The following is a 140,670-nucleotide window of genomic DNA, read 5'->3' on the forward strand; positions in this document are numbered from 1 at the left end:
TTGGATATCCCTTGTTTGTGGATGGTTCATACCTGAAAAGAAACAGTAAAAATTGCCAAGCAGGTTATGCTACTGCAGACTTGAATTTACCTTTAAGCTTTTCACGGAAAATCGAATCTGAACTGTGTGGGTCCACTTATACGTGGATTTTTTTCAATAAGTACCGTCTGCCCTATACCCCCAGGTTTTACATTCATGGGTTCAACTGAGGATCAAAAACAGTATTTTCTATCTGAGGTTGGGGATCTGCAGATGTGGAGGGCTGACTGTAGGCACTGTTAATAACAGCCTAGGTGGTGTCACACCCTCAGGTCATCACAAGATGGCCATCAGAAGATGGCCACAAGCACAGCAAAGGTGGGGCCCGGCAGCTACTCAGTGCAGTGAGGCGTGGGAGTCCTGCAGCTTTGCACAGCGTGGCAGAGGCTGGTCCCGGCGTCTCTGCCGCCTGGCATGGAGGAGGTGGGTTGTGGCAGGGGAGGGCAGTTGGGGGCGATCAGGCCGGCAGGGTAGCAGTCAGGCATCAATCAGTCAGGCAGGCGAGTGGTTAGGAGCCAGTGGTCCCAGATTGGAGAGGGTGCAGGCAGGGCTGAAGGACACCCCTCCGTCCTCGTGCAAGAATTTTGTGTATTAGGCCTCTAGTCTATATATATATATAAAAGCCTAAGCGACCATTTGACTGGTAGCTATGATGCACACTGACCACCCGGGGGCAGACACTCAATGCACAGGCATGGAAACATGGAACAGATTGATGAATCTGAGGGAAGGGGGGAAGGAGGCAGGAAGAGATTAACCGAAGATCTTATATGCTTACTAGAGGCCTGGTGCATGAGGTCCCTTGGCCTGGCCTGTGGGGATCAGGCCGAAATTGGCAGTCCAACATCCCCCCAGGGGTCCCGGATTGCGAAAGGGCACAGGCCAGGCTGAGGGGCCCCACTGGTGCACAAAGCCATGCACCAGGCCTCTCGTTTTATATAAGGGTCTTGAACAACCATGGATTTTGGTATCCACTGGGGGGTCCTGGAACCCATCCTCTGTGGATACTAGGGTATGATTGTAGTTAAGCTTTTGGGGAGTCAAGAGTTTTACCCAAATTTTTAGCTATGGCGGAATGGGGGGTGGGGTGGTTTAGTGCCCTAACCCTTATGTTGCTCAAGGGTCAACTGTGTTGCTGATGCAAGCAAGCAGTCCATTACATGGATGTACCCAAACTAATTTATCCACTTTTGAAAACATTTTTGTATTTATGTGCTCCTTCCAATTTTTTTGGAGCACATATTATGAACAATGATATAATTATTATCTTTTAATGTACATTTTACAATTTGGTTATTTATTGAGAATAGTTGGGATTTGGATTGATGGGTAAAATGGAAGCATATGCGTTTAAGATTTTTTTTCTGTGTTTAAGGTTTTTAAAAAAAAATTAAAAAGCTGAACTGTCAGACAGTGAGGTTTTATTAGTTTATGATCCCAAGAACAACCCATATGTCACCTGGCTCACACCCACACCAATACCAGGAATTAGCATGCCTTTTCATCTTTGCTGGATCAGGAGGAGAGCCAAGTGAAAATGGTGTCACATTTCTGTCTTGTTAGAAATTCTAGGGTTACTGGTAAAGGCGAACTTTCCTTTTGTATGTTCAGCTGGACTCATGATGCTGTTTTCTGGAGAGATGGTCTCTGTGCTGCAGGGGGTTCCGTCTGAGAAGATGGGGCCTTACCATTGCCGTCCTCTCCTGCTGCCCCATACCTCACACATAGGTCCCCAGATGAGGGAGAGGGAGGGGCTCCTGTGCTTATGCCATTTGGGGACAGTGCAAGGACAAATGGCTGCAGGAGAAGAGGAAAAGAAGAACTTGCTCATCATACACAGTGAAGAATGGGATATTGTTCTAAAGGCAGAAAACTGTTAACTACAAAAGGAGGCTGAGAAGGTATCCTATGAGAAATGGACAAGGACACAATTTTCATCATATAGAGACAGAAGGACAGGTACCGAGACACAGACAGAGTAGGACGGTGGCTGACAATGAGGCAGCAGAACTGAGAGGAAGAGTGTCTTTCACCCAGAACCTCTGAGCAGCACAGTCTATGGCTGTGTCAGGTATCAGCTGTGATTTGGGACAGTTTAGCTCACCCTGCTACACCTCAGCTTCCTGTTCTAAAAAATGGGGATAACAGAACTAATACATCATGGCAATGTGGAGGAAACTAAATGAGAAGTGTGTAAGCCACTGTCTTACTATATTTAAAGGCTCAATAAACCTTACTTCTTAGAAACAGTATTTATCTTGTGGTGAAAGGAGCTCCTATTCTTTGAAAGATCATCTAGATCAGTGGTCGGCAAACTGCGGCTAGAGAACCACATGCGGCTCTTTGGCCCCTTGAGTGTGGCTCTTCACAAAATACCATGGCCTGGGTGAGTCTATTTTGAAGAAGTGGCGTTAAAAGAAGTTTAAGTTTAAAAAATATGGCTCTCAAAAGAAATTTCAATCGTTGTACTGTTGATATTTGGCTCTGTTGACTAATGAGTTTGCCGACCACTGATCATGGTACAAATTTCAACTCAGGGCTCTTTCCACATTGCAGTGCTTCCTCTAAACTGAATGGGAAGATCAGTTCCAAGCTGGTTCATTTTCACCTTCCCCTTAGTGCCTCATCTTGATAACTTCTGCAGCTCCCTGAGATGTCCCAAAGAATGACCTGTTTCCAAATAGTCCTCTAGACCCATGCATGTACTGCCAACTCCTTTCTGACAAAGGAGCCAAAAACACACAGTTGGGAAAGGACAGTTTCTCTTCGATAAAGGGTGCTGGGCAAACTGGATATTTACATCCAAAGGAATGAAATAAGACCCTTATCTTGAGTCAATTGTTGATTTTATTTGTTTTCCAATATGAAAACATTTATCCTATAAAGCAAAAAAGACACAAAATGAGTGAAATTCTAACCTGCATTTTTGTTGTTTCACTGACCCCTTGCTAAAGAAAATTTCCAAAATTCATAGACTTGCCAGAACATATGCTCAGACATTTTACCAAATAGATAGCAAATGCACATCTGAAGAAAGGGCTCATCATAAATCCTTACTTAGAAAGATGCAATCAAACAACAGTGAGATAGCATGACAAAGTTATAAAAAAAGTTTACATAAAGGATGACTGACCAAACCAAATCTTCTCTAGGCTGTGGAAGAACTGAATACCTCACACACTGCTGGAAGAATGCAAAAATGTACAATTGCTTTAAATCACAACTTCCTAATTTCTTTAAGTTAAACATTCACCTATCCCTCTGACTCAGAAATTGCATTATGAGTTATTGACAAGGGTAAAAGAAACGTATCTTCATATAAAGAATTATGCACAATCCCTATTAGGCGTGATTCTGTAGCAATTATGCTTTCCCCTAACTCCTATTGTCCTACCCCAAGTGACCATCACGTATGGAATTGTAGACACTAGGACACATAGTCCTTTGCAAGATCTTTGAAAGTGATTCCCTCCAAAAGTACTGGCATAATCTGTGAACAAGAGAAAAATCATGCTGCTCCCAGAAATACTTGAGGTTGTCACACCTGCCCCTGCCACTTTTAAATATATTTTTACTGATTTCAGAGAGGGAGAGGTAGAAACATCGATGATGAGAGAGAACCACTGATTGGCTGCCTCCTGCATAACCCTTACTGGGGATGGAGCCTGCAACCCTGGCATGTGCCCTGACTGGGAATCGAACCTTGACCAATGCTGCCAAAATCGGTTTGGCTCAGTGGATAGAGCGTCAGCCTGCGGACTGAAAGGTCCCAGGTTCGATTCCGGTCAAGGGCATGTAACTTGGTTGCAGGCACATCCCCAGTGGGAGGTGTGCAGGAGGCAGCTGGTCGATGTTTCTCTCTCATCGATGTTTCTGACTATCACTCTTCCTTCCTCTCTGTAAAAAATCAATAAAATATATTAAAAAAAAAAAAGAAAAAGAACCTTGACCAATGCTCAACCACGAGCCACACAGATCAGGCTCACCTGCCCCCTCTTGAACCTGATCTCTGTCTCCTAAAACTCATAGCATCCAGGCTTCACATGAGTACCAGAGCCTGCAGTCTTTCCTAGGAGGATGTGGGCAGCAATGCAAATTTGGCAAAAACTGGTGAGCTAATTTCAGCACTATACCGTCCCCTCAGAGGCAGAGAAAGTTTGAGACTCCATAAAAGTTGTTCACCTCTTCATGCTTGTAGAGCTCAAGCCTGCTTATAACCTAGCCCACAGTAAATAAAACATCCAAGATTAAAGAGGACTTAAACAAAAGGGCTTTCATTATTTTACAAACCAAAGGGACATGGACCTGGCAGTTCTTGCACTGCTGACTTTGACAATGGAAATATTCATCACAGGTATCTAGGGAAACATGTCCCTGAAAAGGTAGTCCTTCTGCAAGCTGCCAGCTAACCTCAGATGATGTTCTCTGGGGTCAACACTGGGTCAGGCCCATGCCCCAACTAGTCAGAATGAAGGAAATGCAGATCTCATAAGGGCTCAGGCTACTCCTAATTTCCTCCAACAAATCCGAGAACAAAATTAGCTTACCTGTACACATTAGGATGGTGACTGATACAAACTATAGAGACCTACCACTAGTAAGTGGTTAGCTTCGGCCACAGAAATCTGCAGTGACATAAATCTGGCAAGAACTCTGGGCAGGTTAGAAAGTGCAACACAGACACATTTCCAACATAACTAAACTTTAAGGAAAATCTCCCTACCGTTGACATTTTGATGTATGAGATTAAAATCAGAAAAATGGGGTCTCAGTTTCCTCCAGTGTTGTTAACAGTGAACAAAAAAAACCCTGTGTTTCCTACACTAAAAACTTCCTTCATTGTGAACTCACTGATGACAACGCAAGTGACTGTTTCTGGTAAAAGATTTCCCACATTTGCTGCAATCATAAGGCCTTACTCAGGTGAACTCTCTGATGACACCACAAGTAACTGTTCTTGATAAACGATTTCCCACATTCGCTGCATTCAAAAGGCCTTTCTCCAGTGTGAACCCTCTGATGATAACGGAGGCCACTGCTATAAGTAAAAGATTTCCCACATTCACTGCAATCATAAGGCCTTTCTCCAGTGTGAAATCTCTGATGATAACGGAGGCCAGAGCTAGTGACAAAAGATTTTCCACATTCATTGCACTCATAAGGCCTTTCTCCAGTGTGAAATCTCTGATGACAACGGAGGCCAGAGCTATTGATAAAAGATTTCCCACATTCACTGCACTCATAAGGCTTTTCTCCAGTGTGAAATCTCTGATGACAACGCAAGTGATAGTTCGTGACAAAAGATTTCCCACATTCACTGCACTCATAAGGCCTTTCTCCAGTGTGAAGTCTCTGATGACGATAAAGGCCAGAGATTCTGGTAAAATATTTTCCACATTCACCACACTCATATGGCTTTTCTCCAGTATGAACTCTCTGGTGTTGAATGAGGCTTGCACTTTGGCTAAAGGATTTCCCACATTCACCACACTCATATGGCTTTTCTCCAGTGTGAACTCTCTGGTGTTGAATGAGGCTTGCATTTTGGCTAAAGGATTTCCCACATTCACCACACTCATGAGACTTTCCTGCAGAATGAACTCGACTGTGTAGATTAAGGTTGGAATGTTGTCTAAAGCATTTTCCACATTCACTGCACTCGTATGGCCTTTCTCCTGTGTGAACTTTCTGGTGATTACGGAGATCAGAGATTTTTGTAAAGTATTTTTCACACTCACAGCACATAAAACACTGTACTCCAGTACAGGCACCATGGTCCTGAGCAAGTGTTTGGTTGCAGCCAATGGCTTTCTTACATTCTTTCCTGGTATAATCACTTTTTCTCCTTTGAAAACTCACCCCAGATGTTGACATTTCACTTGGCCGACCCGTGGTATGAGTAGCCTGGTCTTGGATATGTCCTGAGCTGGTGAGAACGTCCTGTCCAACCTCCTCACAGGTAAAAGGCTTCTGGGACACACTGAAACGGCAGCCCTTGGCACGTGAGGCCCTGTCCACACCTCTTATGAAAGGCGTCTCTCTCACGTGCTGCTCCTGGCGCTGGGGACACTTTGTGCTGAAATAAAACCGCTTTGCACATGCCCCACACCTCAACAGTTTCTGGCTGTGCTGTGTTTCCTGCTTCTCAACCAAGTAGAAAATGTCTCTCAGGACTGGCCCACAACTCTCACAGGGGTGGCTCTTCTGGGAGGACAAAGCTACATTGGGATTCTTTACCTGTGACACTCTCACAGAAACATGCTGTTCAGTGGGTGCCTCCACATCTTCTGCTCCACAGCAGCAACCTAGAGAGGAGATGAGGTCATAGTTCTCCAGCATCACTTCGAGGTATAGTTGTCTCTCAGCCTCATCAAGGAGGCACCATTCCTTCTTGGAGAAGCGCACGGCGACATCCTCAAAGGTCACACCAACCTCAGCTGGGGGCCTCTGTGGGCAAAGCAGGGTGGGAGTGGTGGGAGCGGAGGCAATCTTGGGCACAGAGGTCCCTGTCCTGGGCCTAGCGCGGGTCACCTGGGTGGCTGGTCGACGGGGACCAGGACTCTTGCGCCTTCTCATTCTGGCATCTCCACCATGACCTAGTGCTCAGGATGCTCCGACCCACTTAGGTGATCCTGAGAGAAGAGGAAACGTCCATCACCAGAAGAACACTGGAAGTCAACTGTTGACTTTAAAAGGCAAACAACTGCACTGCCAAGCTTTCTGTAAGAACCTCAAAGAATTTGTATGAACAAATGTAGCTTTAAAAAAGTTGTTTACCTATTTCCTAAAGCACACTTGTTGCCTGGGTTTTGAAGTAATTTGGATGAAATAAACGAACTCATGTGTTTGGCCACAGAAATACAAGAAAGAATAACTACTGATTTCAGATGAAAAGGTGTCTGGAGAAGATGGACCTTCTCACATAAGTGATTACAGAGAGACATAAAATAACTTTGAGAGCAACGTATTTTTTCTAGGATAAAATTTTAAAAAATGAAAAAAAAGAAGCATGTGCTCCATAACATTAAGAAAACACTAACTATGAGGGAAAACCATCTCAGTCAAAATGAAAATTAAGCACATCATGTTTAGCTAAAAGTGAAAAATCTGAGATGATGATTTCAACAGTGACCAGAGTTGGCAGATCTCAGGAAGGCCTAAGGTGCCACATGTCACCACTTCCTCTAGCTCTTAGTGCCACATCTGTCAGCTGTCATTGCACTGGCCCACTTTAACAAGACTTCCCCCAGGCTCAGCAACAAATGAAGAGAAAAACATGGAACCATGGCATTAAAAACACTAGCTTCAAGGACAGTTTACTATCCGACGACACAAAATCCTGTCAAACCTAGGGGAGATAAGGCTCTGAGAAAATTCTTGCTCTAACTGTTCCCCATCTCCAGAGAAGTGAGGCTTACATGAAGCTGTAACTTAATTACCGGAGTTATTTCCTCAGATACCTTCCCACATTTATTGTTAACAGCCCAGAATTTCCTAAAAAGGGAAAGAACTTCACACATGGACTAGTTCACAGACTACAAACTCCACTGTTAAGAAGGGGACCAACTTGTCCCCCTGGGACTGCTCTGGCATTACAGTCTGCCTCCTGGGAAACCCCTCAGTCCTGGGAATTCTTGGACAACTGCCACTGGAACTACACAGGTGCTCAGTGAGGCCCAGGGAAAGTGACTGGACAAACGGCAGGGGAAAAGAAATGTAGGTTCAGGCAGTAACTCGGTTCTCCTGGCTCCCAGGGGATAGACTGCCACTAAACTAAGTGGTGACATCATAGAAATCTGCAAATGATGAGAAAAGCCCATCTGGGGGGAACCGAGATTCAGACAGGGGAAACCCAAGGCCTCATCATGCCCAGGATGTGATTTTCTCAGGAGGAAGGTCATCCATCAGACAGGTAGGCAGGAGCAGAGGCCACTGTTACTGATTCCTCTAAATAGGCCTGGACTTATTTCTGAGACTGAAATATGAGCTATGAACTAAAACTCACCTGAGGAGTGTCTCATAGATCGTCATGGGGAAAAAGAACCACGGGAGCTCAGGAAGCTGGGAGGAAGCATGGAGAAAAAAATTAACCTGAATACTCCCTGTAAAATTAGAGCTATTGTCTGCACAAAATGACAGCGCTTAATATGGAAAGCAAAACTCTGGACATTTAATTTGGAAAAAATATTAATGGATTGGTACACTGGTACACCCATTGGCAAATCCATTGCTTGTTTCACAAATTTCCTCATTTTGGGCCTCAGAGAACTAGGTAAGTGTTTTTACTGCATGAAAATGTTGATTTCCTTGTCCTACTCACTGCAGTAATTTCAACTGTATACTCTGTGACATATTATATAAGAACTTTTTTGCCTTTGGAAGTCAAAGAAGAAATTACTGTCACGGTTGAAAATTGGATTGTGCCTTTCAAAATTTTCAAGTAGATTTTTCAGATGTCCAAAGGAAGAGATATGAATATATTTTATTCCTGTTTATTCCCCGAGAGTAAAAAATAGTTGCCCAAACCCCTGATATTCAAGTGGATAAAACTACAGTTTTCAAAGTCATCATCTTTCTAAAACACTTCATATTTATATTCAGGAAATGGTAAATCCAGTTCATGTGTCTGAAATTTATTACATAGAATTTCCTGTTCTCAGATTCTCTTAGCAGCTAAACAGCATGGGCCCCACAGGTCCTCATGTCACCCAGATGCCTGGGCTGAGTACATTAGAAAGAATGCATGAAGGGCCTACCCGGTTTGGCTCAGTGGATAGAGCACTGGCCTGCGGACTGAAGGGTCCCAGGTTCGATTCCGGTCAAGGGCATGTACCTTGGTTGCGGGCACATCTCTAGTAGGGTGTGTGCAGGAGGCAGCTGATCAATGTTTCTCTCTCAATGTTTCTAAAGCTCTCTCTCCTTTCCTCTCTGTAAAAAATCAATAAAATAAATTTTAAAAAAATGCATGAAGGGTGTTGTAGTGGTCTGGGCAGTGGCTGTGAGGTCACACCATCTGCTCAGTAGGAGGGGCATTGGCTGCAGCTCTGCCCAGTCTTAACAGATCCTATGTGTGCTCCTCACAGAGTAATCTGTTCATCAACCGCATCTAGGACGAACAAAGAGTTTCTCGACTGGGCCAGGATCTGTGGATGGAGGCCTGGGAGCCAGGCCAATCATGGCAATCCAATCAGCAAATTGTATCTTTATCAGCTGGTACAGTTCTCTGCAGCTCAGATAGAGGACTTCATGGAATTTGTCGTGGTGGAGCATTCCCTCCACCCAGTCCAGTACTCCCTTCCTGGTCAGAGTGGTCTTCCCCATCCCGGAAGACCCCCTGCAGCACCAAATTCCAGGACTGGACTCCTGCCTCCTAATTATAGGAAAATAAACAGGCATCTTTACCAACTAGTCTCAGTCCTTCAAGATCCTGCTGTGTTTCCTACCAGAGGCCAGGGCTCATGTTCCTCCTGCTTCTGATGAAACAGCCTTATGCGTATGTGATGGGAGTTTTTATACTCTATAGGACAAGAATCCCTGGCCTTCATAAGCTGAAACTTCTCTATCACATCTCAGACGCCATGGCATCTCTGAACTCCAACTTCCTTATTCCCAGCTCAACTGAAATGCCACAAGCCCTGGCCACCTTTCAGCTTGGTCTTTGTTCCTCCCTCTAAGACTTAGCAAATATTCTGGGGGAGGGGGCTGAAGGGGGGCGGGAAGCCCAGGCAAATGTGGGGCTTGCCCAGGTGCTCCCACATTCTCTCCAGCAATTTCCTCTTTCAAGTCCTGTCTGACTTGATTTCTCTCTAATACCTTCAGTTGCTTTAAATATTTTATTCAGCTTTTATCCTTACTATCGATCGGAGGGTTAGTGTGATATAAGCTACTCCGTCATACTCGGATGTGGAGGTTGGTTGTACTTTATACTCATCCACAAATGTCCTAAAGCTCCAAGGTACTGAATGGTTTAGGTTTCAATCTCTGGCACCTGGACAATCACGCCAGATTTCTGACTGTTCTCTTATACCCCTTACTCTTTACTTAGTAATAAGTTAGCATGGACGGGAAGGGGTAGGTCTGGAGGCAGAGACCTCAAAATGGGACAATTTAGACGTCAAAAAGAATACTATCTGCCAGAAGGCCAAGTGGCCTGGGCAGTGCTGGGCCCCCCGCTGGCCTCCGACTCTGGTTTTCTGCCACCAGAGGGCGCCCCAAAGCCAGTACGCACGGCTCAGAGTGCAGGCCTGGCTGAGACCAGGCGAAAGGAGTGGTTTTTTTAATGAACTTTTCAGAGTTTCAAAGGTTTCTACTGGGTCCCTTATCAACATGCACCCTCTCCCGGGGAGAAGGGGACACGCGCAGATCCCCTCACGGTGTCGTGTCCTGAATAAACACTGCTGCTGCTTCGCACCATGGGGGGCCCAGCCTGTCCCTGTGTGGGTGGGGGCGCTGGGATTTTCCTGACTTACAAATTCGACTGCTGTGTGTAACGGGGCGTGGAAAGCTAAGTCAACACTGTGTAGCATTGGACCCCTTTCGCCTCCTTCCTCTCTTCTCTCGCTTTCTAGAAGGATCTCTGTGCACAAAGGGGTCTCTTTCCTGTCCTGTCCTGTGGCGTTGCTTTTGCAGATCATGTGCCCCTTGGAGGGCAGCTGCCCGTGTAACAGCCAGGACCGGCCACCAGGGGGAGGGAGTCCGCGGCTGCGCACTTTATGGCTCCTTCTCCAGGGAGAGTGACCCCTGCCCCCATGCCACCCCAGCCTCCCGCTGGGCACACGCTGTCCTGCAGCTTATAAAGGCCGGGATCTCTAGCTCCCCCCCAACCCCCCAGGTCATCGCTCTGCTGAACAGACTCAGTACATTTCTGTAACAGCTAAAAAAAAAAAAAAGAATACTATCTGCCATAGATCTAAACTAATTAACATATAAAGGCCAAGAGTTTATTTTGGGTTAATTACTTATCTTTTGAAATTCTAAGGGACTAATTCATTATTTTGAAAGCAGGTAACGGGAGGACAGTAAGCATGCCTCGCCTCTATAAAAGATGTCTCTACTGCCAAATCTAAAACCTTTCGGGCTTCAGTATAAGTGGGACACGATGTACCTACAAACTGCTCTTTAGCCAAATCCAATACCCTCATTAGGGCCTTCATGTCCCTCAAGGCATGTCAATGGCATTTAACCCAGGGGAACACTCGGCTCTTGCGGAGACTTTCTTCCCTTGGTCTTCAGAACACTTTTTCCTCGGCCCTTCTCTTCACTCTCTCTCCGCCCCCTCGCCCCTCCGTTCCCCGTCTGCGGTGCTGCCTCCCTCAGCCCCGCCAGACTCACCTGCCACACTTCAACTTTGCGTTTCCCTCTGTGTCCCGCAGGAGAGGCAGCCGGCGCTCCTCGGGCTCTCTCCGGACCAGGCCCCAGGAGGGACGCGTCTAACCCTGAGCTTCAGAGGTGTCCGCGGCCGCCTCGCAGACAGCGAGAAGCGCGCACCTCCTCCGCGTGACGGACTGGTAACCGGAAGCTCCGTCCTGGCGATCTGCCCTCGTGGGCGGGGCTACTCGTCCCGCTTTATTACAGGCCAAGCCAGACCCAGTAGTCTAAGCTGATTTAGGCGCTCAGCCGGAACCTGGGTGGTGTTGAGCCCGGAAGGGAAGCCCCGTCGTGGGGTCAGGTCCCCTGGGCGGTGCTACCCCGTCCAACCTGGTCAGGGGCAAAGCGACCCCCTGTAGTCCGCTCAGCGGTGGAGGGGGGCTGGGCGGTGTCACCGCGTCTGGTGGCTCCACTCCTACCCCCGAGGTAACGCGGTGTGGGTCTCACTCCTGCTTCACGGGAATCACAGGATAAGGAAGGGAACCACAGTCCCTGGCCACCCTTTAATGAAACAGCCAGTATGCGTGTTTTAGAGGGGGACTAACTTAGGAATTAGGTAAATAAGTCGTTACATCTGTCCCATACACTATAAAGGAGTTGTAAAATTGAAGTGCAGAGGGGAGTTGTGTTTTGTTCTTTTTTTACCCATTAACATTTTTTTAAAATTGAATTTATTGGAGTGACGTTTGTTGGAAAAACCATACAGGTTTCAAGTGTACAACTCAATAAAACATCTGCACACTGCATGTGCGCCTATCTCCCAAAGCAAAGTCTCTTTCCATTCCCATCCCCACCCCCCTTCGCCTACCTCCACCTACCCCCACTCCTTTTTTTCCTCTGGTTATCACCACACTGTTGTCTGTGTCTAAGTGTTACGTATTTATGTTTTATGGATAATCCCTTAACCTTCTTTCATCCAGTTCCCCCTTCTCCCCTCCCCTCTGTCAGCTGTCAGTCTGTTCCATGCATCCATGCCTCTGTTTCTATTTTGTTCATCAGTTTATTTTGTTCATTAGATTCCACATATGAGTGAGATCACATGGTATTTGTCTTTCTCTGACTGGCTTATTTCACTTAGCATAATAATTTCCAGGTTCATTCATACTGTCGCAAAAGGTAAGATTTCCTTTTTATGCTCAAATAGTATTCCATTGTATAAATGGACCACAGCTTTTTTTATCCACTCATCTACTGGTGGGCACTTGGGCTGTTTGCAGATCTTGGCTATCCTATCTAATAAAAGAGTAATATGCAAATTAGCCATCACTCTGCTACACCCACCAGCCATGCCCACCAGCCACGCCCACCAGCCAATCAGGAGCGAATATGCAAATAAACCCAACCAAGATGGCTAAGGCCACAGAGAGCAGGAGGGAGGCTTGGGTTTCCCTGGCAATGGAGGAAGCGAAGCTTTCTACCTGCCCTTGCTGGCCTAGGCCTCCACTCAAGGCTACAAAGTTTCAATGATAGAAGATACATAAATCCAAACAGAAATGGCAGCAGCCACGGAGCTGGAAAGAGCAGGAGGCTAGGGTTGCCCCCGGTGATGGAGGAAGCCAAGCTTTCTGCACACCCTGGCCGGCCCAGGCCTCGCTTAAGGCTACAAAGTTTCAATTATAGAAGATACATAAACCCCCCCCAAAAAAATGGCTACCGCCACGGGAGCAAGCAGAAGGCTTGGCTCCACTCCAGGCTATAAAGTTTCAATTATAGAAGATACATAAATCCCAATAGAAATGGCTGCCGCCATGGAGCAAGCAGAAGGCTTGGCTCCGCTCCAGGCTACGAAGTTTCAATTGTAGAAGATAAATAAACCCCAGATACCAGGGCCTCCGCTTGGGTCGCCAGGGGGTGTGGCCGGCCTGCAAACCACCACAGGCCCCTCGCCCAGGCTGCCCCACACCCCAAGGGAACCCCCACCCTGATCGGGGACACCCTTTAGGGCAAACCAGCTGGCCCCCACCCATGCACCAGGCCTCTATCCTATCTAATAAAAGAGTAACATGCAGATTGACCATCACTCCAACACACAAGATGGCTGCCCCCATGTGGTCAAAGATCCTGCCCCCATGTGGACACAAGATGGCCGCCACAAGATGGCCAGCAGGGGAGGGCAGTTGGGAAGGACCAGGCCTGCAAGGGAGGGCAGTTGTGGGCGATCAAGCTTGCAGGGGAGGGCAGTTAGGGGTGACCAAGCCGGCAGAGGAGGGAAGTTGGGGCAACCAGGCCTGCAGGGAAAGGCAGTTGGGAGGGACCCAGGCCTGCAGGGGAGAGCAGTTGGGGGGTACTAGGCCTGCAGGGGAGGGCTGTTAGGGGTGACCAGGCCTGCAGGGGAGGGCAGTTGGGGGGGACCCAGGCCTGCAGGGGAGAGCAGTTGGGGGGGACAAGGCCTGCAGGGGAGGGTAATTAGGGTGACCAGGCCTGCAGGAGAGGGTAATTAGGGGTGACCAGGCCTGCAGGGGAGGGGAGTTAGGGGCAAACAGGCTGGCAGGGGAGCAGTTAGGCATCAATCAGGCTGGCAGGGGAGTGGTTAGGGGGTGATCAGGCTGGCAGGAAGAAGCGGTTGGGGCAATCAGGAAGGCAGGCAGGCGAGCAGTTGGGAGCCAGCAGTCCTGGATTGTGAGAGGGATGTCCAACTGCCTGTTTAGGCCTGATCCCAGTTGGACATCCCTCAAGGGGTCCCAGATTGGAGAGGGTGCAGGCTGGGCTGAGGGACACACACCCCCGTGCACGAATTTCATGCACCGGGCCTCTAGTCCTATATAATAAAAGCCTAATATGCAAATTGACCAAAAGGCAGAACAACTGGTAGCTATGACGTGCACTGACCATCAGGGGGCAGACACTCAACACAGGAGCTGCCCCCAGTCCTCATGACCCAGGCCAGCCAAGGTGTGTGCCAGTGAGGGCCTCCTGATTGCCCTGCCTGCTGGTCACTCACAGATCGACCCTGATCGCCGGCCAGGCCTAGGGACCTTACCCATGCATGTAGTTTGTGCACCTAGCCTCTAGTTGTAAATAATGCTGCAATAACATAGGGGTGGATATATTCTTTTGAGTTGATGTTTTGGGCTTCTTAGGACATATTCCCAGAAGTGGGATCACTGGGTCAAAAGGCAGTTCTAGTTTACATTTTTTAGGAAACTCCATAATTATTTTCCACAGTGGTTGCACCAGTTTGCATTCCCATTAACAATACCCAAGGATTCCCTTTTCTCCAATTCTCACCAGCACTTGTTTGTTGATTTTTTTTTTTTATGATAGCCATTCTAGCAGGTGTGAGGTGATAATCTCATTGTGGTTTTAATTTCCATCTCTCTGATGATTAGTGATGTTGAGAATCTTTTTGTATGTCTATTAGCCATCTGTATTTCCTCTCTGGAGAAGTGTCTATTCAATTTTTTATTTGGATTGTTTGTCTTCCTGATGTTGAGTAGCATGAGTTCTTTATATACTTTGAAAATTAACTCCTTATCAGATGCATCATTGGTGAATATGTTATCCCATACAATGGGTTCCCTTTTCATTTTGTTGATGGTTTCTTTTGCTGTGCAAAAACATTTTAGTTTAATGTAGTCCCATTTATTTATTTATTTTCCTTTGTTTCCATTGCCCTAGGAGATAAATTGGCAAAAATATTGCTACCAGAGATGTCTGAAATTTTACTGCCTATGTTTTCTTCTAGGATTTTTATGGTTTTGTGATTTACATGTAAGTCTTTTATCCATTTTGAGTGTATTCAAGTGTATGGTGTAAGTTTGTGGTCTACTTTCATTTCTTTTGCATGTGCCAAGATTGATGAACCTTTAACTAGATTCATCAAGAAAAACACAGAATCCAAATAGATAAAATCAGAAATGAAAGAGGAGAAGTAAGAACTGACATCACAAAAATATAAAGGATTGTTAGAAAACACTATGAACAACTATATGCCAAAAAATTGTAGAACCTGTGTTAAATGGACAAATTCCTAGAAACATACAATCTTCCAAAACTGAATCAGGAAGAATCAGAATACCTGAATAGCTCTAGTGTTGCCAGTTCCCTACTCAAAAACCATCACTGGCTTCCTATGGTCTCTAGAATAAAGGCTAACCTTCCACGGACCACAGGAAACGTCCTCCACCACATGGCCCCAAGGCACACTGTGGCCTTATCTCCTGCTGGTGGTTCCCTTCCCCACTCCTATGTTCCAACTGAATGGAGTGACTCATTACCCCCGCCCAAGCCTCGCTCTACACCTTTGCCAATCTGTTTTAGCTCAGTTTCTCTGAAAGCCGAACCTGAATAATTTATTTAGGAACACAGTCCAATGAGCAGGGGTGAGGGGAAGGGGCAGTGGAACAGGGAAGAAGGGAGACCCAATACCAAGATGCCTTCTCACCTTGGCCCCTGTTATGGCTGACTGGTGGCTTGATCCTGTGGGACCTTCTGAGAAGCCTTATGAAATGTCAGAACCGTCAGCTCCCATCCCCACGGTTTATGGGTTGCTCTATAGGTGACTAACTCTCCCAGTCCAGTGTTGCTGGATCAGCTCCCAGAAGCATCCCGGGGCAGAGAGCAAATGGCACGTGGCAGGATACCCCTGGTTGCTCCTGGGAAAGTGGCCTCTGCACAGTGGCTGGAGTAGGAAGGGGGGCCAAGGGGACTTGAGGTGAGGCACAAAAGGTATCCCAGTGGACTTCCAGGACACATGTTTCTTCCCTTCAGCTCTTCCAGCCACAGGTTTCCCCTCCTGCCCCGGGACAGAGAGCCCGGGGGAGAGACAGCCCTGGGCTCTGATTGGGTGAGCCCCACTCATATTGCCAGAGCCTGAGCTCTCCCTTCCTTGCAAGGAAGAGTTTTTTCAGGTGAGACTCAATGAGACGTGGCCTCTCTGCTTGGGATGCATCATCCTATGGGCCTCCTAGGGAGCCTCAACATGCTGATTTGTGGGCTCCTTGTTCTCTCTTGACTTAATGCTCATTCTCCTTCCAATGCTCAGATATCCTATCTCCTCTTCCTCCTGTCCCTGCTCCGTCATCTGTCTACCCCAGCCTGGGTCTGTTTATCCCCCAGTTCTGAGATGTTCCATCCCCGCATAGCTTCCTCTGTAGTGGAGTGTGCCTGTGTGTGCACACCTGCATGCGTACTTTATTTCTACCCGGCCCATCCTTCTCCCTTTCTGTGTCCTCCAAATACCTTCCCTGTGAAAGGCATTTCCCTGGCAGCAGTGTACCACCTGGGAAAACAGAGGGCTCCCTGCAATGCAGGTTAAATCCAGTGAGAAACACACATCCCCAAGAATGTCTACGGTGAAAAGGACCAATGATGCCAATTGTTGAGACTGTGGAGCGTCTGGAACTCTCATACTTTGCTGGTGTGGTATAAGCTGTCACAATCAGTTTGGAAAACTGTTTGATGCTGTATATTAAAGAGAACACGTGTCTACCCACAGACCCAGCAATTCTACTCTTGGATGTATATGCTCAAGATGTGTACAAGAATGTTCATAGCAACTTTATTTAGAATAGTGAGACACTGGAAACAACCCAAATGTCCATCTGAAGGAAAATGCATAAATAAATTGTGGTATATTTATTCAATGGAATCCTATACAACAACAACAAAAGAATGAAGTGCTGTTACACACAACAACATGGATGAGTCTTGCAAGCATACTGATAAGAAAAAGAAGCCAGACACAAAAGGGTATAAATGCATAATTCTACTTATATGAAGTTCAAAAATAGGTAAGCTAATCTACAGTGATATAGGTAAGAATGGTGTTTTTTGGGGGGTTGGGGAGAGATGACTGGAAGGGAACACAGGGAAGCCTGTTGAGGCACTAAAAATGTCTTATTATTGTGGTTTGAGTAGTGGATACATCCTGGGTGTATACATAAGTGAAAATTCATCAGGCTATATACCACTTAAGGTTGGTATAGTTTACTGGATGCAGGTTACACCTGAATAAAAGAAATGAATGGACAAATGAACAGAGGGCTCGCTGGAGTTTCCTGTGCTACCACCCAAGGACACGGGTTGGGGGCCCACTTTCAGGGCCTTGCACTCTTAGATGATTCTCACCGCTTCTCCTGTGTCTCACCGATGCAATCTGTGCACACTCAACGTTTTAGAGCCTGTGGAGACCTACTCAGAACCCCAGAGGTGGTATAAAGATTATTTTAAAGTGGAAACGTTAAAGAAGATACAGAAAGCAATGTTTTCTCAACTTCCTTTATCTGAAGAAAGCAGCACCTTCCAAATATGCAGCTGCCATTATTTCCCCTCAGAGGGACTTTCTAGGGAATCGACCTCTCATGGAGACAGACAGACAGCCAACAGAACCTCCCAAACTTCCCCATGGAAGCCCCAGGCTCCTCCCCGACTCCCCTCCCCTTGTTGAATTTGATAAATACACCTTTATTTAGTGAGTTACTCACTACTGAGCAACTTCCTGGTGTCTTTGTTCCTGTTAATCTGTTCTCAGTTGCTTTGCAGGTATCCAACCACTGGACCTCATTTTTTTTCTTTTTTCCATGCTATTTGTCCCTATATAATTCACTTATTTATTGTATTTATTGTTTGCCATTTCCTCACTAGGAAGGTAGTTCCACATGGCAGGGATCTGTCTTACTAAGTGATATATTCCTGAGAAGGCTAAAAGGCTAATTCCAATGTAACCCTGATATTTGGGGGGCTAGCAATCTGAATCTGTGACAGCAATCTAATGTACATTCTTGATAAACTATAATTAAGTCATTGCTCCTTTTTCCACAAACTGGTCTTTCAAGACCTGTTACCTAAATGCTCACATTTTACAGAGGCCATAAACCATGACACAACCCCCAGAGGGGGGTTATCAGTGCTGGCACCAGGCCAGACCCTTAGGTATGGTCTCAAGACCCCCAACACCTGGGGCTTTTTGCAAAGCCCATGAAAGGTCTGGAAGTATAACCTATATTTGGGGGACAAAGACCAAAAAAAAAGGTATAAAGGGAAAGCTTCCACCATATTGGCTTCATCAGATTTTGGAGGTGACTCCGCTGAGACCATCGGCGTCATGAAGCTGTGTAACTCCATTTCTCTAAGTGTCGCTTAGGTTTCATCAGTGTTCTGCAACATTCCAAGTGCCTAGAACAATGTGTGGCATACAGTAGGTGCTCCAAATATGTTTGTTAAGTTAATGAAATAGCCTCCTATGTTGATTCTGGGTGAGAGCTGAGTTTGGCTGAAATGGGGGTCCAGGAACTGTCTGATTATTATGGCCCTGAAGCTAACAGTCATGTGCCCAGGCTTGGAAATTCCCCCAGAAACAGAGGAAGATGGACCAGACAAATTCAGCAAACCCAGGGAAGCATTCAGCCAGCTTCACTCCTGGAGGATTCCTCACCTCCTTACCTGCCATGTGTAAGGTTCAAGGTGCAGGAAACGGGAGTAGAGAAATCAAGGCATATTAAAGGGGAGGTTTATTCCACAGTAACCAGCGAGATTCCTTACAGAGGAGGTAGAGAAACCAGGAAAACGGGGGCAGGAGGAGAAGAAGGAGGGACCCAACCAGACTGCCTCCTGCAGAACAGAAGGGAGAGACAGTAACACGTGCATGGGTGGAGAGTCCTTTCAAGGGAAGGAACAGGAAGGGGTTGGGCCCAGGCACTCGGCATGCGCTGATTGGTGGTTCAATGTCCCAGGGATGTCTCAGCGGCAGACGCCAGTAACGTCATAACTCAGCCCACCAGTTGCGGGGAGGGAGGATCTATCATTCCAGGCTTTTTGTGGTATTATAAAAAAATTGAGAGTCCGGGCAAGGTCAGGGGCTGAAGGTCCGTTTTCCATAGCTACTTCCTGCTAAGAGGGGGCGTCGTTAGGGGCGTCTATGATAGATCCTCCCTCCCCCCACCAGTTGGAGGATCTATCACTATGGCTGAGCCAGGCTGTGGATCACTGATATGATGAAAAGAATAATTGGAGAGTGTGGGTGTGTATGGGGTTGGGGGTGGTGTGAAAAGGCACTGGAATTCCTGTTTGTAGATTAAGCCACTGGCTGCTGGAATGAGGAAGTCCCTTTCCTGTCTGGGGTGGGACAGAGGCAGCCCAGCAGGGAAGGGAGGTGGCAGAAAGGAGTTGCATTCTTGCTGGATTTCTCCTGTCTTCACACTAGATCACACACTACTGGACAGGGTCCAGCTGAATTCAGTCAGTGCTGTGGCCCTGGGCCCCTTCTCCATACCTGAATCCACGCTCCCATTTTATAAAGCCAAGCACTGGGGTTGAATGGGAGGGCTCAGCCTGTCAGGAGCAGTCTACAGATTAATGGTATAGTTGGACCTGGAGTCTAAGATCCTTGACCCCAAGTGCTGGGTTGTACCCCAGATAGAGCCCCTCAGCTTCTACTCATACAGTAACCCCTCACCACACACCCTGGAGTGATTCTCTCCAGCAGCAGAGCCCTTTATCCAGGGCAGGGTTAGGTTCTGGAAGACAGTCACAGACCCAGTGCAGAACCTCAGACCGCATGGCCAAGGGGATTGTGGAGCTGTTGTGGACCAGAGCCCAGAGAAGACAACTTGTCCAAGATCACACAGCTCCTGGGCTACCGTTAAGGAAGAAGCAGAAAATAGAACCCAGACCTTTAGATCCACTTTAAAGTTCCTTCTAGTCCTGAGAGCTTGTGATTTCTTGATGCTGATCCAGCAGCATTCCTCCTTTCTAGAGCTGCTTTCATCATAAAACCCTGGTCCTGAAATCTCCAAGGTACCTTGTTCGACCAGCTCATTGGTCCCATGTGGGGATAGGGTCATCTCTAGGCACTTGGATATGTGTTCAGCAGCTTCATTCCCTTCTTTGTGGCCAAGTCCCCTAAGTTTCCCTAAGTCATCACCCTCACACTTCCCTCCTCCCAGACCCTGTGACTGCAACTAGACATGTACCCTTTCCCTTCTCCCAGCTAGTGCCTTCTCCACCCTGAACCTCCAGGCTGGCAGCAGGGCATGGTCCTCTCTCTGGCTGGGATGCGGAGTCACAGGATGTGACAATGGAATGTTAGAATCAAGGTCTTGCCTGCCCCACCCTGGAGAGCTGTCTCCTCCAGACCTCAGGGGCTGTCCCTTCTCTCTACTGCTTGAGGGTCAGGGCAGACATCAGGGCTCTCGCTCATTTATTGAGCACCTGAGAGACATGTTTTTGGTGAGCACCAAGTGTGTGGCAGCAGGCACTGTGCCACGCCAGCACAGCCAAGGGTTCGGCGAGCCTGAGGGAGGGCCGGCGAAGGATGAAGAAAAGACAGACAAAGAGAATAAGCTGGGTCTAGGTGGATCTTCTGTGCGTGACTGAGACCACAGAACAGATCCACACTGCAAGCTGATGCTTTATTTTATAGTCAGAGGTAAACAAGGTAATTTACAATGTTCTTGTAAGTTTCACTTGTTTTGGCAGCACTTGCTGCACCTCCCACAGCCCATTAGCTATTGAGGAAAGATCTAGGGAGCAGTCACAAGATCAAGTTTAATTATGGTAAGAGGGCTGTGCCCTCTAAGTTGGGACTTGTTTGCGGCTTTAGGGAGCGGTTATAGGGTTAACTGCTCCCTACAAGGCACTGAAGAAGAGTTTACTCTCTTATGTAACCCTCACAAAACAGTGCAGTGAGGTAGCAATTATGCCCATTTAACAGCCAGAAAGTTTCTCTAATTTTCCCTAGATTACTAGTATACTAATGAAGTCTAGGATTAGGAATGAGATCCAAGTCTAAGGAAAAACCCAAGCCCAAGGCATAAGGAGGTGGGGAGGGGTGAAGGGGAAGAGACAGAGGGAAAGGTGTGTGAAACAGCATCTTCCATGACCTCCTGGGCTGCAGGACCCAAGGGTGAGTATGATTCCATGTTTTCAAATGAAACTCCAGAGAGGAGAGGTCGCTGGGCAAGGGGGCAGGAGAGTTATCTTGCTGCCAGTGCTCAGGCTGTGCATGGATGATCAGCTGGCCGCAGTCTGGAAACTACCAGGTCACACCTAGGCAGGTGGCCGGCCCCTCCTCTCTGGGTAGAGGAAGCAGGAACAGGTGGCTGTGAGAGGCAGTGGGAGGACCTGCTGAGCAGTGGTGGCTGGAGTCCCAGCTAGGATGGGCTCTCTCTGTGCCCTGACTCTGCCCCTTCTCTTCTGCTGCTGGGAGGCTGGGGCCCCTGGGAGCTCTGCAGGTAAGAGGGCAGGAGGGTCCTGTGGGCTTCTCTCCTGGCAGCGCTCTGGGTGTGTGTTTCTGTCCCGGCAGCCTTTGTGGGTGAGGGTAGCTCTCTTGGGCTAATTATAATCAGCCATAAAGCTAAATGTGAGGTATTGCTTTTTTTTTTATAGAAAGACTTGTCCACCTAGTGCTAGCCAAGCCAAACACTAGAATTTCAGTGCAGAAAGATATTATTGATGAATGGCGCCATCCAGGGGAACTGGAAGCTATGCTCCAAGTCCGAACTCCCTGATGTCAAGTAGGTTACAGAATATATGGGGCAAAATCTCAAGACACCGTGGGTTAGGGGGCTCACGGCATGCTGCGAGCTGATTGGTCAGAGGTGAGGGTAATAAATTATTTCTTCAGGTCTTGAGGACAGCTCTGCAGTCTGTTCTGGTGTCCCTCTGTCTGGTCTCATGGGAAAACAGCCAGGGAGTGGTTCCTTCTTAGGGCCCAGGAACTGAAACATAACTTAGACCAAGATGTTATCTTTATTTTATTTTTTTATTTTTTAAATAAATCTTTATTGTTCATATTATTACAGGTGTTCCTCTTTTTTTCCCCCCATAGCTCCCCTCCACTTGATTCCCCACCCCACCCCATGCCCTTAACCCCCGCCACTGTCTTCATCCATAGGTGTAAGATTTTTGTCCAATCTCTTCCCGCACCCCTCACACCCCCTTCCCCCTGAGAATTGTCAGTCCACTCCCTTTCTATGTTCCTGATTCTATTATATTCACCAGTCCATTCTGTTCTTCAGATTTTTTATTCACTTGATTTTTAGATTCACTTGTTGGTAGGTATGTATTTGATGTCATTTTGTTGTTCATAATTTTTATCTTTACCTTTTTCTTCTTCCTCTTCTTAAAGAATACCCTTCAGCATTTCATGTAATCCTGGTTTGGTGGTGATGAACTCCTTTAGCTTTTTCTTGTCTGTGAAGCTCTTTATCTGACCTTCAATTCTGAATGATAGCTTTTCTGGGTAGAGTAATCTTGGTTGTAGGTTCTTGCTGTTCATCACTTTGAATATTTCTTGCCACTCCCTTCTGGCCTGCATGGTTTCTGTTGAGAAATCAGCTGACAGTCGTATGGGTGCTCCCTTGTAGGTAACTAACCGTTTTTCTCTTGCTGCTTTTAAGATTCTCTCTTTGTCTTTTGCCCTTGGCATTTTAATTATGATGTGTCTTGGTGTGGTCCTCTTTGGATTCCTCTTGTATGGGGTTCTGTGTGCTTCCTGAACTTGTAAGTCTATTTCTTTCACCAGGTAGGGTAAGTTTTCTGTCATTATTTCTTCTAATAGGTTTTCAATATTTTGCTCTCTTTCTTCTTCTGGCACCCCAAAAATTCAGATGTTGGTATGCTTAAAGTTGTCCCAGAGGCTCCTTACACTATCTTCATATTTTTGGATTATTTTTTTGTTTTGTTTTTCTGGTTGGGTGTTTTTTGTTTCCTCATATTTCAGATCTTTCGTTTGATTCTTGGGGTCCTTTGATCTACAGTTGAATTTCTATATATTCTTTATTTCAGACAGTGTATGCTTTATTTCTGACTGGTCCTTTTCCATTTTTTTTTTTTTTTTTTTTTTTTGGCATTCTCATTAAAGTCCTTGAAGGTCTCACTAAGCTCCTTGGAGGTCTCATCAAGTTTCTTGGCAGTTTTTAGAAGATTCTTGAGTAACCTTATAAATGTGGTTCTGAACTCTATGTCATCCAGTAGTTTGCTTTCCTCCATTTCTTTCATTCGTGACATGTTTCTTTGTCTCCGCATTTTGCTACTTTCCTGTGTTGATGGAGTGGCTTTGTGTGGTAGGTAACCTATAGGGGCCAGTAGCTCAGCCTCCCCAATCACCTGAGGTGGACGCTCTTGGTACATCCCTTTGTGGGCTGAGTGCAAAGTCTTGGTGTAGTTAAGCCTTGATTGCTGTTGGTACACTGGGAAGAACTGACCTCCAGGCCAATTGGCTGTGAGGACCCGCTGTGTCTATAATGGAAGAACTGCTGCGCTGGAGACACGCTTATGGTGCAGGACTTGTTTCAGTGGGGCTTTGGTGCTCACTGAGTCTGCCTCTTGAATGTGTCACTTATGGATATGAGGAGTTGAAATCTGGTGTCTCACACTGACCACTAGGTACACTGGCTTCTGGATCGCCAATGGGGTGCAGGTCTGCTACTGTCTGAGGCCACCCAGCAGGAGCTACAGCGAGAACTACAGTTTTTCTCCTCTTTGCTTGGGGTTTGGAGGTTTTGGAGCTGTCTGACCCAGGCTGCAAGTTTGCTATATTAAGCTGCGATAGGGCAGGCCATTCATATGCTAAAGCCGCTGCTTGGAGCTCGGGTGGGTTTGTAGGTTGTGCAGGGCAGGGTCTCAGGGCGTCACTAGGGTAGGGCGTGGCAAACAGCGATAGCTGCCAGTAAGCCAGCTCTGTGTCTCTGACCGGGTCCCCGCGTCCCGCGCCCCAGTGCAGTAAACAATTATTCCTGTGCACAGCCCTGCAAGCAAGCCACCCTCACTTTCTGACCCAATGGCAGACAGTCCAGCTTCTCCCCGTAGGAGTTTAGGTCCCCCGCATCTCCCCAGAAACTGGAGTTCGGAGTAATCGGGAGCTTATCTCCCTTCGGATTGAAAAAAGCAGTGCTCCCAGTCACCTGCCGCCAGCCCATTTCGCACGCCTTCGTACCTCAGCTTTTCAGCGCTTGTGCATGTCTCAATGCTCTTTTCTCTTTCCTTCTAGTTGTAGAACTTCCACTCAGCCAGCTTTCCCATGGTTCTGGGTGATAGACGTTTTGTCTTTTAGTTGTAGTTTTGAAATTGTTGTGCGAGGTAGCAGTTTAGGTGTTAACCTATGCCGCCATCTTGGATCCTCTCCAAGATGTTATCTTTAGGAGAAACCAAGATGGCGGCATAGGTAAACACCTGAACTTGCCGCCTCGTACAACAACTTCAAAACTACAACTAAAAGACAAAACAGACATCATCCAGAACCACAGGAAGGCTGGCTGAGTGGAAATTCTACAACTAGAAGGAAAGAGAAAAGCACACTGAGACTCAGAGGAGGTGCAGAAGTAAAGGCAGAGGTACAGAGGCACGTGCATGGAGAGGGCTGGCAACTGAGTACGCGGCTGGCTTTTTCAAGCCGGGGAGAGACACAAGCTCCGGACTGCTCTGAACTCCAGTTCTGGGCGAGACTCTGGGGACCCAGACTCATACTCTGAGAAACTGGACTGTCTGGAAGCGGGCGGAACTCGAGGGCGGCTTTCTCTCAGAGGTGCTTGCAGCGATTACCATGGGACACTGAGATCCGGGGGCCTCTTAGGGCAGGGCTGACAGGAAGCCATTGCTGTTTGCTCCACCCTGAGACTCCGCTTCACCGAAGCTATGCACAGAGGCTTTTGCATATGAATGGCCTGGTCCTTTGACATCTAAACAGCTGAGTCAGAGAGACCCAGAAGATCCAAAAGAAGGCCCAAGGCCCCACAGCAGCTTGCATGGCTTCACAGCTGGGCCTCATCTGGGCACCTCCAAAACCCAAACAAAGAAGAGGAATCTGCAGATCTCTCTGTAGCTCCTGCTGGGTTGCCTCAGGCAGAGGCTAAATTAGCACCTCCTTGGAGATCCAAGAGCCAGTGTACCCAGAGGTCAGAGTAGGACCACCCAGATTACAACTCCTCAGATCCATAAGGGACACACTCAGGGGGAAGACTCAGTGAGCACCAAAGCCCCACTGAAGTAAGTCTTGCCCCATAATGGTGTCTCCAGTACAGAAGTTCTCCCATCGTTGACACAGCTGATTGTCACAGCCAATTGGCCTGGAGGTCAATTCCTCCCAGTGATACTAACAACAATCAAGGCTTAACTACAACAAAACTGTGCACACAACCCACAAAGGGGTGCACCAAGAGTTTCCACCTCAGGTAACTGGGGAGGCTGAGCCACTGGGCCCTATAGGACACCTAGCACACAAAGCCACTCTATCAACTCAGGGAAGCAACCAAAATGCGGAGACAAAGAAACAAGTCACAAATGAAAGAAATGGAGGAAAGCAAAGTACTGGATATAGAGTTCAAAACCACGGTTATAAGGTTTTTCAAGAATTTTTTAGAAAAGGCCGATAAACTTAGTGAGACCCTCGAGGATATGAAAAAGGACCAACTAGAAATTAAGCGTACACTGACTGAAATAAAGAATAATATACAGAGATCCAACAGCAGACTAGAGGATCACAAGAATCAAGTCAAAGATTTGAAATACAAAGAAGCAAAAAACACCCAACTGGAAAAGCAAAAAGAAAAAAGAATCCAAAAATATGAAGATAGTGTAAGGAGCCTCTGGGACAACCTCAAGTGTACCAATATCCAAATTATGGGGGTTCCAGAAGAAGAGAGAGAGCAAGATACTGAAAACGTATTTGAAGAAATAATGACTGAAAACTTCCCCTACCTGGTGAAAGAAAAAGACTTACAAGTCCAGGAAGCGCAGAGAACCCCAAACAAAAGGAATCCAAAGAGGACCACACCAAGACACATCATAATTAAAATGCCAAGAGCAAAAGACAAAGAGAGAATCTTAAAAGCAGCAAGAGAAAAACAGTTAGTTACCTACAAGGGAGCACCCATACCATTGTCAGCTGATTTCTCAACAGAAACTATGCAGGCCAGATGGGAGTGGCAAGAAATATTCGAAGTGATGAATAGCAAGAACCTACAACCAAGATTACTCTACCCAGCAAAGCTATCATTCAGAATTGAAGGTCAGATAAAGAGCTTCACAGATAAGAAAAAGCTAAAGGAGTTCATCACCGCCAAACCAGTATTATATAAAATGCTGAAAGGTATTCTTTAAGAAGAGGAAGAAGAAAAAGGTAAAGATGAAAATTATGAACAACAAATACATATCTATCAACAAGTGAATCTAAAAATCAAGTGAATAAAAAATCTGATGAACAGAATAATCTGGTGAATATAATAGAATCGGGGCATAGAAAAGGAGTGGACTGACAATCCTCAGGAGGAAATGGTTATGGGGGGTGCAGGAAGAGACTGGACAAAAATCATACACCTATCGATGAGGACAGTGGCGGGGCGGGTAAGGGCATGGGTTGGGGTGGGGTGGGAATGGGGTGGAGGGGAGCTATGAGGGGAAAAAAGAGGAACAGTTGTAATAATCTGAACAATAAAGATTATTAAAAAAATGAAAGATGTTATCTTTAGCCTGCCAGAGGTCGGGCCTTGTAATCATTAGTCAGGTCCAGGCAACTGGCTTCTGCTGCCTGGGGCTTGCTGCTTATGGAGAAAGGCTAGGTCTTTGGGTTGTAGATATAAATGAGAGATATGATTTCTAGAGCTAGGACTTAAAGCTGAATTTAATCAAAGTCATCAGGACTCTGTGTTTCACTATCATTGATAAAGAGTATGCAGATGGCAGTGTGTCCCCTTAAGTATGTATGACACTGCGGTGCATACAAATGAGCGATATCATTTGAGGTTCCCAGGAGTTTGTCTTCCTGCCTGTGGGAGCGTGAGCAAGTGCGGTGCAGGGGGGTGCAGGCTGGTGATAAATATGACTAAAGCCAAAGAATGTGGCTGGACAAGATTCTAACTCCTCCAAGTTTATCCTTAACAAAACACAGTTTTTGTGTGAAACATCTGGCTGTCACAGACTGCTTGGGGGTTGCTGGGGGGGTGGGTTCTGAGAGAGACAGGACTTTTATGAAAGAAGAGAACTAATATTGATGTGTATTTGGAACTGTGCCAAGCTGGTCACATGCATTATATATATATATATACTAGAGGCCCAGTGCATGAAATTCATGCACGGGGGTGCTGGGAGGGGAAGGGGGGCTCCTCAGTCCAGCCTGCACCCTCCAATCCGGGACCCCTCAGGGAATGTCCAACTGCCGGTTTGTGCCCGCACTTTTAACAGATGACAGCTCCATTGCTGTTTCTTTCTTTTCATGCTTAAACCCATTGAAATTAGTAGGTATTCAAAGTGTGTATACATTTTAGGGGACACCCTGTATATCGCTAGTCAGCGGTGAAAGGAACCAACAGCGGATTTGGAACCCCCAGACAGGGAACCTCGCTCACTCCCCGCATGTCTCCCCACTCCACTTTCCACCTTCGCGGGCAGCAGGAGAATCAATGTTTTCTCTCATTAACTTGGAAAAGCACGTCCTGTCACCCGCTGCCCCGCAGGAGTGTGCTAGGCTCCAAGCAAGCAAGGCTCAGTCACGGCAGCCTTCGCTCATGGGTGCCGGCACCCAAAGTGCACATTCCTCCTCTGCAGTCGCCCCGACTATCCCACCATTTCACTGAGAGGATGGAACTCCTCACTTCCTCTGGGTTCCTGATCTTGAACGCTGACCGAAGGCACCTCAGCGAGGGCCGCCCCCCGCGCCCACCAGGTGTGTCTGTCCACACCTGCTTCTGGCCTCCGCGGGAACAGGGCATCACCACTCCGCCCTGTGGGGGATGTAGGCATGCTGGGATTGATAGAAGTGCGGCAGAGGGGTGGGGAGGATGTCAATCTGGCCCACCACGGTGGCTGTTGCTACGATCATGCACCTCTGGGCCAGGAGGTGGGACTTGCGCAGCCACTCCTCGGCGCTGATGGCCTGCAGGTGCTACTTCAGCTCGGCCCACAGGCTCCACTTGGCGCGCTCATGGCTGCCACCGCCGCCCTCCGCCAGCCTGCCTCCCCCACCCAGAGGCTCTCTGCGTGCTGTCCACTGGCCCGGAGCATCTGTGCTGGTAGGAAAAGGCTTGTGAGTCAACTACTGGAGTGCCTGCAAGAGTCCCTGGAAATCTATCCACAGGGAGCCACTGAAACACAAATAGTGTTCTACCTCGAAAGTTCACCCTCCCCCCTTTCCACATGCTGTCCACAGGCCCAGAGCGGCCAGGGTGGGGCGGGATGCCTTGTTGCCTTGGCCCACAGGCCCTCCACGGGCTTTCCGCATGCTGCCCACAGGCCCTCCGCAGACAGGGAGGGGCGGAACACCTGCGTCATTGCCGTGGAGACATCCTGGCCCAGCTGCCGCCATCTTTGTCATGGAGTGACCCTCAATTTGCAGATTCCCTCCTTATTGGCCGTCGGTGTTGTCATCTTTGTTGTGGAGTGACAATCAATTTGCATATTCCCTCTTTATTAGATAGGATCTTTTACATGGACTTTATTTTTTAGAGCAGTTTTAGATTCACAGCAAAACTGAGCAGAAAGTACAGAGACTCCCCCACCCCCCATCCCGAAACACACACACAGTGTCTGCCACTAGCCACATCCTGCAACAGTGTGGTCCCTGTGTTATAATCAATAATCCTCCGTTGACACATCCTTCTCATACGTTATCTTGAGCATCAGCCTGCAGGCTGAAGGGTCCCAGGTTTGATTCCAGTCAGGGGCACAATTCTGAGTTGCAGGCTCCATCCCTGCCGGGGGCCATAAAAGAAGAATTTGGTCTTACTTCCTGGTCAGCCCTACTTCCTGATTGAGCAAGGACAAAGCAAGGACAAAGAAAGCCCGAGCGCCCAAGGGCCAGAAGAACCCCCCATATCAGAATAACCGATCAGCTAGGACAGATACCCAGTCCCCAACCAATCATCCCATGGCAACTCCTTATCCTACCCTTCCCCTCTTGAGTGCTTATATACTGCAACACTCGAATAAAAAAACGAGGCTTGATCAGGAACCTTGTCTTGCCTCCGTTCTTCGCGTTCCTTGTTTGTTTCATTCTCTTAGGTGGTTCCTGCGTGCCCTCGTTGCTGCCCCGCGGGCCGGGGCACATCCCCAGTAGGGGGCATTCAGGAGGCAGCTGATTAATGATTCTCTGTCATCATTGATGTTTCTAGCTCTCTCCCACATCCTTCCTCTCTGCAATCAATAAAAGCATATTTTAAAAGAATAATTCCTTGTTTATCTGACATTTAAATTCAAATTTAACTGAGCATCCTGTATTTTTATTTGCTAACTCTGGCAACCCTCCCCAGGAGGCTCGTTGGTCCATTGACAGAGAGCCCCTCCCCTTTGGCAGACAGGAGAGGGCCCTTTGTCAGCCTATGAAAGAGCCTGTTGTAGCCCCTCCTGGGGCAATGAGCACCTGCTGGCCCTCCACTTACACAACTTCAGAGAGCTGGTCAAGTGACAAGAGACATTGTACCCAGTGGAGAAATGCTAGGAGCATCTCTATACAAACTGAATTTTTGCCTCAGCTGGCTCCCTGTTACCTGTAAAAAAAAAAAAAAAATACCTGGTACATCATTTCTGGAGTTCTGGGGTTCCATCCCCATCATCTCAGGTCCATGTTAAGGAGAGGTTTGAACAGGGATGGGAAGCTGGCCCCTTTATCCTTGCTAGAGCCCCAAGAACTCTGCCTGCTCCCCTCCCCTTTGCAGTAGCCAATACCCACATTATCTCTGGAGGTTCCTTTCTCCTAATCCCCCCAACTACCTCTAAACACAAAACCACAGATGCTTCTTATATTTGAAACATTTACTGAATGAGAAAAGTATTGATGGGAAAGTGACAAGGATTATTTTAGAAAGTTCTGAGGGTTGTGGTCCCTGCTCTGCAGTCCTTGGCTCACAAGGGCTTTTGCTTTCTTGCTCCTCCTTGAGGCTGGATTCTGTCCCCACATATTCCCTCTGAAGTCTTCAGACCAATAATCAACTAGATTCTGGGGCTGGCTTGCCTCAAGTGGCCATCAGAGGACATCAGTTAGGGCCATCCCAGTTTTGTGGCTGCCACAAGGGACTGGTCTTCCCATTACTATCTCCTTCTTCCTTGTAGATGATGACACACGGGGTAAAAGCACCTTCCCCTCTCATCCTGCTTCCGCAGTGCCCAGGGCATAAGCGTGAGAGCTCCTGCGACGTCAGTCCACTTGGACTCATGGCTCACAAAGTTGTCTTACCCAACACAGGCTCCAGCACCCAGGGACCAAGCCCTTTGGTGACAATGAATCACACAGAAGTGTGTTGGGGTGGGGATTGAACCTCCAACCCAGTTAGGTGCCCTTGACCGAATCAAACCCAGGACCCTTCGGTGCATGGGCTAATGTTCTAACCCAGTGGTCGGCAAACTGCGGCTCGCGAGCCACATGCGACTCTTTGGCCCCTTGTGTTTTTAGCAAAGGCCAGCTTAGGAGTACCCTAATTAAGTTAATAACAATGTACCTACCTATATAGTTTAAGTTTAAAAAATTTGGCTCTCAAAAGAAATTTCAATCGTTGTACTGTTGATATTTGGCTCTGTTGACTAATGAGTTTGCCGACTACTGCTCTAACCACTTGGTATACTGGCCAGGGCTATTATTTTAAAAATAAAATTAGATGATCATGTCATCTGTGTAAAAATGGCAGTTTTATTTCTCCCTTCCCAATCTGCCAATCTGTATTTTTAATTTCCTTTTTGTTTTTGTTTTTATATTTGAATTAGCTAGGACTTCCAGTATGATGTTGGAAAGCAGTGGTGAGTGGGGACATCCTTGCTTTGTTCCTGATCTTAGCTGAAAGCTTTAAGTTTCTCACCACTCAATATGATAATAGCTGTACATTTTTGTAGATTAAAACATTTTTTAAAATGTTCAATTACAGTTGACATACAATATATTAGCTTCAGATGTATAACATAATAATTAGACATTTATATGACTTACAAAGTGATCACCCCATAAGTCTAGGACCCATCTAACACCATACAGATTTCTTTTTTTATCAACCTGAGGAAGATCCTTTTGATTCCTAATTTGCTGAGAGTTTTGATCATAAATGGGTATTTGATTTTGTTAAATGATTTTTTGTTTTGTTTTTTCTTTTGTTAATCCTCACATGAGGATATTTTTCCATTGATATTTAGGGAGAGTGGGAGAGAGAGGGAAAGACAGAGAGAGACATTGATGTGAGAGAAACACATCAATTGGTTGCCTCCTGGATGAGCCCTGACCAGGGCCTGGGCCGGGGAGGAGCCTGCAACCAAGGTACGTGCCCTTGACCAGAATCAAACCCAGAACCCTTTGGTCCACAGGCCGATGCTCTATCCACTGAGCAAAACCGGCTAGGGCTGTTAAATGCTTTTTTTTGCATCTACTGAAATGATCATATGATTTTTCTTCTTTAGACTGTTGATGTGATAGATTGCATTAGTTGATTTTGCATGTTGAACCAGGCTTGCATACCTGGGATAAATACTACTTGGTTGTGATGTATAATTCTTTCTATTTATTGTTGGATTCGATTTGCCAATATTTTGTTGAGGATTTTTTGCACCTATCTTCATGAGAGCTATTGGTGAATAGTTTCCTTTTCTTATGGTGTCTTGTTCTGGTTTAGTATTAGGGTAATGTTGGCTTTATAAAATGAGTTAGGAAATATTCCCTCTGCTTCAATCTTCTAAAAGAGATTATAGAGAATTCTTAGAATTGATTCCTGAAATGTTTGATAGAACTCACCAGGGAACCCATTTGGACCATATGCTTAATTTTTTTTTTAATCCTCACTCGAGGACATTTTTACATTGATTTTTAGAGAGAGAGGAAGAGAGAGGGAAAGACAGAGAGAAATATCATTGTGAAAGATACACATTGATTGGTTGCCTCCTGCATGAGCCTGGACCAGGGCCTTGGCCAGGGAGGAGCCTGCAACCAAGGTATGTGCCCTTGACTGGAATCAAACCCAGGACCCTTCAGTCTGCAGGCCAATGCTCTATCCACTGAACAAAACTGGGTAGGGCTGTGCTTAATTCTTGATAAATGAACACTGGAATGAAATGAATATGGCCTTATATGGATACATGATTACATTTTGGGGTATTTGGGGTATTTGAGTGTACATATGAGAAGGTGTTCACCTGCTGGGGGATGTTTCTCTATGTAAAGCAGACAGTTTGGAATCTCTGCTCAGATGAAAGTTCATGTTTCCATGGGAACTTCCTCTAACACCACTACTCACTCACTTACAAAAATGAGCCTGAGCCCCAGGTTTGTATCATGTGAACTCCTTTCCTACCCTGTGGCCACACTTGATTGGACCAGAGATGAACAACTGGACCAATCATATTATTTTTTTAGGGATTTGGCATTTAGGCCCAAGAAGCCGTTACCCAGCTTCTACATACATCTGGAACTAAGGTGCCCAGGACACAGGAGTTGTGGACCAGTTGTGGGAGCTGTTACACAAGAGAGGTGCAAAGTTCTGCCTCCTAAAAGAGAAGGATAAGGTGGAAACTGATCTGGTTGCTGGGAACAAGTAGAGAGAGTGGGGCTGAAGGACAGTAGGCTGGAGAAGCTCAGAAGACACTGCCTGGGACCCAGGAAAGGTCAGAGAAAGTGTGGGAGGTATCTCTACCCTTCTCCTAAGAGGGCCAGGCCTGGCTTATGTTGGGGTGAGGGGAAGAAAGTGAAGTGGAGGCAGAAGCAAGGATCCAATTCTGAGCTGGAGCAACTGAGCTTCCCAACATGGAGTACTGAGGGCTGAAACAGGACTGTGGCTAACGCACCTCTGCTCCTCCACCCCGTGCCTAGCCCTTTAGCCAACAGAGAAAAATAGCAAGTGGAACCCACGGCTTTGCAAACACAAAAAGAGAGATTTTATCTAAATAGACTTTAATTAGAAGTAAACTGGAGAGTTTTACGTACAAATGCATTTTGGTTTTTAAGTTAGAACCATCACCCCATTATTAAATCTGGTGTGTGTGTGTGTGTGTGTGTACATGTGGGTGTCCTCCTTGTGGGTGTGTCTGTGTGAGAATCCATCCTTTTATGTAGTAGATCTTTATGGTCTCTTCCAGTACCTCTGTGTAAACTGATAAGTTGTGCTCTTATCTTTATCATTATTCATTCCTGTTAGTCATTCTCCTTGAAGAATCCCAAGTCACTGTCAGTCATCTTCCTTTTCCCAATCTCCCCAAAGGCGCCTGGACGGAAGTGGGTGTGTCTGGGGTGGGTCTTGAGGTATCTTAGGCCACAGCTCCCACCTTGGGTCGAGGCTTCAGCTTTCTGAGTCCAGGGGGTAGGAGTATCGTGTCTTGGTGCACCAGAAGCGATGGACCACAAATACCATGGCCCCGAGCAGCAAGAGGGCGCCCAGGGCCCCAAAGAGAATGCCGAAGAAGGCGCCGAGTTTCATGCTCAGATGCTCACAGTGCTCGCCCCAGGGCGTGTAGATGGAGAAAGGCATACAGCTGGGGACAAAGAGAGGTAACACGTCAATAGAGGGGAGGCGGGGTGGGGAGGTGGGGTGGGGGTAGTGGAGGCCGGTGCTCAGCTTCTCCATTCTCCATCCCCTCTTGCGGCGGGGCCAGAGTAGGTTTTCCTCGACAGGTAGGGCTTCCCTTTAGGGAAAGAGGTCGAGTCAGCCCTGTGGTGATGCTGGAGAGAGGCCACCGGGCAAACGAAACTACGAAACTACTTGGTGTGTGAGAGGTCAGCTTCACCGGAGCAGCGCGGAGTGGGGGTGGGAGGGGGTGGAGGAAAGGGGAGGGGGAAGGCGGGGCTGGCCTCAGGTGAGACTGCGCAGTCACAACCCAACCCCTTGCCCGGAGTTGGGCCCCGCCCTCGGCTCCATGCACCTCGTCCTGGGCCTTGGGAAGGGAGGGCTAGGCGGGTCTGGAACTGCATTGGGGAGGAGGGTACTCGGAGGGCAATGAGGTGGCAAGGGGGCCCAGAGGGCGCGGCCCTTCTCCTCCAAAGCAGGCATGCAGCCTTAGTGCATTCCCCTCCCGGGAGCCCCTCAGACTGTTGATGAACCAAGGGGACATAAGGTGCCAGTTTGAGAGGGCCTCCCCTGCCTGGTACTCTTAAGAAGGGGCAAGGCCCGGCCTAGACTCAAGACAAAGGGTTCCTTTTTTCCACAATGAGACAGCAGGGTGTCCACCCAAGAAGCAAAAGCAGGTGTAAGAGTTTGACTTTGGAACCCATATCCTACTACTTAACGTCTGGGTACCTTGGGCAGGGTCCTTATCATCTCCGAGCGGCAGTTTTCTCATCTTAAAAAAAATACCTACCTAATAGCTAGTTTGAGGTAATATAGCACCTTTATTCTCCACACGGAGTGGTCACTCACACGTTTTATTTTCCATTATCCATTTTTCCTCTGATCCCAGTTCTCTCAATTACACAGGGAACCATCGCTAATTTGCAGACATCCATTCTGGACCTCCTTGCAGTATCTTTTCCCAGCACTGCCCTCCGCCTCCTGCCCCCTGTTCCCTATACCACTCACCTGCAGCGGGGCCCATCCGGCAGGTGCTGACACTGGCCTCCGTGCTCACAGTAGCCCTCACTGCAAGGGGACACACAAGTGAAGCCGCCCTGCGGGCTGTAGACCAGTTTGTAGCCCTTGTAGCCATTGCATTTTAAGTAAGTCTGCAGCGTGCCTACGTTCACTGTGAGGGAGTAGACAGATGAACAGCAAGAACAATTGATTAACACCAAATCTATTCCTTTTCAATCAAGAATTCAATTTTAGGCATCTATCCTTAGAAATAATTGGAAGTGTACAAATACACATGTTCATGGAAGTCCAGAGCAGCATGTTTTAAATAGTAACATTGTTTAACAGAAGTTTTATTAAGTAAGGAATATTGTGCAACCAGTAAACACAATGGTATGGAAAATGCATTGATTAAGAGAATGTGCTTTGAAGTCAGCCAGACCTGTGTTGAAATTCAAACTCTACTACTAACTAGTTGTGTGATTTGGGGAAATTTCTTAATTCTTTCAGCCTCAGTTTTTTTTATCTTTAAAAGAAAATGATAATAGCACCTACCTTGAGATGAAGTTTAAATGAGATAATACATATGAGTATTCAGTATAGTGCCTGACACACTAAATCAACGGTCACTATTAGTATAACATTCTATTTAAAATATATTATACCACACTATATTAAACTACATTACAAAATAATATATAAAATGGGACTATGCACACAATATATAAGGTAATGTGTTCACAATTGTTTAATAAGGCGATCAAACGTTAGGTATAATTTGACCCCTTTATTGTAAAAAAAATTGATATGTGTGAAGGTGCCTATGCATAAAAGAAATATCAGAAGGATATGTGCAAAATGGATTTGTCTCTAGAGATTGGAATTACAGATGATTTTTTCTCTTTTTGTTAATTTTTGTTTCCTAGAGTTTATACAATAAACATATTGTACTTGTATAATAAAAACTATGGGTTTTTTTAAATACATTTTTTTGTGTGTGTGTTTTTTTAAAACAGAAGGCATGGTCTGGTCTAGGGTACTTGTTCCCTTATCTCTGCCCCTACCCCCTGCCACACATACACAGTAGATTGGAGGATTTCCCATTGGTTGCCCCTAGGAGGGAAGCGGGTTAGCCTACATTCTAGAAGAAGCTCTTGCTTGGTTCTGGACCCAAGTAGCACAACAGCTTCTAATGGGCTTGGCATGGTCACTGCCCTGTTCTCTGTCTCACTCCCCAAATAGGGTGGCTATTCCTTTCCTTCTCTGACAGGCTCGTCAACCTATTTCATTCCCGTTCCAGGATAGTTAGGGGCTGTCAGAGCTGAAGGGGACCTCAGAAATCCCATCTCATTTTCTAGATGGAGGTGTTGGGGCCTGGGCTGGAAATGGCTTTTGCAAAGGATCACACCCTTTAGGGGAGAGGATATCTCTGCCCCCGCACTGAGTCTTCAGCCTTTAACATAAGGTCCTCCAGCTGGAGGGCAAAGGCAAAGGATGTCTGTGTTTATGTATATCAAGCACAATGGTATTTTAACAAAATCAATAACAATTTTATGAAAAGAAAGTAAACTATTAGCAGCAGTGGTTAAGGAAGCAGAAGTTAGGATACTTGTTCTATGAAACTGAACAATGGACTTATCATGTTGGATCTGTTCTTGGATCTAGAAAGCTGGTAGGTAAAATAATTTTTTTCCCCACCATGGGTTTGTGTGGGCTAAATTTCTGCAACAGGCTCCCTCCATTTACCTCCTCCCTCAGCTCTCCCTGGGACTGTCCCCAAGATAATGACTCACAAGCCGTCAAACTGTGAACGTCTCTCCTGGAGATAGGGTGGAAGACCACATCGTTCCTGGGCTCCTCACTTTTCTTCCGCCCCTGCGGGGCCTTAAGTAAAAATGCCTCCACCACTGCATCCAGCAGCCGGGTGTTCAGGAAGTGGATGACAGGACCCCGAGGGCGGTACTGGAACTCCGAGATGATGCCCCATTGTTGCAGGGAGCTTCTTCCTGCTGGAGGGCTGCTATGTGGGAGGGGAAGAGTGAGGGGCTGAAGGGTGAGGGGTAAGAGGGAGGATTTGGGGACCAGGCAGGAACAATCCCACTTACATTTTTTGCACTCTGCTATTCCTGAGAAAGGCCCGCACATCCAGGTTCTCCAGCCTGTAAGCCACCTAGGGCAGATGGTTGGGGGTAATCGGGGTGGGTGTGAGACCCAGTCCAGAGAGGAGATCATTCCACTTCAATGCATTTATTCATCCCTGTCTGTTACCACCTTAGAATGTGAACCCCAGGACCCCATCTCATCCATTTCTGCATTCCCACACCCCAGCCTAGCCCCATGACTGGCATGAGTCCCTGCTTAATAAAAGTTTGTTGGTGAGTGAAGGACTACATATCTCCCCCCACCCCAACCTCCTATTACAAGGGGAGAACCTGAAATGAATGGCTCCCACTTTGCCTCTGATCCCTGATGCACCCACTCATTCTCTCCCCACATGTATACTGATATGGATTATGTTTAGGCAGACCTAGGGGATGTCAACGTGATTTAGAACAGTCCATATTCAAAGGCCCATAGTCTGGTGTAGTAGACAAATGCCCACAGATTTTACCAGAGTGTAGAGTGCTATGGTGGTGGTGGTAGTAGTAAGTAATAGTAATTATTATTCTGATTTTGAATACATGTTTCAGGTACCATGTAAAGTACTTTATGTACATTACTATTTAGACCTTGACACAACCCGTTGATATAGGTATGATTATTCTATTTTTATAGATGAGACATCAAATAATTTGTCTAATTATTATACCAGGTCTAATGGGTGGTAGAGCCTGGATTTGAACCCAGGTATGTAGGATTCTAGAGCTTCAATAACTCAACCACTGTGTTACTTTTCCTGTAATTGGGGAATGGACAGGAGATGGGAGCCAAAAAGAGGGAGCCCCCAGGTCCCTGTGGGAAGTCAGAGAAGGCTGCCTGGAGGTGAAAGACCTTCTTGTGTTTCTTCCATATAATACCCAAGTGCAGGTCTCGAAGGACTCTCAGATGAACAGGCAGGGGTGACTCAGTCACCCTAGATTTTGTTCATGTCATCTTGGCCATTTCAACCCCCTAGAGAGCTCTGTCCTACAGCTTCCTGCCTTCTTCACCCCGGGCCTTTTCTGAGGCAGAAGGCTCCTATCACCCCTAGCAACTGAATCTAGATGGATGATGAAGATGCAGAACGCGCAAGTGATGGCTAAGACCCTGTCCTGAACCTGCCAGGATCCTCCTTCCCACTCAGAGCCACCTGCAGTACTAACCGAAGCGTTGACCTCTGCTTCAGTGGCGTTTTCTTCTTCACTGAGAATGAGCTGGATTGTTCTTACAGGGAACGCTGGAGATGGCAGAAGCAGATTTATAGTCACTTCCTGGGTTTACCCAGATTTACCCACAGAGACCACTGGGCCAGTCTAGGGAGACTGCCCGATTCTACAGTGATAGATCAGGAGAAGTGGCTGAGTCTGCTGACCCTCACCTTAGAGCTCATTTGACTATGATCAGGGGTTCCCTGACTCTCTTCTAACTGCCATAAGGCCACCTTTAGTCTTTTATCATAAGACCACTCAAGCCTGTTTTTCATGCTGCCCCCACCAGCTCTCCTAGCCTACAACTTACCACCACCCAAAAGAAATTTGAAGTTCTGTCCTGTGAATTTAAGAAACTTTCTCCTGGCCCCCAGAGGTCCCCTTCTCCCCCCAAGAGAGAGAATGGTGGTGAGGGTGGTGGGGGCATCGGGTGAGACCTCGACTGATAGTTGGAGTGAAGTTGTTCCCAGCCAGGAAGCAACGATTGTCTGTGAAGGCTGGGGGGCAAGTGCAGGTGGGCTGGCAGCCCAGAGCCTGGGAGATGTAGCAGTGGCCGTGGTTGTAGCAGTAATTCACAGGGCAAGACTTGTTCTGACAGTGTTCAGCGTCCTCTAGACCTGCAGAGAATGCAGAGGTCAGCAACACCAGGCCCGACAGCAGTGGGGAGCCCCCAGCCCATGGAGAGCTGCTTCCAGGACAGCCTGGTTTCTTTCCCCCAAAGCCCACTCAATCTATGTTCTGCTTGTGGGCCACTCTGAACCCCAAACTATCCTTCTCCCTTTTCCAGGCACTTCTCTACTGAAAAACCTGTTTCCTCTGCCAGGTAGATATTCGCCCACTTCTGCTGAGGGAAGAGGTGTGGATCAGTCCCTCCACATCAGGAAAGGACCCAGAAGGCTTTCCCCACTTCTATCCCCTTTTCTGCCTTTATAAGGCTGCGGTTCTACCCACTCTGGCCTCTGCGCAGATTTCATTTGAGCTTAGTGGAGGCCTCACTGTGATTTCTTTCCCTCATCATGACTCCAATCGCTTAGAAGTCAAGGAACAGATAGCGGCAGCAGGACTCAAAGGGAAAACGAGGCACACCTGCCACCAGATGCCCATGGCAGCCCCTCCAAATGTCCTGACAGGGGATGTGAAGACTTACCTCTCTGAAAACCCCCGTTTGCCTTTGGTTCCCTGTCTCTGCTAGAAGGCCCCTCTCTTCTCCAGGCCACCTTCAATTTTTTGCCCTGGGTTTTCCCAATCAGTGTCTCAGGCCTGCTCCGCCCTGGCTTCTTCCCCATGCCTATGTAATCTCTTCTCCTTCAGCCTCACACCCCACCATGCAAACCTTACCTCCTTACTGCACCCACTATGTTGAACATTCTAAATACATGCTAGAAAAGGGAGAGAAATGGTTTGCTCATGGCTGTCCTAGACCCCCTAGGTATCACCTGTCCCCAGAACCTTGTCCTACCGGGGCCCTGTTCCCAGCTTACCTGTACAGTGACGCCCATCCCCGATTAGGTTCGGGGGGCAAGGATCGCAGCCCTGCCCAGGAATACACTTCACATTCGGGAAGCACTGCTCGTCACAGGGGTCCTTGGAACGCTCGCAGTACTGGCCGAAGGTGTTGTTGTCACACTTGCAGCTGGCCACCTGGAATGGGTTGCTGATCACTGGGCAGCCAGGAGGCTGAACCATTAAGGGCATCTAGGTGTTTCAGTACTGACCCCTCCAGTCTGCGAACCCATGGGACCTGAGACCTTGTCTTATTTCTGCCAGTATTTATTGAGCACCTTCTTAACCAGGCCCTGGGCCTGCATGGCCCCGCCCAGAGGCACTTGGTCTCTAGCCCACTCACCTCCCTGGGCCCTTCTTTCCCCACCCCTCTGTCTGCCTGGCTTCTACCCCAGATGCTCTGCCTCTTCCTTCTTACACCATGTCTCTTTGCCCGAAATCCTTTTTAGAGTAAGACAGAGCTAAATAAATATTCTACCATCCCTTGAAAATGGGACCCTTGAAAGCTGCAGTCCTGTTCATCATCCCCTTGCTGACTCCCAAACCAAGAAGACAGAGCCTCACTGCGCAGCACCGTGAGAACACAGTAAGCAGAACAATGACACGGGGAAGGTCGAGGTTCAGGAACCTCATCAAGCTCCCAGTTCTCTCTTTTCTGACCCATCTACTGAGAGGACTCTGGAAATCTCCCTGAAATGCGACTCCCCAACACTTTTACTTCTAAGACTGGGAATTCTGGGATCTCCAGAATAATACATTGACTTTAACCTCTGTTTTCCCACTCTATGTTTTTCCCCTTTTCCAGCCCCTGGGCTCCCCACCTCTCTTCCCAGCACCATGGTGTTGAGATCCCAGCAGGAAATGGCTGTGCAGGACAGTAAGCCACCTTATTGAAGGCTGCCTGTGTCTGAGCAAGGCACAGAGACGCAGAGCACTTCCTGTGTCTGGAACTTGGGATCAGTGTAGACTCATGACCAGGGGCCACATTCTCCCACCCCACACCTCAGTGCCTAGTTTCAGAAACATGGAACTGGGGGCCAGGAGGGACGCTAGGAAAGCCTGAGGTGGAAGTTCCCTGCCAGCCTGGCAGAATGGGAGCCGGGAGTTAAAAATTCAATTGAGCTATAAGCAGCAAAGAAAATTCTATTTCTCACACGAGTAAGTTTGTGGTCTGAGATTGGTATCTGCTCTACTCACCTACCTCAGTTCCACCCACCTCCCAACACACATTACCACAGAGGGGCTTTGATATCCCTTCAAATTCTACTTCCTTCCCCCTCCAAAATGGAAACCTCCTTCTCACCCTCCTCCCAGCACTCACCTCCAGGGAGGAATTGCCCACCCATCTGGTCTGGTTGTATAAACACTGTTCCTCTTCCTTGCAAGCACAGACCACAGTCTTTGGCTGGAGTAGAGATGATAAGTTGTCCTTGATGTTTCTTGCTAGAATCTCCAGAGTGAATGGTTCCAGCGAGTTTGGTGTCCAGAGCAGTGTCCCATTCTCTGCCCCAAGGAAGATGAGGTCATTGAGAGGTGGAAGCCTTGATTTCTCTGCCATCTGACACATCTTGGCATCTAATACCCTAAGAGCTAAGGCTGGAATCCCCACCTCCTTCAGACCACCCCTCAAACCTCACCAGGCATTTCCTCAGGCGAGGCTGGTTTCCTGGGGTGGTCACGCTCCAAACTGGAGCCCAACTAACTGAGTGTAGGGTGGAACTCCAAAGAGGGGAAGGTAGTTGATCCTGAAGAAACCCCCAAAGAGCAACCTGCCTAGGCCTGCACCAGGACGGGGCATCCAGGGGGTATGGAGGGTGAAGGCCAGATTCTCCCGACACATCCTCGCGCTACACTGCAGGTCATACTGGCCTCACCTTCACAGCAGCCCCATCCCTTGCCCTGATTTCTTGCCCACCCTCTCACTTCCTGGACCTTTGACCAGCCATCCCTTCAGACACCAGACTGCAGTGAAACAGTGCTACATATTATAGGACTCCTCCGATCAAACCAGTCTTACATTACTGAAGAAAACAGGAAAATCTCCTTAAAACAGCAGGTTAAGAGGAGCTGATAGTAGGAAGAGATAAGAGTAACTTCCAGGCCATCACTATTCAGAAGAGTCCAGTGGAGGAGAAAATCTCCTGATGCCATTATTTAGCTCCTGGCAGGATGCCATATGGAGCAAAGGGTACAGACAAAGCAGTCCCTCCTTGTGCACAGAGAAAGAAAATTAGGCAGAGAGGTGCTCAGAGCTCAGAATAAGGTCCCTGGAGGCTTTGGTTTGGCAAAGAGCAGTCACCAGCATAATCAGTGCTGGCAACAGAAGGCAAGCTGCATCCTGTAGGCTTTGGCTCTTTGACCCTGACCACGTTGCAGGCCTAGGGGACTCCACAGCATCACGGAGAAAGAGTGATGAAGCTTTGCTTTGTCCCAGCACAGAACAGCAGACAAGGACAGACAAAGTTAGATAAACATGGTTGACAAACATAAAAATAGTGACAAACATTCCAAACAAAGGTATTTGTGCTTCTTTAAATCTTGTTCCACGTTATGTACTTTTATAAAGTAGATATGAAAATGTTTTAAATTAGGATTTCTTTGTTATGCTTTATTCTAATAACTTGGTGGTTACACAAAGATAGTTAAAGGTGATTATATATTACTAGATTGATATGAAATGATCTTTGAGTCAGTTGTACATGCCCAGAGTCAGTCTAGCTAGCTGGCCAAATCTCCATAAGCCCATCACTATTCACCATGAGGGTGGGCACCTGTTTGAATTAACGGGATTATTCCTAAGAAATGCTGGTCTTGGATATTCCAATAGAAAAGTGACATGAAGTTGCACAGGGTATAATAACGAAAAATTACCCAAAGCTTGTCTCTGAACTCATCCCCCATGTCCCCAGCCAAGCATTCTTACCAAAAAGCTTGAATTCCTTAGTGTAGCTGTTTCTGAGTGTGAATGTGACGTCCTTAGAGCTGCCTTTGTATTGAATCATCGTGGTCTTCCCCTTGTAGGCTTTCACCATCTGGGGACCGTCAATAGAAGGTGGGTACTGATCTGGAACACAAAGAGGGGATCTGGAGCCCAAGACAGGACACTCTCTTGCCTTGTGGGCCTCCTCTCTCTTTTTCCAGTCTCCTGGCTTGTGTGAGGCATTCACAGGACCGTGACCCACCTCTGGAAGTATCTGCTCTCGGACCTATGCAGAGCAGGCTGGGATTGTACTGCCCACTTGGCCAAATCTTTATTCTCTCTTTATCTTTTCCCCAAATGGGATTCATTTCAAGTTCTTTCCTGCTATGCTGAGCTTGGTATGAAGTGAATCCAAAAACAGATTGTGTAGACCCGTGGTTGGCAAACTGCAGCTCGCAAGCCACATGCAGCTCTTTGGCCCCTTGAGTGTGGCTCTTCCACAAAATACCACGGCCTGGGCAAGTCTATTTTGAAGAAGTGGTGTTAGAAGAAGTTTAAGTTTAAAAAATTTGGCTCTCAAAAGAAATTTCAATCATTGTACTGTTGATATTTGGCTCTGTTGACTAATGAGTTTGCCGACCACTGGTTTAGACAGTCACAGAGTTTTTCTTTTGGAAGAGGGCTGGAAACCGTGAGGGTAATATCTAAGTGGGCATTGCATTTTTCAGGAAATAGGGAGTTAAACCTTTTCACTGGTCTCTGTTTTTTGGAGCCTTGCTATTTTCCATTTCATTTTTTCTTCATTCATTCATTCAGTCAGTCACTTAAGTATTTATTGAGCACCTACTATATGGCTGGCACTATTCTAGGTAGTGAGGACACAGTAGTGAACAAAAAATACAAAAGATACCAATGAAAATTAGAAAATATGTTTGATAGTTATAAATGCTAAGGAGAAAAAAATAAAGCAGGGAAAGTGAGTAGGAAGTGTGGGTGAATGTGAGATTTTAGACAGGCTAGCCAAGAAAGGTGGCATTTAATTAGAGACTTGAAGGAGGTGAGGGTCAAGCCTGTGGCTGTCTAGGGGAAGGGCACTCCAGGCAAAGAGAACAGCCTGTGTGGAGTCTCAGAGTTGAGAGTAAGCCTGGCCTGTTTGAAGGACACAAAGAAGCCAGTTGCGCTGGAGTGGAGGGAGCAAAGTGGGAGTGCTAGGAGATTTCAAGAGGCAAATTGGATACAGCTTTGAAGGTCATCATAAGAACAGAGTGGGCTGGGGAATCATGGGAGGGTTTGAGCAGTGGAGTAACATGAGTTAAAGAACCTGGTAAATGTAAAAAATGTGTAGCTTAAAGGGGTGTTATGGAAGGGGGCTCATCATCTGTCCCCTAACTCTGAAAATGCCTCCCTGGGCCTCATGCCACTTACTGAGGGTGTCATTCATCTGCTGGTATCTTCTAAAGAGCATCATAGTGTCCAGTCCAGTCTTTGTGTTTCCTGTGGCCAAGGTGTCATAGATGCATTGTCTATCTCCATTACACTTGGAGGTTGAATTTTTATCCAAGGAGTTGTTTTTCCACAGTTGGGAAAGGAAGACAGGAGTGAAGTTGGAAGGCAGAAGGTCATCCCTCTTGCCAAGGAGGCTTGTTCCGTTGATTTTCCCTATAACATACGAGGTTCGATGGTGGTGGTACCAGGAGTGGGACTCCAGCTATATTTCTGCAGTGTCCACCCCTTACTCTCACTTTATGTGGCTTGAGGTAGGTGGGGTATAAAAGGCCAGGTTGACTTCTGGCTTCTGAGTCTGAAAATCCCTGCTGTAGTAACTGAGGGCCACCTCCTTCCCTCATCCTCTCTTCCAGGTAGAGAGACAAGGGTGGGAGTGGGGTGGGGGTGGGGGGGACAAGTCTGGGGTGGCACCAGAATCCTCCTAAATTTTCCACCCCTGCCTCACAAAGGACAGAGGTCTGGTTCCCACAGGCCTGAGGGAGACATCCCAGCCCTGTCCCATCTACCCCCAGCACTCTAAAGTCCAGACTCACAGGTCATTCCATAGTGAAAAAGCACCTCTTCATTGCTCTGTTGGGGAATGGTGGTGCCATTGGGCATCCTGAAGTCATCTTCTGGATTATTGTTCCAGACCCCTGAGGGACAGAGTAGGAGGTTGGCCACCCTGGGACTGTGGTTCTCCCCATTCCCTGGGAAGCATCCAATGGGGCACACTCAAGATGTGAGGAGGAGCAGGGGGCCCAGGAAGCCTCTCTCTGTTGCATCTGTTCTTGGTTCAGGCCTCTAGGAGGAGGGTAAAGGATGAACCCACCTTTCTGCTTCATGGAGGGAGGAGGAGAGAAAGAGGCGGGAATGGAGGTGATGGAGGGAGAGATGGGAAAGTGTGAGGTGTGGGAGGAGAAGGTGGCTGCTGACCCCACCCTCCTCAGAGTCCATCCTGGATACTCCCTTGGCTGCCCCGGAAGTGGAGGTTTAGGAGGACAGGAAGTGAGACTCAAAGGTAGCTGAAGAGGTCACTGTCCTTCCCTGACCCTCTGTGGCCCCAGGGTTCTGTTCCACGGAGGCTGAGAAAGGGAAATGCAGCCTGGGATGTCCATAGGCCAATGGGCAGGGAACCACCTGGGATGGGGGTAGGATCTGAGCTCCTGTTGTGGCCACTTCCTCAGAGTCAGGGTCCTGCCTGTTTCTTACCCAGGAGGCCCTCTGTGTGGTCTCGGTACTCCTCTGGGAGGCTGCAGGAAGCATGGAGGATGTTGGAGAGAGCTGTCACTGACACGATCACTGTGCCATCTAAGCTGGCTGACACCCGGGAGCCATTGCGGGTCATTACGACTCCAGTGGTGTTGAAGGTTTCCTGGTCTAGAATGTTGGGAGACAGATGAGGAAGAAACCAGCGTTGGTCCCTGCAGGCCCAAGCCTTGGCTGTAATGAATGTTCAAGAAGCAGACACTGGAAGCAGCTCTGGGATGTCCTGCAGGTGCCTTCTCCAGTGGCCCCCAAACCAAACACACAGGATACCCCTCAAGGCCACAACACCCACTTCTACCTGGGGCCTGAAGACAGGGACTGCCACAGGAAGGCTGTCACAGCACTGGAGGAAGGAGGGAAGTGAGGAGGGGACGTTTAATGCCCGGCTCCTGGGGGAAGGAGCTGCTCAGCACAGATGCTGAAGGGATAGCAGGGGTGGCCACCACTCTCCTCTGCCCCAGCACTGCCGCCACCATACCCCACCACACTGCTCCCAATCGCGGGCCACCCTCTGAACCCTCACGGCTTCCCCAGCCTACCTTCAAATCTCACAGTCTGGTTATTGAGCCGCACGTGGATTGTGTCATTGGGCTCCAGGAGCCACTGAACCTGGAAGGAAATTGGAGGAGGACTAAGGCTGACCTGCAGGTGGGCCCGGGGGCCGAGAAAAGAGGCTGCAAAGAGCTTAGAACCTGAGCCCTGGACAAAGATGAAGGTGATGGAGAGTGTGACAGTGAGGTTTTTCTACCTAACACCTATGGAGTGCTTAGCATGAGCCAGGCTCAGAGCTAGGCACATTTCTTAGGTGACCTCATTAAAATCTCACATTTCTTAGGTGGCCTCATTAAAATCTCACATTTCTTAGGTGACCTCATTAAAATCTCACATTAGGTAATATTATTATCGCCCTTTTACTGTAAGAAAACTAAGGCACTGGAAGTTTAGTCATCTCTTCAAACATAACTGTTGAAGCCTGGATCCTAATCTTGTGTCTCCGGGGTTGACTCTCAAACCACACTGACAGGAGGCATTCTTGCTCCTTCCTGCCCCCTTCCCTTCCTCCTTCTCATTCTCCTCCTGGGCTTTGATTTCCAGCTGAAGGTCTCTGAGGGCTCTCTGTGAGGGGAGCGAGGATGTCTAGCGCCCCTGCTTCACTCACGATGATGGGGTCCAGTCTGTGGGAGTGGTATTGAGCTGCAAACGCAATGAAGTTGGTGGCCTGGGCAGAGCCGGTCTGGGCAGTGCGGCCCTGCAGCAGGAAGGAGGAGTTTCCGTCTCTGGCCCTGACCAGCAGGAAGTCCCCCAGCCCATTGAAGGTGTAACTGGCATCATCTAAGGTGGTGATGTGGGGGTCCCCGAACATCCAGGCTGGAAAAAGGAGATGATACCACATTGGCATGGCAGAGGAGGGAAAGGTCTGAGATTCCCCACGGCTCACACGTGGGCATTTATCCAGGTAGATGCAAGCCTGGGAGTTGTTCATGGCTTGTAGAATCCTCCCTGGAAATCCTCTGGCATTTTTGTGCCCCCACCACACCCATGTCTACTCATTATTTCCCATCCCCCAGTCCTACCCCTTCCCCAATACCATGTACAAAGCTCCTCTGTTTGCCATCCACTGAATGCCAGAACCATCTCCACCTTCCCTTAGGCCACAGTCCCGCTCAGGAATCTAGTGCTGCCCTTGTCCAGGCCCCAAGAGGCTTCCCCCGCTCCCAGATCCTTTGCTTTGGGTCTGCTCCAGGGCAGGCCCCAGCAGCCTCACCAGGCCTTGGGGGCTGGTACCCAGCACAGCTGATGCGGGGCCGCCTTTGTTGGTACAGGGCACAGAAGGAGGGCTGGTCGTTCCAGCGGCAGCACCAGTCCTGAGACTCCAGTTCTTGCTCTGTGGAGAAGAGCAGTGCTTGAGGGGTGTGTGTGGGGAGTGGGACATGGAAGACCTGCAGAACCCAGCTGGAAGGTTCGTGGGGCAGGATGATATGTGTGGCAAGGGCATGGTTTGGGAATCAGGCATACCTCAGTTCAGATCCCACCCTGCCCAATGACCTTAAGCCAGGGACTAGTTGTCTCCCTTGCAAGCTTATTGCAGCTGGGCTCCCAGATGGGTCAGTGCAAGGTCATATATAAAGAACCTCCTTTCTTGAAAGGTGGGATGCTGAGTCCCACTATTCTCAAAATGCTGGAAATGGGAGGGCGTGGCTGATGGTCTGGGACTATGGAGGCTGCTTGGATTAGAGGGAAGAGGGAGAGGACACATGTTACCTACCTCCCCCCCAACCTCCCCACCACACCTGAGCTCTCTAGTTCCTTTGAAGAGTGATGGAGATGATGCCATGCCTTCCCCGAGACAGCCTGCTAATATAGGTCCAGAGGAAAAGGGTTAGACTAGGACTTCTCCCCTTCCCTAGAAAGATGTCTCCACTCTGGGCTGGGGTTATGGAGCCAAGTGGAGATGATCAAGAGGCACTCAATCATAAACCCCTAAGATGTCAGCTGGAAGTGATGTTGGGAGTTGCCTAAGGTTACAAGATCAGGAAATTGAGGGCCAGAGAGGGGAAGGAACTGGAAGGGAATGGGGACAAAAGGCTTCGATCCATGGGTCCCACTGCTTGGTACGGAGCCCAGGGCTGGTCTCTGATGGGGAAGAGCAGAGAGTTCCAGAGGAAGTGGGGTTGAGATCGCTGTGGACACACATACCAAGCTGCCAAGGGCTCTGCACTCTCCAGCCTCGCAGAAGCTCTCCCCATGGCCCGTAGCTGCAATACACGCCCCCACGCCAGGAAGTGAAGCTGTACAGATGCCTGCTGCCGAGGCCCCACCAGCCTGCAACAAGTCCAGGAACACTCAGGCCTGATGCCTGTGGTGGGGGCAGGATTGGGGTATGGTGTTTCTGGGGAGGGGCTGAGGATGCCTTGGAAGGGACAGGTTAGGTGGAACTGGAGAGATGGTAGGTGAGCTTGTGGGACAATGGAGATACCCCAAGAGACAGGAAGGAGGAGTCACCTATGTGGATGGGCTGGAATCGTAAGTCCCATACTCCCTGCTGCCAGGAGCAAGGGCAGGAGATGTGGTTCCAGTCCCAGCTGAGCCACTGAGACTGTCTCAACCACTGCAGGCACCTGAGACGGTAGTTGGGTCTTTCTTCTTTGTGCAGCTGATAGACCTGCAGCCCCCTGAGACCTGGAGGAGCAAAGGAAGAAGGGGTTATCTGAGAGCCTGGGGCCACAGGTTCTGCTTTACTAGTAGCTTTAGGGAACATCAAGACTCAGAAATGTACCCTCTGTATGCCACTTGTCCCCTCTGGACAGCTCTTCCATGAATGAGACCCAACTCAGATTGGCAGCAATTCTATCCCCCAAAGACCCCTTTGATGTGACCTCCAAAAGCCCTCAAAGCTTGGATCTTAGTGTGAAACCTTGGGACAAGGGCTAGGCAAGAAGGCCTCACCTACACCCAATCAGAGCCAAACCCTGGCCCCGAGCTTCCGTTCACTCTACCCTTTTGTCTGTCACTCTAAGCTCCAGCACCTTCCAGTCTCCTCAAACCCCAAATCAGTTCCTCCACATCCACCCTATATCTAAGTGAATGATGCTACCACCAACTTGCCACCTACTCAGACACTTGCTTTCATCCTTGACCCCGGCTCTCCCACCAGGTGAAGCATCCATCTTATATAAAAACTGCTGTTTGAAATTTTAACCCTGCTATTTGGCTTCTGTAAATTCTTGTTTGCTAAGACTACTCCCACTTCAGAGAGGCCATTAAACCTTCCCCAGACAAGGTTATCAGTGCTGGCGCCAAGCCAGGCCTCTGGTTGAGGTCTCAAGGCCCCAACACATATGGGCTCTTTAAGAACTTGCAAAAGGGGCCGGAAACACCCCATATTTGGGAGACAAAGAAGGTAAAAACATATAAATAGGGAAAATTCCTGCATGTTGGGGCCCAGAATTTGAGAGACATTTTCCTCTGGACCCATGCGTAATAAATGTAACTCCATCTCTCTAAGTATTGCTTTGTTCTTCTTCGGTTTTCTGTAACACAGGCATGTCAGTAGCCAAAGCAGCCAGGGCAGAGGCCTATGCTCAGAGGCCAGCTGGGAAGCCACAGAGAAGTTGGCATGTGAAGCTAGGACTTGCTCCATTATCACAAGGCTGAGGAAGCATCCTCTGTGCCCAGACACCATCCTAGGAATGTTGAAATAAGTGGGAGTAGAGACCCTGATGGGGAAGTTGAACTTTAAATAGACCTTCAATTAATTGTAAGTTACATACTGCCCACCCCAGCTGCCATGAGTGAGAAGGGGGGCTCCAGAGTTCAATCCTACAGAATAAAAGGCTAATACGCAAATCAACTGAACAGTGGAATGCCGGTCGCTATGACGTACACTGATCACCAGGGGGCAGACACTCAATGCAGGAGCTGCCCCCTGGTGGTCAGTGTGCTCCTATAGGGGGAGTGCCGCTCAGCCAGAAGCCGGGCTCACGGCTGGTGAGCGCAGTGGTGGTGGTGGGAGCCTCTCCTGCCTCTGTGGCAGCGCTAAGGATGTCTGACTGCCCACTGAGGCCCGCTCCCTGGGGAGAGCGGGCCTAAGCCGGCACTCAGACATCCCCCGAGGGCTCCTGGATTGCTAGAGGGCGCAGGCCGGGCTGAGGGACACCCCCCCCATGCATAAATTTCATGCACCAGGCCTCTAGTAAGATATAATAGGACATTCGATTTGACCCTGTTCCCCCACAAAAGAAGTAATTGTCAGGAAAACTACAATTTGTTAAGGTTTTGAGAAGGATAATCATTATTTATGATTATCTGTTTGTATATCTTCACAACGACCTCGTATCAAGGGAAACATATCAAATACTCTCCCTCCAAATACACTCTATCTATCTATCTATCTATCTATCTATCTATCTATCTATCTATCTATCTATCTCTGTCTATTGTATTGCACCCCCTAGGTCCAAGTCGAAGCATCTTGACAGAATATCCTTATGACTGGGTGCCGGAAACCGATCATTGTCTCACTAATAGAAAGATGTGGACAGGAAACCCGGAAGGCTGGTCAACAACCTTAATTGCTCTAATCCAGCCTTGGGCAAACTATGGCCGGCGGGCCGGATCCGGCTGTTCTATCCGGTTCTCTTGCTCTCCCCTCCCCCCTCCGCTCCTTTACTTTGAATTTATATTAGTTTACACAAACACTCCATCCATGCTTTTGTTCCGGCCCTCCGGTCCAGTTTAAGAACCCATTGTGGCCCTGGAGTCAAAAAGTTTGCCCACCCCTGCAATCACTCACTGTTTAGTTGAGACATTGTTAGATGAAGCAGCCTCCACCTCTGTTTGTCTTATGTAAATTTCTGTTATTGGAGTTTCCTGCCTAAAGGTTATGGGCGTACCCCATAGTCTCAATAAAAGGGAGAGCAAGGCCAGAGCAGTGTGTAGTCCTCCCACTAGAGGTGGGCTCCTGCCTGGCCCCTAATATTCCCAAATTAATACTTTTCTAGTCTCTTTCATTTGTGTGCGGCCTCCTGCAGAACCCGAACCCTGAACCTGAGCCCTGAACCACGCGGGACGTGAAAGGGGTTCCCACAACTGGGCAGCATTCTCCACAAGGTGGCACCCATGATTTGACTTAGCTTCTGTTTACCAAAAGTTCCTGCCACAGAACAAATAGAACTGGATTCATGCTTCACAATTTACATGGCTGATTTCAAATGCTAAAATGTCCTTTGTTCAATCACATTTTGGAAAAGATCATTTCTTTCCCTTTGGGGCTCCCCAACAGTACACTGAGTCATGGAGGAGGCCCCATAGGCTTCTTCCTGACACTGAAGTACCTGCCTTCTTGACAGAGTGACAGTTCTTTGAGAGCAAACTTAAGTCAGGCTTTTCCCTTTTATTTCACATTCCTGGTTCTTATTTCACATTCCTGGTCCAACATGTAGCAGGTGCTCAATAAATAGTGACCAAATGAATGTCAGACCTCTGGAACTCCTCTTGGTAGATTCCTTTAAGGGATCTTATCTGGATTCACATTCCCTTTCAGGAACAGGACACTTGGAGTATTGCCCTAACTACCCATTCATATTCCTATACCCAGCCACACCCCTGTTCTCACTTCCAGGATCTGGGCCCCCACTGAGAGAGCTCTTTGGTTTGGCTCATCCCAGGAGGAGACAGAGTCCCAAGGAAGACTGCGCTGCGTGAGAGCACAGAAGGTACCAGCTGCTCCCTGGGCAGTGTCAAGTCCCTATTGCATCTGTGGGAGGTCAGTTTGTGCTGGGACTTCCTTCAGGATGATGGAGATAGATGCTAGAGAGCTGCCCCTCTAGTACTGTCATGGCCCACAAAGTGGAGGACAAAAGAGGATTTAAGTCCAGCCCAAGTGTGATTAGGCGACACTTTTACCTGAGTTGGAATTCAGGAATTGGTCCGGACGATACTTCTGCCACACTGGCTGGGATGTCAGCGGACTGTTTTCATAATGCCCATCTCCACTGCGTGCAAAGGAAAGAATGAAAGGCCTCTGTCACACTCAGGGTCTTTCCTCTCAGCCAGCAAGTTATTCATCCAGCCAGTCAGTCACTCACTCAGTCCAGTTAGTCTTTACTTATCAGTTGGTCAGCCAGCCAGCCAGAATCACTGACTCCCACAACTAAGCAGGAAAGGGGGAGAGGTGGGTGGGGAGACTAATCTATTCCACATCTGATCGATAAGGGCCAGACACTGGTCATGAGGCTGGTGTGAAGACAACAGAGTCCAGGCCTCCTTCTAGTATGTTTCCCTGCAGCTAGGGTTTGGTGGGGACAGTATGTTGGGATGGTTAAGAGCCAGTCTCTGAAGTGAGACAGGCATGAATTCAGCTCCTGACTCCAGCACTTAGCAGCTTGGTAACCATGGGCAAGTTGCTTAACCTTTTTGATTCTGTTTTCACAGCCATGTAAAAGAGATTACATAGTAGTAAACATTTGTAAAGCTCTCAGAACGGAGTGAGGACCTGATGTGATGGGTGCACCCAGCCCCACCCCCGTGATGGGGTTCAAAGCCCTGCTCCAGGAAGGAGAAAAATCCTGGACCAGCGCCTGCAGCCTCTCTGGGTGCATGCCTCAGAGCAGTGACTCCTGATGTTTCCTCCTCTGACACAGGATGGGTGACACACACAGGTGTGACACCTGGGGTGAGGGTGGGCAGGCAAACTCCGGATGGTGTGAAATTCCTAGGTAGTTAGATAATTCCAATCCTTTCTCCTTCACCGCAAGTGAAAGCAGTGTAATTATAGGGGCACCCTATAAGAGAAAATCATTTGCAGCAATTTCCAGAAACAAATGACAAGTGACCTTCATGATGATGACACACACCAGCACCAGGAAATACCAGGGTCAAGAACTGTTGTTCAGAAACTGAGCCACCTTCACACATAGGAACCAGCATCACCCTCTACAGCCCCATCCCTCTGCTCTCCCATAAGCTGCTGGTGGCCCTGGGTGAGGGGTGAGGTCCCAACCCAGGAGCACCAGAAGTCAGGAAGGCAGATTTCAGCCTCAGATGTCTGAGTTCAAATTCCTGCTTTGCCATTCCCAGCTCTGTGACTTTGGGCAATTACTTATCTATTTGTACCTCAATTTCCTTATCTGTAGAATGGGAAATAAATAGTATCTCTTTCACGGGTTTGTTGTAATAATGAAATGAAATAATCATATTAAGTAGTTAGTATAGTAAATATTGGCCATTATAATGATGCTATTTGACAAGTCAAGAGAGGTCAGCTAATGTGAGTGGAAATCAGAGAAGTCAAAGCTCTGGGAATGATTACATTTCACAGGTTCTGAGGGAGAAAAGAGAATGGCAATGAATAGGGATCTTTAAATGTGAGTCAGGAAGAAATAGCATCTTTTAATGGGAACTGGCACCAGTGTGAGTCAGAAGCATCGGCAAGGAGGACTCAGCCTGGTTGGGGAGTGTGTGTGCAGCAAAAACACCGCTCTGCACCACTTCATATCACCTGCTCAGAGCTGACAGCCCCTCCCCGTCCTACCTGGAGAAGCCCATGAGGACCCAGTTGCCTGGGTGCTGGGTCACATCCCACCGCATCCCACCATTTTGGTAGAGAAACAGGGCGAAGGATCTGCTCCCATCTGTGGAGAGGATGGCCTGGTAGGTGTTAGTCTAAGGGTTGGATGGAGACAAACATGGAGATGCCTGTGAGAAATCTGGAGTGTCCTCCCTGATGTCCCATCATTTATCCCGCACCCCTGCCTCGATGCACACAATCTCTTTTCCTGGCCTACCTGGAGAAAAGGCATGGGCTTAACATGCTGACAAGTTTGGCAGTGTGTATTGCACCTCTCACCCGTGGTGTCAAGCACCTAGCACGGTAGATTTGCCTTCTTTCTGATTTCTTTCCAGGGAGGGTGATAAAAGGCTCTGGGTTAGGAACCAGTTGGGAGACAGTTTGTATAAGAAATGTAGAGGGCTGCCTGGGAAGGCACATGGGCATTTCTTTAAATTGTTGTCAGCTGAGCCCCAGGCGACTGGCAGAGCTGCATCTTGGTTACGCCCTCTCCAAAGAGGTGGGGGGTGTTATCAGTACTGACTTTTACCTTTGTCCAAGTGCCGGGAAGTGGGCTTTGAGGTGTAAATCCAGTCTTGCACCTAGCACCGGGGAATTTAGGGAATGAATAGGACCTGGGCCCATCCAAGCTCCTTTGATCCTAAGTTTTGGTGATACTTCCTGGTATTTGGGAGTATAAAATAAATGTGCTGTGTGGGCTCCGGGGTCGCTGCCTCTCCATCAGAGAGGATGGCGTCCCACCTGGCTCCCAGTTTTGTTTCTATCTTTCTATCTGGTCTCTTTCTTTCTTTTATTTCTTTTTTTTTTTTTAAATATATTTTTATTGATTTTTTTACAGAGAGGAAGGAAGAGTGATAGGTAGTCAGAAACATCGATGAGAGAGAAACATCGATCAGCTGCCTCCTGCACACCTCCCACTGGGGATGTGCCCGCAACCAAGTCACATGCCCTTGACCGGAATCGAACCTGGGACCTTCCAGTCCGCAGGCTGACGCTCTATCCACTGAGCCAAACCGGTTTTGGCTTCTTTCTTTTATTTCTTAATCCCCAGCTCCTCCACTCAGGAACCGGACCTGTTCCTTTTCCGTGCTGGACGCGGAAAAGAGAGAACACCTCTATATTTGGCGCCCCGGAACAGGGACTGAGTACGGAGGCAAGAAGCGAGGGGGTCACTCCTAGAAGTGTGCGCACCACTGATTAAAGGAATAAGGTAAGAAGAGGAGTGGATTGTTGTGAATTGAAATGAATTAGCTAGGTGTAAAATATGGGTAATCCTCAAATGTTAAAACTATGCTCAAAGCTCAAAGATGCTCTGTTAAGCGTAGTCAGATTCTTGATTTCTTTCTTAAGTTTTGTTGATGAATCGTGGGAAAAGGTCAGAAAGCAGTTGCGTGACCGATACTCAACAGAAGGTCCAGAGAAAATTCCTGTTCCTACTTTAATTCTTGATTCAGCACAGGAGAGTTTAAGAATGTCTAAGCCGAATGTGGCCACGGCCTTTCATTTTGTTGGAGGCTCAAACTACTTGTATTAGTAGAAAGGATTAAAGGAATTTCTCAGCAACTGCCAATAATTCTTTATCTTAAAAAAAAAACTTTTTCTTTCCTTAAAAAATAGAAATAAATAAAAATTGAAAAAAATAAATAAAATAAAAACAGTAGACGCCAGACCATCACTGAATTTTCCCCCCAAAGAAAGGAGGTGGGGGAAGGGAGACACGTGGCAATCCAATATGGACGCCACTCCCCGAGAAAGCCATTTTAAAAGGCCTCATCTTCGACATTTTTTTTTCCAACTAGTGACTTAAAGCTTCTACAAATTCATAAATGCATCGGGGATTTCTATGCACATGTAAAGGGAAAGGCCAGTTTAAAGACACAGTGCGCCCAACTGTCCAGTATTTGGACATTTTAGATAGAGTTTTTGAGCTGAGCTTAACCTTTTACTGTGTACAGAATAAAAACCTGAGACTGTTTTTAGCCTAAGAAAGATGGCGGATGTGAACCGAGAAAAAATACAGGCTAGCTTCCCAAGGCAATCTAAAGTAGCTCTTTTAAAATTTCCCGCCCAGAGGCATGTAACCAGCAGGAAGTAGATAGCAAGTTTACATGTGAATAGCTACCGGTTTGCTTCTTGACTTCCCCAGCAGGAAAACTGTGACCATTTTGAAAGTTAGCTGCTGGACCAGGCCTATCGGTTGGAAACTTAAAAGAACTTGGAAATTTACTAAATCAAATGATAAAAACTTAGATATAAATGTACTGAAATGATATAATACTGAAATGTTGAACTGAGTATGCCTAGTATGAAGTCTAGAGGATAGAAGTTAATCTATTAATTGAATATGCCTTATATTTCATTTGAAATGTATCCTTTAAAATATGTAAAAGTATTATTGATTTGAGAAATGCTAAGTATTTAATTTGCTACCTAAAATTTGAAGCTCTGAAAGTTTAAGGTCTCTTTTCTCGCCATGAAAAGGTTTTAAAGCTAACGCCCTTTGTTAATGGAGGAAGGGGTAGACGCCCTTCCCCCAGAAAAAACAGGTAGACCAGTTCCCGCCAGCAGCCATCTTTAAAGAATGTTAATTTGCATTTAAAGGCTACAGGTTTGCTAGCCACCCTTCCCTGAAAAGGTCAAGCGGCTAGGCCAAAAAACCTGTTTTGGTAGCCTAAAAGTTTTTCCTTTAGTGGCAAACTCTTAAATAAAAAGTGGCTCCTTTGAAATCAGCTTTCTGCCAGTAGCCATTCTTTAAAGGACGTTTTACATTTGAATACCTACAAGTTTGCTTCTCAATTGCCCCGGGCAGAAAAAACATGGTCCGTTTAACGTTAATTATTGGATTTTGAAATATATTCTTAAAAGTATAAAGGGTTATAAATAAAGAACTAAATATTTGACTTGCCAGCTCTAAAATTTCAAGGTTCAAATTAAATTGGGAGAAATTATATAAATGTGGTAATTAAATGCCTAAAATATAAAAATGTGTTTTTGAGAAAATAAAATACTGTTTTCTCTGATAATTAGGAATTCAAAAAATATTACTTATTGATCTGATTTTAAAAAGAGGATTAATTCTGTGATTCAGTATAGATTTGATATTCTTTAAGATAATTTAAGTATATAATCTTTAAAACATATATAAAAATATATATATTTGATCTTTCCAAGTATATTTCAAGGTTTTGAGAGTAACTTTTGGACATTTCATGGGCCCTGAAATGTTTTTCAAAAGTCTGTTCTCTCTTAAAAGAAATATTTTTAAATTTAACCGATCCAATATACTTGAAATCACATGGAAAGCTTTATCAAATAAAAATTAAGTAATATATTTTATATATATATTAAATGTTATGAAGGTTTTCGCCTCTAAGAAGAGCAAAATCAATATATTTCTTAAATATAACCAAAAATTTCAACAGCAGTAGAATTTCAAGAAAGACAAAAGTTACAAGCAGCCTGCATTTTGAATGGGCTGGGGTAGAACAGTGTTTATGCTTTTGGATCAGACCAATAAGTATCAGACCTATAATTTTTACTGAATAAGTTTCTTTGCTTTTTAATTAAAGATACCTACTTAAGTTAACTTATAAATTAACTTTTATATTATAATCAATTAAGTTACATAAGAAGCCAATGTTTTTATAAGTAATTAAATCCAAGTAAAATTTAAGAACAGATTAGAAGCCACCATTTACTGCCTGACTGGTAACCGCCTGCATTCTTAATTAAGCTAGAGGCGGGGCAACATTTTCGGCTTGTGAATCAGACGTAAATTTGCTTTATTTTTAAATGAAGATACCTACTTTAATTACTTAAATAAATTAGCTTATTAAATTATAATCAAGGTTTTCAGCTAAATGAAGAGCTAATAATTTTGTAAACAATTCTAATAAAGACCAGAAACAGCTAGTGAGATTTCTGTTTGTCTGCAATGTGATTTTGATTGTATTTTAAAAGAACTGATTAGAGAGCCGCCATGTTGGCCACATGGCTTGCCGCTCACATGGCTTGCCGCTCGCCATCTTGAAATAACAAAGGCCAACCCATTTCCTTTAAATAAGCCAATGTCTTTGTAAGCAATTTAAATGTCTTTTAAGAAAGTTACTGAAGGCTTCCCATAATCCCTCTCTATATGCAAATAAGCCTAAGAGGATACTTTAAAAATATAATTTTAATAAAAAGGAGAAATTTTAAATTTTTGAGTTCTCTTACACTAATATTTACAGGGTAAACTAAGATTGTTATTAAAATATTAAATCTGATGTGTACCAGTGGTCACCATAACCTTAAGAGAAAGTGTTTCATGTGACATGGCCTAGCAATAGAAGGTTGTATGTTGTAAAAAAGAAAAACAAAGATTCTTAAGTAAAACTCTCTATAACAGGGATCCTCAAATTACGGCCCGCGGGCCACATGTGGCCTGCCGAGGACATTTATCCAGCCTGCCCGGTGCTAGGAATTTGTTCATAGTTTTTTTTAAACTATAGTCTGGCCCTCCAACGGTCTGAGGGACAGTGAACTGGCTCCCTGTTTAAAAAGTTTGAGGACCCCTGCTCTATAATTTGGAAATTATTCCAGAAATAAAGAGATTTCCTTCAAAAGTCGTAAGGATTGTAATTGAAAGCCTATATATTTTGGCCTCTTAAACTAAAGTAAATAATTTGTGTGTTTTTCTCTCTGATAAGTTTTATGTAAAATTAAAGATTAATAGCAGAAATTTAATGTCATTTATTGTCCATAATCTAGGACAAGTGAAGTTAAAAAATAAGCTTTATTTCAGATTAATTTAAATTGGCTAATTGAAATAAGTGAATATTCATAAAACTTAATTGTACTGCACAAAAAAACTGTTCCTGAAATATTAACAAAAATTTTTATTGATGGTTCATCTCATAGTAAAAATTGCTAAACATGCTATGAATCCAAAGCAGTCATATTTCTGTGCAGAAATTAAAAATAAAAGGTTATCAAGACTGCATTAAAAATTTTACAAAAGCCTCATAATAATAAAAAAGATTAATAGAATAACCTGTAAGAAAGAAATATTCTGTAAGTAAATTACATCAAGCCTTAATTGCTTTAAAATTTTACTCTAAAATTATTTTTCATTTATAATGCTGATAACAAGACATCCATAAAATCTTATTGCATCAGAATAAGCCAAAGAAAATCGTCTGGACAAAAATCAAAAGGATCCCAAGTCTAATTTATAGAAAAGATTTCTTTATTAACCTTAAGTCGAGAATATGTTTGTATATTTCCAGAAAAGTCCATATGGATTCCTGCAACAACAGATCCCAGAGAGGACCTAATAGGACTGTTCAAGCCACAGAATAAGTAGTGGCCCCCAAGAACAGAGGAAAAACAGTCCAGAAATAAAGACACCTTGCCATGCTAGTAGTTAGCAGCTGTACATTGCTGCAGGTTGCCCAGGACCAAGGGCAAAGGAAAGTCGGTGTGCTCACTTCCAGACCATGTGTGAATACCCTTCTGCATAGAAGTCAAAATGTTTGATGTTTTGTGTTCTACCAGGACCCCTGACTTGGGGGGATTGCCTTATTTCTAACACAGGGAATGGTATTAACTGCCACACTTAAAAGAGATGTTATACCTCAGGCATTAACCATTTTTACAGATGGATCCAGTTCTGGAAAGGCTGGATCTACTGCAGCAGGGGAGCAAAGGTCCTTCAAACCTCTTATATTTCAGTAGAAATACAAGCTCTTATTTATGCCTTAACAGATTTTGCTACGGAGCCCATCAACCTATAGTGATAGTACTTATGTGGTAAGTATGGCAAAATTATTGAAACAGTTACTATAAGGCACACTATTCAGAGGAACTTTTTCATTTAATTTTCAGCCTTCAAAATGTTATTTGAGAATGACAATTTCCATGTTTTATTAGAAGCAATGTCTTCAGTGTGTTATCCACCTCCCTGTGTCAACTTTAGGGGTAAATACCCCAGGACTTAAACCTAATCAAATCTGGCAAAATGAATATCACTCAATAGTGGAAAGAGCCAATCATACTCTTAAAATCAATTACTAAAACAAAAAGGGGGAGACGGATGTTATGTCACCTCAAAACAAACTCAGTCATGCTCTTTATACTTTAAAATTTTTGAATTGTGATGCAGAGGATTGTACAGCAGCCGAAAGCCATCAGCGAAAGCCATCAGGCCTCCTGTACAATAGCCTCCACTGAGTTAGCTAAGTGGAAGGAAGCACAAACCAGACAAGAGTTTTATTAGATTCAGTAATAATGTGGGGAAGAGGTTGTGTTTTATATCTTTCCAGAAGGAGCAGCACATCCAATTTGGGTGCCAGAGCGTTACGTGTGTCACCACAATGGACCCAGACAAGCTCCTGTGTCCCTTCACTCAAAAGGACTAAGTACTGCCCCCATGACAGCAAAGCAGAAGAAGAAAACTGAAAGCTATGCAAGGGACTGAGGTGCCAATATAGGGTCATCTGAAGAAGTTAACGACTGAAGCGCAACAGGTTGTGGAAAAGCAAAAAGTTGAAGCTACTTCTTCAACCATGTTCCTGCCTATGCTAGCATCTGTTAGCTGCCAGTCTTCTGCAAAGCCTTGCGGAGCCAAGTCCAAGGACTCTGAGTGAATATACACCAGCAGCAAGAGACTTTCTTTCATTTAATAGCAAAAAATGTTAACATGTCCATAGTTTTGATTTCTCTCATTGTTGTTTGGCTTTAGCATTGTTTTGTTATTATTTTATAGCCAGACTTTTGCTCTTGACGTTCAAGTTTTGCAAATGATAACATGTATGTAGTTTAGTTTTTGCATTGGCATTGTTTGTAATTGTTTTAATAATAGATCTTTATTCTTAATGTTTAAATTTTACTTTTATTATAGTAGCTTAAAAACAAAAAAAGGGTGAGATGTAGAGGGCTGCCTGGGAAGGCACATGGGCATTTCTTTAAATTGTTGTCAGCTGAGCCCCAGGCGACTGGCAGAGCCGTGTCTCGGTTACGCCCTCCCCAAAGAGGTGGGGGGTGTTATCAGTACTGACTTTTACCTTTGCCGGGAAGTGGGCTTTGAGGTGTAAATCCAGTCTTGCACCTAGCACCGGGGAATTTAGGGAATGAATAGGACCTGGGCCCATCCAAGCTCCTTTGATCCTAAGTTTTGGTGATACTTCCTGGTATTTGGGGGTATAAAATAAATGTGCTGTGTGGGCTCCGGGGTCCCTGCCTTTCCATCAGAGAGGATGGCGTCCCACCTGGCTCCCAGTTTTGTTTCTATCTTTCTATCTGGTCTCTTTCTTTCTTTTATTTCTTAATCCCCAGCTCCTCCACTCAGGAACCGGACCTGTTCCTTTTCCGTGCTGGACGCGGAAAAGAGAGAACACCTCTATAAAGAAAGAATCAGAAACCCGAGAGATTAGCCAAGACACCAGAGAGCTGGGAGAGGCCCATGTAGGTTCCTCGGGGGATATTTAAGGACATTGTCCAAATGTCTCCTCAACCTGAATAGTGGGGAGGACCACAGCAGGTGAGACGGGAGGTTCTCTAAAGGCGAATGCCAAGCACTATGCTTGTACAAAGTAGGTAATCAATGAACTTGTTGAACCAACGAAGAGACACGTGACTTTAGAACAGCCACAAGGGAGGACTTCTGACTGTAGGAGCTGTGAGTCCCAAGAGGGAAGACCAGGGAGACTGTGTAGTGTGCCCATTTCCACTGGAAGGCACTACAGTTGAGAGCCAGCATTTGAAGTTAGGAAAACCTCAGTTCCAGGCCTGAAATTGTCATTTGCTAGCGAGGTGACCTTGAGCAAGTGGCTTAACCTCTCTAACCATCTTTCTCATCTCTAAAATGTGGATAATATTATCAGGTTGAACCATGTAAAATTGCCAATAGCCAGCCATTTGACTTACAAAAATTCCGTTTCCTAAACTTCAACCTCCTAGTACCCAGTGCTCTGGGCTGCTGAGGTCGTGAACGTAAGGGGTTGGGGCAGCCTGGTGCATGGTGAGTGCTCAGCATCGGGGTGGGGGCAGGAGTGCTATAATCAGCAATCTGGCCTGGAGTCAGAGAGGGTTTTAGAAGGTTGGCCTCTGCCTAGGATTCTAGGAAGTCTGACTTCCAGGTGGTTCTCAGGGAGCTGTCCATGGGTCACTCACCCCGGAGGTCCACTGGGCAGGATAGGCAGGGGCATTGATCCATGTGACCTTTAGGGTCCACCTGGCTTTGTAGTTCCAGGTGTTTGTAAAGTTTTCAATCCAAGACTCCACCTGCTGGACTACAGGTGGTTTGTTGTCATCATAGAGAGTCTCATATTCCTAGGAAAGGAAGGCAGTTAAGGACCAGGAAATGAGGGTCCCAGCTCAACACCCCTGAGGGACCCCACTTTCTGCATGGTAATCCTGATCACTTTAGTCTAGCCACGTCTGACATCCTTCCCTCTCCCAGACCTACATTTTCAGTCTGTTCCTTGGATCTCAAGATTAATTCAAATTCAGTAGCAGGGAGGCCTAGGGTGTATGTAGTGGAGAGTCAAGGCCCAGAAACCCAAGTCTTCTGGACTTGAACTCATGCATCTCTTAGCACAAAATGGCTTGGACAGCAGAGCCACCTCTGCCCATTTGAACTTTCCCATGTCCCACCAAGACTCCTTGAGGACAGGCATGTGTTTCTTCGTCTTTCGACCTTCTATAGTACCTTGTCCATGGCAGGGGCACAGTCCACATTTGCCTGCAGGAGCTTTCATTATGCGCTCCCACTGACTGGAATCGTTAACCCAATCCAGGAGCACACGCAGAGGTCCAGCTTGACTCAGGCTTATTAGGAAAGACCCCCTACAACCTTATTCTAAACTGAAACTCTGGATTGCCAACCCCCATCCCTGTCACCTGCAAGTCTTCTCATGGTTGTGTCAGGGTATTCCTGAGTTTATGTAATAGTCCTAATCTGCTTCCTCCCACCCTCATATTTAAGCATCAGTCCCTGTCCACACTGAGCCTGGCTCTAGCAGCAGTAACACATTCACCTCCCTGCACTGCCCTTTGTCTCCCCTTATTGGTTTCTGGAGGATCCTGAATGCCAGACTTTGAAAGGCCCACCTGGTAAAATATGGTCCCCTGGCTGCTGGAGAAATCAGCATCATCCCAGAATGGAGCCACCACAGCCAGACGGTCCCTGCCTGTGAAGCCTCCATGAGGAGGGTGGGGGTGGGAGAAAATCTGGTACTCTGACTCCGGGAAAATGATCTGACCATTATCTGTGAACTGAGCACAAAGGTTCTTTCAGTTAACATTCAGAGCAGCCTTGGGACAGCTCCTCAGAAGTGTGACCCCCAAAGGCCTCTCTGAGTAGAGCTTTAGAGGTGTCAACAACCTCTGGAAGGTCATGTCATCCATCTCCCTGCCTACCGGGAGAGCCCCTTTACTTAATTCTCACACAAATAGTCTACCCGCAGGACATTCTTCTAGTCCTAAGTCCTTCCTAAGGTGGTAAGTTTTGTCCTGCTTAGCATCAGTCCCTGTCTATGGGCTAGCCTGTCACAGAGCAGACCCTTCTGGGTAAATCCCTGAGGTTCCATCCTGAAGCTGGTGTCCCATCAGATGGGGTTAAAAGGACCGAAACCCTCACCCCATCACTGAGTCACACACTGTGTTCTGACTCAGTCTCCCTCACTGAGAGCCACAGGGGCCATGACTGTCTTTCCAACTCTCCTCCAGGACTCATGGGTACCTGGACCAGGGAACTGGGAAATAATTACAGAAAATGTAAAATGCCTCAGTTGTTTCCCAAGTGGAGCTTCCTGCTCATATAATGGCCCTGTAAAAAACAGAAGAAAGCTTATTGGGCCCTGGGATCTCTTTACTGAGATAGACACTTTTATTTATGTGGGAAGGCAAGCCTTGCCTAGATTCATGTCTCTCTTGGCTAACACTCTGATAGTAAGATTGTGAATGCAAACTAAGCCAGAGGCAGGAATACAGTAGGAGCCTAACAGTGTTGCTTTCATTCTCCCTTCTTTTCCATCAGGATCACAGTCACAGTCACTGGGCCATCTCGGAGCCCTGGAGAGGGAAGCAGGGCCTTGGGAACACAGGTCACAGATCCTGCCATTTGGGCTGCAGCCTGGGACTCACGTAGAGGAAATTTCGGAGAGTGGAGCCAAGAGGGAAGCCAATCTGGGGCTTGAAGAGTGGCGAGGTGAAGTCCACCCTCCTCCTCACAAACTCCTGGTCTTGAACATGTAGGCCATAGGGGAAGAGGGAAACACCTGGGACAGAACAAAGAAGAGCAGGAAGTTCTCTCGGACTGACTGGGATCCCCAGCTGATCCTCTACCCTGTCCTTGGTTCCCTGACAGGGAGTCATCAAATCCTCCCTTCTCCCCCTTTCCACTTGCATTTAACCCATCTCCTCATTTTTCCACTTTAACTCGTACTATCATCCTTCCCCAATTTGGAAAAATCAGGTCCTGCTGTCAGCATACCAGCACATTATTCTGCATTTGTTATGGCACTCATAATTCTTTTAAGGGTGAAAAGACAAAACTCCTCCAAGGCAGTGAAGAGGAGTAATTGAAAGACCATTTCATAGACTGAGACTTGTTTCCTAAGATGGTATTTCTCTAGATAAACTTGAAGACCCCCTAGAATTTGTCCTAGAACTCCTTAGAGGTTCTTGGGTAGTTTGAGAAACTTTGTCCTAAACATTTCTCAAATGGGTCTCCTTCTTTCCATACTCACTCAGTCTTGCTTAGAATACACAGCAGTCTCTACACTGCTCTCCTGGCCTCCTGCAAATTCATCCTCCATCCCAGCCAACATCCATAAATGCAAATCTAGCTACCTCCTCCCTGGACCCTGTTATATACAAGCTTCCCTTACATCACAGCCTCACTTTTCAACACTCTTCACCTTACTTCCAGCAATCCCAAATGTTTTGGGAATCTCCTCCCCTTGCTATATTGAGACTACTTCTCATGTCTACATCTTTGTTCCAATGTCTTCCTGCTGGCTTGGAGTGTTTCTTCTTCCCCAGTTCCTATTAATTCTTTGTAGAAACCTCCTCTTCACCTTGAAACGCCCCCTCCCCCCCCCCCCTCCAAACACATTCCTTAGGGGCCTTTCATTGCGAGTGCCTAATACCCTGGGATTATTCCTCAATTGCACCTACTGAGGCAGCATATTTGTCTCTTGCTGAACAGCACCTTGATCATTTTTGTCTTCACTACCTACCACAGTGCCATGTGCAAAGCCAACCCTTGGCACCTAACTCTGATGCTGTCTCATTGTCCCTCATGAGGCCCTTCTGACATGAAAGAGCAGTCTGTGAGCAAGCAGGCTGAGACTAAGCATTCAGTGACATCACCATTTAAAGGAGATATGGGGAGTAGCTCGACTTCCCATGGCCCAGAAGGGGCAGTGGAGATATCCACAGAAATAACCACAAGGGCCCTTATTGGTAGATCCAGTCCATCTGCCACAACTACAAGCTCCACATCTAGCTCAATCCTCTCCATCCCAGGGTCGAAAGGTCCCAGATCTATGGCATAACTCACCTTTCTCAGGCTTCATAAGGACTGGGGTAGTTGTTGGGCGTGTGCTGGGAGTTGAGGTTGTAAGGCTCTGGATAGTTGTTGAGAGTAGTGATGTTGCTGTGCTTTTCTGACTGTCTGTCATCAGTGAAGTTGTGATTGTTCCTGGCATGCAGGAAGAGAAGACTGGAGTGGGTCTTACAGTCAGACAGTAGCAGAGTCAAAAAAAAAGTCACAGACTTTAGGAGCTGGAAGAGACAACTAGAAACCACCTTGTCTCTCTTCTGGTCATACTCAAACCATTCTCTGCAGATAAGCAGTTGTCTGCTAGGGCAGAGGGGATTGTCACCCACCACACCCCCATTCACTTTACCCTCCTGTGGACCTGACCTCAATCCTAGACTGGTAATGTTAACTCACCATTTTCTCTCAAGTGCTCCTCTAGGCCAAATTGAGCCAATGCAGCCACTGTAAGAGACTGAGAAACTTTAGTCTCCACCTACCTGATGTCTCAGTCTTCACAGTTGAACTTGAGAATGCTGTGGATGGTGGGAAAGTACTGGTACCAGACAAAGGTGTGGGATGACCTGTGAATATGGTGGTGGAGCTCCAGGTGACTGCAGGGTCAGGGGCTGATTGAGAGAATGAAGAATTACCGGTTGAAGTATAGAAACTGAATATGGTCTGAATTTTGTACACATTACTAGAAGAAATAGAATCAAAGAAAGTAGAGCCTATCGATGGCTGTGGTATAGGCAATGTACTCGTAGAATACTTAGGTGCTGAAGAAGTATCAGGAGTGGTCTTGATTGAAGGGTAGGTTATATAGGTGGAGATGAAAAAATCAGTGTGGAAAAGAAAATGTCAGTGTGGATCCAGCTACGCTATTACAACTATTTGTAGAACTCATATATGTTGGCCTTGTAGTAGGTTTGGTAGTAGAGGCTACCCTTTAAAACATTACAGGATGCTCAGGGGTGGAGGTGCTTGACTTGCTTACTGAGGCTGTTGGGACTTGCATGATATTTCTCAGGGAGTTACTGACAGAAACTACAGTGGGAATGACCTATGTAGTCATGATTTCATGAATGACTGAGCTTGAGGGTGTTGCCAGAACTTGTCCACTTGTGGACAAGGTAGTGAAAGGAGAAAGAGAGGTGACAGGAGTAGAAGTTAAGGCTATAGACAATGACATTGGCTCTGATTTTCCTACAGTGGTTTCTGCTAAGGAAGGTATTGTCATAATTTTTGATGTCAGAAGAGTGTGGCTGACACAGGAAGAAACTGAAGTGATGTTTCACTTAAAGGAGATGTTGCCTCAAAAACAAATACTGCAGGATTGTGCCTGATTGGTAAGAATAAGAAAAGTGATGAGTTAATTGCTATAATGATGCAGGTTGATGAGAGTCTGGGAAACTCGGTGCTCTCTGTCCTGTGGTTCTGAAGAAAGTTGATGTTTCCTGGGTAGAGGTGCTGGAATACAGTGCTATTGGTTGTCTATTTAAGTTGTAACAAACAACAAATCAGGTGACTGAAATAGAAGCAGTAGTAATAGAGAGAAATGTCCTTGTTTTCAATACAGTGGAGTCTGTTGAGGTTGGAGCTGGCATCATTTTTTTCAAGGTGAGAAATGGGGCATGACAATACAAGGAGCTGAACTGGTTGTCTCACCTGAATGGGACGTATTCTGAGGTAGAGCTGATGTAGGAATATTTCTACTTGGTGAAGGTGAAAGGGTTGATATGCTCATTTCTGTGATGGTGCTGGCTTGTGGTTGTTTGGTGGTGTCAGTGCTCTCAGTGTGGTCGCTCTGTGGAGATGCTGATGTTTCCTGAGTTGAGGGGCTCAAAGAGGGCGCTGCTGTTTGCCCACCTACTTCAGTAGTCTGTGGGGATTCTGAGGTGACTCCTGTAGAAGTTGTAGTTACAGAGGCTGCCATGTCCTTCGTTGTTCCCACAGTGGTGTCTGGCGAGCTTGGTGCTGGCACGGTTCCTGAGGTTGTCAGAGGTGTGCTGCTGACGCTAGAATCGGATGAAGTTGTTGTCTCACCTGAATGGGATGTTGTCTGAGGAACACCTGGAGTCAAAATACTGCCACTTGGAGAAGATGAAGGAGTTGATGTGCTCATTTCTGTGATGGTGCTGGCGGGTGGTTGCTTAGTGGTGTCAGTGCTCTCAGTGTGGTCGCTCTGTGGAGATGCTGATGTTTCCTGAGTTGAGGGGCTCAAAGAGGGCGCTGCTGTTTGTCCACCTACTTCAGTTGTCTGTGGAGATTCTGAGGTGACTCCTGTAGAAGTTGTAGTTACAGAGGCTGCCATGTCCTTCGTTGTTCCCACAGTGGTGTCTGGCGAGCTTGGTGCTGGCACGGTTCCTGAGGTTGTCAGAGGTGTGCTGCTGACGCTAGAATCAGATGAAGTTGTTGTCTCACCTGAATGGGATGTTGTCTGAGGAACACCTGAAGTCAAAATACTGCCACTTGGAGAAGATGAAGGAGTTGATGTGCTCATTTCTGTGATGGTGCTGGCTTGTGGTTGTTTGGTGGTGTCAGTGCTCTCAGTGTGGTCGCTCTGTGGAGATGCTGATGTTTCCTGAGTTGAGGGGCTCAAAGAGGGCGCTGCTGTTTGTCCACCTACTTCAGTTGTCTGTGGAGATTCTGAGGTGACTCCTGTAGAAGTTGTAGTTACAGAGGCTGCCATGTCCTTCGTTGTTCCCACAGTGGTGTCTGGCGAGCTTGGTGCTGGCACGGTTCCTGAGGTTGTCAGAGGTGTGCTGCTGACACTAGAATCGGATGAAGTTGTTGTCTCACCTGAATGGGATGTTGTCTGAGGAAAACCTGAAGTCAAAATACTGCCACTTGGAGAAGATGAAGGAGTTGATGTGCTCATTTCTGTGATGGTGCTGGCGGGTGGTTGCTTAGTGGTGTCAGTGCTCTCAGTGTGGTCGCTCTGTGGAGATGCTGATGTTTTCTGAGTTGAGGGGCTCAAAGAGGGTGCTGCTGTTTGTCCACCTACTTCAGTTGTCTGTGGAGATTCTGAGGTGATTTCAGTAGAAGTTGTAGTTACAGAGGCTGCCATGTCCTTCGTTGTTCCCACAGTGGTGTCTGGCGAGCTTGGTGCTGGCACGGTTCCTGAGGTTGTCAGAGGTGTGCTGCTGACGCTAGAATCGGATGAAGTTGTTGTCTCACCTGAATGGGATGTTGTCTGAGGAACACCTGAAGTCAAAATACTGCCACTTGGAGAAGATGAAGGAGTTGATGTGCTCATTTCTGTGATGGTGCTGGCGGGTGGTTGCTTAGTGGTGTCAGTGCTCTCAGTGTGGTCACTCTGTGGAGATGCTGATGTTTCCTGAGTTGAGGGGCTCAAAGAGGGCGCTGCTGTTTGTCCACCTACTTCAGTTGTCTGTGGAGATTCTGAGGTGACTCCTGTAGAAGTTGTAGTTACAGAGGCTGCCATGTCCTTCGTTGTTCCCACAGTGGTGTCTGGCGAGCTTGGTGCTGGCACGGTTCCTGAGGTTGTCAGAGGTGTGCTGCTGACGCTAGAATCAGATGAAGTTGTTGTCTCACCTGAATGGGATGTTGTCTGAGGAACACCTGAAGTCAAAATACTGCCACTTGGAGAAGATGAAGGAGTTGATGTGCTCATGTCTGTGATGGTGCTGGCTTGTGGTTGTTTGGTGGTGTCAGTGCTCTCAGTGTGGTCGCTCTGTGGAGATGCTGATGTTTCCTGAGTTGAGGGGCTCAAAGAGGGCGCTGCTGTTTGTCCACCTACTTCAGTTGTCTGTGGAGATTCTGAGGTGACTCCTGTAGAAGTTGTAGTTACAGAGGCTGCCATGTCCTTCGTTGTTCCCACAGTGGTGTCTGGCGAGCTTGGTGCTGGCACGGTTCCTGAGGTTGTCAGAGGTGTGCTGCTGACGCTAGAATCAGATGAAGTTGTTGTCTCACCTGAATGGGATGTTGTCTGAGGAACACCTGGAGTCAAAATACTGCCACTTGGAGAAGATGAAGGAGTTGATGTGCTCATTTCTGTGATGGTGCTGGCGGGTGGTTGCTTAGTGGTGTCAGTGCTCTCAGTGTGGTCGCTCTGTGGAGATGCTGATGTTTTCTGAGTTGAGGGGCTCAAAGAGGGTGCTGCTGTTTGTCCACCTACTTCAGTTGTCTGTGGAGATTCTGAGGTGATTTCAGTAGAAGTTGTAGTTACAGAGGCTGCCATGTCCTTCGTTGTTCCCACAGTGGTGTCTGGCGAGCTTGGTGCTGGCACGGTTCCTGAGGTTGTCAGAGGTGTGCTGCTGACGCTAGAATCAGATGAAGTTGTTGTCTCACCTGAATGGGATGTTGTCTGAGGAACACCTGGAGTCAAAATACTGCCACTTGGAGAAGATGAAGGAGTTGATGTGCTCATTTCTGTGATGGTGCTGGCGGGTGGTTGCTTAGTGGTGTCAGTGCTCTCAGTGTGGTCGCTCTGTGGAGATGCTGATGTTTCCTGAGTTGAGGGGCTCAAAGAGGGCGCTGCTGTTTGTCCACCTACTTCAGTTGTCTGTGGAGATTCTGAGGTGACTCCTGTAGAAGTTGTAGTTACAGAGGCTGCCATGTCCTTCGTTGTTCCCACAGTGGTGTCTGGCGAGCTTGGTGCTGGCACGGTTCCTGAGGTTGTCAGAGGTGTGCTGCTGACGCTAGAATCAGATGAAGTTGTTGTCTCACCTGAATGGGATGTTGTCTGAGGAACACCTGAAGTCAAAATACTGCCACTTGGAGAAGATGAAGGAGTTGATGTGCTCATTTCTGTGATGGTGCTGGCTTGTGGTTGTTTGGTGGTGTCAGTGCTCTCAGTGTGGTCGCTCTGTGGAGATGCTGATGTTTCCTGAGTTGAGGGGCTCAAAGAGGGCGCTGCTGTTTGTCCACCTACTTCAGTTATCTGTGGAGATTCTGAGGTGATTTCAGTAGAAGTTGTAGTTACAGAGGCTGCCATGTCCTGCGTTGTTCCCACAGTGGTGTCTGGCGAGCTTGGTGCTGGCACGGTTCCTGAGGTTGTCAGAGGTGTGCTGCTGACACTAGAATCGGATGAAGTTGTTGTCTCACCTGAATGGGATGTTGTCTGAGGAAAACCTGAAGTCAAAATACTGCCACTTGGAGAAGATGAAGGAGTTGATGTGCTCATTTCTGTGATGGTGCTGGCGGGTGGTTGCTTAGTGGTGTCAGTGCTCTCAGTGTGGTCGCTCTGTGGAGATGCTGATGTTTTCTGAGTTGAGGGGCTCAAAGAGGGCGCTGCTGTTTGTCCACCTACTTCAGTTGTCTGTGGAGATTCTGAGGTGACTCCTGTAGAAGTTGTAGTTACAGAGGCTGCCATCTCCTGCGTTGTTCCCACAGTGGTGTCTGGCGAGCTTGGTGCTGGCACGGTTCCTGAAGTTGTCAGAGGTGTGCTGCTGACGCTAGAATCAGATGAAGTTGTTGTCTCACCTGAATGGGATGTTGTCTGAGGAACACCTGAAGTCAAAATACTGCCACTTGGAGAAGATGAAGGAGTTGATGTGCTCATTTCTGTGATGGTGCTGGCTTGTGGTTGTTTGGTGGTGTCAGTGCTCTCAGTGTGGTCGCTCTGTGGAGATGCTGATGTTTCCTGAGTTGAGGGGCTCAAAGAGGGCGCTGCTGTTTGTCCACCTACTTCAGTTGTCTGTGGAGATTCTGAGGTGATTTCAGTAGAAGTTGTAGTTACAGCGGCTGCTATGTCCTTCGTTGTTCCCACAGTGGTGTATGGCGAGCTTGGTGCTGGCACGGTTCCTGAGGTTGTCAGAGGTGTGCTGCTGACGCTAGAATCGGATGAAGTTGTTGTCTCACCTGAATGGGATGTTGTCTGAGGAACACCTGAAGTCAAAATACTGCCACTTGGAGAAGATGAAGGAGTTGATGTGCTCATTTCTGTGATGGTGCTGGCGGGTGGTTGCTTAGTGGTGTCAGTGCTCTCAGTGTGGTCGCTCTGTGGAGATGCTGATGTTTTCTGAGTTGAGGGGCTCAAAGAGGGTGCTGCTGTTTGTCCACCTACTTCAGTTGTCTGTGGAGATTCTGAGGTGATTTCAGTAGAAGTTGTAGTTACAGAGGCTGCCATGTCCTTCGTTGTTCCCACAGTGGTGTCTGGCGAGCTTGGTGCTGGCACGGTTCCTGAGGTTGTCAGAGGTGTGCTGCTGACGCTAGAATCGGATGAAGTTGTTGTCTCACCTGAATGGGATGTTGTCTGAGGAACACCTGAAGTCAAAATACTGCCACTTGGAGAAGATGAAGGAGTTGATGTGCTCATTTCTGTGATGGTGCTGGCGGGTGGTTGCTTAGTGGTGTCAGTGCTCTCAGTGTGGTCACTCTGTGGAGATGCTGATGTTTCCTGAGTTGAGGGGCTCAAAGAGGGCGCTGCTGTTTGTCCACCTACTTCAGTTGTCTGTGGAGATTCTGAGGTGACTCCTGTAGAAGTTGTAGTTACAGAGGCTGCCATGTCCTTCGTTGTTCCCACAGTGGTGTCTGGCGAGCTTGGTGCTGGCACGGTTCCTGAGGTTGTCAGAGGTGTGCTGCTGACGCTAGAATCAGATGAAGTTGTTGTCTCACCTGAATGGGATGTTGTCTGAGGAACACCTGAAGTCAAAATACTGCCACTTGGAGAAGATGAAGGAGTTGATGTGCTCATTTCTGTGATGGTGCTGGCTTGTGGTTGTTTGGTGGTGTCAGTGCTCTCAGTGTGGTCGCTCTGTGGAGATGCTGATGTTTCCTGAGTTGAGGGGCTCAAAGAGGGCGCTGCTGTTTGTCCACCTACTTCACTTGTCTGTGGAGATTCTGAGGTGATTTCAGTAGAAGTTGTAGTTACAGAGGCTGCCATGTCCTGCGTTGTTCCCACAGTGGTGTCTGGCGAGCTTGGTGCTGGCACGGTTCCTGAGGTTGTCAGAGGTGTGCTGCTGACGCTAGAATCGGATGAAGTTGTTGTCTCACCTGAATGGGATGTTGTCTGAGGAAAACCTGAAGTCAAAATACTGCCACTTGGAGAAGATGAAGGAGTTGATGTGCTCATTTCTGTGATGGTGCTGGCTTGTGGTTGTTTGGTGGTGTCAGTGCTCTCAGTGTGGTCGCTCTGTGGAGATGCTGATGTTTTCTGAGTTGAGGGGCTCAAAGAGGGCGCTGCTGTTTGTCCACCTACTTCAGTTGTCTGTGGAGATTCTGAGGTGACTCCTGTAGAAGTTGTAGTTACAGAGGCTGCCATGTCCTTCGTTGTTCCCACAGTGGTGTCTGGCGAGCTTGGTGCTGGCACGGTTCCTGAGGTTGTCAGAGGTGTGCTGCTGACACTAGAATCGGATGAAGTTGTTGTCTCACCTGAATGGGATGTTGTCTGAGGAACACCTGAAGTCAAAATACTGCCACTTGGAGAAGATGAAGGAGTTGATGTGCTCATTTCTGTGATGGTGCTGGCTTGTGGTTGTGTGGTGGTGTCAGTGCTCTCAGTGTGGTCGCTCTGTGGAGATGCTGATGTTTCCTGAGTTGAGGGGCACAAAGAGGGCGCTGCTGTTTGTCCACCTACTTCAGTTGTCTGTGGAGATTCTGAGGTCATTTCAGTAGAAGTTGTAGTTACAGCGGCTGCCATGTCCTTCGTTGTTCCCACAGTGGTGTATGGCGAGCTTGGTGCTGGCACGGTTCCTGAGGTTGTCAGAGGTGTGCTGCTGACGCTAGAATCGGATGAAGTTGTTGTCTCACCTGAATGGGATGTTGTCTGAGGAACACCTGAAGTCAAAATACTGCCACTTGGAGAAGATGAAGGAGTTGATGTGCTCATTTCTGTGATGGTGCTGGCGGGTGGTTGCTTAGTGGTGTCAGTGCTCTCAGTGTGGTCGCTCTGTGGAGATGCTGATGTTTTCTGAGTTGAGGGGCTCAAAGAGGGTGCTGCTGTTTGTCCACGTACTTCAGTTGTCTGTGGAGATTCTGAGGTGACTCCTGTAGAAGTTGTAGTTACAGAGGCTGCCATGTCCTGCGTTGTTCCCACAGTGGTGTCTGGCGAGCTTGGTGCTGGCACGGTTCCTGAGGTTGTCAGAGGTGTGCTGCTGACGCTAGAATCAGATGAAGTTGTTGTCTCACCTGAATGGGATGTTGTCTGAGGAACACCTGAAGTCAAAATACTGCCACTTGGAGAAGATGAAGGAGTTGATGTGCTCATGTCTGTGATGGTGCTGGCTTGTGGTTGTTTGGTGGTGTCAGTGCTCTCAGTGTGGTCGCTCTGTGGAGATGCTGATGTTTCCTGAGTTGAGGGGCTCAAAGAGGGCGCTGCTGTTTGTCCACCTACTTCAGTTGTCTGTGGAGATTCTGAGGTGATTTCAGTAGAAGTTGTAGTTACAGCGGCTGCCATGTCCTTTGTTGTTCCCACAGTGGTGTATGGCGAGCTTGGTGCTGGCACGGTTCCTGAGGTTGTCAGAGGTGTGCTGCTGACGCTAGAATCGGATGAAGTTGTTGTCTCACCTGAATGGGATGTTGTCTGAGGAACACCTGAAGTCAAAATACTGCCACTTGGAGAAGATGAAGGAGTTGATGTGCTCATTTCTGTGATGGTGCTGGCGGGTGGTTGCTTAGTGGTGTCAGTGCTCTCAGTGTGGTCGCTCTGTGGAGATGCTGATGTTTCCTGAGTTGAGGGGCTCAAAGAGGGCGCTGCTGTTTGTCCACCTACTTCAGTTGTCTGTGGAGATTCTGAGGTGACTCCTGTAGAAGTTGTAGTTACAGAGGCTGCCATGTCCTTCGTTGTTCCCACAGTGGTGTCTGCCGAGCTTGGTGCTGGCACGGTTCCTGAGGTTGTCAGAGGTGTGCTGCTGACGCTAGAATCAGATGAAGTTGTTGTCTCACCTGAATGGGATGTTGTCTGAGGAACACCTGAAGTCAAAATACTGCCACTTGGAGAAGATGAAGGAGTTGATGTGCTCATTTCTGTGATGGTGCTGGCTTGTGGTTGTTTGGTGGTGTCAGTGCTCTCAGTGTGGTCGCTCTGTGGAGATGCTGATGTTTCCTGAGTTGAGGGGCTCAAAGAGGGCGCTGCTGTTTGTCCACCTACTTCACTTGTCTGTGGAGATTCTGAGGTGATTTCAGTAGAAGTTGTAGTTACAGAGGCTGCCATGTCCTTCGTTGTTCCCACAGTGGTGTCTGGCGAGCTTGGTGCTGGCACGGTTCCTGAGGTTGTCAGAGGTGTGCTGCTGACACTAGAATCGGATGAAGTTGTTGTCTCACCTGAATGGGATGTTGTCTGAGGAAAACCTGAAGTCAAAATACTGCCACTTGGAGAAGATGAAGGAGTTGATGTGCTCATTTCTGTGATGGTGCTGGCGGGTGGTTGCTTAGTGGTGTCAGTGCTCTCAGTGTGGTCGCTCTGTGGAGATGCTGATGTTTTCTGAGTTGAGGGGCTCAAAGAGGGCGCTGCTGTTTGTCCACCTACTTCAGTTGTCTGTGGAGATTCTGAGGTGACTCCTGTAGAAGTTGTAGTTACAGAGGCTGCCATGTCCTGCGTTGTTCCCACAGTGGTGTCTGGCGAGCTTGGTGCTGGCACGGTTCCTGAGGTTGTCAGAGGTGTGCTGCTGACGCTAGAATCAGATGAAGTTGTTGTCTCACCTGAATGGGATGTTGTCTGAGGAACACCTGAAGTCAAAATACTGCCACTTGGAGAAGATGAAGGAGTTGATGTGCTCATTTCTGTGATGGTGCTGGCTTGTGGTTGTTTGGTGGTGTCAGTGCTCTCAGTGTGGTCGCTCTGTGGAGATGCTGATGTTTCCTGAGTTGAGGGGCTCAAAGAGGGCGCTGCTGTTTGTCCACCTACTTCAGTTGTCTGTGGAGATTCTGAGGTGATTTCAGTAGAAGTTGTAGTTACAGAGGCTGCCATGTCCTTCGTTGTTCCCACAGTGGTGTCTGGCGAGCTTGGTGCTGGCACGGTTCCTGAGGTTGTCAGAGGTGTGCTGCTGACGCTAGAATCGGATGAAGTTGTTGTCTCACCTGAATGGGATGTTGTTTGAGGAACGCCTGAAGTCAAAATATTGCCACTTGGAGAAGATGAAGGAGTTGATGTGCTCATTTCTGTGATGGTGCTGGCTTGTGGTTGTTTGGTGGTGTCAGTGCTCTCAGTGTGGTCGCTCTGTGGAGATGCTGATGTTTTCTGAGTTGAGGGGCTCAAAGAGGGCGCTGCTGTTTGTCCACCTACTTCAGTTGTCTGTGGAGATTCTGAGGTGATTTCAGTAGAAGTTGTAGTTACAGCGGCTGCCATGTACTTCGTTGTTCCCACAGTGGTGTATGGCAAGCTTGGTGCTGGCACGGTTCCTGAGGTTGTCAGAGGTGTGCTGCTGACGCTGGAATCGGATGAAGTTGTTGTCTCACCTGAATGGGATGTTGTCTGAGGAACACCTGAAGTCAAAATACTGCCACTTGGAGAAGATGAAGGAGTTGATGTGCTCATGTCTGTGATGGTGCTGGCTTGTGGTTGTTTGGTGGTGTCAGTGCTCTCAGTGTGGTCGCTCTGTGGAGATGCTGATGTTTCCTGAGTTGAGGGGCTCAAAGAGGGCGCTGCTGTTTGTCCACCTACTTCAGTTGTCTGTGGAGATTCTGAGGTGATTTCAGTAGAAGTTGTAGTTACAGCGGCTGCCATGTCCTTTGTTGTTCCCACAGTGGTGTATGGCGAGCTTGGTGCTGGCACGGTTCCTGAGGTTGTCAGAGGTGTGCTGCTGACGCTAGAATCGGATGAAGTTGTTGTCTCACCTGAATGGGATGTTGTCTGAGGAACACCTGAAGTCAAAATACTGCCACTTGGAGAAGATGAAGGAGTTGATGTGCTCATTTCTGTGATGGTGCTGGCGGGTGGTTGCTTAGTGGTGTCAGTGCTCTCAGTGTGGTCGCTCTGTGGAGATGCTGATGTTTCCTGAGTTGAGGGGCTCAAAGAGGGCGCTGCTGTTTGTCCACCTACTTCAGTTGTCTGTGGAGATTCTGAGGTGACTCCTGTAGAAGTTGTAGTTACAGAGGCTGCCATGTCCTTCGTTGTTCCCACAGTGGTGTCTGCCGAGCTTGGTGCTGGCACGGTTCCTGAGGTTGTCAGAGGTGTGCTGCTGACGCTAGAATCAGATGAAGTTGTTGTCTCACCTGAATGGGATGTTGTCTGAGGAACACCTGAAGTCAAAATACTGCCACTTGGAGAAGATGAAGGAGTTGATGTGCTCATTTCTGTGATGGTGCTGGCTTGTGGTTGTTTGGTGGTGTCAGTGCTCTCAGTGTGGTCGCTCTGTGGAGATGCTGATGTTTCCTGAGTTGAGGGGCTCAAAGAGGGCGCTGCTGTTTGTCCACCTACTTCACTTGTCTGTGGAGATTCTGAGGTGATTTCAGTAGAAGTTGTAGTTACAGAGGCTGCCATGTCCTTCGTTGTTCCCACAGTGGTGTCTGGCGAGCTTGGTGCTGGCACGGTTCCTGAGGTTGTCAGAGGTGTGCTGCTGACACTAGAATCGGATGAAGTTGTTGTCTCACCTGAATGGGATGTTGTCTGAGGAAAACCTGAAGTCAAAATACTGCCACTTGGAGAAGATGAAGGAGTTGATGTGCTCATTTCTGTGATGGTGCTGGCGGGTGGTTGCTTAGTGGTGTCAGTGCTCTCAGTGTGGTCGCTCTGTGGAGATGCTGATGTTTTCTGAGTTGAGGGGCTCAAAGAGGGCGCTGCTGTTTGTCCACCTACTTCAGTTGTCTGTGGAGATTCTGAGGTGACTCCTGTAGAAGTTGTAGTTACAGAGGCTGCCATGTCCTGCGTTGTTCCCACAGTGGTGTCTGGCGAGCTTGGTGCTGGCACGGTTCCTGAGGTTGTCAGAGGTGTGCTGCTGACGCTAGAATCAGATGAAGTTGTTGTCTCACCTGAATGGGATGTTGTCTGAGGAACACCTGAAGTCAAAATACTGCCACTTGGAGAAGATGAAGGAGTTGATGTGCTCATTTCTGTGATGGTGCTGGCTTGTGGTTGTTTGGTGGTGTCAGTGCTCTCAGTGTGGTCGCTCTGTGGAGATGCTGATGTTTCCTGAGTTGAGGGGCTCAAAGAGGGCGCTGCTGTTTGTCCACCTACTTCAGTTGTCTGTGGAGATTCTGAGGTGATTTCAGTAGAAGTTGTAGTTACAGAGGCTGCCATGTCCTTCGTTGTTCCCACAGTGGTGTCTGGCGAGCTTGGTGCTGGCACGGTTCCTGAGGTTGTCAGAGGTGTGCTGCTGACGCTAGAATCGGATGAAGTTGTTGTCTCACCTGAATGGGATGTTGTTTGAGGAACGCCTGAAGTCAAAATATTGCCACTTGGAGAAGATGAAGGAGTTGATGTGCTCATTTCTGTGATGGTGCTGGCTTGTGGTTGTTTGGTGGTGTCAGTGCTCTCAGTGTGGTCGCTCTGTGGAGATGCTGATGTTTTCTGAGTTGAGGGGCTCAAAGAGGGCGCTGCTGTTTGTCCACCTACTTCAGTTGTCTGTGGAGATTCTGAGGTGATTTCAGTAGAAGTTGTAGTTACAGCGGCTGCCATGTACTTCGTTGTTCCCACAGTGGTGTATGGCAAGCTTGGTGCTGGCACGGTTCCTGAGGTTGTCAGAGGTGTGCTGCTGACGCTGGAATCGGATGAAGTTGTTGTCTCACCTGAATGGGATGTTGTCTGAGGAACACCTGAAGTCAAAATACTGCCACTTGGAGAAGATGAAGGAGTTGATGTGCTCATTTCTGTGATGGTGCTGGCGGGTGGTTGCTTAGTGGTGTCAGTGCTCTCAGTGTGGTCGCTCTGTGGAGATGCTGATGTTTCCTGAGTTGAGGGGCTCAAAGAGGGCGCTGCTGTTTGTCCACCTACTTCAGTTGTCTGTGGAGATTCTGAGGTGACACCTGTAGAAGTTGTAGTTACAGAGGCTGCCATGTCCTTCGTTGTTCCCACAGTGGTGTCTGGTGAGCTTGGTGCTGGCACGGTTCCTGAGGTTGTCAGAGGTGTGCTGCTGACGCTGGAATCGGATGAAGTTGTTGTCTCACCTGAATGGGATGTTGTTTGAGGAAAACCTGAAGTCAAAATACTGCCACTTGGAGAAGATGAAGTAGTTGATGTGTTCATTTCTGTGATGGTGCTGGCTTGTGGTTGTTTGGTGGTGTCAGTGCTCTCAGTGTGGTCGCTCTGTGGAGATGCTGATGTTTCCTGAGTTGAGGGGCTCAAAGAGGGCGCTGCTGTTTGTCCACCTACTTCAGTTGTCTGTGGAGATTCTGAGGTGACTCCTGTAGAAGTTGTAGTTACAGAGGCTGCCATGTCCTGCGTTGTTCCCACAGTGGTGTCTGGCGAGCTTGGTGCTGGCACGGTTCCTGAGGTTGTCAGAGGTGTGCTGCTGACGCTAGAATCAGATGAAGTTGTTGTCTCACCTGAATGGGATGTTGTCTGAGGAACACCTGAAGTCAAAATACTGCCACTTGGAGAAGATGAAGGAGTTGATGTGCTCATTTCTGTGATGGTGCTGGCTTGTGGTTGTTTGGTGGTGTCAGTGCTCTCAGTGTGGTCGCTCTGTGGAGATGCTGATGTTTCCTGAGTTGAGGGGCTCAAAGAGGGCGCTGCTGTTTGTCCACCTACTTCAGTTGTCTGTGGAGATTCTGAGGTGATTTCAGTAGAAGTTGTAGTTACAGAGGCTGCCATGTCCTTCGTTGTTCCCACAGTGGTGTCTGGCGAGCTTGGTGCTGGCACGGTTCCTGAGGTTGTCAGAGGTGTGCTGCTGACGCTAGAATCGGATGAAGTTGTTGTCTCACCTGAATGGGATGTTGTTTGAGGAACGCCTGAAGTCAAAATATTGCCACTTGGAGAAGATGAAGGAGTTGATGTGCTCATTTCTGTGATGGTGCTGGCTTGTGGTTGTTTGGTGGTGTCAGTGCTCTCAGTGTGGTCGCTCTGTGGAGATGCTGATGTTTTCTGAGTTGAGGGGCTCAAAGAGGGCGCTGCTGTTTGTCCACCTACTTCAGTTGTCTGTGGAGATTCTGAGGTGATTTCAGTAGAAGTTGTAGTTACAGCGGCTGCCATGTACTTCGTTGTTCCCACAGTGGTGTATGGCAAGCTTGGTGCTGGCACGGTTCCTGAGGTTGTCAGAGGTGTGCTGCTGACGCTGGAATCGGATGAAGTTGTTGTCTCACCTGAATGGGATGTTGTCTGAGGAACACCTGAAGTCAAAATACTGCCACTTGGAGAAGATGAAGGAGTTGATGTGCTCATGTCTGTGATGGTGCTGGCTTGTGGTTGTTTGGTGGTGTCAGTGCTCTCAGTGTGGTCGCTCTGTGGAGATGCTGATGTTTCCTGAGTTGAGGGGCTCAAAGAGGGCGCTGCTGTTTGTCCACCTACTTCAGTTGTCTGTGGAGATTCTGAGGTGATTTCAGTAGAAGTTGTAGTTACAGCGGCTGCCATGTCCTTTGTTGTTCCCACAGTGGTGTATGGCGAGCTTGGTGCTGGCACGGTTCCTGAGGTTGTCAGAGGTGTGCTGCTGACGCTAGAATCGGATGAAGTTGTTGTCTCACCTGAATGGGATGTTGTCTGAGGAACACCTGAAGTCAAAATACTGCCACTTGGAGAAGATGAAGGAGTTGATGTGCTCATTTCTGTGATGGTGCTGGCGGGTGGTTGCTTAGTGGTGTCAGTGCTCTCAGTGTGGTCGCTCTGTGGAGATGCTGATGTTTCCTGAGTTGAGGGGCTCAAAGAGGGCGCTGCTGTTTGTCCACCTACTTCAGTTGTCTGTGGAGATTCTGAGGTGACTCCTGTAGAAGTTGTAGTTACAGAGGCTGCCATGTCCTTCGTTGTTCCCACAGTGGTGTCTGCCGAGCTTGGTGCTGGCACGGTTCCTGAGGTTGTCAGAGGTGTGCTGCTGACGCTAGAATCAGATGAAGTTGTTGTCTCACCTGAATGGGATGTTGTCTGAGGAACACCTGAAGTCAAAATACTGCCACTTGGAGAAGATGAAGGAGTTGATGTGCTCATTTCTGTGATGGTGCTGGCTTGTGGTTGTTTGGTGGTGTCAGTGCTCTCAGTGTGGTCGCTCTGTGGAGATGCTGATGTTTCCTGAGTTGAGGGGCTCAAAGAGGGCGCTGCTGTTTGTCCACCTACTTCACTTGTCTGTGGAGATTCTGAGGTGATTTCAGTAGAAGTTGTAGTTACAGAGGCTGCCATGTCCTTCGTTGTTCCCACAGTGGTGTCTGGCGAGCTTGGTGCTGGCACGGTTCCTGAGGTTGTCAGAGGTGTGCTGCTGACACTAGAATCGGATGAAGTTGTTGTCTCACCTGAATGGGATGTTGTCTGAGGAAAACCTGAAGTCAAAATACTGCCACTTGGAGAAGATGAAGGAGTTGATGTGCTCATTTCTGTGATGGTGCTGGCGGGTGGTTGCTTAGTGGTGTCAGTGCTCTCAGTGTGGTCGCTCTGTGGAGATGCTGATGTTTTCTGAGTTGAGGGGCTCAAAGAGGGCGCTGCTGTTTGTCCACCTACTTCAGTTGTCTGTGGAGATTCTGAGGTGACTCCTGTAGAAGTTGTAGTTACAGAGGCTGCCATGTCCTGCGTTGTTCCCACAGTGGTGTCTGGCGAGCTTGGTGCTGGCACGGTTCCTGAGGTTGTCAGAGGTGTGCTGCTGACGCTAGAATCAGATGAAGTTGTTGTCTCACCTGAATGGGATGTTGTCTGAGGAACACCTGAAGTCAAAATACTGCCACTTGGAGAAGATGAAGGAGTTGATGTGCTCATTTCTGTGATGGTGCTGGCTTGTGGTTGTTTGGTGGTGTCAGTGCTCTCAGTGTGGTCGCTCTGTGGAGATGCTGATGTTTCCTGAGTTGAGGGGCTCAAAGAGGGCGCTGCTGTTTGTCCACCTACTTCAGTTGTCTGTGGAGATTCTGAGGTGATTTCAGTAGAAGTTGTAGTTACAGAGGCTGCCATGTCCTTCGTTGTTCCCACAGTGGTGTCTGGCGAGCTTGGTGCTGGCACGGTTCCTGAGGTTGTCAGAGGTGTGCTGCTGACGCTAGAATCGGATGAAGTTGTTGTCTCACCTGAATGGGATGTTGTTTGAGGAACGCCTGAAGTCAAAATATTGCCACTTGGAGAAGATGAAGGAGTTGATGTGCTCATTTCTGTGATGGTGCTGGCTTGTGGTTGTTTGGTGGTGTCAGTGCTCTCAGTGTGGTCGCTCTGTGGAGATGCTGATGTTTTCTGAGTTGAGGGGCTCAAAGAGGGCGCTGCTGTTTGTCCACCTACTTCAGTTGTCTGTGGAGATTCTGAGGTGATTTCAGTAGAAGTTGTAGTTACAGCGGCTGCCATGTACTTCGTTGTTCCCACAGTGGTGTATGGCAAGCTTGGTGCTGGCACGGTTCCTGAGGTTGTCAGAGGTGTGCTGCTGACGCTGGAATCGGATGAAGTTGTTGTCTCACCTGAATGGGATGTTGTCTGAGGAACACCTGAAGTCAAAATACTGCCACTTGGAGAAGATGAAGGAGTTGATGTGCTCATTTCTGTGATGGTGCTGGCGGGTGGTTGCTTAGTGGTGTCAGTGCTCTCAGTGTGGTCGCTCTGTGGAGATGCTGATGTTTCCTGAGTTGAGGGGCTCAAAGAGGGCGCTGCTGTTTGTCCACCTACTTCAGTTGTCTGTGGAGATTCTGAGGTGACACCTGTAGAAGTTGTAGTTACAGAGGCTGCCATGTCCTTCGTTGTTCCCACAGTGGTGTCTGGTGAGCTTGGTGCTGGCACGGTTCCTGAGGTTGTCAGAGGTGTGCTGCTGACGCTGGAATCGGATGAAGTTGTTGTCTCACCTGAATGGGATGTTGTTTGAGGAAAACCTGAAGTCAAAATACTGCCACTTGGAGAAGATGAAGTAGTTGATGTGTTCATTTCTGTGATGGTGCTGGCGGGTGGTTGCTTAGTGGTGTCAGTGCTCTCAGTGTGGTCGCTCTGTGGAGATGCTGATGTTTCCTGAGTTGAGGGGCTCAAAGAGGGCGCTGCTGTTTGTCCACCTACTTCAGTTGTCTGTGGAGATTCTGAGGTGATTTCAGTAGAAGTTGTAGTTACAGAGGCTGCCATGTCCTTCGTTGTTCCCACAGTGGTGTCTGGCGAGCTTGGTGCTGGCACGGTTCCTGAGGTTGTCAGAGGTGTGCTGCTGACGCTGGAATCGGATGAAGTTGTTGTCTCACCTGAATGGGATGTTGTTTGAGGAACGCCTGAAGTCAAAATATTGCCACTTGGAGAAGATGAAGGAGTTGATGTGCTCATTTCTGTGATGGTGCTGGCTTGTGGTTGTTTGGTGGTGTCAGTGCTCTCAGTGTGGTCGCTCTGTGGAGATGCTGATGTTTCCTGAGTTGAGGGGCTCAAAGAGGGCGCTGCTGTTTGTCCACCTACTTCAGTTGTCTGTGGAGATTCTGAGGTGACTCCTGTAGAAGTTGTAGTTACAGAGGCTGCCATGTCCTTCGTTGTTCCCACAGTGGTGTATGGCAAGCTTGGTGCTGGCACGGTTCCTGAGGTTGTCAGAGGTGTGCTGCTGACGCTAGAATCGGATGAAGTTGTTGTCTCACCTGAATGGGATGTTGTTTGAGGAACACCTGAAGTCAAAATATTGCCACTTGGAGAAGATGAAGGAGTTGATGTGCTCATTTCTGTGATGGTGCTGGCTTGTGGTTGTTTGGTGGTGTCAGTGCTCTCAGTGTGGTCGCTCTGTGGAGATGCTGATGTTTCCTGAGTTGAGGGGCTCAAAGAGGGCGCTGCTGTTTGTCCACCTACTTCAGTTGTCTGTGGAGATTCTGAGGTGATTTCAGTAGAAGTTGTAGTTACAGCTTCTGCCATGTCCTTCGTTGTTCCCACGGTGGTGTCTGGTGAGCTTTGTTCTGGCACGGTTCCTGAGGTTGTCAGAGGTGTGCTGCTGTCACTAGAATCAGATGAAGTTGTTGTCTCACCTGAATGGGATGTTGTTTGAGGAACGCCTGAAGTCAAAATATTGCCACTTGGAGAAGATGAAGGAGTTGATGTGCTCATTTCTGTGATGGTGCTGGCGGGTGGTTGTTTGCTGGTTTCAGTGCTCTCAGTGTGGTCGCTCTTTGGAGATGTTGATGTTTCCTTAGTAGTGGTGGTCAAAGACGATGTTTTTGTTTTTTCCCATAGTTTCGTTGTTACCAAGGCTTCTGAGGTACCTGGAGTAGTAGTTGGAGTTGCAGACCTGGAGAAATGCTCTGTTTTCCCCACTTCATTTTCTATTGACGTTGATTCTAGCCTTGTTCCTGAGGATGACAGAGGTGTGAGGCTGGCTCTTGCAGGTGATGTCTCATGTGAAGCAGTCCTTGGTAGCATTTGTTCACCTGTGTAGGACTGAGACGTTGTTGTTGCTTCTCTTGAGGGAGTGTCTTTAAATTAGGACATAAAGATTCATGAAAGATGAGATGTTAGATCTCTGAACCTGGGTCATTTACAGCTCAACTAATTTGCACCTAGGCCATCCTATACCACAGTGCTGCAGAATGTATGGCTGCATGGTTTTAGTTATTCACCATGGCTTATAATTCTCCCATCATAGGTGACTCATAATCATAAATAGCATTGCAAAGAATGTCTTTATGGTAATAGTCTCCAATATCAATTCCTTCAAAAGGAAAGTCATGAATTTTTTTTAGTGCATCTTCTACTTTCCCCATGTAAGGTGTAATTATCAAAAACATATGCTTCTGTCTCACAATAGTTTTAAATTAAAACACACATGTATTTCATGCAATCAACAAAATTCAGAATTGTCACATATCCTCTTCACACGTTTCTCCCACAATATAATTAGATGAGTAGTTTTCTCTTTTTTCTTTATAGAGCTTCTTATTCTTATCCTCATTCCAGTGTTTATACCTACCAGTTTTCCTTTTGTTGGCCCTCTGATCCCATCCCCACAAATCTTCCTATTTTCATCCCCAATGAAAATCTTTTAATCTTTTACCCTCCTTCTTTTCTCTCTACTATCCCACCTGAAATGCCAAAAAAGCTTGGTAGCCTTTGAGTACCTTCTCCTGCGAGAGAGGAAAACATTTGTGAACTCTATATTTGAATGCTCACCATGCCTACATACATGCACTACTGACAGTACATGTGAACAACTTGCACTGTCTTAAACAACTTTGATTTCAGTATAAAGCATTTAGGAGTTCACCCAGAAGTACAAGAGAATTTATCAGGACTGAAGTTTTAAAGTGTCTCAGTTTTCTCTGGACCATGGCGGGATGGTCCCTGCCTAATATTAAAACATAGATAATTTTAATTTCATTTTACTTTCCCCAAGGACCTTCTTTATGGACAGTCCCTTTACGTACAATTCAGATCATTGTCTTTGTACTTCACTTTTTCCTGAGAGTAGAGTAAGTTCTGTTTACTTTTCAAAATCATGTGAGGTCCTGATCTCAGGACAAACTCATGTTTATAAACCTCAGCCAGTCTACAAATTTTCAAGACACCACCACCTTATGATCACCAGGAAGGCCCCAACAGGTGAGATGCAGAGCCCATAGAGCCCAGGGCCCAAGCTACTCTTAGTATCCCACAAAGTGTTCTCATGTGAATTTTTCATATAATCAGAAGACAAATAATCAATCCTCCTATATAATAAAGAGGTAATATGCAAATTGACCATCACTCCAACACACAAGATGGCCGCCCCCATGTGGACACAACATGGCCACCACAAGATGGCTGGAAGGGGAGGGCAGTTGTGGGCAATCAGGCCAGCAGGGGAGGGCAGTTGGAAGGGACCAGGCCTGCAAGGGAGGGCAGTTGGGGGCAACCAGGCCTGCAGGTGAGGGCAGTGGGGGCGACCAGGCCAGCAGGGGAGGGCAGTTAGGGGCAATTGGGCCTGCAGGGGAGCAGTTAGGCGGCGATCAAGATGGCAGGGGAGTGGTTAGGGGTTATCAGGCTGGCAGGCAGAAGCAGTTAGAGGCAATCAGGCAGGTGAGCGGTTGGGAGCCAGCAGACCTGGATTGTGAGAGGGATGTCCAACTGCCCATTTAGGCCCAGTCCTGGTGGGCAGTTGGACATCCCTCAAGGGGTCCCAGATTGGAGAGGGTACAGGCTGGGCTGAGTGACACCCCTCCCCCATGCACAAATTTGGTGCGACAGGCCTCTAGTGTAATAATAAAGAACATGTAGTCGTGGATCCAGCCTTGATTGCATTAATCTTTAGTCCAAAAGAATCTTAAAACATAGTTTACAAATGTTTCTTAATAGAGGAAGGAGCCCAGGAAAGCAAAAGTACCTAGGTTCCATGAAAGTCATTGTGTGACCCTTTCGCCAGATGGCCTAAACAAACTTCTAGGCACATTAATAAAGATATAAGGATACAAACATCCCATCATTATATTGTGCACCTGAAACTAACATAACATTATATGTCAATTATATCTCAGTTTTTAAAAAATAGATATTTTTATCGAGTTCAAAGAGGAAGGGAGAGGAAGAGAGAGATAAATACATCAATTATGAGAGAGAATCACTGATTGGCTGCCTCCTGCGCACCCCATACTGGAGACCTGATACCCAGGCATGTGCCCTGACCAGGAATTGAACCATTGACACTGAATCACTGAACCATACCAGTTTTAAAAAGAGATAGGTATGTTCACCTATGACAATCTAATTTCATTTTATATTTACATTAATTCATGCATTTTGTATTGATTTTCCCAAAAACTATCTTTAGCTTCAAGAAAAGTTTATTCCAAAAACCACAGAGCCAACCTCTTTGACTCAACCCTTATGTTGATGCTAAAATTTTTCCCCATGCAGTTATTGAGATATTACAATGAATCCAGTTTTAACAAATGCATAGTATTTGGTTCTTTATTGAAAACTTTTTCCCACTTATCAAGAGATGTTCTCTCTTTTTAAAAAAATATATATTTTATTGATTTGTTACAGAGAGAAAGAAAGAGGGATAGAGAGTTAGAAACATCTATGGGAGAGAAACATCGATCAGCTGCCTCTTGCACACCTCCTACTGGGGATGTGCCCGCAACCAAGGTACATGCCCTTGACCAGAATCGAACCTGGGACCCTTCAGTCTGCAGGCCAACGCTCTATCCACTGAGCCAAACCGGTTAGGGCAAGAGATGTTTTCTTAAGAAATATGAATTCTAGGCTAAGACACTGCTCCTTTTTTTTTTAATATATATTTTATTGATTTCTACAGAGAGGAAGGGAGAGGGATAGAGAGCTAGAAACATCGATGAGAGAGAGACATCGATCAGCTGCCTCCTGCACACCCCCCACTGGGGATGTGCCCGCAACCAAGGTACATGCCCTTGACCGGAATTGAACCTGGGACCCTTCAGTCCGCAGGCCGACGCTCTATCCACTGAGCCAAACCAGTTAGGGCGACACTGCTCCTTTTTTGAAGAGAGCTTTTTTTCTCAAAAGTTTCAAAATGCTTAACTAGAAGAAGGTGATTTTTCATGATTACCCAAATTCAAAGGTTTCAGAGCATTAATACGGTTAATATTGCGAAGAAAGTGCTTCTCTGGTGGTTAAGGTCTCTGATGGTTACATTCAAGACCTCAAAAGAAAATTTGTCAACTACATACACTAATTTTGTTAACCTATAATATAAATTTTTTTTTCAAATGAAAAAAGCATTATCTTTTTTCCCCAAGAAATTTAGAATAAAATTAAATTTTAATTTTTAAATTTGATTTGAAGTGCCCAGTCTTTCTTGCTAAATTACCAAATACTCCATCCCTTAAGACAGCCCTGTGAAATACAAAGATAAAAACAAGTTTCTTCATTATGGAGATAAGTAGCACCCATGTAGAAGCAAAGCCTTCAGTCCCATGGCATGATGTGCAGCCTGGGGAGCCAGGCAGCACCAGGGTTAAATGAGCCAGATGTTTGTATACCTATATATTTATTAATGTGCCTAAACTGCTCTGGGTTGAAAGTTTAGACATGCCTGAAAGGAAGCTTAAAGAAAAAATTCTGCAATAAAGACTAAGGGGTGGAGAATTCAAAAAGATACATGCATCCCTATGTTCATTAAAGCATTATTTACAACTAGAGGCCTGATGCATGAAATTCATGCAGGGGCTCGGCCCTCACAGCCCCGGCTTTATCCGAAAAGTCTTCTGGAAGATCGTTTGGCTGTCTGGTCTAATTAGCATATTATGCTTTTATTATTATACTAGTAGATAGCCAAGATGTGGAAACAACCTAAGTGTCCATCAACAGATGATTGGATAAAGAAGTGGTACATATATATAATGGAACTAGAGGCCCAGTGCATGAAATTTGTGCACGGGGGTGGGGGGGCGGTCCCTCAGCCCAGCCTGCACCCTCTCCAATCTGGGACCCCTCAAGGGATGTCCGACTGCCGGTAGGATCAGGCCTAAACAGGCAGTCGGACATCCCTCGCACAATCCAGGACTGCTGGCTCCCAACTGTCACCTGCCTGCCTTCCTGATTGCCCCTAACTGCTTCTGCCTGCCAGCCTGATTACCCCCTAACCACTCCCCTGCCAGCCTGATTTATGCCTAACTGCTCCCCTGCCAGCCTGTTTGTCCCTAACTACCCTCCCCTGCAGGCCTGGTCACCCCTAACTGCCCTCCCCTGCAGGCCTGGTCCCCCCCAACTGCTCTCTGCTGCAGGCCTGGGTCCCCCCCCAATTGCCCTTCCCTGCAGGCCCGGTCGCCCCCAACTTCCCTCCTCTGCCGGCCTGGTCACCCCTAACTGCCCTCCCCTGCAGGCTTGATCGCCCCCAACTGCCCTCCCTTGCAGGCCTGGTCCCTCCCAACTGCCCTCCCCTGCTGGCCTGATCACCCACAACTGCCCTACCTTGCAGATCTGGTCCCTCCCAACTGCCCTCCCCTGCTGGCCATCTTGTGGCAGCCATCTTGTGTCCACATGGGGGCAGTCGTCTTTGACCACATGGGGCAGCCATCTTGTGTGTTGGAGTGATGGTCAATTTGCATATTATTCTTTGATTAGATAGGATAGAGGCCTGGTGCACAGGTGGGGGCCAGCTGGTTTGCCCTGAAGGGTGTCTCAGATCAGGGTGGGGGTTTCCTTGGGGCATGGGGCGGCCTGGGCGAGGGGCCTGTGGTAGTTTGCAGGCTGGCCACGCCCCCCCGCAACCCAAGCGGAGGCCCTGGTATCTGGGACTTATTTATCTTCTATAATTGGAACTTTGTAGCCTTAAGTGGAGGCCAAGGCAGGCCAGGGCAGGCGGAAAGCTTGGCTTCCTCCACTGCTGGGGAAACCCAAGCCTCCTGCTCTCTCCGTGGCTGCAGCCATCTTGGTTGGATTAATTTGCATACTCGCTCCTGATTGGCTGGTGGGTGTGGCTTGTGGGTGCAGCAGAGGTACAGTCAATTTGCATATTACTCATTTATTATATAGGATATTACTTGGCCATAAAAAGAATAAAATCTTACTATTTGTGATAATATGGATCCTTTTATTATTCTACTAGTAGATAGCCAAGATATGGAAACAACCTAAGTGTCCATCAACAGATGATTGGATAGGATAGGATATTTTATTAGATAGGATATTACTCGGCCATAAAAAGAATAAAATCTTACTATTTGTGATAATATGTTAAGTGAAGTAAGTCAGGCAAAGACAAATACCATATAATTTCACATATATATGGAATCTAAGAGACAAAAATAAATGAAGAAACAAAACAGAAACAGATTCATAGATACAGAGAACAAACTGTTGGTTGTCAGATGGGAGGGGGTTGGGAGGATGTGTGAAAAGGTAAAGGGATTAAGAAATACAAATTGGCTGAAACTGGTTTGGCTCAGTGGATAGAGCATCGGCCTGCGGACTGAAGGGTCCCGGGTTCGATTCCGGTCAAGGGCATGTACCTTGGTTGCGGGCACATCCCCAGTGGGAGGTGTGCAGAAGGCAGCTGATCGATGTTTCTCTCTCATTGATGTTTCTAGATCTCTATCCCTCTCTCTTCCTCTCTGTAAAAAAATCAATAAAATATATTTTTTAAAAAAAATACAAATTGGCCCCGCTGGCGTGGCTCAGTGGTTGAGCCACCTATGAACCAGGAAGTCATGGTTCGATTCACAGTTGGGGCGCATGCTCAGGTTGTGGGCTTGATCCCCAGTGCAGGGCATGTGAGAAGCAATGATCAATGATTCTCTCTCACCATTTGTGCTTCAATCTCTCTCTCCATCTCCCTTCCTCTCTGAAATCAATAAATTTTTTTAAAATACAAATTGGCACTTACAAAACAGTCACAGTGATGTAAAGTACAGCATAGGGAATCTATATAATCAAAGCCTAATATACAAACTGTTTGACTGGTAGTTCAACCGGGAGTTCGACTGGTCACTATGATGTGCACTGACCACCAGGGGGCACTGCAGAACATGGTGGGTGTCAGCGATGCAGCACTGGCAGCAGGTGGCAATGGAGGTGCTGCTGGTCCCGATGGGCCCCAACAAGAGCAGGACCATGGCGGGATGGTGGAGCAGGTGAGTGGGTGGTGCCAGGCCAAGGCGGGTGTGAGCAGGGGCCCAATTACCCCACTTATAGCCCTGGGATGGGGCCTAAACTAGTGGTCGGACATCTCTCCAGGCATCCCAGATTGGAGAGGGTGTAGGCTAGGCTGAGGGACACCCCCCCGCTTGCACGAATTTCATGTACCAGGCCTCTAGTATATATATAAAAGCCTAATATGCAAATTATACCCTCAGGAGTTCGACCAGGAGACCAGGAGTTCAATTGCTCACTATGACATGCGCTGACCATCACGGGGTGGCGCGGAATGAAGGGAGGCCCTGGCCAGCAGCCAGAAGGCCCTGATCAGCCCTGATTGCTGGCCAGGACTAGGGACTCTACCCGTACATGAATTTTATGCACCAGGCCTCTAGTATAATTAAGAAAAGGAAATAATTTAATGATACAGAAACAATTGAAAATAAAGTCAATAAAATCAAAAGTTGGTTTTTTAAAGATAAAATAGACAACCCCCTGGCAAGGTTAATGAGGAAAAGAAAGGAAGGAAGGCCCTGGCCAGTGTGACTTGGTTGGAGTATAGTCCCATACACCGAAAGATCATGGGTTCCATTCCTGGTCAGGGCACATGCCTAGGTTCTAGGTTACGGGTTCGATCACTGGTTGGGGCACATAATGGGAAGTAACCAATCCATGTCTCTCTTGCATCTCTCTCTCTCTCTCTCTCTCTCTCTCTCTCTCTCTCTCTCTCTCTCTCTCCTTACCCCTGTCTCTTAAAAAATATCAAGAAATATCAATAAAACATATCCTCGGGTGAAGATTAAAAAAAGAATAAGAAGAAGGAAGGAAAGATTAACAATTAACCTAACTTTACAACTTAAGGAACTAGAAAAAGAACAAACTAAACTTAAAGCAAGCAGAAGGAAGGAAATAATAAAGATTAGAGCAGAGATAAATGAAATAGAGAATAGAAAAGCAATAGAGAAAATCAATGAAACCAAAAGTTATTTTTTAAAATATATTTTTATTGAGTTCAGAGAGGAAGGAAGAGGGAGAGAGAGAGAGAAACATCAATGATGAGAGAGAATCATTGATCAGCTGCCTCCTGCACACTTCCCACTGGGGATTGAGCCCACAACCCGGGCATGTGCCCTTGACCAGAATCAAACCTGGGACCCTTCAGTTCGCAGGCCAATGCACTATTCACTGAACCAAACTGGCTAGTGCTATTTTTCTAAAAAAGATCAACAAAATTGACAAAATTTTAGCTAGATGAAATAAGAAAAAAAAGAGAGAAGATTCAAATTATTAAAATCAGGGAGAAACCAAGAGGGCGGCATAGGTAAACACCTGAACTTGCTGCCACGCACAACCACTTCAAAATTACAACTAAAAGACAAAAGGGACGTCATCCAGAACCACAGGAAGGCTGGCTAAGTGGAAATTCTACAACTAGAAGGGAAGAGAAAAGCACAGTGAGACTCAGAGGAGCTGCGGAAGTAAAGTATAGAGGTACGGGGGCACGCGCATGCGGAGAGAGCTGGCAACTGAGTACGTGGCTGTCTTTTTCAACCCGCAGGGAGACACAAGCTCCCGGCTGCGCTGAACTCCAGTTCCGGGCCAGACTCTGGGGACCCAGAGGCATTCGGGGAGAAACTGGACTGTCTGGCAGCTTTCTCTCAGAGGTGCTTGCAGCGATTACCAGGGAACACTGAGACACAGGGGCCTATTAGGGCAGAGCTGACCAGAAACCAATGCTGTCTGCTCCACCCTGAGACTCCGCCCCATCCAAGCTGAGCACAGAGGCTTTTGCAAGTCCTGTCTCATAAGGGTGTCTCCAGCACAGAAGTTCTCCCAGTGTCGACACAGCTGATCCTCACAGCCAATTGGCCTGGAGGTCATTTCCTCCCAGTGATACCAACAACAATCAAGGCTTACCTACAACAAGACTGTGCACACAGTCCACAAAGGGGTGCACCAAGAGTGTCCACCTCAGGTTAACTGGGGAGGCTGAGCCACTGGGCCATACAGGACACCTAGCACACAAAGCCACTCTATCAACTCAGGGAAGCAGCCAAAATGCAGAGACAAAGAAACAGATCACAAATGAAAGAAATGGAGGAAAGCAAATGACTAGATATAGAGTTCAAAACCACGGTTAAAAGGTTTTTCAAGAATTTTCTAGAAAAGGCCGATAAATTTAGCGAGACCCTCGAGGATATGAAAAAGGACCAACTATAAATTAAGCATGCACTGACTGAAATAAAAAATATTATACAGAGATCTAACAGCAGACTAGAGGATCGCAAGAATCAAGTCAAAGATTTGAAATACAACGAAGCAAAAAACACTCAACCAGAAAAGCAAAAGGAAAAAAGAATCCAAAAATATGAAGACAGTGTAAGAAGCCTCTGGGACAACTTCAAGCATACCAACATCAGAATTATGGGGGTGCCAGAAGAAGAGAGAGAGCAAGATACTGAAAACCTATTTGAAGAAATAATGACCGAAAACTTCCCCCACCTGGTCAAAGAAATAGACTTACAAGTCCAGGAAGCGCAGAGAATCCCAAACAAAAGGAATCCAAAGAGGACCACACCAAGACACATCATAATTAAAATGCCAAGAGCAAAAGACAAAGAGAGAATCTTAAAAGCAGCAAGAGAAAAACGGTTAGTTACCTACAAGGGAGCACCCATACGATTGTCAGCTGATTTCTCAGCAGAAACTATGCAGGCCAGATGGGAGTGGCAAGAAATATTCAAAGTGATGAATAGCAAGAACCTATAACCAAGATTACTCTACCCAGCAAAGTTATCATTCAGAATGGAAGGTCAGATTAAGAGCTTCACAGACAAGAAAAAGCTAAAGGAGTTCTTTACCACCAAACCAGTATTATATGAAATGCTGAAAGGTATTCTTTAAGAAGAGGAAGAAGAAGAAAAAGGTAAAGATAAAAATTATGAACAACAAATACATATCTATCAACAAGTGAATCTAAAAATCAAGTGAATAAAAAATCTGATGAACAGAATAATCTGGTGAATATAATAGAATCAGGGGCATAGAAAGGGAGTGGACTGACAATCCTCAGGGGGAAAGGGGTGTGGGGGTTGTGGTAAGAGACTAGACAAAAATCATACACCTATGGATGAGGACAGTGGAGTGGGGAGTAAGGGCATGGGGTGGGGTGGGAACTGGGTGGAGGGGAGCTATGGGGGAAAAAAAGAGGAACAACTGTAATAATCTGAACAATAAAGATTTAATTTTAAAAAAGAAGCTAAAAAAATCAGAAATGAAAGGAGACATACTAACAATTCTACAGAAACATAAAGGATTATAAGAGTACTCTGAACAATTATACACCAGCAAATTGGGTAATCTAGATAAAATGGTCAATGTTTGTTTTAGATACACAAAACCTATTAAGACTAAATGAAGAAGAAATAGAAAGTTTGAATCAACCTATAACTTGTAAAGAGTTTGAATCGGCAATCAAAATATTCCCAACAAAGAAAAGCCCTGAACCTAATGGGTTCACTGGTGGATTCTACCAAACATTTGAAAAAGAGCTAACACCTTTCTTCTCATACTTTCCCAATAAATTGAAGAGGAAGGAACACCTCCCAACTCATTTTCTTAGGCCAGCATTATCCTGATACCAAATCCAGACAAAGACACTATTTTAAAAAAGCACAAAACCACTATATCCACTATGACCATCATTCCTTAAGAATTAATGCAAAAATCCTCAATAAAATAGCAACAAATCAGGTTCTGCAGCATATTAAAAGGATTATACTAGTAGGCCATGAAATATATTAAGGAAGACATACTCATTAAATACAAGTTGCAAAATAGATAATTGAGAGACCAAACCTGTAATCTCCCTACCCAGACAACTACATTGTTTTTATGTCTTCCTAGGGTTTTTTTCTGCTTTAAAAAATATATATATAGTTTAACTTACCCAGTATTTATAACTTGATATCCTGTTTTTAAATTTTACCTGATATCATGAGCAGGTCTTCATGTTTTTATTTTTTGTAAACATAGCCTGAGGATAGACAAATCTTTTATGTCTTGGATGGTAGTTTTTTGTCTCTTCCCCTTTTTGGACAGTGGAGGAGCTGGCTCCTGGGGACTGGACCAGCTAAGCCCAGCAGCAAGATTTTGGGTGTTGCATGTAAATAACTCCCCTTGCTGAGCTCTGGAGGGCCCCTTTTCCAGCAAAGCCATGTCCTCAACCTGAATCTTTTCATTGTTGCCATTCCCATGCCCCCAGCAGCACAGGGTAGGTCTCTGTCCTGGAGCACTTCCCTGAGTGTGTCCAGCTGTAACCACCTCTCTGTGGCCTAATGAGAGCTTGGGGCTTGTGCACTCTACTGCTTCTTTGCTTGTCTTTCTTTAACAAAATTTACTTTATGCTTGTTCTATTGTGTTGCTAGTATGTTTGTAATAGTGTGTGTGTGTGTGTGTGTGTGTGCCCATGCCCCTTCTGGAACATTGGACATCGCCTTTATACATTAAACTAGAGACCTGATGCACAAAATTTGTGCAAGGGGCTCAGCCCTTGCAGCTGCAGCAGCTGCCTTGGCCCTTGCAGCCCCAGCTTCATCCAGAAGGTCTTTCGGCTGTCTGGTCTAATGAGCATATTATGCTTTTATTATTATAGATAATAGTCATCATAAGAATAGCCCATAATTAACTTACTATTTTCAATGTGTCTCTATTATACGAGAAGCTTTGATGACTACCTTTGTGTATAATATTTTGTTTTGTTTTTATTATTTCCGCTCATTTTCGTAACATAAGTAGAATTACTGGTTAATGCTGTTATAAAAACTTTCATGTCATTAATACACATTGCTAAATTTCTTTGCAGAAATGTCAGGTCAATCTACAGTCCCATTAGCAGTATATGAGAGTGTACCTGTTCCCAAAGACCCTCACCCTTTGAAAAAAAAATATTTGCTTGGTAATACAAATTTTAAATCTCATCAAACAGGGCTGTGTCTGTCTTTTGAATCTTTATCTAAAGAACTCGCTAGTCCTGGGCTGAGTTGATTAGATGCTTCTCTAGGGAATAGCAAGGTGGGCCACTTCCTGTCTCTTGACAGTTTTATTGTGTAAGAAGGGGAGCAGGTGCAGTCTTAACAAGTCTCTAAATCTGTTGGGCTTGTTGCTAGAAGGAAGAGATTAGCATTAGTTACAGCAAAACTACAGTGTTGTATTTGTCTTTCATCGCCATTTAAATAATACCTCTCAAGCCACTCCTTTAATGGATTGTTCAGCTATTTATGGAAACAGTTTGCAGTTAACCCAATGTACTAAGCTTGACTAGGTTATTCTTAGGCTAGTAAACTATGGGGGGAGGAGGCACTCCAGCGTTTCTAGAACGAACTGACTTCATCGTTTACCAGAAGATAGCAAGCCAGGCTATCCAGTTTCCAACAGTGTTGGCCAACTGAAGCTTGTTGATCTCACCTTGGCCAAATACATATTTGCAGAACAGAGAGCTAGGCTTTTGACTGTGAAGCATTGATATCTGAGAGAAACAGGTTCTCTTCTCTCTCTCTTTTTTTAAAGTATATTTTATTGTTTTTTTACAGAGAGGAAGGGAGAGGGATAGAGAGCCAGAAACATCGATGAGAGAGAAACATCAATCAGCTGCCTCCTGCACACCCCCCACGTGGGATGTGCCCGCAACCAAGGTACATGCCCTTGACTGGAATCGAACCCGGGACCCCTGAGTCCGCAGGCCGACGCTCTATCCACTGAGCCAAACCAGCCAGGGCAGGTTCTCTTCTCTTCTTTCTCCTTCCTGTATGACACTTCAACTTCAACTTCAAAAAAGACCTAAGCCACCTTACTTCATCTCCTTTGATGTCCTAGAATCTTCTCCATCAGGAAATGTCTCTGCCTTCACTAGGCCCCCTATCCCACACCAAAAGAGAGGCTCAGTCTCCACTGAAAGGCTGAACACACACACACACACACACACACACACACACACAGTGTCTTGTCTGCTTCACTCCCCCGTCCTTGGATGGTGTAGTCCAGTGGTCGGCAAACTCATTAGTCAACAGAGCCAAATATCAACAGTACAACGATTGAAAATTCTTTTGAGAGGCAAATTTTTTAAACTTAAACTTCTTCTAACGCCACTTCTTCCAAATAGACTCGCCCAGGCCGTGGTATTTTGTGGAAGAGCCACACTCAAGGGGCCAAAGAGCCACATGTGGTTCGCGAGCCACGGTTTGCCGACCACTGGTGTAGTCCATCACTTCTCTCTGTCCATGAGTCTCTTTCTGCATTGTTCCTTCTCTTCCGCTGAAAATCACATTTAGGTCTCTCTTAACCTAAAATAAAACCCTTTTTATTTGTCTTGTGTCCTCCTTATCCCCATCTTTGTTTCACCCATGAACATTCCCTTTTTCATCTACTTCTCAAAATGTACCCTCCACTTGAGGGTACTTGAATGACCTCACTGAAAACACTTGCCTCAAAAGTTACTCAAAAAAATTTCTTCCTAGCCCTAACTGGTTTGGCTCAGTGGATAGAGCGTCGGCCTGCAAACTGAAGGGTCCCGGGTTCGATTCCGGTCAAGGGCATGTACCTTGGTTGCGGCCACATCCCCAGTAGGGGCTGTACAGGAGGCAGCTGATCAATGTCTCTCTCTCATCGATGTTTCTAACTCTCTATCCCTCTCCCTTCCTCTCTGTAAAAAATCAATAAAATATATTAAAAAAAATTCTTCCTAATCACCAAGAATAATTTTCTTCTCAGTTCCCATTAGTATCTCTGAAACTTGGCACCATTCATTCATTCATTCATTCAACAAATATTTATTGAGCAGCTACCTCAATATTCTCTCCTTGAACAGTGTCCCTTGATATTTGCACAGTCTTGCCCCCACTAAAGTTGGACGATTCTCCACCCAACACCTTCCTTTTTCTTTCTGTTCCTTTGCTACTTTTCTTTTCTTTTCATCCCACAGATGAAGTTAGTCTTCTGGGTATCATCTCCAGTCCTTTCTCTCTCCTTCTACACCTTTTTTCTGGCTAAATTACATCTACTTTCATGCCTTACAAATCTGTAATACTACCCTGACTTCGCACCCATTTTCCAGACTCACCTTTCCAGTGATTTCCTGGCTGGTAACGTCAGTCCCCCAGGTATTAGGGCCAGAAACCCCTGAGTCATCATTGATTCCTTCCTCTTCCTTGTCCCCAACATCATAGTTTGGCAGCAACTATTATTCCTCCAAATTATTTCTCCCATCATGGTCTCTTGTGTTAACCTCATTACTCTAACTTTTTGTTGACATGCTTATTGATTTGAGAGAGAAAGGAAGGGAGAGATATAGATAGAGAGAGAAACATTGAATGGTTGCCTCCTGTACGCACCTTGACCGGGGACTGAACCCCAGGTATGTGTCCTAACCAAGGACCGAACCCACAACCTTTCAGTATATGGGAGAATGCTCCAACCTACTGAGCCACACTGGTCAGGGCTCATTACTCTATTTCCACAGCCTCTTAACTGCTCCTCCTGACTCCCCCATTCTCTACCTTGACTCTTAGCTTCCATCACACCACTGCTGAATTGATCTTTAGCTATGGAACCAGGGAAAAGAGTTTCTTATATCACCTCCTTAGCAGAGATTGCTGTAGAAAATGCCTAATTGCCTGCCCTGGAACACCCTGGCTTGGATCCTTAGGGCGTGGGTCTACTAGTTGTCTTATTAGAGCCATAGAGAATGATGACTGCAACTGTTCTCATAATCCTCTCACAACTGTGATAAGAAAACCAGAGTCCTGAGGCATGTGTCCTCAGAGAGAGGCCATTTGGAGCTGGCTAACCTTCCTCTGGTTGTGGCTGAGAAGTGTTTAAGAGTCTCGTCAATAGGTCTGTTTGCACTGTAGAATGCTTCTGTAATGAGGAATGCTCATTACCAAGGCATTTCTACCCCATAGGCAGTTTCTGTGGAAGACATAGTCTTCACTTTGAGTTCTTGTGTAGCAATTGACTTGTGATTAATGACTCATACAGTTGAGAATTCGGATTTCTTTGTACTTTTCTCACTAGGTACATAGAAATATTGATACCGCATATTTGTATAGTTTGTTATAGTTTCTCTTAGTAAATAGTACCCCCATTTAACAGGTGTGGAAAACTGAGATTTGAAGAGGTTAAGTGACTTGTCCAACATTACATAGCTTGTAAATGACAGGGCTGGGGCTCAAAGGTAAGAGTAAAGACTTGGAAGTTGTGAGCTGTGGCTAAGCTGTGGGACTGTCATCGAGTGCATGGCCTCTCCACAGCTGGGCTCTTCTAACCCTACCTCAAAAGAGCTGACGTAAGAAATGGAGAAATGGTGACCGTCCTGTCCTGAGTTCTTGGCCTGCCACATGCACAGTGGTCTGAGTCTGGGGGCACGTTTTCAAGAGCAAATGATGTGACACCAGGCTATTTCTGCCAATTTTCCTAGTGTCTCCTTTTCTGTGATGATGTCAGAGTGAGTTGTGATGGGTGTTGACCCCTTGGAATGACAAGACTATTGTCAGAAGACATGTATGGCATCACCTAAGATGGGTAGTTTTTAAGAAGTTCTCTCAGGGACAATGAGGGCCCTGGAGCTGGCACTGAGATGTGGCATTCCTCACTCTGAGCCCTGGGATCCTCCATGGATTTCTCTGCTACCACTGCAGCCACACCGCACTATTTCTTATCCCTTGAACTGTGTCTGGTGGGAGATGTCCAACAGTTGTCCTAATGCTCTCACGGCTGCAGGGATGACAAGGGTGATGGTGCCAATAGGCAGCATTTCTCCTGTGTGGCCCTCTGGTGACTCCACAGGTATGAGGAGGCAGTGGGTGTGTTGTTGACTCGGGGAAAGGAGTGGTGGCAGAAATGGTGATGATGGCGGGAGATAACATTGCCACAGAGTGGTGAAGTCACTCCCTGCAGAGAAAACAAAGCCTGTGTCATGCATGCATATGTTGTGGGCACAGGCTTGTTCTTAGTGCCTGGTCTGTTTGTCTTGAGCTATTTCTGCTACTGGGAGTCAGGAACCCTTTAGCCACATCACCCACAAAGTTTCACTTTTCTGCTGTTATTTCCTGATTGGTGAAGCTTTTTGCCAGGCTGTGCCTAGGGCGGTATAGAGTCAAGGAAAGCACCTAACTGCAAGGATAGCTTTGAAGAGAACATGGACTCCCAGATGGGCAGCAGGTGTCCTGAAAGGGATGACATTGGAGGGGGGACGCAGTACCACCAGCCTCGCTTCCCTGTGTAGAAACCCCAGAGCCATTTGTGTGTCTCAGTTTTGGGATTGGCACAGCCAACAACCGTCCCCCCCCCGGCCCCCCATCATGTCGGGATGCAACCTCAGCCCGCTCACAGAGGAGGAAGCAGGTTGTGCAAATTGTTGCTCACACACAAATCTTCACTTCCCAGGATCAAGGATCAAGACTGTCATTCCCTCAGAAACTCTTGGTGTCCTAAGACTGAAATTTCTGAGAGGATCCTGGGCTGTGGGTGGTTTCAGGAGTCTGCCCCTCTGTGGTCAGGGTTTGTGTTGCTATCTTAGAGGAAACAGAAACTGTGACCAGCGCTGTGACTGCTGGGTATTTTTCCTCTTTTGTTCTGAGAACTCAAGAAGAGGAAAAATGCCACCTCGAAATGCCCTTAGGATAACTGATCTCATGATATCTCCAGCACCTGGAACGGTGGCTGGCACACAGGAATTACTTCACAGACATCTGTTGAATAAATGAAGTCTTGTGTCCCCAACTCCTGGTCATTGGTTCCTTCAGCTGAGACTGGAGAAAGGTTTGAGGTTACACCTATTTCTCCTTTGACTGTCACAGTGGTCCTGGAGCTAGGAGGAAACCAACATGATGGTTGTAGCCTGGGAGGTGTGACCAGCACTGCTGCAGAAGGTAGCCAAACTCCTGAGGGCAACTCTAGGCTAGGAGGGTGTGCCTGCCTTAGATGGAGCCAGGAAGAGATGAGCTCCAAAACTAAGATGGTGGAGGCTGGAGATTGAACTTTGGAGGAGAGGAAGGCATTGGGGGAAAAGAAAGTTGGACCTGTGCTGGTGAGCATATAATCAAAGCTGGGTTTTGTTGCTGTTGGCTTGGTTCTGGAGCTTCTAGGATTATCACCAGGGGCAACCTTGGTGCTTGTCACACCAGATGCTGGGAGAAATTAGGTCAAATGACCTGTGGTGATATCAAAGGTGAAGAAATATCTGGTCAGTAGGCATTGTTTGAGGTGTGACTGTAGTGGTATAGTTGGCAAAAAGAGATAAGGTTCTTGCCTTGGAGCCAACTGTGCAGGGTGGATTCTAAATTGTTTTCCTTGGTGTTATTGACCTAAAATTTTGAGGGCAGCTCAAAGGAGGTGGCTCCATTTACTAATAAGGAAAAGGAAGGAGATACGAGAGAAAGATGTAATGATGTCAGTGACTTTTCTGATACCCCAGTTTCCTCAGAACACAGGTCAGCTGGACTTTGACTTGGGGAGAAGGGAATGAAGCAGGAAAGCGGTTTTGTAGTAACTGTTGTGGTTTGGTGATTCCCGACACACATGGTTTTTCTGATACCCCCCAATGAGGCCCTTTCTGAGCTTGACATGGACAATTAACAGACCATGGAATGGTTAAGATCACGGATTCTAGAGTCAAACTGACCAACATTCGCTGTGTGACTTGGGCCAGTTATGTGATCTCTCTGAGCCTGGGGTCTTTATCTATAAAAGTGGGATGATGGTAGATAATGCCAATACCAGTTGGGTAATGTAGGCAAAGTGCTTAGCTAGGTACCTAAGCTCAATAAATGGCACTCTGTGCTGCCTATTATCTTGGTCTCTACAAATTTCTGGGACCCTGGCAAAGGCAGCAATCCTTGTGACTGTGTCCTTATTAGGGCAGAATTTCCGTTTACTATTGTTTTCACACTTGTCCCTTCCCTTCCCAGATCCCCACTGCTACCACCAGGCCAAACCACAGCATCTTCTGCCTGAATTGCTGCAGCCATCTCCTATCTGGTCTCCCATATCACCCTTGCCCTCTTCCAATCTGTTTTCCCACACGGTATCCAAAGCGATTATTCCAAGGTTCAAATCCAATCATGAGACTTCTTCACCTAAAGCTCATCACTGCCCATTTTAGTTCCTTAAAATCCACAACCCATTCCATGGCTTACAAGGCCCTGCATGATCTAGCAGCTGCCTACTTCGTTCAAGTCCTCTAAAGGGTCAGCTTCATTTTTGACTCAGCCTCTCTTCCCCTGCCTGGCTCAGGCTTTCCCGCCCCCAATGCCCACCCCTCCATCTGGCTTACTACTCAGCCTTTAGGACTCAGCTCATATGTACCACACTTCCTCAGAGAGGCCTTCCTAGATGTACTAATCTAAACAAAGTCTCCTTATTTTACTCTCACCATAACATTTATTCAATCCTTATAACACTATCATAATACTTATCACACTACATTTGTAGTTGGGAATTTTTCTGTAATTATTTTATGTCTCACTGTATGCTAGATCTTAGCTACAAGAGGCTGGGCCCTGTCCCATTCCTCACTGTGTACACACAGTGCTGCCCTAGAACAATGTCAGCTACATGGTAGGCACTGCTTCAACAGTAGTTTAATTAACAAATGCATGGACGAATGAATGATGAATTAATATCTCAGCAGGGGTTGTGAATGCTTCTGTTCATTGATGGGCTGGGCTGCTGTGGAGGTGTGTTTGTCAAGGGTTGTGAGCTGCAATGCAAACCCAGGGAATGAGGAATTAGAACACTGGGTTGTAGTCCCAGTTGCCCTTTTTATGGGCTGTGTGGCCTTAAACAAGCTTTGGAGGTAGGAACCATGACTTACTCATCTTTGTGTCCAAAACACTTGGCACAAGTAGAAGTTCAGCAGGTAAAATCACTCCAAACTCTTTCCTATTCTGAATTCCTCCAAACCCACTATCAACAGGACTTTTAGAACTCAAACTGCAACTTGAGTTGGGTTATCTATTTAGAGAGCAGATGTCTGTGTAGACCTTAAAAATGCACACGTGAAGAAGTGAGCTGCCTGCAGCACAAGCCAGTGCCCTCTGCGCGAGCAAGGCCAAGGCTGCAGAGGCCACAGGCACCAACACAGATGCCCAGCTCCTGGGGCCTGGGTAGAGTCTCACAGAAAATCTTTAGTATTTCAACCTCTACGAAGAGCCAGTAACTTGAGTTCACATCAAATCAAGTCTTCAGCACTGTGCTGGGGGATGGGGGATACAACGATGACTAAGTATCTGCTTTCCATGAATCCAGCTTAGTAGGAAGGAAGATGAACAATAGAGGCGAAAGTCTGGAACTAGGAAGAGAGACAGCCTACAGTGTCTTCAATCCTGGTCTTCGGAGAAGCGGCTCTAAGAGCTACGTTATGTGCCTATCTGGGATGTGTAGCAGTTCCACGAAACCAGAGGACACAGTAGCAAACCACTTGTTTGAGCACATAAAAGGCTAACTGCTTCTTGGCCTCTCCTGGCAATGACGATAGGTATCGCTCGCCTGTAAAACGCTGCCAGGACAGCCTCTGCCTCCGGAGCTGTGCCCAGAAACCAAGGGCGTGGAGGAGATTGCCAGCCAAGGAACCGTGAAGCACCGGTGTCAGCCAGAGCGGGGCCTCTGACTGATGGCAGAGCTGGCATTCAGTCCGTGCATAAGATAAGCCACCTTCTGAATAAACCATGCTGGCCCTTGCAACCCCACAGGAAGGACAGGGTTTGTTTTCAGAGGTTCATGGATTCTTAGATGAAAGAAAATGCCTCTGAGCCAACAGAGGTGCCCATTCGGTTCCTGGCTCCATCACCCCCCTCACCCCCGATCTCCCAACTCTAGAACAGAGTGGTTCCTGTCTCAAACAAGATTCCATGGCTCTTCCATTTTACACCAAATACTACCTCGTTTTATCCTCTCCATGAGCCAGTGAAATAGCCTCTTCCCATTTGACTCATCTTGCCAATGCAAACACTGAATGGAAGGGACTTTTCTCATGTTCCCTGGACTGCTAAGTGGCAACCTGACATAGGGTTTTCTGATTTGAAAAACCTGCTCTTCACTGTACATTTTGCTGAACAATTGGCCTAAATTGGATTGATTTTCTTGCCAGGACCTCTTGTCCAGAAACTCTCTCCTTTTGGGTGTCCCCAAGACCAGTGAGAGTTTTTGGAGGGAAGGGAGTAGATGAAGAGGAAGATGGCCTGTGGAGGGTTTTGGTTCCCATGGTGGCAAGTTGGGTAGGTCTCTCCCAGACCAACAAACGGATTGGAGTTCCTCTGAGAGAGGGAGAGCAGGAGACCCTTCCCTCTGGGGCCCTCTTGATCATGGATGTCCCTGCCCTGCACTTGCTACAGTCCCATAACGTCCCTGTGACCCCACAGGGTGGTGGCCCCTTGGTTACAGGCCACTGATAGCCTGAGACTGAGGCTTATTTTGACCCAGTTTTCTTACTGCAGGGCATGGAATCAAGATTGCCAGGCTTCCTTCTGAGTCATTCCTGCCAGGAGCCACTGAGTTCCTGTTGGCCCCCTGCCCAGCCCACCTTTTTCACCTCCTTTCCTCCTTCACATTCAAGAGCCAGGGCTTTTCCTTAAGGAAGCCCTTACCACTGTGACGCCTTTGTGGTTTCTCCCTCTGGCCTGTGCAGAGGCTCTGATGCCTGCTCCAGGGGTGGCTGGACAAGGGTGTTGGCAGCAAGCAAGTGTGGAAACAGACTCTAGATTCAAATATAGGCAGGTCACCCATGAGCCTCCTCAGGCATCCAAGGGAATGGTACCAACCAGTTTCCATTCTCCCAGAAGCTCCTACGAGTAGATATGGGAGGCTAACTACCCATTCTGTAGAGACCACTTTCTCCTTCAAGGCCCTCCTGATGCTCAATCAGATGCTTGGGATGCCACCTCCCATCCCACGGCCACCACCTTTCCTGGCCCTTCTTCATTCTGTCCCCTTGATAAGGCACAGGACTCAGGGCTCCAGGGCATCCCTGCCCTTCTCCAGGGTTATCACAGGGACTCCCTTTCACCTTCATGGTCCTTCAATCCCTCACAGCCATCGCTCCCCACCTCGCTTTCCCTGTCCACTCCCACCCCAGTTCTTGCCCCTTTAGGCTCCTCTCCACAGACTTCCTGGCTTGTCCTGAGCTTGAGAACTCTAACTCAGGGCCACGTACAGAGCTGGTACCAAACACTTTTTGTATTGACTTTAAATCACAGAAAATCAAAACTTAAGAGCTTTGGAATCTGGAGGCCATGCCATTCACCACCCCACTTTTTATATAGAGGAACTGAGACCTGGAGAGAGACACAATAGGACCGAGTCACAGGGACTAGATCAGTTAGTGGCAAAACCAAGTCTGGGCCCCCAAATGCCTAACTCCAAGCCAACTTCTTCCCATTGCCCATGGTCAGGACTCCCACGGACATGCCTTCTTCGCATCCCTCTGTTTTATTCCCAGGACAAGACCCAGGACAAGCCAAGTGGCCTGGCTCTAAAGGTTCCTTCCTGTGTGATGAGTCGGGGGAAGGGGGCCCTGGTGGGAGAGGGTTGGGGAGGTGGTGGTTGTTTCATTTGCTCTTAGCCAAGCCTTTAAACATTTCGAAGAAGGCAGACTATTCCCTTCACCAGCATTGTGTCTCATATTATCTGTAAGAGAGCCTGTTCCTTCCAACCCACTACCCACGAAAGGATTCCTTGGTGAGAGCTTCCCCAGGCTTGTTGAGCAGGGGAAGGAGGGGTGGTCTTCTCTTTGGTTTGGGTTCCTGGCCCCTCACAATCGCCTGGGCCCCAGATCCTCTCAGAAGACTCAGACATCCAGAAATACAGAATAAAACCTGGTCCTAGGGCCAGAGGGGCAGCTTGGAAGGTGGTGAGGAGAGGTCAGGGGAACGTCATCAACAGGCCTTGCTTCCACCCGACTCCAGCTCCATATACAGAGGGGCCGTGGGGGAGGCCAAGGCCAGCACCTGGGCTAAAAGCCCTCCCCTAAGGACATTAGCCCAAGAAGAGGCTTTTAAAGCCAAGGTCAGAGGCAAAAGGCTGAATGCCCTCATGTCAGCTACCCTCTTGTTCCCGCTTACTTCTCCCCGCCAGCCTGCCTCTGCTTTTCAGTTCTGCCTATCTCCTCTGATTTTTCTCCTCTCTGTGTGTCTGTTTTGATTCTCATCTGTCTTTTCATCTGTCTCTACATAATTATAGAAATGTTTCTTCTGATTCTGTCACCTAGCTCTCTTATGGGTTTTTTTTTTTTTCTTTTCTGTCAGTCTCTCTCTTCAACTCTCTCTTCATCTTTCTATAGTTCTGCCTACCTGTCTTTTTCTCTCCACAAAATAAGTGCCAGTTTTTCCAATGGGTTTCCCCAAACCAGGGGACTCCTGACCCCCAGATATCTCTCTTCTCTCTGTGTCTATCTTTTCTTTTCTCTGTCTCTCTAGCATGTACACCTCTCTCTCTCTCTTCCCCACCCCATGACATGCCCCGGCTTCCCTCGTGATCCCTCAGCCCCCAGAATGCTGCCTCAGGTGCATCACTTACCCAGGATCACTGGCCAAAGGAGGCAGGAACATAAGCAGCTCAGGAATACCCAGGGGACACTCTTCCGATGAGTGCCCCTCATAGCTCCAGAAAAAGTCCTTCAGGCTCCCCGGGGACTGAGTATGGAGCAATGCTGTGAGAAGCAGGGGTGAACCTGTCCCCACTGGCTGCTGGCCTGAAACAGGTGTATTTCCCGGAGGGGCCAGAGTAGCAGAGAAAGAGGACAAAAGAAGGTGGGGCCCCATGCCAATCATCCTTGCCCTGTCTTTTCTTTCCTCAATCTCCGCCCCCTTCCCCACCAGGAAAAAAAAACACCCTATACAGTCATTGCTCTGCTCGTCAGTCTGAGCCAAGTAGGAGGAGGGATGGGAGGGGATGTGAGGGAATAGAAACCAGGGAACACTGGAAATGAATGGGCCACCCTCTGGCCCAAGATCCTGGGCCCTCTCCTGCCTCCCCAGGGGCTGCCCCTGTACTGCTGGAGCTGTGGACTGTTGCAGTGGAAGGTAGCAGGGTCATCCCAGGAGAAGGCAGGGGAGAATGAGAAAGAAAGGGACCAAGCAGGGGTGAGTTCAGGGCTGCATGAGTAAGAGAAAGAGTGAGATTTGAACAAAACAACAAGAAAGCCCACTGCATGGGAGAACGTATTTGCCAATGTTATCTCCGATAAGGGTTTAATCTCCAACATTTACAGGGAACTCATACAACGTAACAAAAGGAAGATAAACAACCCAATCAAAAAATGGGCAACTGACCTAAATGATAATTTTCGAAAGAAGACAGAAGGAAGGCCATGAGGCATATGAAAACATGCTCAAAGTCACTAATCATCCGAGAGATGCAAATCAAAACAACAATGAGGTACCATCTCACACCTGTCAGAATGGCTATCATCACCAAATCAACAAATGACAAGTGCTGGCGAGGATGCGGAGAAAAAGGAACCCTTGTGCACTGCTGGTGGGAATGCAGAATGGTGCAGCCACTGTGGAGAACAGTATGGAGTTTCCTCAAAACACTAAAAATGGAACTCCCATTTGACCCAGTGATCCCACTTCTAAGAATATATCCCAAGAAACTAGAAACACCAATTAGAAAGGACATATGCATTCCTATGTTCATAGCAGCACAATTTACCATAGCTAAGATTTGGAAACAGCCTAAGTGCCCATCAGCAGATGACTGGATTAAAAAACTGTGGTACATCTACACAATGAAATACTATGCTGCAGTAAAAAAGAAGGAGTTCTTACCATTTGCAACAGCATGGATGGAACTGGAGAGCATTATGCTAAGTGAAATAAGCCAGGCAGAGAAAGATAAATATCACGTGATTTCATTATTTATGGAATATAATGAACAACATAAACTGATGGACAAAAATAGATCCAGAGACAGAGAAACATCGATCAGACCATTAAACCTGAGAGGGAAGGTAGGGGAGGGTGGAGGTAAGGGGGAGAGATCAACCAAAGGACTTATATGCATGCATATAAGCCTAACCAATGGACACAGACAATAGGGGGGTGAGGGCAGGAGGAAGGGTATGGGGAGGTAGTGGGGGAATAATGACACATATGTAACACTGTAATCAATAAAGAAATTAAAAAATAAATAAATAAAAATAAAGAGAGTGAGATTTGAGGAGACCCTAAGGAGCATGGGGAGTCAGGGGAACAATGTGAGGTGAGAGGTGGGAATCAGAAATACCCTGTATGAGACTTTGGGGAAGGAGCATTGGGCTTAGAATATCTGCTCAGTGCCAGGCACATGGTAGACCCTGGCCAGATGGTGGATTTGTTGAGATAACAAGAGTCAGGGTCTGGAGAGCTCGTGGCAACCTGGGGAAATAACTTGAGGCATCTGGGATGGGTAGTGGGGTGGAGGGTAGAACTGGGGAGAAGGAATTGTGACCCCATGAGGAAGTGAGGGTGCTAATGGAGATGTTGAAGCTCATGTCACCTCATTATGACCTTTTGGGATTCACAGGCACCCAGAAGGGATAGGAACCCCAGACAGGGTGTGCCGAACAGAGTTCTGAAGGTGAGAGAAGGCAGGTGGTGTAGCTCTGCAAAGGAAAACAACAGAGGCCTTCCCCCACCCTTTGCCCAGTGAGAAGCTTCTGGTTCCTCGGGACTTGATTCTGAGTGTGAGGTCTGTGATTGATTGGTCCCAGAGCAGGGAGCTCAGGCTCTCAGACACCACACAGACCAGGAAGAGGAATCGACGTTTCCACATTCTCAGGCAACAGTGGCCTTGCCCAAGGAGAGGGAGATGCCTGACACTGTGGTGCCATCTCAGAGGACCCATGAAGGCCCCCACCCTGTTGGCTACTTGCTTTCTGAAGCCAGAAGTCCAATTATAGCCGAGGCCCAAAGGCTGGACCTTCCAACTATAGTGCAGATACCACAGAGAAGGAGCATGGTCTCCCCAGCAGTCCCTCCGCCTCTGCATGGACAAGTTGATCTTTTCTTTCCTGGGAGTGGGAAACTCACAAAGTTAAGAGGGATTTTAGGCACCTGGACAACATAGGAGGATATCACTGAAGAGAACTCTCGGACACACCAAGGCCCAACTTGGCTTTCTTAATTTTTATTTTTTTATTTTTTTTTGTCAGTTCTTGCTCATGAGTTCTCCCTATTAAGTCGCTGTGTGTTTTTGGTGGCACTCTCTGGACTAGAGATTCCCGTCTACAGAAGAGGAGGAAGAAGGCATTTCAGGTTACCGTTAGACCAAAGTAAGAGTTGGACATCTTGTTGACCCAGCACAGATAACCTCCCACTTTTCAATACTAGGAAAGCCAGAGGGCCAGAGCGTTCTCCAGAGGCTATTGTGGTGGCCAAGACTCCAACCCAGGATATGTGGGTTCCACCACCCAAGGCAAGTCACAACCTCTTTTTTTAAAATGTATTTTTATTGATTTCAGAGAGGAAGGGAGAGGGAGAGAGAGCTAGAAACATCAATGATGAGTGAGAATCATTGGTTGGCTGCCTCCTGCACGCCCCATGCCGGGGATTGAGCCCACAACTCAGGCATGTTCCCCGACCAGGAACTGAACCATGACCTCCTGGTTTATAGGTCAACACTCAACCACTGAGCCACACCAGCCAGGCAAGTCACAGCCTTTTTGAGCCTTGTTTTCCTCATTTATAAAATAGGGGTAATATATCAAAGAAAAGCCAGGGCTGGACAGTAGTCAATGTGGTAAAAACTATTCAGGACTACTATCATGGGGAAATTATATTCAGGACTATTGCAGTAGGAGAAAAGGGACCTCAGTATAGAACCAGGCTCTACTTCGAATACAGCATGGGCAAGCAGGAATTTACAGCCAAGGAGCACGGTAGGGGGCAGTGAATAAAAAATTATTAAGAGGAAACATCAGGAGGAGGGGGGTTCTGGCTAAACCAACCTAACAGGATTTTTTTGCTGACGACAGGTCAGAGCGATCAGACATCATCTGAGGGATGGGGAAGGATGAGGAACCTGATCAGACATCGTGGGTGATCAAATATTGAGGAGAGGATACTCCTGCTAAACTGACTTGGCAGGGTTCTTGCTAAAACTGGATTTTACAAATAAGTGCACAGATGGGCCTCAGAGAAGATGCTAGAGCCTGTCTAAAGCGTGGTCAAGCAAAGAGTCAAAAGGTTGTGAGACTGGAAAGAGCTCATAGACGTTAAAGTGCTAAGTGGTAAAATGTTAAGACACTGTAGAGGGCACGTGGCTCCTCATTTCTTCCTGACAGGTAGCAACCAATGAGGGAAGCCAGGAAGCAGAAGGAGGCGGAGTCTGGAAAAGAATGTCCTGACCCATCAGCATACCAAGGTCGTTCCTGTGTCTCCTTTGGGTTTTATAACATTGGCATGTACAAATCTAATTCAGCTTCTCCTACCCCCGCCCCCTCCATTTCCCTTCTTAGTGCCCCCCCTTTCTTTTTAAAACCGAATGTAACACAGCAGTGTTTTAAATATATTTTTATTGATTTCCGAGAGGAAGGGAGAAGGAGAGAGAGAGAAAAACATCAATGATGAGAGAGAATCATTGATTGGCTGCCTCCTGCACACTCCCTACTGGGGATCAAGCCCGAAACCTGGGCATGTACCCTTGACCAGAATCAAACCCGAGACCCTTCAGTCCACAAGCCAACACTCTAGCCATTGAGCCAAAGCAGCTAGGGCCTTAGTTTCCCTTTGAGCCCTGCTTGGTCTCAACTGGCAAATTTTCCAGAGTTCAGATGCTTTTAGGTCTCTGTGGTAAATGCCTCTCTCTTTATCTATTTGTTCTTCCTTCTCCCCTCCCAAGGCATCTGATGGAGACAGAGAAGGGTGAGGAAGAGGGAAGGAAACAAGGAGAGTCTCTGAGTTCCATCTGGGGAGACCTCCTAGGGCTGCAGGTGACTTGGTTCACCCAGGTTCAAATTGATATTCCATAGGTGGAGGGCAAGAGAACTCAGTCTAGACTTGGGGTATAAATAAATTGGAGCAAGGATAAGATTGTAACTTTTTCACATGGAAGGAAGACACAAGCTTGGCTTGAACAGACACAGCTTGAGTTCTGGGCAGCAAAGTCAACATCTTAAAGGGAGATTTCTTTCCTAAGCTAACCAAAGTGGGAGGCCCTCATTTTGGGAGGAACCCCTAAAATTGCTTACCTCCATATAAAATATGTCCTGGTAGACCCTCATGATGCTAATTAACTTTCTTCTGTCACACTTAAGCACTTAGACTGAGATGGGACAGGAAGTCAGACGTTTATTTGGTCTGATTTACTAAGTCTTGAATAGAAAGACTTGTAATTAGAGTATCAGGCCCTGTGTATGTCCCTGAGCCTGTGAGGAAACTGAAGTTCAGGGAGATGAACATGTACTCTCGTCATCAATGAGTCATGGTCCAGGTTGGGTGACCAAGTGAAACAGGAGGATGCTCACTTCCTTGATCACACTTGCCCAGGTCACACAGTAAGTCACAAAGCTGGAATTCGAGACTAGGTCTGTCGGGCTCCAAAGCAAAAGAAGGAACTTAACATGTATTAAGTGCTTACTCTACCCTGAACTGTGTTATTTCCTGAAGGCAAACACGGAGATGCACCTTTAAGAAAGGATTCAGCATCCAGTTGCAAGGAGAGTGGTTAGTTGACAGCCTCTAGCTCTTAGCTCCTTCAGAGTGGCCTCAGCTATCAAGCCAACACATACCAGCTATCAAGGATCAACTCTTCTCGGGGTGACCCTTGGCCAATGACTGAGCAAGTCAGTGGTGCAAGGCGCTGGCTATTTCCACCCTCATGGGGCTCCTCTAACAGGCAGTCTTCACTCCAGAGCACCCCTTAAGGCTGGCAGAGACATTGTGACTTTGTCAGCTCCCACCCTCCCCACCCCCCATGCCCATCCCTGTCTCCTCCCTTTTCCTTTCATAAGTATTACTCCCCAATAAGCTTTTTCATTTCACTCCATCTCGGCGTCTGCTTCCAGAAGGACCCAACCTGAAACATTCACTTAAAAGGGGATGCCCACTGGAGTCCGGTGCAGAGAGCTCTTCGTCCTGGGAAACGGGGTGCAGCTGGAAGGAGGGCCGCCCCCTCACCTTTTACACAACGCATGTAATGCACATTCGTGGGGAACCTGGTGCTAACCAGGGGTGGGCAAACTTTTTGACTCGAGGGCCACAATGGGTTCTTAAACTGGACCGGAGGGCCGGAACAAAAGCATGGATGGAGTGTTTGTGTGAACTAATATAAATTCAAAGTAAAGGAGTGGAGGGGAGAGCAAGAGAACCCTCTGCTCTTTCGGCTCCGCGGCCGGATAGAACAGCCGAACGGGCTGTAGTTTGCCCACGGCTGTCAGCTAAACCATTGGTAGATGACCTGCTTCTGGGTCGGGGTTTCTTACGGAGCAGAGTAGCTCCCTCGCTGTGATCTATTGAAAGTCAGCCCTCGACACAAGGGTTTGAAGAAGAGAAAAAAATAAAATATTTTAATTTAAAAATGTTTAATTTTCTTTTAAAATTTTTTTAAAATAAAAATAAATAAAAGAGGATGCCCATTTTACAGACACAGAAACTGACCCTCTGAGCTGGGATTCAGACTTAGATCTGCACACTTCTTTTCAATGCTCCATACTCAACTTTTGGGCAACAGGGTGTGCAAGGTCCTGGCGGGCTTGGTGGGACTGATGCCCTGCTACACACAGTCCCTGTCCTTGAGAAGTGTGTGATCTGCTTGGCAAGACAAGCTTCTCATAGTGCAAAAGATAAAGACCAATGGGATTGATGCCAGGCTGGCGGCTTGACCCCGATCAGGAGGGTGCTGTGTGCTGCTGGCAGTGCTACCCCAGACGAGGACACCAGGATGGTAAAAGGGAAGTCCGGCTCCTGAGGGCTTGGCTCCCAGGCCATGGTGAAAGCAAGGGCCATGGCGTTTGGACCACACAAAGGCCCCCATCATTCTCCCAGGATTGTGTTTCTTAAACGTACAGAGCATTTTCACACCAATTAGCTCATTTCCCTATCATTTTACCTCTGGGGCGGACAGAAGTATAATGCCTACCCAAGCCACGTCATCTGAGCATGGGGTCCTCCTGAAGGAGGGGCCATCCTGAGTGCACAGGCAGGGGTCAAGGGGCAGTACTGACTTGAGGCCAGGAATCCAAACGTATCCATTCACCCAACTTTAAGAAGAAGAAAACTAAGGCCAAGAAGTTAACAACAGTGTTAAGTCAAAAACCCAGAATCCTGATGCCCAGATTTGCTGTCTGTGTTATACAGTTAGGCTTCCTTCTTTAAATTCTGAAAGAAAAAAGGAATCTCAACATACTTTTAGAACTGGAATCAAGTAGTGCACACTCTTCATTCTACCAAGGTAGTGTTCCAGTTCCACAGTTGATAAGTGGCAGCTGCGGGCCTTGAACCCTGTTTCCAGTGCTTTTTCTGCTTTGCTGCTCTGCCTCTCAGGCTTATTAAGCTGCCTTTGTGTACTCCTGGCACCCAAGCAGAACCACTGCCCCTAGGCTAAACCTCTCTCCAGGCAACACCCCATAAATGTTGTCATGATGGGGACTGAACGATGATAGACTATCCTCTCAGACATGGCAGCCGGCAGAGATCTCCAACACAGGGTTCTGACAGAGAGCCCAGCCCAGGCCTAAAATAGTCTTTTACAATAAAGTTGACTAGTTGTTGTTTTCCCTATTATAAGAGCAATACATGCTCATTTTAGCAGGTATGGAGAATGCTTAAAATTAGAGAGCGGCCCGGCCGGCGTGGCTCAATGGTTGAGCATTGACCTATGAACCAGGAGGTCACGGTTCGATTCCCAGTCGGTGCACATGCCCGGTTGCAGGCTTGATCCCCAGTAGGGGCTGTGCAGGAGGCAGCCAATCAATGATTCTCTCTCATCATTGATGTTTCTATCTCTCTTCCTCTCTGAAATCAATAAAAATTATAACATTTTTTTAAGAAAGTAGAAGAAAAACATCATCAATGTTTTTGATACATTGATAGATTTCTAGTCTGTTCCCCATAAATAGCTCATGCATATAGTTTTAATCTATCATATCATAGATAAAATTTGAATTTCTACTTTATTATGTAACTTCGAACCTATACATTTCCTTCTGTTGGTACAAACATTTTATTCTCATATTTTTAAAGACTGCATAATATTCCTTTGGGTGGACTGCCACCATAACTTATTTAATTACATTGGTCACTGGGGTTCTTTACAGCTGCCCCTATTGTAAGTACCTCAGAGGTGAAAGTCCTTGTGCCTGAAGCTCCCTGTGTGTTTAGGCTTATTTCCTTAAGTGAGAATCAGGCCTGGTGTGGTTTGTCAGACTGCTCTGACCTTCCTTCTCCTACAGCAGGAAGTCAGTTAGCATGATTTAGCTAAGTCTACAGGATGTGGGTGTATTCTTGGACACTCGGGATCCATTAAAATCTCAAATGCTGCCCAGCAGGTGTGTCTCAGTGGTTGAGCGTCGACCTATGAACCAGGAGGTCATGGTTTGATTCCCCACCTGGGTTTCAGACACAACCCCCAGTAGGGGGTGTGCAGGAGGCAGCCGATCAATGATTCTTTCTCATCATTGATGTTTCTATCTCTCCCTTTCCCCTCCTCTCTGAAATCAATTTAAAAAATTTTTTTAAATCTCAAATGCTGATTGATGGTCTAATTGTAGAGGGAAAACCAACTGTAAAATTAGATGATTACTCAGTTAAAACGTGGGTAGATTAAAGACTCTGCAGGTGAGTTGGGAAACAGGTGAATTCCCTCAAGGACGCCTTCCTGGGTGGGCTCCCAGCCATGATCCATGACGATCTGCCAGGCCTTCCATTTGAAAGCTGAGCTTTGATACATAGCCCAGGTGAATATTCTAGAGAATATGATCCAGAAGGAATCTGAAAGAGATAAGGGGTTGGGGGAAGGCACTTATGCAGAGGATTGGGACAGAAAGGAATGTAAATGCCTGGAGCAAAACCTAGCTGGGGAGTGAGGCCCACCCTCCTCTCCCAGTTCTCTGGGGAGAGGAACCAGCTGAAGCTGGAGGGGAGGCCAAGGGGTGCAGAGCCAGGCATCCCAGCAAGCCCCAACCCGCTGAGTGTGGTGGAGGCCCCAGAACTCAGACGGAGGGTCACAATGGCACTCCAGAGCTAGCTTCCTCCATGAACCTGTGTGTCTGGCACAGGAGATGCTGAGAGGATGGAGACACAGTCTCTGCCCTCAAAGCGTCACAATCTAGAGGGATCTAGACATGGGGAAAAAGGCATTTAGTGACAGGCCCTCTGGGTCTGTGGCCCTGCAGTCTGGGTGTGTACTGGGCAAGGGAGGGAGCTCAGTGAGGGTAATCCAAGAGAATCTCTGAATTCATTTCCTAGGGCTGCTATAACAAAGTACCACAAACCTGGTGGCTTCAAACAACAGAAATTTTTCTCCCTCTCACAGTTCTGGAGGCTGGAAATCCTGAATCAGGTGTTGTTAGGAACGTGTGCCCTCTGAAGGCTCCAGGGAAGAATCCTTCCTTGCCTCCTCAACAGCTGGTGGTTGCTGGCATCCTTGGCTTGCAGCTGCACAAGTCCAGTCTCTGCCTCTGTTATCACATGAGTCATTGGAGCTGTACCCATGCTAATCCAGTAACTGATACATGTGCAAAGACTCTATTTCTAATAAGGTCACATTCTGAAGTTCTGGGTGACATGAATTTTGAGGGGTCGCTTATCCAACTCAGTACAATGCCTCTAAAGAAAGTCTGAGAAAGGTAAATATGTGAGTCATTACAATAATGATGACCTCTGCAGGAAGCCCAGCAGGTGAGCCCATTCCATCTTGGGCTGGCCTTGTTCCCCAAAAAGGCCTGCCCTCGTCACCACTGTGTCACAAGTCAGGCTGGGTGACCAAAGGAAACGTGCTGGACTAATCCCTTGATCAAACAAACTTCACAGGCCAGAAGGTGGGCAGGCAGCAAACTCTCATGTCTGCACTGAGACCACCCCTCCACTGCTCAGGAGGGCTGAAGAGAAGTGGAGAAAAGAGGGGAGCAGGACCACATCACTGCCGGCCCCCCGGCCCCTTCCCTGCCCCCGATTTCAGCCCTGCTCTCTCAAAAGTAAATTTGCTACATCTGAGTGACGATATATGTCATACTTCCTGGTTTCCTTCTGAACCCAGAGAACACAATAGGGTGGGCAAGGAGAGAGGGACAGGCGAGTAGATTTAAAAATAAACTAACCCCACCCTGTCCTTGGGCATTCCACAGCGGGGCATGTCTCCAACTCCCCACCCCCAAACTGACACCCCCTACTCTCCAAGGGTGGGAAAGAATAAGACGTAGACATTTTCTTTTTCGCCTACACAATCCCAGACTCTCCCTTTATAGGAAAAAAAGTTACTTCTTGTCTTGCCCCGCCCTGCCCCCTTGACACTACTTCAGGTGCGTTTGGAATGTTCTCTCCCAGCCCTGGGCTCCTGCACACACTCCCTGGAGCCCTGGAGAACTGAGGTCCAGGCAGGGGGAGGAAGCCAGAGCATGACGATGAGTAAGCCTGGGTCCCACAAGGAAGCAATCTCTGCAAGTTCACTGAAATGAAAGTTCAGCTTCTGGGGTCTTGAGACTGCTCTCGCCATGAGGTACCAAGTCCAGAATGAACTGCCCAAGACCTGGCCCCCGGTCCAGGAGACGAGTCTGGGAGGAATCACCACCTGTTGTCTTCAGGAATGAGGGTGTGGGAGGGGCTGTTGTTGAGCCCCAGAAGGCAGAGTGTGTTCCAGGAAAAGAGCCAGGGCTTTGGAGTCACCAAGGGCAAGCTGATTCCTCGCTGAACCTCAGCCTCCCCACTGGCACAATGGTATAGTAACTATAGTTCCTATTAGCTTAGCACATAGAAGGTTCTCCACAAAGATTATTTTACTCCCTACCCCACCCCCCAGGAAAGAGGACTTGGAAACAGAGCCAAAGAGTTGCTTGGAGCCCGAGTCTGGGTTGATCTGGGTGGAGGGGCTTGTCCAAGGAAGTGAGGGGGTTACAGTATGACTCTTGTTGAGTGAATAGCTATGCATGGGTGATGGGGGGCCAGGCCTAGCTATAGGGCTTAGGAGGCTACTGTCCCCACAGAGTCCTGTAAACTGGGAGATGGTCACTTGGCTAGATCAAGTGTTAATTATCCTATATAATAAAACCCTGATATGCAAATCGACCAAACGGCAGAATGACCGGTTGCTGTGATGTGCACTGACCACCAGGGGCAGACGCTCATTGCAGGAGCTGCCCCCATCCCAGAGGCAGTGGGGCGGCGGGGCAATCAGGGGGTGGAGCTGGCCGATGGGCAGCACCAGGCCGCCAGCCAAGATGGGTGCCAGTGGGGGGGGGGAGGGGCCCCCACCCATCACCCGGCCAGTCGCCCCACAGATCGGCCCTGATCACTGGCCAGGCCTAGGGACCCTACCCTATATATTGTGAATAGTCACTTAGATTCAAAAATTAAAACCTGGCAAGGCTACTCTAACACTGAAAAAACAGGATGATGCAGGGATGACATGCATGGACTCTGGCTTGCACATTTTGTAGTCAGTTCTGATTCTGACACTTACTGTATAACTGTGTAACCAAGCCAATTACTTAACTTCTCTCTGCTTCAGCTTTTCCACCCATAAGAGGGGGAAATGGTACTACTGCCTCAGAAAGATCATGTTATGTACTACTTTTTATATCAGGGCAAAAAAAATGTAGCTGCCCATACAACAGCAAGATGCCTTTCACCTGTATGAAAAGTATGGTCACTGGTGCATGCAGCATCCTAGATTGCAAGAGGGATGTCCGACTGCCAGTTTAGGCCTGTAAACATGCAGTTGGGCATCTCCCAAGGGGTCCTGGATTGTGAGAGGGCGCAGGCCGGGCTGAGGGACTCCACCCCCCCTTCCTGTGCATGAATTTCATGCACCAGGCCTCTAGTATATAGACAAGTTCTTAATGCATTTTTAAAGTCCTCGCCAGAGAACATGCTTCATTCATTCTAGAAGGAGGAAAGAGAAAGAGAGAGAGAGAGAGAGAGAGAAGAGAAAAAAACATCATCAATTGAACTGGCAACCTAGGTATGTGCCCTGATCGGGAATCAAACCACAACCTTTGGTGCACAGGATGATGCTCCAACCTACTGAGCCACACCGGCCAGGGCCCAGATACAATAATTTTATGCAGTGATCATGCAAGTCAGTAAGTTCTTCAAGAACTATAATATAGAGGCTGGGGGAGAGGAGCATGCTTGAGAAAATAAGGGTCTAAGAATCAAAAGTAATAGTATTGAGTCAACCTACTAAAAAACATAACATGCAAGGGCAAGGGCAAGGCGGGTCCCAGGAGGACATGATTTGGTTTGAGGGCTTTTTAAAAACTCTAACACCAGACTATCCCACAGAGCAGTGAAAGCCTTCAGGGCCTAGAGTCCTGACTGTACAACACGAGTCCAAATGTAGGCTTCGACATCTTATTATAGTCACGACGATAATGTGTAATAATTAATACATTGTGATATGTAACACAATGGTTTATATTACATATCATTGTTATATTCACCTAATTTAAGTGTGAATTGGTTTTTTAAAATGTTTTAACGGCTGTTATTGCCTGGGGCAGTGGTCGGCAAACTCATTAGTCAACAGAGCCAAATATCAACAGTACAATGATTGAAGTTTCTTTTGAGAGGCAAATTTTTTAAACTTAAACTTCTTCTAATGCCACTTCTTCAAAATAGACTCGCCCAGGCCATGGTATTTTGTGGAAGAGCCACACTCAAGGGGCCAAAGAGCTGCATGTGGCTCGCGAGCCGCAGTTTGCCCACCACGGGCCTGGGGAGTCCCTGGATGTCTGATTCTCTGGGCGATCAAACCCCTGGTCACTCTGAGACAATTAGGCCATTGTCCTTGGTTAGTTTGCCCCTCTGGCACGAGTCAGGCCCATACATGCAAGAACCTGACTTTCAGGGGACCCTGACTGTGGGAAGAACGACCCCATCCCCACCCCATGCCACCAGAGTAAAGGTCACTGTACTTTGCCTGAAGCATTAAAAATATGAAACCCACCCTAACTGGTCTAGCTCAGTGGATAGAGCAGGGGTCCTCAAACTTTTTAAACAGGGGGCCGTTGGAGGGCCGGACTATAGTTTAAACTATAGTCTGGCCCTCAGACTGTTGGAGGGCCGGACTATAGTTTAAAAAAAAAAACTATGAACAAATTCCTATGTGCACTGCGGGCCCGGGACGAGTCGGCTGCTAAGCAGGACAGGCACCGGCACCTGGCGGGCCAGATAAATGTCCTCGGCGGGCCGCACGTGGCCCGCGGGCCGTAGTTTGAGGACGCCTGGTAGAGCGTTGGCCTGTGGACGGAAAGGTCACAGGTTCGATTCCAGTCAAGGGCATGTACCTTGGTTGCTTGCACATCCCCAATTGGAGGTGTGCAGGAGGCAGCTGATCTATGTTTCTAACTCTCTATCCCTCTCCCTTCCTCTCTGTAAAAAAATCAATAAAATATATTTAAAAATAAAAAAATAAAAATATGAAACCCAAATTCTTGTTCTTTTATTAGAGCCTCCCCCAACCCTTTCCCCCCCCCCGCCCCCCTTCCCCCCCCCACACACACTCTAGCATGGGCAGGAGTGAGAGGCAGAATTAAAATTCACTGGTGTTCTGCCGGGCCTATGTGTTCAGTGGTTGAGCGTCAGCCTATGAAGCAGGAGATCAGAGTTTAATTCCCAATCAGGCCACATGCCTGGGTTTTGGGCTTGATTCCCAGTAGGGGCATGCAGGAGGCAACCGATCAATGATTCTCTCTCATCACTGATGTTTCTATCTCCCTCTCCCTTCCTCTCCCTGAAAAAAAAAAAAAATAATAATTCACTTGTTGCTATCCATGTCTGTGAGTCTGTATTTCCATATAAATGACTAAAGCATTTAAAAAAAACACACATACAGTGACTTCTACTCTTCCCAGGACCTAAAGAATGACATTTCATCAGATGAATACAGAGGGAGAAGAAGGAAGGAGAAAATGGGGAGTCCAGGAGCAGAGCTGAGCAAACCTACAGGTTCATTCTGACATCCAGACCAGACCTTGAACTACTGAATGACAGGAAAAGGCCGCTGTGGGCAGAGTCCCTGGGACAGGGAGGACAGTCGTTTTGACAGAGGCGAAATCTGGGGTCCAGCCCTTGTGAATGCAGCCCGGGTATGGGGGTGGAGGCAGTGTTAAAAAAATAAATGAGGCCATGAAACCAGAGCCCCTTCGTTTGGGGTGCTAGTGGTTTAATGCTGCCACCCTGTGTGGCACCATGAGAAATGTGAGAAGTTCTGGTTGCTAACTCACCCAAATTCCCTAGAATGTGGGTGAAATCCCTTGGGTACCTGGTTGGAATCTAGAATGTCTGCCTGGGGTGGAGGGTGTTACCAGAAAGGGGACCTGGCCCTGAGCGGGTATGCCTAGGGCCTGACTGTTGTGTGTGGGTTCTTGTCTTCGTACAGGAAAATTTTCACAACACAAGTCCAAGTGACTGTGAGGGCGCGTTTATTAGAGCTGGGGACAGTGAAACAAGAAAGGGCTTAGCATAGAAGCACAGGAAGCCCAGGCTGCCTTCGCTCTCTGGGAAGTCAGAGAAAAGGGCCTTGGGGACAAGTTCAGGGGATTAGCCAGCAATGAGCTGCCACTGCCCATTGCTCCCCTGGTTGCAAGTCCTGTGGGGTCCTGTAGGGTTTAGGAGATGCATGCCTGTGGGAGCAGATGTGGGGAAGACAGCCAGAGAGTAAGAGGGAGAGTGAGCCCTGGGTACTTTGTCTTGAGGGTTTATCTCTCTTTCGAAGGCAAGAATCTTAGGGGAGGTCTCAGGGAGGGTTTCAGCAGAATATTCATCAGTATTCTAGGTGTGCTCCTTCAGGGTTGTGGTCTCCATTGATTGGTCAGTGTCAGGGCAAAAGGTCGTTAGTCATTGTAGCTGATCCTGGTCTCAATGACCTGGTTTTGCTGCTTTCCTGGGTCTGGAGCTGAAGTACAACTGAGGCCTAGATGCTATCTCTAGGGAGGTGACCTTCTGCATCTGCTGTAAGTGGTTCTGCCAGTTTGTTCAGCTGTCTGTCTCCGTTTCCCTGTTCCACTTGTCCTGGCTCACTGGCCTGTCTCAGGGGCACCTCAGAAGGAGGAGAAGTGCAGAGAAGAGCCCGCTGGGCCTGCTTCGTAAGAAGCAACATCTCTCATCTCCATGCTGGCTGGTGTGGGGGGGGGGTGGGGGGTGGGGGGTTGTGCAGAGAGTGCTTGTGTTTGGGGCCTTTCTGGGAGTGGGTGTCTGCTTTCTATCTGGAATGTAGGACTTTGAGTTCATGGAGGGAAGTGAGAGAGAGAAGGTGGGTGGGAACCAGAAGGTGAAAATGGTCATTTCAATTAAAAGGAGCTTTCACAGGAACAGCCATGGCCAGTCGTCCCCAACTTCCTCCTCCCCGGCAGCACTCAGAGTTTAAGCTCAGCGTTAAATCACTTGTCCAGGATTATGCAGATCATTAACCACTCTCCACTCCCAGGTTTCCAGACCCTTGCCTTCCACTGCCTCTTCTGAAGTCTTCCTCTCTCCAGCCCCCTGACACACGCACAAACACACCCACGCCATGCCAGGCCATTTTGCTCATTGATTAATCCATAGATCCATTCAGTACTGCATGCCTAGCTCTGTACTGGGTGCAGGGAAGACAACCAGAGAGGAAGAAAGACCTAGCCACCTGCCTTGGGGAGCCCCTGCTCTGGTGGGGTCACCTTTGCCATGACTGAGCTAAGTTGCCCATGAAGGTTAGCTGAGAGTCCGCTGGAATCACATGTACCCAGGCTCCAAGTGCAGCCTGCAGTCATCCTTCTGCTTAAGCAGAGAGAAGCCAGCCTCTGTGCACTGCGCATTGCCAGCCACGTGCCCTCCAGCTCCTCTGGGCCTCGACCAGCTCCTGGACAGGCATGTCCCTCCAGCAGGCAGCCCCAGGCCACACAAACCTCTGCCCTTCACCCACACCAACCGGAGGCTGCCAAAGGCCACTGACCAATGCCACCACATGCCAGGTAAGAAAATAGAGCAAACCATTCATGAAAGAGAATTTACTTGCTACTAACAATAAAACTCTATGCCAGCTCTTTCATGATGTTATCTCATTTGACTTTTCAAGGCACCATGTGTTGAGCATTCACTGTGTTTGGCATTTTGACATATTAGCTCTAATCATTCACTGAACTTCTTTTTAATTATTGACACTATTACAGATGTCCTCCATTCCCCCGCCCCTTTACCCTCCTCCACCTAGCCTCTGATGATTAGTGATGTTGAGCCTACCCCAGGCCTACCACATTATTGTCTATGTCCATGGGTTATGCATTTATGCACATATGCTCTTTGGTTAATCTCTTCCCTTCTCCTCTATCCCCTCCCTTCTGAGATCTGTCAGTCTGTTCTATGCATCCATGTCTCTCGTCCTGTTTTGTTCATCCGTTTATTTTGTTCATCAGATTCCACATATAAGTGAGATCATGTGATATTTGTCTTTTTCTGACTAGCTTATTTTGCTTAGCATAATAATCTCCAGGTCCCTCCATGCTGTCCAAAAGAGTAAGAGTTCCTTTTTTTGTTTGTTTACAGCTGCATAGTATTCCATCATGTAAATGTTCCACAGCTTTTTTATCCACTCAGTGGGCACTTAGGCTGTTTACAGATCTTAGGTATTGTAAATAACATTGCTACGAACATAGGGGTGCATATATATTTTTTCTGATTGGAGTTTCAGGATTCTTAGGATATATTCCCAGAAGTGGGATCACTGGGTCAAATGGCAGTTTAATTTTTAATTTTTTTTTTTAGGAAACTCCATACTGTTTTCTACAGTTGCTACACCAGTCTGCATTCCCACCAGCAGTGCACCGGGTTCCCTTTTCTCCACCTCACCAGCACTTGTTGTCTTTTGATAATTTATGATAGTCATTCTGGCAGGTGTAAGGTGATGCCTAATTGTGGGGTTTTTTGTTTGTGTGTTTGTTTTAATATGTTTTTATTGATTTCAGAGAAAGGAAGGAAAAGGGAGAGATAGGAACATCAATGATGAGAGAATCATTGCTGGCCACCTCCTGCACACCCCCTTCTGTAGTTTTAACTTGCATTTTCCTGATGATTAGTGACGTTGAGCATTTTTTCATGTGTATTGGCTATCTGTATGTCCTCGTTGGAGAAGTGGTTATTCAGGTTACTTGCCCATTTTTAATTGGATTGTTTGTCTTCCTGGTGTTGAGTTATATAAGTTCTTTATATATATATGTTGGAACTTTTTGAAGTAGGTGTTATCCTGTTTTACAGATGAGAAAAATAAACACAGAGGCTGTTTCATTGTGTAAATAATGTTTATTGAGCGCCCATCTGTGCCAGGTACGGGGCTAGAACAGCAGTGGGGAGCAAGACCATCGGTCTTTGACCTCAGCAGTATGATAGGAAGCAGGTATTAAACAGAAAGGCAAGCAAACAATTATAATTGTGGTAAATGCTGTGAAGGAAAAGTGGGGCGTGTTCTAGGGAAAAGCATTTACTTTAGTTGGGGTAGAGGAGGCAGGTAGAAGCCTAAGCTGGGCTGAAGGAGGAACACTAGTTAGCCAGGTGGAGGTGGGGCAAGACAGCTGTGAGCAGAAGGATAGCATGTGCTCAGGCCCTGGGGTGGACAGGGACTTTGCCTAGTCAAGGATCTGAAGAAGGCCAGAGGGAGTGGGGTTGAGGGGAGGGAGAGTAAAATGGGGCTAGAAAGCTGGGTAGGAGTCAGATCCTTCAGGTTTTCAAACTCTATGAGCATAAGACTTTCCTGCGGGGAGCTGATTTCAATGTCTGCTCCAGAGTCCACCCTCCACCAAGGCTCAGCCAGAGAACCTGCACTTCTACCTATTTCCCCGAGGGATGCTGAGGCAGAGGCAGGTGGCTGGAGGCGGACACTTTAGGGAATACAGATGTAGGTCTTTATCACCATTTCAAGGACCTGGGCTTTTCCTAAGAGGAGGGAAGCTGTTGAGACCACAGGTGCACATTTGAACCCAGCTCCATCTGATTCCCAAACCAGAGGGACACTGTCTCTTCCCAAAAGGAAGGTGATGTCAGATGGATGCAAAGAGGATTGAAGGAAGGACCCTTCAGACAAGGGAACGGTGTGAAGCCAGAGGTGGGTGGGGCAAGGCAGCCACAGCGCCCTGGCCTGCTCAGAGCCAAATGTCACTGGTGCAGGTGGCCTCTTCCCATCACCTTGGAGGGGCCTCCACGTTCCTGCCGGAGGGCTTTTCCACCTGAATCCCATTTCGGCTTTACAAAACCTCTGTGAAGAAGAAGTACTGGGATCATTCACCCCTTTTCCAGATGACACCGAGGCTCAACGAGGTGAAGCTGTCTACTCAAGGCCCTATGTTTAGGCAGGGAATAGGAAAATGTGGGGGGGGAGCCAGGCGAGACCTGTCAGTGGGCAGCCAGGGTGGTCCTTGCACCCACCAGAGGTTATGAGGTAGCAGTGGCTGCTGTTGTCCCAGACCTCGTGGAGGCAGGAGGCTGGACAAAGTGACCTCTGCATTTTGATCCCTGGGGCTCTCTGCGAGGCCACTGCTTTGGTTCAGGGAGGTCATGGAGATCCCGGAGCCCGAACACCCTCACCGCTGTGTGACCTTGGGCAGGTACTCCCCGCTCTGTGCCTCGGTTTCCTCTTCTGTGAAATGAGGTTGGACGAGTCGGTCACTGTAGCTGGAAGTCCTTCCAGTTCTGATGCTATTGGACTGTGAGTTCGGCCTGGGTGGGTCCCTGATTCAGGAGGGTGCAGGCACAATGAGTGTTTTGGGCCAGAATGACAGTGACCCAGGTGCCAAGAGGAACAAGGAAGTCAGGCAGTGTTTCAAATTCGGTTTCAATCTGAGCTTCTCTGAGAACTGGGAGGGAAATGGGGTTCAGGGAGGGGGCTGCCCCAACTCCTGTCTACTGGGCAGAGAGGAGGTGGCTGTGAGCTCTGGCCCCGGGGCCAGGAAGAGGAAATGGTACCAGCTGTCATGGTACCTGGCAGAGAGGGGTCGCACCACTCTCCACAGGCCCACCAGGAGCCCCCTCTCCTCTCACCACCAGGATGGGTCCGAGGGCCAGGACCACGGCAGTGGCTGACGAAAGGGAGGTCGGATGGGAAGGGGGGCCAGGGGAAGCTTTGAGTCCTCAATTCCCAGAACTTTCTTGCCATCACCCAGACCCCAGTCAGGCCCACACCATCCGTGGGCCCCTTCTTCCCAGAGAGGTCCAAGCTGGTGCCTCCCCCAGGGGTGCCCACGGTGCTCCGTTGCCTCTGCAGAACCCCACCAGGGCGCAGACCCACAGCCAGCTCAGTCTTGCAGGCAAGGGCACGTGTCTCCTCCTGGCTGGTTCTTCTGGGTTCAGCCTGAAACTGGGTTCAGCGCTGAAGCCCAGCCCACAGCAGCCTGGCTCTTCTGCCTTCCTGTTTCCCACCCCTTTCCTGTTCCCACTGCCCTCGGCCTGGGCACCCACCAAATCTCCTGTCCACGTCTGATCTCCCACCTCTCTGACTCATGGTGCCTCTTCCTTGTTGCACTTCCCCTGTCTCTCACCTCTCTCCTTCCTCGTGCACACAGGCAGCTAACTGGTATTTTGCCCATTGCTATGATGGCTGACCCAGGACGACGCCTTTGGCCCTCAGAAAATTGAACATTTATGAAAGATCCATGGCAGGGGTGAATGAAAAATGAAAGGATTAAGAAGTAAAGATCAGTAATTACAAAATAGTCACAGGGATATAAAGTACAGCATAGGGAATATAGTCAATAATCTTATATAATAAAAGGCTAATATGCAAATTGTCCCCTCACCTGGGAGTTCGACCTGGAGATCAACTGGGAGTTTGGCCAGGGGTGGGGCCGGCTGGCCAACTGCTCTCCGCCCCTTCCCCTGGTCAGTCTGGCCCGATTGGCCCTGATCGGGGTGGGCCAGCCAGACCCCACCCATGCACAAATTCATGCACTGGGCCTCCAGTTTATAATAACTATGTATGGTGCCACGTGGGTTCTTGAATTATCAGGGGCACCTTGTAAAGTATATAATTGTCTAACCACTATGCTGTACACCTGAAACTAATATAAAATAACTAGTGTCCCAGTGCAAGAAATCTGTGCATGAGTAGGGTCCCTAGTGGCTGCCGGCTCCCAGTCAAATTCCCAGTTGAGAGGACAATTTGCATATTAGGCTTTTATTATATAGGATATGGAATGTAAACTGTAATTGAAAAATAAAATGAGCCCTAGCTGGTTTGTCTCAGTGGATAAAGCGTCAACCTGCAGACTGAAGGGTCCCAGGTTTGAATCTGGTCAAGGGCACATGCCTGGGTTATAGGCTTGATCCCCAGTGGGGGATGTGCAGGAGGCAGCCAATCAATGATTCTCTCTCATCATTGATGTTTCTATCTCTCGCTCCCTCTCTGAAATCAATAAAAATATTTTCTTAAAAAGAAAGAAAGAAAAATAAGATGGAAAAAAAAAGATCCACATTTCCTAAAGCCCATAATTCTAGAGTTGGAAGGTGCTCTGTGAGAGGAAACAAGGAGCCTTCTGGTCACTTTGGCTGGGCCTATCCTTTCAGCCAAGCCTAGAGCCAGGTCTTGTCACTGTCCAGCCTCCGGGGAAGTGATTCCTGCTGACCAGACCCCTGATGACACCTGATATATAAACCAGAATGCAGTTTATTAACCGAAAATGTAGTCTGGAACTCCCCAACTGGCTGACTGAGTGATACCTATTGATTTATCCTTCCCTGTTCCAGGCCATTAGTCTTCACTGGAAGCTGTCCCTTCCCAGAGATCAGATGTGAGGTGTCCCATTCACAGCCTCTGGTATCTGAAGGCTAAAGGAGGCAGCGTGGTGAGCCCGGAACCAGAATTAGGGGAGGAGAGTGCAAGGCCACCTTTCCCAGAGCAGAACACTCCTGCGTGAACAAGGGATCTTAAAGCCACTGTGGTTTGGAGAAGGCTGCGTTCTTTGCCTCCTCCTGTGTGTTGGCCTATTCAAGGCTCTGAAGTGAACACTGCTTTACCAGAAAATTTCCACATTTATCTGGCATCGAAACCGTTCCCCCTATTCCCTCACACTAGTGGATGGCTCACACCAGGGATGGATTCTGGGAAGTGGTGAGCTGTGTGCCTGTCCCCAGGGCCTCTCCCCACCCAGTTCAGCCTCCTGGGCCCCGTCTCTTGTTTTCCTTAGTGACTGGCCTCTGTCGGCGAATCTTTTTTTTAATATATTTTTTTTATTGATTTCAGAGAGGAAGGGAGAGGGAGAGAGAATAGAAACATCAATGATGAAAGAGAATCATTGATTGGCTGCCTCCTACACGCCCCCTACTGGGGATCAAACCTGCAACCCAGGCATGTGTCCTTGACCAGAATGGAACACGGGACCTTTCAGTCCGCAGGCCGATGCTCTATCCACTGAGCCAAACTAGCCAGGGCTGCCGGCAAGTTCTTTCGCAGTGCTGTCTGCATTGTGTAGGCACTGTCCAGCTTCCTACACCCTGGTGTCTGCCAGGAAGCCTCTGTGTGTTTAAGATGACCTACAGCAGCAGCGGAGGAGAAAAGTGCTGTTTAGGAGAACAGGATGAGAAATTCTGGAAAAGGCTGTAAGCTGTGGGTGCAGTGAGCTCATAAAGGAGCAGATGTCCTTGAGGGATTTAGAAATGCAGCCATGAACCTGGGCTGAGTTTGGGAATGAGATCTGGTGGAGACTAGAATTGCTCTGACTTATACAGTGAATGGAATCTGAGAGCCAGGAGTGACCTTGAGGGGAAGGAGAAGCCTTGGAAAAGGACAAGCAGCCAGATTTAACAGATAAAAATATAGAATGTCCAGTAAAACTTGAATTTCACATAAACAATGGATTTTTTTTTTTTAATATAACAGCCCCCATATAAGATTGGAGACATACTTATACTAAAGAGTATTTGTTGTTTATGTGGAATTCTAATTGAACTGAACATCCTGTATTTTCTCTGGCAACCCTATGCAGCAGCAAGAGGGGGAGACCTGGGCGGCTGGGTGAGGGGAGTTGTGGGGAGAGACGGGCTGGGTCGGGATACAAAGACTGCCTGGTGCTCTGCGACAGGCAGCTGTTTGCTGTGCAGTGTGGCCAGTGACCTGGAGACCACGTCAGAGTTCTGCTGAGGTGGGTGCCTCCTGGGGGTGGGTCGTGGTGGCAGGGATGAAGGAGGAAAAGGCCATGTCTCACATTTGTGTTGACACAGGGACAGAGAGAAAAACGAAGCAGGCTTGTGCAGTGTGGAGTCCAAAACGCCATGAGGCAGGAAATTGGAGCGGGGATTTGGGGGATTTGAAGGTTTGGGGGTGGCACAGAGCATCACCTCTCCCACGTGTCACCAAAGGATTCTGTGTTAGGGAAAGCATTCGACTTGATGAAGGAGGTAGAATGGGGCTTAATGTCTTTAAACCCCAAGGAAAGGATGGCTCCAGTTGACATTTGGGTCACATACTAGTATATTTATATACAGACACACGTGTATGTGTCTGTGTGATCTTATCTCTTACATGTTAGTTTTACTAGCCTAACTCTTGGAATCCTAGTGGTATCTTGTTATCCTTGAAAGGGACCTCAGAGACGGCTTATTTCAGTAACTTCATCGTAGACAGGAAGAAACTGAGGCCCAGAGGAGTGAAATGGCTTGTCCCAAGTCACACAGCTGAGCCATTAGAACCCCCTGCCCGTAACCACATCTGTTTTTGATCTTCTAGGTTCTCTCTCCACATTCAGGAGCGTTGACATCCCTGTGTCTCGGTTTCCTCATCTGTAAAATGGGGACAATAACAGTGTCCCATAGGACTGTTGTGAGGATAACTAAATAATAGGTGATTAGCAGAGTGTGCCGCTGCGGTGATCAGTGAGGCGCGGCTGTTTTGATTGTCGTCTGCTGATCCCTGTGTTGTTTCAGTCCTCTGAGAAGCGGATGCCCTGACAAGATGAGGCACGAAAAAGGTGGGAGGAAATGCCTCAGAGAGGAAAAAGAAGTAGATTAACTATCTGTTGCTGCCAAACAAATTACTCCAAAACTTACGTTTATTATTTCACCCAGTTTCTGAGGATCAGGATCAGGAGAGGCTTAGCTGGTGGTTCTGACTCAGGGCCTGTGAGAAGGTTGCAGCAGGGGCTGCCGTCAGCGCAAGGATCCCGAGCTCACTCACGTGGCTGTTGGCTGGAGGCTTCGAGAGCTGCTGAGCAGCATGGCCGATGGAGAGAGGGGTGGGGGGGGAAGCTGCGGTATTTTTTATAACCAATCTCAGAAGTGACATACTATCACTTGTGCCATATTCTGCTGGTCACACAGACCAAGCCTGGTGCAATGGGAGGAGGCCCCATAAGCAGAACCTTCAGACCTCAATGCAGGCCTGACCTCTGGGAGGGAAGGAAGGAGGACTGGGTAGGAAGGGTCCTAGACTGCGGCCCAGTCTAAGAAGGTTTCCAGCAGGCCAATAGGATGTCCTCAAGCTAGTGTCACCCATCGTAGGAGTCCCACGTGTGGTGAAATGTGCCTGCATCATACCCTCTCTGTGCTCAGCATCGACAGGGAGCAGCCCAGGGGAAGCATGGCCTCTGGGCAAAGGTGGTGGTGGATGCAGGGGGGCTGTGCCTTGGGTGTTATGCTCCCTGCAGCCGGAGAGCTGAGCAGTGTATTTTGTCTGTCACAACACGAAAGTGTCGCCTCATTCTCTATGGAACATAAATGTAATCAAGAAAGCTGCTCTTCAAAAGATAGCATGTGTGGTGGAGGGAATTGTGGGCCCTGGGAGATGTGAGGCCAAGGGCCAAGTCAATCACAAACAAGTAATTTTTTTCAGTTGACAAATATTTTCTAAGTTTCAGCTCTGCCTGTTCCCAGCCTGAGCTGGCCTGGCAGGGAGGTGTGTATCCGGGAAGGCTTCCTGCAGGAGGTGATGCCTTAGCTGTCTTTCAAGATGGTAGAAATTAACTAGGCACAGTAAGGAGAGGGCTCCCGGGCAGAGGGAGAAGCATATGGAAACATCCAGCAGTTTCCTTTCTCCCCACCTTTGAGTGGGAGAGATCTGGGCCTGCAGGTGGCCCCAGGCCAGCACTGGGTGAATTTACCACTAGCCATCAGTCAGTTGGCTAAAGTTCTAGGCAAGTTTCTGGGCCTAACGCTGGCCCCCAGCCTTATTGGATTCCCATTGGGAGAACAACGGAGAGACTGGCTAATCAATCAAACCCTCAGGTGTGAGCAGGTAGGACTGGAGTTGTGGAGGAGGAACCCAGGTGTGGAAGGAAAGGCAGCTGGCACCGGGAGGGCCAGACCACACTCTTCCTCCCTGCAGGAGCTGCTGCATGTTTACTTCCTTCCTGGAGGGGGGTGTGCGGGAGGGGGCGGGGCAGGGCCCAGAGCCCATACTCTGAAAACAGGATTGCAAGGGGGGAGGTGGGGTGCTTACCATCAAAACAGTGTCCCAAATACCTGCAACTGGGAAGTGTCCTTTCACTCTCTCCCCTCTCTCCCTCCCCCTCCCTTCCTCCCTCCTGCCCTCCCTCCCTTCTTCTCTCCTTTCCTTCCTGTATTCCTTTAAAAAAAATACAATATACAAATGTTATAAAAAGCCTAGCATGAATGAGTAGTTCCATCTTCTTTATAAATAACCCTAATAATTGTTTTGCTCATCCACATATATATTTGAACATGGCTGGAACAACACTGTACATATAATTTTACATTCAGTTGTTTTATTTAATTATTTAGACTGTTTATGATGACTACAATGGAGAGTTGAGTAGTTGTGACAGAGATCATATGGCCCTTGGTAGAAAAATGTTGCCAATCTCTGCTCTATATAGTTGAACTAAAATAAATTAAAAGTTAGATGAAGAATATCTAATTATGCTATAACTTATTTTTGGTCAGAAAAATGCTCTATTTAATTAATTATTGTGTATTTATAATCACAAACTAGATGCAATTATATCCTACAATTTGATAAATAACAGGTAAAATTAACATTTTTATGTAAAGTGTTGGGATTAATATTTTATATATATTTTATAAATTTTCTTATTTTCATAATTCATTTTTTTAAAAGTTTACTTGAGCCAAACTGAGGACATATACTGGGGAGTGAGATCTCAAATGCTCTCTCATAATTCATTTTTAATGACCTTTTAAAAAAGAATAATTTTAGATTTACATAAAAATTGCAAGGATAACATAACACAAAGAGTACCCATATACTCCACACACATTTTCTCCTTTTATGAATCTGTTATATTAGTGGTTACACTTGTCACAAATAATGAGTTATTATTAACTGAAGTTACTATTTCATTGATTGATTTATGTTATTTATCCGTACTTTGTTCAGATTTCTTTATCTGAGGTCCTTCTTCTGTTCCAGGAGCCCATCCCCGTTACCACATTACATTTAGTCGTCAAGCCTCCTTAGGCTCCTCTTGGCTGTGACAGGTTCTCAGACTTGTTTTTGATGATCTCGACAGTTATGAGGAGTACAGTCGGGTTTTGTGTTATGTTCCTCAACTGGAATTGTCTGATGTTTTTCTCATGAATAGACTGGGGTTATGAGTCTTGGGGAGGAGAGTCACAGAAGTAAGGTAACATTCTTTACTTCAAGTGTACATGCTCCCAGCATGAACTATCACTGTTGATGTTGACCTTGATCACCTGGCTGAGGTAGTGTTTGTCAGGTTTCTCTCCTGTGAAGTTACTCTTTTTCCACCCTCTCCATACGGGACCCATTAGAAAGAAGCCGCTGCAGCCCACAATGCAGTGTTGGGGGTTCTGTTCTACCACCTTGAGGGGCAGTATCTCCTAAATTAACCTTCTTCTGCAGAGGAGGTTTGTCATTTCTCCCCTATTTGTTCATCTATTCAATACTTTATTTCTATCAGTATGGACCCCTCAATATTTACTTTATACTTGGGGTTATAATTCAGTACTATTTTATTTATTTTGTTGTTCAAATTGTTCCAACTTTGGCCATTGGGAATTCCTTCCATTGGCTCCTGAGTCCCTTTGACATACCTCATCATTGTGTTTTATTTTTTTTAAGCACTTCCTTACTTTCTGCACTTCTACAAGATGCTCCAGTTCATTTTGTGTATTTCTTTCTTTTAAAATATATTTTTATTGATTTCAGAGAGGGCAGGAGAAGGAGAGAGAGGTAGAAACAGCAATGATGAGAGAGAATCATTGATCAGCTGCCTCCTGTACACCCCACACTGGGGATCGAGGCTGCAACCTGGGCTTGTGCCCTGACCTGAAATCGAACCATGACCTCCTGGTTCATAGGTCGACACTCAACCACTGAGCCACACCGACTGGATCATCTTGTATATTTCTTGCCTCAGTCATAGAATTAGTCCTTTCTCCAAGGAACTGAGGCTCCTTTTCATTGGAGAATGGCATTAGAAATTAAGATCTTGCCCAGCCGGTGAACCTGAACCTCCACGTGAGAACAGGGCCTGGCACACAGAAGGGACTCAGTAACTATACATTCAGTGACTAATAGATGTTCAATGTGAAAACTGTTTTTTAAAATCACATAATGTAAAAAGGAAGGAACTCCTACCATTTGCAACAGCATGGATGGAGATGGAGAGCATTATGCTAAGTGAAATAAGTCAGCCAGAGAAAGATAAATATCACATGATCTCACTCATTTGTGGATTATAATGAACAACATAAACCGATGAACAAAAATAGATCTAGAGACAGAGAAGCATCGATCAGATGCTCAAACCTCAAAGGGAAGGCAGGGGAGGGTAGGACTAAGGGGGAGAGATCAATCAAAGGACTTGCATGCATGCATATAAGCATAACCAATGGATACAAACACCTGGGGGTGAGGGCAGAAGTGGGGGGATGGGGGGACAATAGGGGGATAAGGACACATTTGCGATACCTTAATCAATAAAGGGGGGGAAAAAGGAAAAAAACCATAAAATCACATAATGATGTTTTTAAGTCACACATCGTAAGACCCCTTGCCAAAGGTCCTCTATCTCTGGGATGCACATCCTCCTTTACAAAAGTTCACTCTCTGACCTCCATAGCTCCAGGGCCATCCTGGTTCTCTCTCTGACTGGTCCTTTGTCTACTTGTTTCCTGTTTCCTCTTCCTCTTTCTTCTCCCAGTTGTGAGCTCTCCCCATGCACCTGAGTCTTAGTTCTTTCCTTCAGCATATCACGCACCCTTTGGATGGCATCTGGCTCACTGCGTGGATGGCTCACCAGTCCTCCCACCACCTGCAAACCACAGGGGTCCCACTTGGAATTCCCTTTGTACCTTTACTTATTTTTATTTTTTAAATTATGTTTTTATTGATTTCAGAGAGGAAGGGAGAGGGAGAGAGAGATAGAAACATCAATGATGAGAGAATCATTGATCGGCTGCCTCTTGCATGCCCCACACTGAGGATCAAGACTGCACCTGTAATATGCCCTGACTGGGAATCGAACTGTGACCTCCTGGTTCGTAGGTCAACACTCAACCACTGAGCCACGCCAGCTAGGCCCTTTGTGCCTTTAAACTGTGTCATGGAAGACTGCCAGCTCCCAGCAATGGACTTTTGGGGACTTTGTAATTCCTATGAACTTACGCTGTCAAAACCTCATTATAGAATCTTCACACTGTTGTATACTATGCGACCAGTGAAAAGAATGAGATGGCTACACACATATTGATTTGGAACAATTTCCACAATGTGTTAGGCAAACAAAAGCAAGATATGGAGCAGTGTGCAGGGCAGTGCTATCCAGTGGAAATATAATGCAAGTCATGCATATAATTTTATTTTATTTATATTTTTGCAATTGTATATTTCAATGTAAAGCTTTAAAATTTAGCTTGGAACTCCTTGGAGAGAAAAGAGGTGAAAAATGATAAATTACCTCCTGGTACATTATTGGCCATAGTTAATAAAAAAGTTATAAATAGACATTAAATGCAGCAATTTTCAACTGGTGTGTTGCAAGAATTTTTGAAACATGCAATACCAGACTATTGGATCAGGGACACTCACCTCTTTTTCACTTAGATTGTGAAATTAAAAAATGACAACAACCAACACAACAATAGCCATACAGTGTGAACATGCATGTAATTTTGAATTTTCTAGTAGCCACATTAAAAGTAAGAAAAAAAAGAAGATAGGTGAAATTAATTTTAACAATATAGTTTATTTAACCCAATATATACAAAACAGTATCATTTCAACATATCAATATGAGAAAGTATTAATGAGATAGTTAATATTTTCTCCTACCAAGTCTTGGAAGTCCAGGTTACTTTATATTTCCTGTACAACTCATATTGGCCTGCCCATATTTCAAGTGCTCAAAGCCACATCTAGCTAGTGGCTGCCATATTGGACCATGCAGGTATCCCCCTGGAAGACAATGTGAATAGCAAGCACATGCCAGGAACTACACAGCACATCCCGGAGCACATCCTCTGTCCTCAGTCATCTTTCCCCCTTGAATGCTCTATGGGACCATGGGCCACAGGATCAATTGGAGGTCCCTTCCCATGGCCCTGCTTAGATATTTCAAAAGTACTGCCAGTCTAAATTTTCACCCAGAGGCTGTGTCTCTCCTAAGAAGCAAGATAGCTCCTCTGGTTGAATTTCTTTAATATCAATCAGTCAATCAACAATGTTCATTGAGTGCTCACTATGTGCCAGTTGCTTGCCAGGCTGTGGGGACATGATCCAAGCCTGGTTCCTGCCCTCATGGAGCTCCCCATTTCTTGGGAAATTTCTTCCCATTCTTCCTGACCCACTCTCTCCCCCTGCCCCTCTTTTTCCCCTTGGCCCCCTTCCTTGCTCTCCCTGGGCCTCGGACTCTCTCCCAGCACCCACGGATCATGATGAGTGGCGGCCAGGGTTGCCAACCACATCCCTTTTGGGCTTGGTTTCCACTGCCATGGTCAGAGTGGTCTCTGTTCTTCCTGGGAGATTTCTGTGCCTTAGTCACTTAGCTTGGGAACATGAGATGACAGAAATAATGTGGTCACCAGGAGGACAGGGAGGAAGTCTGGCCTGCAGAGCAAGGACTCAGCTTGGGGTCCCATAGCTTCTGGGCTACTCTGAAATGACCGAAGCCAAGCCTGTCCTGGAGAGGCAGGAAAGCGTGGACCGTGGTGAGTCTATGAGCTGGTACTGATTTAGGGTTCCAGCAGGGATTTGCCTGCTCTGTCCACACACCCAGTGGAGACAAGTACTAGCTGCCCAGGGTGTCCAGTCCTGCACTGACACTTCTCTCCCCTTCAAGTCTGTCACAAATCAACTTCCTGCTTGTCCCTCACTCCTGCTCCCTGAAACCACGCAACAGCCTCTTTCCTAATCACCCCAACGCCAAGAGCCTCTCAGTGGTGCCCACTCCTGCTGAACAACCCTGCACAACAATTTGCCTTGGGGTTGCCTGAGACCATACCATCTCAGGTGTTTCTCCTTCTAATCTGTGAACAATGTAACAGGCCACCACATTCACCCCACCCCACACTCTTCCTGGAGTGGGTTCTTTAGGAAAGTGAAGGGGAAAATAGAGATGCTCTTAGCATAATAGTGCACCAAACTTGTGAAGCTGTCAGTGTTGACAAAAGAAAGGTTTGTTGGCCCTCGCCGGTTTGGCCCAGTGGATAGAGCGTTGGCCCTCGGACTGAAAGGTTTCAGGTTTAATTCTGGTCAAGGCGCATATCTGGGTTGCCGGCTGGATCCCTGGCCCTGGTCTGGGCATGTGCAGGAAGCAGCCAATCAATGTGTCTCTCTCATATCGATGTTTATCTCTCTCTCCCCCTTTCCACTCTCTCTAAAAATCAATGGAAAAATATCCTCAGGTGAGGAGTAACCCAAAAACAAAAACAAAAAAGAAAGGTTTGTTGGTTTTGTGGATATGCCTCTCTGAGGCTTGACACGGAGGGCCATCTTCCTACATCCTTTCCCCTCCCAAAGTTTCCTCACCAACTCCAGGAGTTGTAAAGGTTGACAGAGCCAAGATCCTGGGCTGATGGGAAGGCCTACAAAACCCAATGTGTGTGTGTGTGTGTGTCTGTGTGTACTTGTGTGTGTGTCTCTGTGTGTGTCTGTGTGTGTCTCTGTATGTGTCTGTGTGTATCTGTGTTTGTCTCTGTGTGTGTCTGTGTGTATCTGTGTGTGACTGTGTGTGTGCGTCTGTGTGTGTGTCTGTTTGTGTCTGCGTGTGTGTCTGTGTATGTGTGTGCGTATGTGTGTGTGTGTAGGGGGTCTTTGGGGTCAGTGCAGTAGACCCCAGTGCCCCCAGCTCCCAAGCAATGACTGACTGTGGCAGGGATATTGCCCGTTCCTGAGAGACACAGGCTCCAGGACCCCCAACGGCCTTGCTGAACCTCCTGTAGACGACCAGGGGTCCATCACACACCCCTCCCTCCCCTCCCTCTCTCCTTCAGTGGGCTCAGACTTGTTGGCAGCGGAAGGCTCTCCCAGTGTCTCTGGATCCCTCCTTATTTTTTCTCACACAGTCACTTCCCCAAATAAAATCCTTGATGCTTGGTTGTAAATTGGTGACTGCTTCTCGGAGGATCTGGACTAACACAATTGGTGCGTGTATATTCTCTCCACACACCCTCAGCCCGACCAAACGCAGCTCCCTGAAGAAGGTGCCGTAGCAGGGGCGTAGGAGCATAGAGGGAGTGCCCTCAGTGCTCCTCCTGCGGGCCAGTGAGGGGGCATGGGGAGAACGTGCGCCCCTCGCCTCCCACCTTGGCCCCTACCTCCATGTCTTTGTCGGCTCCCACTTAAACCTGCCAAACTCAGGTGTCCTTCTAACCCTCACTCAAGGTCAAGTCAGTTTGCGGTGAAGCCACATGGCATCTGAGCTAGAAATTGGAACACTCTTCCCTCCATCTGCGGCCCAGGTGTGGAGGGTAGAGAGGGCCTGCAGGGATTGACTGGTGCCTCCTGGATCCTGGCCTGCGGGTCTCTCTGGGGGTCTGTTTGTGATGTGTGGGGGTGGACAGCTACTTGGGTGTCAGCAGAGGAAGGAGGCCTGGGCTGTGGTTCCATCTGCCCACCCAGGCTCTTGGGGCACAGGCAGCTAAGGTGGGAGTTTTCCAGGGAAGCCCAGCAGCTTCAGCCTTAAGTTGCTATAGTTGCCCTGTTGTCCACAAACAGAGTGGGTTTTAAAGGCTTATTCTCTTCTGTATAAACAAACCTGACCACACCCTGGTGACCATGAAACTCTTGATAAGCTACAAATATTTGCCAAACAACCCATAGTGGGAAACAGGGGCTTTGGCAATGGGCAGAGTTGGGTTCAAATCTTTCTTGCTCCCCCAATTACTAGCACTATAAGCTTCTCTAAACTTGATTTTCTCAGTTAAGGAGAGGGAGTCATAACACCTAACTCCTAAAGGACTGGAAGGATTCCATGAATAACCTGGCCAAGTTCCAGGCACAGTGTTTTCTGTAGGGGACCAGTGGTTTTCAGCAAGGACAGTAGCGACCCCTAGTGGAAAGTGCTGGGTGTTTTTTTAGTGGTCACTGACAGAGGCCACTGTTATAAAAGGCAGGAACCAGTGATGGCCTACACTGAACAGAGCAGTTGTACAATGAGGACAAGCCCTCTATTGTACATGGCAAAGTAGGTGGTGGGTTTTGTTGTTGTTGTTGTTATTGTTATTGTTTTTTTTTGTTTGTTTGTTTTTTCACAATTTTAAGACTCTGAATTTTCCAGGAACACAGCTACTGGGTAGATTGAGGGAATTTCATAATGTCTTTTGTTTGTCACTTTTCCAAGAGTTGTTCACTGGTTTGGAAAATCTTATCACTGACAGTACTTCCACTTAGTGGCCAGGTGACACCCGTGCGTCAGTCCACATTCGTAACGTCACATCTGACCCCTGTGGTATCTCTCCGTGAGGCTCTTCTCACACTCTCTCTGCGCACACATCCCCTGGGGACCTTCCTACGGGACAGATTCAAATTCCTGCGGGTCTGAGGTGGGGCCTGAGATATGCATTTCCCACCAGCCCAGCTGAGACCGAAGCTGCCAGGTCCTCGTGCAGTCACAGCTGAGCAGCGCGTGTACAGAACACGTGATATTGTGAGTTACACTTGTTATTCCCGTCCTTTGTATGACAGGACATTGTCTTGGTCGAGTTCTCCAGGAACCAGGCTCAGAGGGAGATTTCTGTGCAGGTGGTGAACCGGGTATGCTCTTGAAAACACTCATGAGGGGTGGCAAATGCAGCATTGGGCAGAGGAAGAGGTTGGGCTATGAAGCCATCACAGCAGAGGCCTTAGCTTACCCCTTGGGGAGCTCAATACCTGGGGTAGCCCTTCAGAGAGGTCTCCAATTTAAGCAGGGGACCAGGCTTCTGCTCTGACTCCAGAGGATTCTGGTCGGGTTTTTTGTGGGGTTTGTTTTTTTCACCCATCCTTTAATTCATTCATTCACTCATTCATTTATTTATTAAACTAGTGGCCCGGTGCACGAAATTCGTGCACGTTAAAAGGGGATTAATTAGAGGAAATAATTTAATATTGCTATTTGCCCTTTCTCTATAATAGAAGTGCCAGAGACGAAAGAAAATTAGTAAAATGTATATGAAAACCTTCCTCCTGTCAGAGTCTGGGGCTCACCATGGGACCCAGAGTCAAGTCCCCATCCACCCACATGCACCTCAAAATTGCATGAGACCCAGACCCAGACCCGGCCAGCCCCCCACCCCATTGGGCTAGATCCAGACCCGGCCAGTCCCACCCTTGTCAAGCCCTGCCAGGCAGGGTCCGTAGCCTCAGGTCCCCTGGCCCGGCACCAGGACGGGGGCATGGCCTGAGGTTCCCCAGCCCAGCTCTGGGAGGGGGGCACAGCCTCAGGTCCCCCGTCAAGCACCACTGGGCGGGGGCGTGGCCTGAGTTTCCCTGACGCAGCACTGAGGCTGCACCTTGAGGTCCCCTGTCAAGCCCTGCTGGGTGAGGGGCATGGCCTGAGGTCCCCTGTCAAGCCCAGCCAGGCAGGGGGGCGCAGCTTCAGGTCCTCCGGCCTGGTGCTGGGGTGGTGGGCACTGCCTGAAGTCCCCTGTCAAGCCCCACCTGGTGGGGGGTGAGGCCTGAGGTCCATTGCCTGGCACTGGGGCAGGGGGAGCAGCCTGAGGTCCCCTAGCCCAGCACCAGGATGGGAAGCACACCTTGAGATCCCCTGTCAAGCCCTGCCAGGTGGGGGGCGTAGCCTGAGGTCCCCCGGCCTGGTGCCAAGGCAGGAGGCACGGTCTGAGGTCCCCCAGCTTGATGCCAGGGCGGGGGGCACAGCCTGAGGTTCCCTGTCAAGCCCCACGGGGGAGGGGGAGGGGGAGGGGAGGGGGAGGGGGAGGGAGTAGAGTAGCTTCAGGTCCCCGCTGATTGCTCGTTAAGGCTCCTTAAGGGAACTTGGCCTCAGCTGTGGGTGCAGCCATCTTTGTGATGGAGTGATGGTCAATTAGCATATTACTGAGGGCCTGAACCCACTCCGGGCCTCCTTCCCTCTGCAGCTGCCCCTCCACCATGTCAGCTTGTACCCTGCCCTCACTGACTCATGTCTGGGAGAGAGTGCAGAGACTGGGGCTCAGTCCAGGAGAGCAGGGGTGGGCCCCGAGCCGGAGGCCCTGGTGGTCCTTCCACAGCAGCTGTGTCCTCCCCTGGTTGCACGGGCCCCTCCCTGGGGCAATTCCACCTCTGCCTGGAGTCAGGGTCTCCTCATGCCTCAGATCCAGCCCCAGGGCCCCAAGGAGAGCCAGGCAAGGGCCCAGGTCGGGGGAAAGAGTGGCCATTTTCTGTGCAAATGGATACACACGTGTTTTTCTGCACGTTCCTGAATGTCCATCCCGGCAGTCAGGACCCAGTAACACAGACTATCTTTCTAACGCACCAAAAGCTACAGTTATTACAATGGTCTATTTCTATAATGTTTGATTTCCTTCGAGCATAGGACACCCACACACACATTCATAATTTAGAAAGTTGAAAAACGTTTATAAAACCAAAGAACTGAAAATTACCCACCATTTCACCACCCACAGCCCGGCACTGCTAACATCAAGATGAGTAAGGTCCTGGGCTCTTTTCTCTGCAGAATTACAACTGAACTGCATTTTCCCTTTGATTTTTCTGAGAGAGTGGAAGTGGAGACAGAGACACATCAACATGACAGAGACACAGTGATTGGTTTCTCCCACACACAACCCGACGGGGGGGGCAGGGGTCCGACCTGCAACCCAGATACGTGCCCTTGACGGGGAATCCAAATGCATTTTTATTAAGACCTTAGCATGTGTTCAAGGAACACGTGTTCCAGCCACATTGCTGCCCACCAATTAGGGCTCCACACCTCCCGGTACCTTCTCCTCAGTCCCTAGCCTCTAGCTTGCCCCACCTCCAAAAGGAGAAACTGCCATTTGTGCCAAGCGCTTTACATTCTTTACCTCATCGAACCTTTACAAGCACCTCAAAATATGTTTTATCACACCCATTTTACAGATGAAGAAACGCAGGCTCACACAGTCTAAATAGTTTGCTAGAAGTGGCCTGTGGAGCACCTAGTTCTCTGGGTTCCGAAGCAGCGGGCATTTTCCCTCGGGGATTTTCCAGGGTGGAGAAGAGACTGAAGGAAGATTCAGGAAATATCTCCTGGTCCATGTGGAGGTTTAATTGGGCTGGTGCCTGCCCTGTCCCAAGAACAAGGCTGAGCCTGTGGCCAGAGGCGTGGCTAAGCATCCCCCAGTGGTAGGGTGACTCTGTGGGGTCTGTGCTGGGACACTTCTGAGAGTGCAACACCCAGTGTCCTAGCAACACCCGGGAGCAATGGGCATCAACAGGAATGTGCCAGAGACACTGGGAGGGATGGTCACCCTGCCCAGTGGAGGCAGGGGTGATGGAAGGGCTCTCCTAGGGGATTGCCCAGCGTAGCCAGAACACACAGGCTCGTCCCCGTGGGTGAGCTTTGTGCACCAGGAGAGGTTCCAAAAGGTCCCATGGTGCCTGGTGCCCTGGCAGGCGTGGCTCAGTGGTTGGAGCATCAGCCTGCACACTGGAGGGTGTCGGGTTCAATTCCCAGTCAAAGCCAGGTACCTGGGTTGCAGGTCCGATCCCTGGCCCCCATCAGGATGTGTGTGGGAGGCAACTCTGTCACATTGATGTTTTTCTCTCTCTCTGTTCTTTCTCCCCTTCCACTCTAAAAAAAAAATCAATGGAAAAATATCCTCTGGAGAGGATTTTTAAAAAAACACAAAAAGTTCCATGGTTTCTTCAGTTGTCCTCTGACTCTCTTCATGGCTGGGCTCCTAGGATCCAGTTTGGTAGCCACACTGGGTGCTTATGCAGCAGGCAGCTATGTGGGTGCTGGAGTCACCCAGATCTGAATTTGGATTCCAGAGCCATCTCTTTCCATGGCTTTGGGTAAAGTCAGCTGACCTTTCGGACCCTCAGATTCCTTGTCTATAAAATGGGACCAATAAAATCTAATTTGTGGGTTATTATCCATATAATAAAGAGGTAATATGCAAATTGACCCTCACGCCATTGTACAAGATGGCCACTCCCATGTTGTCAAAGATGGCCGCCTCAAGATGGCTGTCTGGGGAGGGCAGTTGTGGGTGATCAGGCCAGCAGGGGAGGGCAGTTGTGGGGGACCAGGCTGGCAGGGGAGGGCAGTTGGGGGTGACCAAGCCAGCAGGGGAGGGCAGTTGGAGGCAATCAGGCAGGCAGGCAGGTGAGCAGTTGGGAGTCAGCAGTCCCAGATTGTGAGAGGGGTCCAAGATTGGAGAGGGTGCAGGCTGGGCTGAGGGACACCCCCCACCCAGTGCACGAATTTCATGCACCGGGCCTCTAATATGAGATAAGGTCTGTGAAAGAATCAACTGCTTAGTAGGTGCTCAATAAAAATAGTGTTAGCCTCTGAGGTGGGGTTTGTGGGCGGGTGGGAGTGGGGTCATCAGGGTGATGTTAATTAAGTGATAGGTCCAAGTTTTCTAGACCAGGGTGAAGCTTCGATTGGCCCGTGGCTTTCTCCCACATGGACACCTCAGGAGCACGAACCTGGGAGGGAGATCCCTGTTCTAGCCTGTGATTGGAGACTCTGGGAAGTAAATGGTGGCAGGTGTGT

General features: G+C 47.4%; 2 protein-coding genes across 4 annotated transcripts; both read right to left on the reverse strand.

Moving 5' to 3' along the window:
- Nucleotides 1–2,870: 2,870 nt before the first annotated feature.
- Nucleotides 2,871–11,580, reverse strand: LOC308243000 (uncharacterized protein). 3 transcript variants are annotated; one of them, XR_013960035.1, is made up of 4 exons: nt 11,371–11,580; nt 8,045–8,100; nt 3,924–6,671; nt 2,871–3,670 (listed from the first exon to the last, which is right to left on the reverse strand). XR_013960035.1 is itself a non-coding variant. In XM_080657944.1 (3 exons), exon 3 carries the CDS (start codon nt 6,613–6,615, stop codon nt 4,945–4,947), a length of 1,671 nt encoding a protein of 556 aa, XP_080514070.1. In that variant the 5' UTR covers nt 6,616–6,671; nt 8,045–8,100; nt 11,371–11,580; the 3' UTR covers nt 2,871–4,944. The 3 variants fall into 3 exon arrangements, 1 of the variants encoding a protein (XP_080514070.1); XR_013960036.1 differs by having other exon boundaries at nt 2,871–3,677; nt 3,918–6,671; XM_080657944.1 differs by having other exon boundaries at nt 2,871–6,671.
- A 22,004-nt stretch (nt 11,581–33,584) lies between these two features.
- MUC4 (mucin 4, cell surface associated) lies at nt 33,585–105,054 on the reverse strand (the record flags this gene model as incomplete). The annotated part of the gene is made up of 23 exons (XM_080654690.1): nt 33,585–33,777; nt 34,818–34,980; nt 36,602–36,828; nt 36,914–36,978; nt 38,111–38,184; nt 38,593–38,772; nt 39,637–39,796; nt 40,980–41,161; nt 42,582–42,722; nt 44,004–44,237; nt 44,618–44,719; nt 45,276–45,443; nt 45,872–45,941; nt 46,492–46,700; nt 47,098–47,217; nt 48,030–48,155; nt 48,336–48,512; nt 51,738–51,826; nt 53,365–53,495; nt 61,552–61,710; nt 62,491–62,655; nt 63,526–63,659; nt 104,973–105,054. The coding sequence occupies 23 exons, from the start codon at nt 105,052–105,054 to the stop codon at nt 33,585–33,587; spliced, it is 3,351 nt and encodes a 1,116-aa protein (XP_080510816.1).
- Between the last annotated feature and the right edge of the window lie 35,616 nt (nt 105,055–140,670).

This window comes from Plecotus auritus, assembly GCF_963455305.1.
Source record: "Plecotus auritus genome assembly, chromosome: 2".
NCBI classification, from domain to species: Eukaryota; Metazoa; Chordata; class Mammalia; order Chiroptera; family Vespertilionidae; genus Plecotus; species Plecotus auritus.

Bases quoted from the DNA above. Each gene is read 5' to 3' on its own strand.
- LOC308243000 (XM_080657944.1), bottom strand. From the start codon at position 6,615: ATGAGAAGGCGCAAGAGTCCTGGTCCCCGTCGACCAGCCACCCAGGTG.